Below are 143,105 nucleotides of genomic sequence, written 5' to 3'. Positions count from 1 at the left end.
TCATAGATAGGTATGGTAGTTCCTGAAATGGAAATTCTAGATTTTTATTGAAAATTCAGTTCGGTAATTACCGTGAATTTTCAAGAATTTCGATTGTTGAAAATAGCCCCTGTGAGCGTCGCTTTATTTTATTTATCAGAATAACTGGGTTGGATCCTGCAATTATTGGAAATGACTTTTTGCAGTGGCGCTACGCCAGATTTGTTGATATTATTCACACAGACGTAAACGGATTTGGCACGAAAAGGAACACTGGACATGTGGATTTCTGGCCTAACAACGGTGTTGCAGTTCAACCGGGATGCCCACCAATAATGGCTAACCGTAGGTGTAATAATTTAAAAAAAAATGTGTTTTAAAACAAAGTATAACTGACATCAATAGCTAGAGAATCATAAGAGTGATTGAAATACACATTTTGTTAACAGGAGGATGCAGCCACAATAGAGCCGTTTTGCTTTACGCCGAAAGTGTACAGCGAGCAAATCGTACGGGCAATTTCTTATCAACGAATGACGCTAACGCAAGCATCGTTATTGAAATGGGTCTAAATTGTCCCACCACAAAGTTAGTTTTCGTCGAATTTTGAAAAGAATTTTTTTTTTACAAGTTACCTCTATCCATTTCAGTGAGCATATCCATGGGGTGTATTCGTTAAACACTAACGGAGCCAGCTGGTATTCCCAATCATAAACTTCGTGACGATCTCAAAAAATTGTCTGATTGAAGTGGCTGAATTTAAATTGTTAGCCAATTTTATATAAGTAATAAATGTGCATTTTAAGGTCGTTTCATAATATAGAATAAATTGAAGATTTTATCCTTTACCACATGTTTGCATTTAAGGACATCTGTCTTAGGATTGGTCTATCCAACTGCCGAATACTGCGCTTCTGTCTGGCTCAACAGTGCACATACAAACAAAGTCGATGTTCAATTAAATGAATCAATGCGATTGATAACTGGGACAATACAATCGACACCGTTATATTGGCTACCAACACTGTCCAATATAGCCCCTGCAAATCTACGACGTGAACATATCTTAATGAGAGAACGTAACAAAATCATGAAGAACACCGAACTGCCTATCCATGCCGACATCATATCATCACCACTTAGGCTCAAATCAAGACACCCACCAATACTAAATTCTCTGTCAATGAACTCAAATGATTTTAATATCAACGAACGTTGGTTGGAGGAATGGAATGGAAAGGCACCCCCGGAATGGAAACCACTCAAAAATGACAACAAACATGAAAACCCGTCTGGATTCGATCTGTCAAGAAAACTATGGTGTAAAATCAATAGAATTCGGACAAATCACGGAAAATGTAAAGATTCATTTTACAAATGGGGTCTGACTGATTCACCGACATGCGAGTGTAATAGTGGCCCACAAACAATTCGACATATTACGTTCGATTGCCCACAACGTGCCTATAATGGAGACCGATTAGATTTCATAGACTTATCACAAGATGCCATTGACTGGATGGAACGATTGGATGTCGACATATAAAATCTATGATGAAATTGTATACACTTTGTATAAATCCATACGCTAATAATAATAATTTGCATTAAACGTGTTAAATGGATTTCCGGTTTTCCAGTTTCTGAGTCAGAATATTTTTTGAAATTTAGACATTTAGAGTTCCAATCGAGAGTTAATAATATCAGTAAGGGTAAATGTGACGCAAGTCAAACATTTTTTGGGTCACTATTGTTTTGTTGAAAAAACTTTTGCGTACCGCGCAAATGCGTCACCTTCAGCGATATCAGTTATTTTGTAAGTAAGATAAAGGACTTGCGTCACATTTACCGTTTAAGGCTTTTTTGGCTGATCCACTTTTTAAGTATGTAATTTCGACAACATCAAAAAACCTTATGGAAATTTAAAAAATCTAGAGAAATAAGTCTGAATCCAAAAATCTAGAAACCAATCTTGGACCATCTCACTTATATCGAAAATAACCCAAATCAATTGAAAAATCCGAAATTTATAAAAAAAATCGAAGTATCAAAGTTTAGGGGTCGTTGGAGTTAAGTGGGCGAAGTCAAAAAATTGCTGTAAATATGCTCTGCCGTCCCCAATTTATTTTTTTAAAAACATTTTTGGTAATGGACCTGTGTCACACCCGCTTACTAACGTGCAGGCAGGATAACGTTTATCTATGAAAACGATCATTCAAAGTGGAAACTATGTTAGTTTTGATTAGAGCAAGTGCTTTGTGAAACGTTAGCACTGTTCGATAATGACAGCGTCGTCAGGAACCAACATCGCTCAAAACCACTTACAGTGGAGGTGTGACGCAAGTCCTGTTTTCCACTTACAAAAGAACTGATATCGGTGTAGGTGACGCTAACAGATTCTACACGCAAAAAGGTATGCGTCACAAATGGCAGCTGATGAGGAAAGTACGCGAAAGTTTTATCAACAAAAATCTTACCAGAAAAATTTTAGGAAGAAAATTATAATAAAAAAGTTTGCGTCACAAGTGGCAGAAAACCATGAAATACGTGTCGACGAGAATGTGAAACTCTATAAATTTGTCTTTTACACGAGGTTTCTATCTGCCTTATTTTCCGAGTTATGGCTGACATAGCTCGCACTTAAAACGCCCATATCTCCAAAATGAGCGACTTTTTAGGGAAACCATGAAACACGCATCGACTAGAATCTAAAACTATATAACTTTGTCTTTTACACGAGGTTTCCATCTGCCGTATTTTCCGAGTTATGGCTGACATAGCTCGCACTTAAAACGCCCATATCTCCAAAATGAGCGACTTTTTAGGAAAACCATGAAACACGCATCGACTAGAATCTAAAACTATATAACTTTGTCTTTTACACGAGGTTTCCATCTGCCGTATTTTCCGAGTTATGACTGACTCGCACTTAAAACGCTCATAGCTCCCAAATACGCGACTTTTTAGGAAAACCATGAAACACGTGTCGACTAGAATGTGAAAGTCTATAAAATTGTCCTTTAAACGAACTTTCTATCTGCCATATTTTCTGAGTTATTGGTCCTATAGCTCAATGGCTCAAAACGCTCGTAGCTCCGACATTATAAGCTTTTATAAAAATTCCTTCAAATTAGTTTCTTAGAATAACGTCCTTAACATACCCTGAAAATTTCAGCCAAATCCACCTGTAAATTAAAAAGTTTCGCCGTAACAAAGTGACAAAGGTTGATAAAATTCATCAATTTCAAAATGTATGAAAATGAATTTCTTCATACAAATTTCTGCAAATTTCCAAGTTTTGAAATTTAATATCTCGGCCAAATTTTAACCTTATGAGGCGTGTGATAGCTCGTTGAACTCGTATAGACGCCCAGATTCCGAATAACATACTTTGGGGGTAGTAGGAGCAAAGGGGGAAAAGTCAAAAAGTTCGTGTATATATGTTCCTCAGTCCTGCGGTAATTTTTTTTTTTCAAATTTTTCAGTGTGAACGGACTTGCGTCACGGCCCTTCACTAACGTAGGGCCATGATACTTATATTAAATTATGTTTTTAAACAGTTAAAACTGAAGTTACGTTCCGTCAACGTACTTCAAGCAAAAGTGTATTATTTAGAGTACCACTCATGCATGATGTGCGTTGGTTACATACATATAAAATTATTATGAGACATTTTCATAACTGACAGAATTACTTGAATTACACCAGCATTTGCACTATTGCTTTTATTTGTGTAAGTCGAATATTATGATACACTGTGCGATGCGTGGTGCGTTGCTGAGATCTAATCACTGAAACATTTTTAGTTTTCGAAAAAGCATAATCTTCTTGGATTTTTTCCGTTCAGTCGCGATCGGTTCAGCTAGCTGCTTACATCGCAAAATTCATTGTTTCCGTTTCTAATTTTGAGTTTCTATATCCTATAACATAAGTGTTGAGAATCAGAAACAAGATGACCTTACATTTAACGGCATTTGCCGTCTTATTCCTGTTAAGTGCTGTGCAAGCATCTGAAAAAAATCAAACCGGGTGAGTTTTTTTTTAAGATAATAAATGTGGTATTTGACCGTTTGTAGAAGTGGGACCAGTAGTATGAGAACCAGTGCCTATATTCGCGAAAATATTTTCTCAAATTTTCACGATTTTCTCAAATTTTCATGAATTTTTTTCACAAAAATTTAAGAAATTTCGAGAGAATAATTTTGCGAATATAGGCCCTGGAGAACTATATATTTTTTGATATGACCGTTTCGTGTGACAGTGCCGGACAAGCGATTACACCTCTCCAGGAGTAAAAAATATATGAAACGTTTCTTATTGAATTTAACTTTGAAATTCGGAAAATTCCAAACAATAAAGTTAAAGTCAATAAGAAAAGTCGTCGAATGTCTGCTGGTACTGCTTAAAGTTGGAAAGTTAGCTTGATGACAAGAGGTTTTTGAATCACAGAAAACGACTATTTGCATCTCTTTCTATCACATTTTCAACTATATCTTGCATCTCTTTCGAACGCGTCACATACTTTAGGAACGAACCCTTAACTGATATTGATTGTTTTCGATATATTTAATCAGTCAAACGAATTCTTCTGATTCTTATTGATAGACATAAAAATGAAAGCGCGAGCAGAGAGATTATTAATGGATCTCTACCAAACACTCGCCGATAGAAAGGATATTAAATATAAACGAACAGTACACCCAAGCGTTATACAAAATATACTACTTTCTCAGTGCCCAGGGCTAAGCCTATTTTATTTAGCCCATATGGTAATACGTCTCTGACGTGTGAAGCAAGACAGAAAATTACATTTTTTGCTGGTTTTATGCAGATAATTTCATAATAAATAAAAACATTAACTATGATGTCATATTTGACCTAATGGGGGACTGAAGTTTCAATAATTTCGATAGACAACATTATTCTAAGCAAAAAATTATTCTACACTATCGTAAAATTATAAACATTTATATTTTTGATTAATTGTTTTCTGATTTTCAAAGATCAGTCAAACATAAAAAAGACTATACGTCTCTATATGCCTCTCTTTTCTTCTCATGTCATTTTTTCTTAATTCTCTCACGAAAAAGGTATGCTTTTGGGTTGAATTTGGGTCGTAGTCGTAATTGAAATATAAATTAAAAGTAAAAAACTTGGAATTTCGGCAATAGTGTAGAACAATTTTTTGTTTACAATAACATACTTAATCTAAATACAAAAAATGTCAAAAGTTCAATGTCCCATTGCTGATAAATTTTTGTTGACAAATATGCTATAAGTCGACCTCACGGTTCACTTCGTTTAACAAAAGAAGTGGTAGATTATGCACTTTTTTATAATTAATTATTCACCGTGTAGGCAGAAAATATCAAATTTCAACAATATTGAAGTTTTGCGGCCTAAGCAGTGCGAGAGCCGTAAATCGTTCGAAATTGAACGCAGGCGAGAAAATAGCTGAAACTTAGTGAAACGAGCCGTCAGAACAGTCGGAGCGTTTGCTGCGACTGAGCCCCGTACGAACCCGTACATCTATTGCGCACGTGACCTAGTGCGTCCGTCAGCCTAGTTGAAGTCAAATTATTATGAAATGTGTACATCTTACAAATTGCGCATACCGCAATTACGAAGCCCCGTACGACGTTCCTATCAAATGTAACACAAATTTCAAGTTGACCTAAAATTTTAATTTATTGAGAGGCCTAAGGCCTAGTTACGGCCTTAGTCCAACGACCCAAATTTAATTTTTTTTCAACATCATTATATTCGGCCTTCGATTACCTTCCAAATGAAACAAAAATTAGGAAAATCGGATGAAATTTACTCGAGATATATGCAAAATACACTTAGGGCCGTGTAGCGGGCTTAGTCCAAGGACCCAAATTTAATTTTTTTTTCCAACAACATTCTATTTGGTGTTCGATTACCTTTCAAATGAAACAAAATTTAGGAAAATCGGATCAAATTTACTCGAGTTATATGCAAAACACACTTAGGGCCGTGAGAGGCCTTAGTCCAAGGACCCAAATTTTAATTTTTTTTTCAACAACATTCTATTCGATGTTCAATTACCTTTTAAATGAAACAAAAATTAGGAAAAACGGATGAAATTTACTCGAGTTATATGCAAAATACACTTAGGGCCGAGTAGCGGCCTTAGTCCAAGGACCCAAATTTATTTATTTTTTCAACAACATTCTATTCCTCGTTCGATTACTTTTCAAATGAAACAAAAATTAGGAAAATCGGATCAAATTTACTCGATTTATGTGTAAAAAACACTTAGGGCCGAGTAGCGGCCTCAGTCCAAGGACCTAATTTTCAAACATTTTTCTCACCACATTCTATTCGATATTCAATTACCTTTCATATAAGACAAAAATTAGCAAAATTGGATGAGATTTACTCGATTTATATGCAAAATACACTTAGGGCCGAGGAACGGCCTCAGTCCAAGGACCCAAATTTAAAACGTTCTTCGCCACATTATATTCGGGCTTCGATTACCTTTCAAATGAAACAAAAATCACGAAAAAAGGATGAAATTTACTCGAGTTATATGCAAAATACACTTAGGGCCGAGTAGCACTTTCACTTCTAGGGCCCTAACTCACGGGCCATTCACCCGATTTTAATAAACTTTTTTTTCCTGGATCGGTATCAACATTACCTATCTTTTGCCGTTTCATTTACATTTCCAACGTTTTTTTTGCCGTAAATATCCCCAAAAGACCTTAAAGCACTTAGGCGGCCCTAACTCACGAAGGGCCGACCTAAATATGCCCATCTTCGAACTTAGCCTCACTATTTTGACTATCTTTCAGGGAAAAAAAAAAAATTGAAATCGGATTTGATTTACTCAAGATATCGACGTGACGGACAGACGGACAGACAACATTTTTATTGCGGATTCGTCATCTATGAACATAGGCAAACACTTTGCCCTTACCGTCTGCTTCGAATTCCGTCAATTACACACGGCATCGTAATCCTATAAGCCCCTTTGTACTTCGTACGGGGCTAAAAAGTTGGAAATTTCATTTTCTTGGTTACAACACCCTCGAAATGAAATTTCCAACTTTTTTCCCTCGGTGAACAAAACTGATTTCTCCGCGAAATTGCATGAAAGCCGTTTTCGGCTAAATGCAAAAAAAATCCACTGCGACCAATATTAGTGAACGACAAAAAAATTAATTTATATTTTTTCTAGCTACTGATAACCGAATCTAATTAATTTTTTTTTCTCTAAATTTAATTTCACCTTTAGTCTGTACACAATCATTGGATCCCAACAACTTAGTTATCACCGATCATATTATGTAAGCGTTAGCGTCCAAAATACTACTGAACCTGTAATCGTTCGTTTGAAATTGGTGCACGAGGCCAACGAGACGGAAATAGAAATTGTACGCCAAGTTACCGTGCAACCTTGGACCACCGAATTGGTTGAGTTCGAAACTGGTACATTGGAATCGAAACCGAATTCGTTTTATCGCTTGATTGCCGATGGCATCGACAAAATTGATTTCCACAACGAAACTGATCTCACTTTATCGGAAAAGTATTTTTCATTTTTGATACAAACCGATAAAGCATTGTACAAGCCGGGAGACCTGGTTCGGTTCCGTGTCGTCGTCATTGATAAAGATACGAAACCTCACGACCTAATCGACACACTGCAAGTAAATGTCTATGACGGAGCCGGAAATCGTATCAAATTGTTTGCTAATCAGTCAACAGCTCACGGTGTTTACACGAATGAGTTTCCGTTATCCGAGTCGCCAGTTGTAGGTCATTGGAAGTTAACATTTATCAGTGGAAGTGAGAAAAAGTCACGGTCGTTTGAGGTGGGCGAGTATGTTTTGCCTACGTTCGAAGTGTTTCTTGAAACACCGGAACATGTGCTGTATGCGGATAAAATTATTCGTGCAAATGTTCGAGGAAAATATACGTTCGGTAAGGCAGTTCACGGACAGGCCAACTGCACGGCCAGTTGGAATGGAAAGCATGTAAATAAACTGGTCAAAGTTACTACGAAAGGATCACTTGAAATTGACTTTGTCGATGAGTTAGGAGTGTATTATGGCACTTCGGATTACATCCTTTTAGAGTGTGCACTGGAAGAAGAATTCACCGGGCGTAAACAATCAACATCGACTAGCATTCGAGTGCACCGATTCCGATACAGCATTGTCAGGCAGTCATACTATTATACATATTTCGATGGACGACCATTTGAATTTGATGTTCGCGCACAATTGTACGACGGGACACCGATTCGAAATGAACCGTTGGAAATCTGGTGGAGCACCGATTTGAGTGCAGCGGATGGCATTGGATCAACAACAGTACAAACAAATGGTGAAGGTGTGGCAAGTGTGAGGCTCACATTTCCGGAAGGAAAGGTCACCGTTTATCTGATGGCAAAATATAAAGATCATGCCGAGGGATTAGGACATTTCACTTCGTCGATTTATCGAGGCAGGGAGGCGACCCTGCCCGAATTTCAGCTGAAAGCAAATGACACAGAGTAAGTTTTTGGTCATCCATAAATTCCGTCCTTTTTGAAGGAGAGAAGGGGATGTGACGAAAGTAGAACATGCGTGTTATAGGTAAAGTGAGAACAAGGAAGAAATAAAGGTCTAAAAATCTGCAAAAAGAGGGGACGGGATTCATGGACGACCTCTTTGTGCTGCATTTCGGTTTCGGTTAAATTCAAAAATCATTTCTTTCTTTGTTCACAGCATTTTCGTTGGTGGTACTGTGAAAATGCATCTGGTGTCACGTGTTCCGCTCAAACATTTTACCTACCAAGTGTTTGGTCGTGGAAACGTTCTCATCTCCAAATCGCAAACGGTTCCCGAACAAACCAACATTGAATTCGATTTTCCAGCAACCTTCGACATGGTGCCGAACGTGCAAGTGGTCGTTTACACAATACGTGACGATGGCAATGTGAACACGGCGTCGCAAACTGTTTTCCTTCAGAAGAAACTGCCGAATCAAATTACGTTAGAATCGGCTGTGAACGAAACGGAGCCGGGTACGGAATATAGTTTGAAAATTGTTACCGCACCAAATTCGTATGTCGGACTTCTGGCCGTTGATCAAAGTGTCTTATTGATGAGGTCCGGAAATGATTTATCGGTTGATGATGTTATGAGAGAATTAGATCGTTATGGTGACGATGTGATGCAGCATCAAAGCGAGCGTTATCATCAACGATATTATTGGTCACGCCCAATTTCAACCATCGAAAATGCTGGAATGTTCATTCTCAGCAATGTGAAGGATTTTATACCGATACCGATTGAGAAAGTGGAGGAAGACAGATATTCAACAATGTTGCAATATGAACAACATAGTGATAGAGTTGGATCCCCCCCTGGTTCCTCCGCTTTTTATGCTTCTAATAGAAAATCTATGTTGAACAATGCCCAATCGGCTATACGTAAAGATTTTCCGGAAACATGGATTTGGGAAGGCCTTCGAGTCAAAGGCGAACAACACTTCACAAAGCGTGTTCCCGATACAATCACTTCCTGGGTGATAACGGCATTTTCCGTGAACGCTGACAACGGTCTCGGATTAACCAAAGAACCGACCAAAATGACAACATTCAAATCATTTTTCTTGACGGTTAGTTTACCGTATTCGGTCAAAAGAGGCGAAATTCTGTCGATACCGGTGACTATTTTCAACTATTTGGACTCGACTGTCAACGCGGACGTAACATTTTTCAATGACGACAACGAGTTCGAGTTTGTCGATCTGAATGACGAAGCCAACGAAATTGTGAATGCTGATAGTCGTCGACAGCGCCACGTATCGGTAAAGTCAAAAGACACTTCCGGTCTATTTTTTTCGATTCGACCACTTCAAGTGGGCCAAATAACAATTAAAATAATTGTCGAAAGTGCGGTTGCTGGTGATGGAGTTCAGAGAATTCTACTTGTAACTCCGGAGGGTGTCCCACAATACGCCAACACAGCGCTTATGTTAAATCTATCCGACAATGGCAAAGCCGTCGAACATGAATTTAGCATCGACTTACCTGAACACACTGTACCCGACTCGACATTCATTCAAATAACCGCTGTGGGCGATCTTCTCGGACCGTCTGTGAAGAATTTGGGTCGGTTGATTTACATGCCGAGTGGTTGTGGTGAACAAAATATGTTGAAATTTGTACCGAACATCGTAGTCCGAAACTATCTTCAAGCAATTAATCAACTAACTGATGACCTGGAAGAGAAGACGCGCCTAAATCTGGAAATTGGCTATCAACGTCAGTTATCTTATCGTCATTCGGGTGGATCGTTCAGTGCATTTGGAAGGCAAGATCGTCGTGGAAGCACATGGTTGACGGCTTTCGTTGCCCGGTCATTCCAACAGGCGTCCAAACACATTGACATCGAGCCGCGTATCATAAACGAGGCATTAAACTTCTTGAATAAGACGCAGTCAGAAAACGGCAGTTTCCCCGAATATGGAGATGTGATTCATCGACAGATTCAAGGCGGTGGTGACAAAAATGTTGCGTTGACTGCTTATACTCTGATCGCATTCCTCGAAAATCGGGAGGCGTTCCCCGAATACGAAAACAATATCAAACGAGCAACCGAATTCATTGTCCAGCATTTAGACATTTTGGACGATGTGTATTCCATGAGTTTGGCTGCGTACGCCTTACAATTGGCTAAGGATTCTAATAAGGATCTTCTTTTACGTGATTTGAATGCGAAAGTCATAACCGAATCGGATCTAAAACACTGGAGCGTCAGAAAGTCGGAGGGAACAAAGTACCATCCAAATTCAATCGACACAGAAATAACTGGTTACGCTATGCTGGCTAATTTACTTGCGGATCGTACCGATGATGTGGTGCCAGTGTTGAAGTGGCTTCTGTCTCAACGCAATGAACGCGGTGGTTTCCATTCTACACAGGATACCATTGTTGGATTAGAAGCGATTGCCACTGTAGCTGGTAGAGTGACTGCTTCGTCGGCCGACAATGACGTTAAAGTAGATCTAACGTTTGAAGGTAACAGTACGTCATTCGAAGTAAATTCAGGTAACGCCCAAGTTTTCCAACAACTTCAAATACCGAGCCAAGTCCGCAAGATCAATGTCAAGGCGTTCGGTACGGGTTTCACGTTGTTATCATTATCCTACAAGTACTACGTCAACGAAAGTGCTGCTTTGCCACGCTTCACCATTGAGCCTGCCGTCAAACCAACCACATATCCGAATTTATTGAAATTCGAAGCATGCGTAGCATTCATACCCAACGCAGCCGCTGATGGTGGTGGTGCCAGTGAATCGAATATGGCTGTTATGGAAATCGACTTGCCAAGTGGTTATCAATTTGACGCGGATCAACGACAGACCTTGCAGCGGACACAATCAGTTAAGAAATTGGAGACTAGAAATGACGATACGCAAATCATTTTGTATTTCGAACATTTGACCACTGTTCAAATTTGTCCACAAATAAAGGCCATACGAACGCATAAGGTTGCCCATCAGAAACCGGCCGCAATTGTAGTGTACGATTATTATGATACGGGTAAGTTTGGCTTGTTTTGTGGAGATCTAAATTTTGGGTGTGACTTCATTCAATTTCACTTTTATTTCAGCGCGTAAATCAAGAGTTTTCTACAATGCGGACGAGAAATCCCTTTGCGACATTTGCGAAAACAATTGCCCCGATAAGTGTAACGCTTAAGATAATTCAACGTACTTCAGGCCTGAGCGGTACTCTAATTTAATGTACTGGGAAATACGAATTTCGGAACTGTAAAACTAATGTGAAAATCACTCATGCTTGCAGTTCGTTGGATTTCATGGCATTATTCAATAGAATGTTATGTTATCTATGTTTGTATCTGCTAATAAGAAGTGAATAAATTCTGCTTTTCTAAATGCATCGACAGGTGTTGTATGCGAGAAAAATCGCTTCATTCGAAAATATCAAAAAATTATCACAACTAAATTCGATTTGTTGAGATCGAGTCTTTTTTTTCTCGAAATCGCATTCGAATCTTTGTTTTTCCTAGCTTTGGAATTGTTGACAAAGGAAATATGGGCAAGAAAAGTGAACTGTGAAGCAGAAAGATAGTACCAAAGAGGAAGAAATTATTACGAAAATCGGTTCGATAACTAATCTACGGAGTAAGTAATCTACAAGCCTTGACAAAAGGATTTTCTTTAAAGATTTTCAGACCCGTGCAGTGACTTTTGTTGGGAAAACTGCAATCAATTATTTCCTCAATTTTTTCGTTTTTCCCATTTTTTTCCTTAAGAAATATTTATGAAAACTCGGGAAAATGTGGGAAAATTTAGGAAAATATTTTCCCGAAAATAGTACCTGCGTCTTAAGGACGGGAGACCCTGACTAAGAGGAATCTTTTTGTGGTTCTAAATCAACATGTTCCCATTTTCCTTACAAAAATTTTTGTGCTCATACACAGAGAATTTACCGTGTGAAGTGACACTGATTCTATTAAATCTTTTTTCCCAGTTTGTTACTCACGATCGCAACACCAAGGCCAATCACGAGAATCGTTTTTTAACAGTCATTTGCCACTTCGTATTTTATGGAATGTAATATTGTCGGTATAGGCTATTTTTCGAGTTTCTGTATTCTCTCTATTCTCTCTTCTTTTCGACGAAAAACTGCGAACTGTCATTTTTGTTGTTGCAATTCTCATTACATGTGCGATCGTCAAAATTTTGCAAATCTTTGCAAGCGTTGCTTTCGCATCGTAAAAATATAAATTATTTGATTTATCAGTGCGGATTATAATTACCAAGTAAGTAAATTGGACTGGCTTGTAAATTTACAAGTTTTTGTTTACTATTCCACCGTAATTTCCAGAATGGAAGCGACATTTTCGATTGTGTGTTTTTTCCAACAAAAGGAATTTGTTGGACAAAAGTCTCTACGAAGCGATATCGAGGCTGTTGTGTCTGGCGAATGTGTCAGCGATATAATAACTGAAATTTGGGAAAAAGCAGCTCCACTTATCAAAAGAGAAGTAATTGTCAAAGGTGACGAAATCGAATGGAGCGAAGATGGTGTGCCCACTCAAGCTGATTTTGCCAACTTCATTATTTTACAAGATCGGGGTGGACGGAAGGCTTATTTGTTCGACCAAATCAACACTACAATATTGGCACGATTGCGCAACAAACATGTGAACGTCATGGTTCATGTTTATGGCCGACAAATATGCAATAAAAGCGTTCACGGAAGGTTCGTTTCGAAATTGTTGCAACCGGAGCAACGAGACCGTGCAAATGCAAATAGCACACAGTCGCTTATGGCGATGGTTGAGCTTCTAAAACAAACACACAAAGGTGTATATGCCGCTAACGTATCGATTTGGCAAATGTGGGCGAACGCTATTCAATCAGCAGCTCCTCATTTGCAGGATGAAATGATCACACGTCCGCCACCACCCCACCTGATACACATGTTCATCAGAGCATCGACCAGCGAGGCAGATATTCGTGAAAGTATGCAGCGGGGTCTGCAAGTCGCAGACGATTTGAATGATGTGTATGCTGGACATCTTGCAAAAATTCGTGAAGATTTTGATAAAATTCGGAACGAAGTTACTCGTGCGTTCGAGTTTGTGGATGCTCGCATAACGTCGTTCGAAGACGTTGTGAACTCCAATCGTCGTATCGTCAGTGCAATGAGCTCAGCAGTTACACCCCAACCGAATGCAATAAGTATGGAGGAGGAACGCCAGATCACGGATCTGGAAGACATGGACCATAACTAGTTCAAACAGTGAAAGAGTAGTGATGATGACAGAACAGATGCTGTGATAATGTTCTAACCGTAAGAATCTAATACTTAAAAAGTTATCGACCGAATATGAATATGGTCGACATAAAACCACAGGTGCACCAGTAGTGTTTTTCATTTTATTTTATTTTTTCACGATTGCATTAATTTTACAAAACAAAATTTGTCACTACGGCATCAAACGTACCTACAATTTGATCAGGTGTGATGCCATCAATAATATTTCTATTTTTTCATCAAATTTTTTATGCAAAATTGGCCACGGCTACAACAAAATGTAACAAATCGAAAATGCCTACTGTGGGCAATATGTAATGAATTGAGAAGGCCTACGAGGGCAGCTTGCAGTAATAAATATCATTCGAAATCAAATAGCTCGAGTTCTTGATTGTACGCAACAGATGGATTAAATTTCCCACTCAGAACGTAGCCACAGTTCTTAAATACTTTTCTGCAGTTGAAATTTTTCATGTTGGTAAATTCCTCGTTGACCTTCAATTCCATATTTTTTGAACTCGCTCCGAATCGTCTCTTCAAATGTCTCTTGATGATGCCAAAGATGACTTCAATCGGGTTGAAGAACGGTGTGTATGGCGGAAGGAAAATGGGCAAAATACCGATCGAACGTAAATACCGAATTATGCTTGGGTGGCAATGGATCTTTGCACCGTCAAGAATCCAAACGCTGTTTTTGCCTGGATATGTTTGACAAGTGCCCCCTAAAGCAAATTCTTTGCAGCATTCAAAGAACTTTAATCGCGTAAAAGTTCCTTCCGTCTTGTATGTGTCCAAGATTCCAGTTTGTCCAAGGAAGCACAGGAAGGACAATCGTGGACGTCTCACATACTCCCCTCTGTACAACAATTTCTTTCCGATTATTCCATACCCCTTTCGCCGTAAGAGTCCTCTGTTGTCCATTGCAACTTCGTCGAGAAACACAAGGTTGCTGTAGGTCCAATCAATGGCATTCAGCTCATAAAAAAATCTTTCGATTTCGCTGTCCTTGATTTGTATGGCACGAACCTCCAAGGTTTTCCAGGACATATTGTTGTCATGTAAGATTTGGCATATGTATGATGCCGAAATGTTCACTCCGAAATTTAGCTCGAACCTTTGTTTTGCCTCATCGAGATATAATATTGGATTTGCATTGTATAGGTCCAGCAGCCACTTGATTTTTTCCTCTTCGAATTTCGTTGGTTTCCGTACGGTTGTCTTTCTCTGAACAGATCCATTTTCTTCGTATCGCTGTATCCAGTTTGTAATTGTGGTTATGTCTTTTCTGTAAATTTTTCCCAATTGAGTTTTCGTCAAACCCAAGTGGTAAAACCCATAAAGAGCATGATATTTTACTTCGGCACTCGCGTGTTTATTGACGTATTCGAAAATCATGTTCAAAACAATTACGATCAATTATTTATGATTAATAATTATGCACGAGCACTTCAATTTATGCCATAAAGAAAAAAATTCAAAATTTTGACAGACGCAAAATAATGAGAGAGAAGGCTTCAAAAGAGAGCCGTCGCAGTTTTTCGCTATTTTCTAACGCAATAAAAATTACGCTGTCGGTCGAAATTTTGATTGTGACGACAATATTAATGTCGTTTACATAACGATCGATGAAATGTGGAGTTTTGGCGTGTAGTTTGTTGATCCGAGGCGAAGAGATCCGAGATTTTAACTACTGCTTTAAGTAAATGTCTGAAAGAAATAGTTTTTTACGTATCTGTTGCGGACGGTACATTTTCGGCCATTTCGCGAGTTGTAGCCCGAACGAAGTGATCTATCTATCTATCCGACTTTTAGAGCACCTTGGAATCATTTGACTTCTGTCCACTAATAGATGAGATTCAGTTTCCGAGCTATTTCAAAAGGAGACTTCGTTAAGCCAGTGACAGGTCATTGAATTAGCCAAATTTGTTTCGAATGTTCGCAAATTTTTTTTTTGTCGATGAAACCTTGCACTTTCGTTCATCGACTTTTCTACATATAACTACAGCTGCACAAATATTGAGCGAATATTCTTCAGCGAATATCATTTTAATTTTTCTTTTATTGAAAAAGTGTTCTTGACGAAACAGGTTACATTTTTACAGACCATGGAAAAATTAAAGTTTCTCATATTTTTGATCATAGTCAAAATTGGTGGAATTCAGTGTTTTAACGACAGCAATAATCAAAAACCTAATGGACCACTGATTTTAACGCTGTACATTAAAAACCGTCAAATTGAATTGGGAAAGGAATTAGCTGCTGTTAAACACCCCGAGCTGGTAGCAAAGGGAGTGAAGAGTTATTCCGGTTTTTTTACTGTAAGCGAAGCGTGCAATTCAAATTTATTCTTCTGGTTTTTCCCCGCCCAAGTGAATTCAACCATTTCACCGGTAGTGTTGTATTTAAATGGAGGACCTGGACAATCATCCCTGTATGGCGCACTCATGGAAAATGGGCCGGTTTCCATTAATTCGAATTATAAACTTAAACTGAGAAAGCATTCGTGGAATGAAAATCATAATGTTTTGTATATCGACAGTCCCGTTGGGACTGGTTTTAGTTTCACAAACGCATTGGATTGTTATCTGACAAATCAGGAGGATATCGGAATTAGTTTGCATGAAGCTATTCTACAGTTTTTCCAGTTATTCCCAGAGCTACGAAAAAATTCATTTTATATCACTGGAGAGTCGTACGCTGGCAAATATATTCCTGCTCTAGGACATCAAATCATATCGAAGCAAAATATTTGCAAACCGAACAATTGTATAAATCTGAAGGGTGTGGCTATTTTTAATGGAATCATCGATCCCAAAAATCAACTCGACTACGGATCATTATTGCATGCACTGAATTTCATCGACAGAAACAATTTTATCAAATTTAAGAAGTACCAGAGCGAAGCAGCAATTTTAATTGCAAAAGGAGAATATTTAGAAGCCCTTAATACTATGGCTAATATAATGAATTGGCCAAATTGTTTGTTCTTTAATGTAAGTGGTTTCTCTTCACCCCATAATATTTTAAGACCAGATGGCTACATTGACGAGATTACCGTGACAACTGACTACATACTAAATTCAGATCTGTCGAAATATCTGCATGTCGGCAATATTAGATTCGTGTCGATGTTCGATAGTTTTCCGGTGTTACAAAAATTAATGGGAGATATAACGCAAAGTGTTGCACATTGGCTGGTCGAACTCCTAGAAAATTGCAGCGATGTGTACATTTGCAGTGGAATGCTTGATATACTTGCCGGTCCAGCGTTACAACGAAATTTCCTATCAAAATTGCAGTTTAGTGGTGCCAGTGATTATGCTACCGCCGAGCAACAGATTTGGATCAAGGATAATAAAATTGCTGGTTATTTCAAACGTGCTGGAACCTTGAGGGAAATTACTGTGTTAAACGCGGGACATATGGCTCAAATTGATCAGCCAAGTGAGTGTCATGATATTGTGACGAGACTGGCACGTAATGGATTTTAATTAAAATTTTAGACTTTAAGAGTATAAGTTATAACAGATTTATTGTAAGTCTGTTACAAGGTCATGGGACAAGTGGGTTGGCCTGTAGAGGCGCCACATTTTTTTCATAGTACTTCATTCTCTGCAGCTTATTTTCATGTGAACCAACTTCACATTTAGCATTACAGAACAAATGTTATCATTACAGAACAAATGTCACCGTATGAAGTTGGTTCACATGAAAATAAGCGCAGTGACAGCATTAATTTTATGACATAATGTACTAAAATATGGGAAAACTCTATTACATTTCTTCTTAGTTTCTAAACATCGTTTTCCTATAGGAGAATGGAGTTTAGAAACTAAGGGCAAAATCTATTACAATTTAGTACTTTTCTTCATCAAAAGTCTGCTGTCACTGAATTATTTTTTCATGAACAAACTTCACTGCTGTGACATTTCTTGGGAATGAATCAATGTGAAGTTGTTACACAAAAAAATAGTACAGTGAGAATGAAGTACTATAAAAAAATGTGGCGCCTCTACAGGCCAACCGACTAGGCGAATAAAGTGGCCCTTTTTTCATGTGTAAGTTCTCAAATTCTTTTTCTTATGGAGGTATCTCCATATATACATGAAACGTATATATACCCTTTGACGCGTAAATCGGAGACTCAGTTAATCTACTCGAATATTTCCTGACATTGTCAAAATTTTATCAAAAAATATTTTTTCTGTGACAGTAACAGCTGCTGACTTACGTTTGCGATATCAGCGAACATCAAAAAATTTAAAACTGTTTTAAGTAACAAATTTCTGTTCACAATTATCTTTCCAATGACACCTCTATAAGAAAAGTGCATGTTTCCTGCTTTCGATCAGCTATCGCTGTCCACACAAGAGTTGAGAATTTTTATTAAAAATAGTTTTGCCTTCTATCCTACCAGATGTACCCAGATAGGTATTAATATCTGGGCACATCTGGTAGGACCGTTTTTAAAAGAATCCCTCGGGTATTGAATGCAAGCGATAAACCTTGCAGGAGACAAGTTATAAAGAAAAACGTTTGAAAACCGGAAAATCGGGTAATATGCTGCGAACATTTTTCGCTAAGTCGAGTTGGTGAACCAAAAAAAAATCACTCGCTCCGCTCGCAACTATACGTTCACTTCTATCACGAGAAATCCAAGTAGGAATTTATTGTTCGGTTAAAATTCAAATTCACAAGCAAACATAATGTAGACAACTTTTCTCAAAATTCAATTTCATTTTGTTTCTAAAAAAATTGATAAATTTCGTTTTTCACATTTTTGAGCGGCGCTGTAATCTTACGGCTAAGGGCGCTGGAAATGCAAATCCGGCCCTGTTACATGCCAACCGACTAGGCGAATAGAGCACAGACATTAGTCATTTTGTGGAGAAATGTACTCGAACTGTTATAGAATTATAACGACAATCTGTTACAATTGAACTTTAGCTTCCAAACAATACTTCCCTAATGAATGTAACCGTATTCAGCTATAGAAGCAAGTATTGCTTTTTTAATTTTCAGTGTAAACTAGTACGTCGTCCCATGCTGTTTGGAACCTAAAGCTCAAATGTAATAGATTTTGACATTCTTTTCATTTCTAGTACATTTCGTCATACAATTACTGATGTCCAAGGCTGTAAACTTTGGGGAGGTCACGCAGATACAGATACGCGGGTTACACACCACACTTGATGATAACATGGCGGATTTCATACAAACATTCACCTACTGTGATGACAATCATCGCCCTGATGATGTGGTGAATTTTTTTTGTATGTAAAATCATCAGATGTGGTGTGTTCCCGCGTATCTAATAAAATGGCGGTCTGCGTGACCTCCCCAAAGTTTACAGCCTTGCTGATGTCAACACTCTATTTTTGTGTGAAACCAACTTCACTGCTATGATATTTTAAGAATATTTACCAAAGTGAAATAATGTGGCGCCTCTACCTGCTAACAGAGGTTTCCAATTTTATATATGCATTGCCTGTTTCGGTCGTAACGAGCCGCACTGTCATGTCTCTATATACACAAAACCGATTCGCACAAAAAATGCAACCGGTAATCCATTTCTGTCAAATAAAAGCAAAATGTCAAAACACTCAGAAATGGCTTGCAGCTGTTTGAAGTAGCTCAGTTATATTTTGTTTGTTTCCTTGGATTTATATCACACACAGATTCAATTTAGAAAAGTATAATATTCGATTGTTGTGTCCTTCCAATTTTACCAATTTTAGCATAAATGTGAACAAAAGTGAAAATGATTACTGCTATCATATCGCGCATAATTATGTAAGTTTGACTACGCTTTGTTTCAATATTTTTGAAATCAATTCGATTCGTTTTTCCAATTGATTTTGTCTCCGAATGACCAGTGACATTGACCAAACAAAAAAAAAAATAGTTTAACCAACAAAAAAGTTTGTATTTACAATTCTCATACGTCGTTACATATGTAGCATTGTCTTTGTGTGAGTCTTAATTAAAATTTTTAATTTAAATTTTGTAATAAAGAACTCGAACGATTCTTTTGTCTACGGAAATATGTCAGTTTCTAGTCTCATGAACTATTTGCATTTTTATTGTCACTTCTTGCTTGGTTCGACTCGTTTTTGATCGTTTTGAAGCGGATAAGAGAATTTGCAATTAATTGTCGTTTTAAATTGGAAGTCTTTTATGTTTGTGCAATAAGCGGAACGTGATGTTTACCATGTTGTTATGGTTTATGTAATAAACAAATTTATTGTTCTATTCGATGCGATTCTGATACCACATATAACCAAAATTAAATAATTTCTGACCGAGAAAAAAAATCACTTTTAGCAAAAACTAGTTTCGAAGGACCGTTAAAAAAGCATCGTCATGTGTCCCTCGATTTTTTTTCATTTCTTTTTAAATCGTCGCCTTATAAGGTTAGACTTCTGTTTTGTTCGAAGGCAATCTTTTTTCTGTATTGGATGTTCATACAACGATTTTTCGCCATTCGTTCGTCAACCTCTCGACGGTCACTTATAGTCCATCTGATAGTTCTATGATTTCAATCAATATAATCTGACGTGCTAATTAGACCGAGATGTACATGTCAGACAAAAACGCTAATGATTTTACTCCTACGTCATATTCTTGCACAGATTTTGTTAGATTTGTTTCTACTTCTTGTCGATCATTAAACCTCAGTACATCGTAAACAAACAAAAGAATTAAATTGTTGCTTAGAGATTAAATGTTTGTGAAATTGCAAATAATACAATTTTTGGTTACAAAATTATCGTTCGTTTAACTGAAGGCAGGGGAAAGTCAGTGCTTGAGTCACTGATATATTTTTTATGTAAAAAAGAATGATGAACCGTTTTTCTTGCTTTTGCCGTTCAGCAACGATAATCTGTTTTATTATTGAGTCAGACACGAAAAACAGATACACAAAACCCAAATAAGACGTAGTATTGAGAGACAGTGTCACCTGACAACGATCAGTTGCAGAATTTGTGGATAATATTTTCACATATTCTGGATATTCTGTTTAATAATGATCACTGGTGATTCTTTGTTTGATTCTCGGTCATCATCTAAATCGCTACCAGAAACATGTCTAGGGTAACAGGTCCCAAAGCAGTAATTTCGGAAGGTTTTACCGCATAGTACCCCTAGCCTAGAAGTCTGGTGTCTTTGTTGACGAAATTTAAATTTAAACATTCACATAAAATGTGTATGCCCGTTTCCTCTTCACAGAAGTTCAACGAAGAATCCAGGAGTTGCCTAATGCCCAGCTTGTTTAGGTGACGATTCAACCCATAATGTCCGGTAATCACCCATAATGTCCGGTGATCAGTCCCCCTTAGAAGTTGTAAATCTAATAATCTAGAAGATCCTCCTGAAGAACGTAACTTTTATGGGAGCTGTAATACTTACACACCTAAAATGTTTAACGCCGAGATTTCCAGAGAGTTTTAGATTCTAGAATCCGAAAAGTTTCAAATTTTCGAGACATGTAATGGTAAGGAAGATGTCGCTTTGTGAATTATTGTGAATGACGCGGCGCGAGATTCCTCAACACCTGTAAAACCCTGCGATCTGTGACATCTCGAGTATAGTGCTAACGACTTGGTAATTCCAACATTTCGATACTGTTAAGTCCAGAGTTTCAAATATTATATTATTTAACGTTTCAATGTATTTTCAATACTCGAACGCATTATCAATGGTGGTACATCCAGGGATCGCTTTATCCGATCTTGGTCAATTGTTACTGTTATTGTCACCGTTTTCTTCCAGAGTAATTGTGAAGCTTTAATGCCGTTGGAGGACTGTAGTGGAGTTCTGTTGTTGGACTAAACTCAAACATTGAGTAAGAAAGTAGTTAAAAGCTTTAAGAAAATTATTGATTTGGATTATTTCCGTTTTCCTTTTCTGTTAATTTCTAATCTCTCAGCAAAGGCAATCGTATCACGATATAATCTACTACTTCTTCAAAGTTCAAAGTGCCGTTTTCGATGGAAAATCTTTCACTTCATTTGTGATAATGTCCGTACTACTGTTTATAAGACCAAATAAACGAGACAACTTGACTTTTCAATGTAATCTACACTATTTCCTCTGATAATAGATTTTTTCGTAGAATATTTATCAAAAACTATTCTAAAAGTTTGATATTTTATTGATAAACTGGGTTGAAGATGACCTCCATCATCATCACATATTAGATTTCATGACTAAAGTAACATACAGTTAATGTTAACCCCTTTTTTGCCAGCTGTTTCACTCACATCATCACTCTTCTTATACGGCTTTCATAATCGCCTTCCAAGGGAAGTGTGGTAAAACTGTACTAATCACTCATTAGCGTGAATGTATGAGGGGATCAGCTAGTAAAACAGCTGGTGCAAACTCAGAGGACAAATTTGGTTGAAATTACCTGTATTTTATTCAGTCACAGTAGTTCTTCTCTACACTCAGGTTTGTTGTCTGTAACAACATAATCCGAATCCATAAATTATGTTACAAAATAACACAAAACGCAAGAATTTTTTCTTTAAATTGTCATATAGCACATCATCAGTCTTGAGGAATTTATTTTATTTATCATCGCTCTGAACACAACAGACTTGCTAAGCATTTCCTCTATTAAAATTTTACTTTTATTTATTGCCGGCCAAACAAAAAAGGGATATGATACTGCCAACTATTTATAGACCCGTGATACGATCCAACATTTATTACGCAGTTGTTGGAGATTTTGATTATAATGGAAATTTGATAGAAATGTTTGTTGTCGTAACGTTGAATTTGGTGAATAATTTTCGGAATATTCGCTTGCGATTAGATTTATACCAGTCAACGAGTCCGTTACTCACCAAGAACCTTTTTATGTTGAAAATAATTTCGGGATAAATGACATGACATCTTGTGTATATTACATATTCCCCCATCGAATGCACAAATATAAGCTGTAGCGAGCGATACATTTTACATTCTGATAAATGTTCTAGGCTCTCAAATGTTTCAACAAAATCAAAAGACTGCCATAAATCTCCAGTAGCATGTCTTGCTTGTGAAATCTTATTGATCTAAACATAGACCCAACAAAAACTCGAAAAAAAATTAGCTCAGAAATGCATTTAATTGCTAACAAACGAATCCAGTGAATTCAAATGTAACGAAACATTTCTATCGTTCGTGTGTAGAGTAAATAAAATTCGAAATATTTTGAAATACTAATCACTATTGAACATCCGACAGTACGGAGTAATTATGCGTGTAGCACAAATGTACATATGGTACGCGTTGTTGCAACACACGTTCAGTGTGTACGCAATACACATCTTGTTGCACCACTTTTAATTCATCTCGTGTGTGTTTTTGGTGCTCTTCACTTTCAATTTGTTTAAATTTACTTTTGCTGAAAGTTCTAAATTAAGAACACAATTTCGTCTCCATTATATGGGTGATGATTAGACCGAGAACACACACTTTATGGGCTGCATTTTTGTGTTGATTTTTTATTTAGGTCTGTGTAACTTTAACATCAAGTTGGAAAAGTCTGTTTTGGATCTAATTTATAAATAATATGACTGAGCTGTGGCTTTGCACACATCGTGTCTTTGTGTTTGCCTTAACTTCGTCTTCACAGGCAAATAGAATTTTCTTCAGTAAAAGAAAACATCGGAAAATGTTTCCACTTTTGAAATTAGTGTATTGCTTGTAGTGGATGAAATACGTTGCTAGCAAATTCACAACAGTCTTTGTTGCACAGGAATTTCGCGTTAAATACTCCCGAGTAATAAACTGTCGTGTCGACGTGTGATTGATATCGAGTATAAAGTTTCAATTAATTTAAACAAAAATATTTAGTCTCGAGTGAAACGTGAAACATTCACCTCTCTCGCAAAAAATCTGAAATTGTTTGTTCTAATCCAAATAAACAAAAAAAAAAAACGAAAAACTGCTTTGTAGTATTCGTCGGTTTGTTTTCATAGTAAATATTGAATGAGAAATCCGTCGAAGAAAAATTGTGCCGAAAAGTTGTCGAAATTGTAATCGATCGTGCCGTATTGCCATATGGTCGCAGACCTACACTAGTGTATTAATTGGAAAATCGGGATTTTTTTTTGTGTGATTGTTTTGCTGCGATGAAATTTTATTTAGTCAAAATAAACAAGGGGAATGCGTATACAATTCGGACGATAAATTATTTATAGAAAGGAGAGAAGAAGAAATTGAAACAAATTTTTTGTTATGTTTCGTTGATTTGATTCTATTGTAAGACAATCATTTAATGATAATTCCGACTTGGTGAATTAGTCTGAAGAATATTATGGCGTGTGTGTATGGCTTGATGATATTTTAATTTTATCAAAAACGATTTTTCTCTTAACACAACACGCATTCAATCTTTCAACTTTCGTATAAAAATTTAATTGTTTGCTTTTAGCAATCAGAAAAGAAAAGAATTATTTTTTTTGCATCGTTCTCATGGTGCCGGTCCGTTCTGTTTATTAATAAACATTTCTCATTATGCTCATTAGTTAATAAACTTTCTGTTAACAGACTAATTTTCGTCGTATTTCAAATATTTTTTAGAATTGCAAAGGTCAGTACTGGTATTGAGTCTAGCTAGAAATAACTCTCAGTTTAACGTGGAAGACGAGTGATAATGCGTATATAATATTGGGACAGTTCAAGACAAATTTAAATTACACGAAGTAGGAACACTGGTCTCTTAAAAGTGATGCGATCCAAATTATTTATCGCTCATTTTGTTGTTGTATTAATGGTTGAACTGTAGTACGATACAGTGATTCATCATACAATATTTTGACCGATAGTTATCCTCATACATCGGTTGACGGTTTTCGAACATTATAATCTCGAGTTGCATAAAGAATTTTTATAGAGACAGGTGGTACATTCGTACCTGCGTTTTAGGAGGAAATCCTCCTGGTCCCAAAATCGTGTGGAGAAGCACAAGCCACAAGCTTCTAAAAATCCACAGATTTTTCAATATGTTCAAAGCTCAAAGCGGGTCGGGTTCGGTCTAACTGAAATCCCAACCTGACTTCGACCCGAACCTAAATTAACATTTCAGGTTCGACCAGAACTCCACCTGAAACTGGAATTTTTGTTTACGTGTTTTACCCGAACCTTCCACTTTCAAGTTTGACCAGAACCCGAAATTTTGAGGATGTATCAGGTCAGCTTCGGCTAACCCGAAATGTTTAATAAAATTCTGTGATTTCTGATGTAAAAATTTCGGGCTAACCCGATCTCGACCTGATTCATCCTAAAAATTTCAGGTCCAAGTCAAACGAAAGTAAAAGTCCAGGTTCGGGTTCAGATTGGGCTAAACCTGAAGTCGAAAATTTCAGGCTCATGTGAGGTTCAGGTCGAATCAGGTAAACCTTAATTGAAATAGGTCGACACCAAACTGATCCGAGCTTAAAAAGTTTTAGACTTATTCTAAAAAATTAAGGAATATTAGAGAATTTGATTCCCTTAAAATAGACCCTGGGTTGAGCTCCACATCCATACTCGTATGAAAAGAACGGTATAAGGAAGCAGCAAAAAAGAAGTGAAGCGACTCATTGCTTCAGATGAGATACGAAATTCTATCCAAAGATTGGGATTTTTTGTAAATTAAATGAAAATGTGAGGCGAAACAAAAGTGCTTGCTAGAGACTTTAACATCGAGATCGTCAATATAGACCACCCTTCCTTCTAATAACACCATATTCTACTAAATACCGTTCCAATGTTCCGCTAACTCATCAATAAAATACAGGTTCACTTACACACCTCCGATTGAAATAAGCCGTGAAGTGCTAATAAACACCATTACCAAACCGTTGATCCAACTAATACTGCAAACATATAATGCAAACAATACGAACAGAATACACACAATCTAATTCAAACGTTAAATTCAAAGTCAAATTGCGAATATTTTAACATTAAAACACAATTAAAAAATGCCGAAACGCAATAAAGTTATCAATTTCATATCATCAGCGAACAGTATCAGTGCCATTATATCAAAATTTGAAGCGAAAAATCAATCGTTCGGAGTAAAAGACGATAGTAGTAATAAAATGAGTGCAACCGAAACAACACTGCACGGCGATGAAGTGTTTTATGACGACAATCTGTTGAACAGTTCGCCAGGCAATAAAAAGACGATTGAATCGGATATTTCGACAAATAATAGAGACAAGAGTGCGAAAACACTTAATAGTCGACCGGTTCCGTCACGTGGTAAAAGTTTATTAAATTTGGTCTCGTGGTTTGTGTTCTTGCTATCATCTGTAAATGGGGCCATTGCGACAACTTTAGCTTTCATAATATTGCTGCCAAGAGCATTAATCAAAAGCTTATTTTATCCCGGTTACAGATTACTCTTTGGCACACTATATCCTGCATATGCTTCATACAAAGCGGTCAGAACTAAAAATGTGAAGGAATATGTAAGTAGCCCAAAATGATCCAAACAATCGGCTACGATATTAAACCGTAAAATCATCCGGACTTTTCAGGTGAAATGGATGATGTACTGGATCGTTTTCGCGTTGTTTTCTTGCACCGAAACCTTCACTGACATTTTCCTGTCATGGTTCCCATTTTACTACGAAATCAAAGTCATTTTAGTGTTGTGGTTGCTGTCTCCAGCGACCAAAGGAAGCTCAACATTGTATAGGAAATTTGTTCATCCGATGCTGACAAGGCGTGAACAGGTGGGTCTCTTTCTTGACTAAATCCAGCTCGTTGAACTGGCAAAACTCTCCAAGGAAATGAAATCGGTGTTAACGGGAAGCTATTTTGATTTGCAGGAAATCGACGAGTATATTAGTCAGGCCAAAGAAAAAGGTTACTCCGCTGTTCTTCAGTATGGAAGCAAGGGTGTTAACTATGCAACAAGTGTGATAATGCAGACTGCACTAAAGGTAAGTGGGACATTTCGAGTTGAAAGAAGAATTATTTCTTCTAGGGGGTCATTCAAATAATGCTCACGTTGTCCTAAAAAGAGGGTAGGTCAGACCAAAGGGTGCGCCTCATACATTTTTATTTTGTTTCCAATGAATGCCAGTAGAAGTTGATCTATAAATTGCCTTTTTTCACGTGCTCACTCTTCGAATGACCCCTAAATCTACCTGATGTTTGTTATTGCAAATGTTGCCAAATCTAACGTTTTCTGCATGTAAGCAAATTGATTTTTTTTTGTTTAATCGCCACAATGCAATCACACGTCACTAAACAACTGTTTTCCTTTAAAATGCTTCGACACCCATACTTACACGCAAAAAAACAATTTTTTACCCAAAAAACCAATCAGACAATCGACGGCATAGCGATAAATAAACCCACTCCTAATCCATCGACAAGTGCAAGCGATGTTCCCGATGGGCCCGACCTTGTGCCAATCGAAAATGCAGAAATATTTTCCAGCACCGAATTGAATCAATTCGAGATATCGTCGGACGATGAGTCGTCACATGGTGCAGCGCGCAGTCGACCAGTTCGTGCTGCAGCAAGCCGACGAAAGGCCAGAGTTCCACTGAATGGAAAAGGACGAAAGAAACGAAGTGATGAATCGGACGATGTTTTTATCGAATAAGTTTAATCTTGACTGAAAATCGACTCTCTTAGTTCTTATACTTAATTTACCGAAATGAAATTTCCTGGTTATTGCCCGAAGAAGGACACTTGCATTTACTTAACGTAAATTATCTCATGTGAACGTGTTAGCATTTATTATGATGTGCTTTGAATAAACAATTCGTTTCGTTCATTTCATGAAGCGAAATTTTTGCAAGTTTTATTTTATTTTATTTTTTATTTCTTTAACCTTTCCTGCTTTCTATTAAACCTTTTACAAACGGCTAGCGTACCGATCATTGAATCTGCTACTTCAGTTCGAAGTATCGCCATTGGCATGCGTTCTGTTCAATATATGAGAATTCTAACTGGAACTATCCGTTTGTAAAAGGATCACACTCTGTCCACACACACTTGAATCATAATTCTTTTGCATTGAATTATCTGAAAGCTTACATTAAAAAGAGTAACAACATATAATGCGAGAAACGTGGGTCACGCTTTTCGTTAGAAAAACCAACTTTTCTCTTTTATTAGCCCTACTGGAGGTCTGATTTGTTATGTCAGATATTAGGCAATAATATATATTTTTGGAATGTGCGGCAATGGAGGAATGGTGGGAGACACTCACACGTCAACATTGATTCCAAAGCGACGAATAATAGGTCACGATTACGTCAGGTTTTTTTTAAGCAAATTTGTGACGCAATTTACTTCAGGTGTTTTTCAGCTGGTTCACTCATACAACTTCGCTATCGTATACAATTAAACTCGTATTCGCATAAGGCAGTGAGATTGTATGAGTGAACTAGCTGAAAAACAACTGAAGGAAATTGCGACCCAAATTTGCTTGCAGTCAGCTGTAGGGATAAATTATTCCTGTTGCCCCGTAACAATTTTTACAGCAGAAAATGAAAGTTGGGGACTATTCATAAATAAAGTACGCTGGCGAAGGTGATCCGAAATTCGTAATTCTTTAGTTTTTGCGTCAAGTTATTTGAACTCGCAATACCCTAGTTACCTGCTGCACCAATAACTGTCCCATTCACATTAGCTTTTAATTTTTTTGTGGAGCGGATGAATTGGAACCAATTGGAACCAGTTGGGCACCGAGCCTTATCCAACGCAATATGCCACCAGTTGTATGCATTCAACAGTTTCAAATTGTTGCCTATTGAGCGTAATTACAAAGTGGAAAAGTCCACTAATTCTGTGGATCGGTGGATGTTTGAGAATTCGCTCTTTGCTTCAGAAAATATGAAAGAATGAGTTCTTATAGGGGGATTTCAATTATTTTGTGTTGAGAATTTCTTATGGAATTTTCTAGATCAGAAGAAGTTTTAATTTTAATCCACTTAGAGCATCACATACTGAACCGTTTCCGTGTAAGTTAAATCCATTCGAGACCAATAAAATCATTTGCAGCTCTATTTTGCGTAAAAAGGGCTTAAGTATCTAATCCAATCTTATTTGAACGAAGCATCAAAACTACTACAATCACCATTCATACAGCACTCATTCCGCACCTAGATTTGTGTTTTGTTATACAATAAGATCTTCCACAATTTACAAACAATAACCAACCACCATTCTAACAAAGCTTAACAGCTAAGCTTGCGCACAGCATGGCCGTACACTTTTAAATCAAATTTGATGGATTTTAAGTTGTTGGTATGTTTGAACATTTTTTTCTTTTTTTAAATCCGTTTTTCGCTTTTGATGTGAGTCACGGACTCTTGTACAATTGAATTTAATTTGAAAACTTTTATTCGTACAAAAAGGGTGGTGGCAACCTGGTCTCATCCTTAAAGAAAAGTTATAGTCTAAGTGACTTATCCGAACCAGATGTTCATCGGTCTCAAGATGAGGTAATATTTTCATTATCAATGAATCACCTAGTTGAATCGAATTGTAATCAATGGTTCTTTTCGGTCGCCGGATCAATTAGGTCGATAACTTAACGAGATCTCAACGGGTTCTTCGACCAAGAACCCACAGCACACGATCTTCGTCGAGTGGACGAAATGTTGATATGCATTTTTCGGAAGTGGATGTTATTGACAGTCGCCCGAGGGGTGCAAAAGACGACTACAGGTACGAAGATTTTGAATTATTTTCTCGATTTAGGAAAATCAATTGAAATAAAGTTACATTAGATCAACGGAGGATATAAGTTCTGGTTACTCGAGTGCCGAGCCACTTCCAGGCGGATTAAGCCGTACAGCATCAATGACAAATGCTTCGAAAATTAGACTGAGATCAAAGAAATCGGAGGTAAGTCGATGACATGCCACTGGTACTGAATTTCTAGGATTAGATTGTACAACACAAAATGAACTCAGGAACGTAATTTTATTTTGAAGGACTTGGATTCGTTGGAATTTGAATCCTTGATATCCGATCCTCTGTCCATGCACTCCAAAATCCTTTTAAGTAGATACCCAATGCTAAATGAACAGCTTCAATTGCGACATTATGACGATGGAGGAGAGGGTTCTGAATATGGGAGGAACATTAAAAACGTTTCTCTTGACAGCAACATTCAGCGACAAGACAACAAACCTATAACACTCGATGAAATTGACAGCGCTAAATTTGCTATGTTTTGTAAATGGTTGAATGAAAGCAATTTTGAATCGACACCACCAGACGCCAAAGGCGTAGCCAGTACTCAAAGTATTGACAAGGAGTCCAGTGATGACGAATTTGTTGATTCGACTAGCGAGACTGTGCCACCGAGTTCTGATAAGCAATTCAAAGAAACGTTGCCATCGGTTATAGAGCAAGCGAATATGAGCTCAGTTGTCCATGAAATATCTCAAATGAACGAAGACCGTCCAACAAAAATAACGGAAAACACTGTTCATGTGATCAATCCAGTCGAACAGTGCGAATCAGTACCGAAGATCGAATCGGTCAACAAAGAGCATATTTATGAAACATTAGTAAAATTGCCATCCCAAACGAATCTGCTGGAACTTCCGAACCCATCACTGTTGTCACTGAATCTGTCTTGTGGCAGTTCGGCTAGTGACTTAACATCAGAAAATGGATTTCCACGTCGTCGACATAACAAAGGTAGAGCTCCACCCATACCGTCGACAGCGGCCCATCTAATTGCTGACAAAACTGTTGACACCGAACCAATTGCTGACAAAACAGTTGAGACCCAACCGATTGCTGACAAAGCAGTTGAGGGTACACCACAAGAAAAGGAAAAGAAAAAGAAAAATTTGTTGACCTACATCCCTTCCATATTCAAACCCGTTACTCCGTCCAACAGCTCTAAGAATCTAACAAAAGAAACGGAAATTTAGTTCCTTTGATTCGATTACGTGAAAACGGATTGACGACAATCAGGGTATTTTATTTGTTTTGATTTTGATTTTATTTTTTACTATTCTTTACTTGCGTTTATTTGTTTGAATCACAAGTGTGCGCTTAACAAGTCATCATTGCGATGTAATGCGATCGCAAAGTAATTTGGCACACGAAGGATTTTTTGACCACGTAAATACTTGCACACAGTTTCTACTTTCGGAAATTTCGTAAAAGGATAAATCAAGTCCAAGTGTAAGCAGTCCCGAACTGAAAGTACTGGGCGATTGACCCGCTTAAAGTTTCAAAAATCAATATTACGAAATGCTTAACAGCATTACCCCAACGGCCGTGGCAAAGCCAGTCCGGCCCAGAGTGTAGGACAGAGTTCAATGATTTATTTCACCCAAAATGATTGTGCAACTTTGTGAAAATTTGTTTCAAAAATGTTTAACTTCTTGTTTCGTGTGCCAAATTCCTCAACACTCTAAAGGGGCTACTTTTAGATTCGGCTATAATCATCTGTTCCAAACAACCAAAGACACCAAAGACAAACAATGAACAATAAATTTCAGTTAATGTGGCCTGAATGTAGTAAAATGCATGTTAAAACGAATGAAGTAAAAGATTTTGTATTAAACAGCACACGATCGATTACGCCTGTAGTCTCAAAAAGGGTTCTAAAGAGTCCTCTAAAATTCTAAATAATACCACCTCCCGCCCTGCTCACGAGTTCAAACTTTAAACCAATTTTTTAGACTTTTCGAATCCTATATTTGTCTGTTTGTCCGAAGAAGTTATTCATGGAAGCAATTTCAAAACCATTGAAGTTACGAAAGCCGGTTGAAGCTTACTCAATTACACAAATCTTTGTACTGCAGAGTAGCAGGACTTTCGATAAACCGTATTGACCGTTACTCGAATATTACGTCTATTAATGGTTACTGATATTTTCTTTAATCTGTTAAATAAGGCACATTAAAGAAAATATCAGTAAATACAATTATTAAAAATTAAGAATTATCACATTTTTGTTTTATGTGGGGTCTGATATTACTAGTCCCACAGATTCTGACAGCTGTTATATAGGTTTCTTCCATCGTACGGTAAAAACAAATTTTGACAGACCGAAAACAACCGACCGTCATCCACAGAAGCAAACACTAGGCCCCACCTCTTGGGTGGGTCAGGTCCCTTGACTGGATTTTTTTTTCTATAATTCCAGCCTTAGTTTTCTAACCATTTTTAAATGAGGTGGTGTTTTTGAGATCACAAAATTAAAGTCACACGAAAAGGCGATGTCTCTTTTATTAAGAAAACATCAGTCATCACATGCTCCATTTTACTTATATTTATTTAATTTCCTGAAGAAACAAAAAGAGCTATGAGTTGAAGGTCCAGCGAGCGATGTCTTACTCCTAATATGAGTCTCCTATATAGTCTACTAAAAGCGCTGAACAGGTGGCGCATTTCTTGCCTACCTCTTGAAAAAAAAATAACTCATGTGAATTACGGCCCTCGCTTCGCTCTGGCAAAATTCACACTCGTGCAAACACTTTAGGAACAAAAAAATTTCTTTTAAGAACACGATTTCACGCAAAAATTGTCGTATATCGCAGATTACCAATCCAATAAAGTCCAATGTTCGAATTTAACCACATGAATTACGATACTGGTCGAAAACACTTAATATTTTCAAATCTGCGATTTTTGAAGCCTCTGAGAATTACTCGAGTTATCGTGTTATCAAGCAAGATTGTTCTAGACTTCTAGATTGTCCAACCAGAAATCCAGATTCACTTACTCGTCGAATAATTTTTTTTTTACAATTATAATCCAACCTCACTACTCCAATATTATCCATCTACAAACTTAAAATCGGGTAGAAATTACTGAAGTTATCACGATAACAAGGAAAAGTGTCTGAGTATAATTTCTCCCATATCTTGTAACAACGATCACAAAATTATATTCACATGAAAAATCAATGTCTCTTTTATTTAGAAAACAGCAGCCATCACATGCTTCATTTTACTCAAATTTAATTTAATTTTCTGCAGAAAAAAAAGAGCTATGAGTTGCTGGCCCAGCGAGCGATGTTTTACTATTTTACTCTATTACGAGTCTTTTATATTGTCTCCTAAAAAGCGCTATGAGTGTCAAATAACAGAAAACATACAAAACATGCGCTATGAGTGGAAGGTCCAGCGAGGTACGTTTAACAGCTAATATGAGTCTCCTATATAGTCTACTAAAATTGGCGTATTTCCTGCCTACCTCTTGAAAAAATATAACTCGTGTGAATTACGGCCCTCGCTTCGCTCTGGCCGCAAAGTTCACACTCGTTCAAACATTTTAGGAACGAAAAAAATTCTTTTAAGAATACGGATTTCACGCAAAAATTGTCGTATATCCCAGATTACTAGTCCAATTAAATTCCAATGTTCGAGTTTAACCACATGAATTATGCTACTGGTCGAAATTGATTTTTGAAGCCTCTGAGAATTACTCGAGCTATCGGTTTCTCAAGCAAGCAAGCAAAAACTCTTTTGGGAAGTACTTCTTAATTGTTAGACCAGAAATCCAGAATTTCACAACTCGTCAAATAAGAAATTTTTCTGGAAATTCGTTGAAAAAATGTCGTGGTATAACAAGTTATGTTTACAATTACTCCAAACTCACTACTTCAATATCATTCTCTGTCAATTAAAACAAAAAAATTGAAAATCGGGTAAAAATTACTCAAGTTATCGCGTGGTAACAAGAGAAAGCGTCTGTGTAGAATTTCTCCCATATCGTTGTTCGAACATTATCCATCTGCAAACTCAGCCTCAAGAGTTTCAATCTTCGTCAATTTAGACAAAATCTTTGAAAATCGGATAAGAATTATGGAAGCTATCGCGGTAACAAGTAAAAAATTCTCTTAAGAATTACTCCCATCTCATTACCCCAATATTGCCCATCTACGAACTTAACCTCATGATTTTCATTCTCCGTCGATTAAAACCAAGATTTTGAAAATCGGTAAAGAATTACTCGAGTTATCGCGTCCACAAGGAAAAGCGTCTGTGTAGAATTTCTCCCATCTCGTTGTTCTAACATTATCCATCTGCAAACTCAACCTCAAGAATTTCAATCTTCGTCGAATAATACAAAAAATTTGAAAATCTGATAGGAATTAACGAAGTTATCGCGGTAACAAGGAATAAAATTCTCTTAAGAATTACTCCCATCTCATTACCCCAATATTGCCCATCTACGAACTTAACCTCATGATTTTCATTCTCCGTCGATTAAAACCAAAATTTTGCAAATCGGTAAAGAATTACTTGAGTTATCGAGTCCACAAGTGTACGGACGTTTTCTGTATTTAACGTTTTTTGCCAATGTAGAACATTTTCAAAATATCAAAGTGAACTTAGCGTTACGGACATTTAAGGGTATTTTCTTTCATAAGACCCTGACTTTCAGTCAAGGGAATAACCGCAACTTAAACAAATTTGTTCGTTAAAACTTCAAAGTGAGGTTGTCTTGGCTTCTCTGTGAATGACGATTGACATTTTGAACGGCCTTGGAAGAGACCTGAATGCAATTTTGAACTTTTTCCCAGTCGAAATTTTTTGTAACACATGTATAACGACCAGTTTACTGTGATAAACCAAAAACCCATTTTCTTTTGAAAACGAAAATGTGATAATGCGTTAATTTTGTTAAGTGTATGCCGATAATTCTAAATAGGGTGCAACTTACGCGGCGTTTAATAAACTTTCAACGCACAGTGTTACCGGCACATTTTTGAAATACCTTACGATTCAAATTGATTAGCTGATTGATGAATATAATTTGCCGTTTGTAGAATAGTGTGTGTGATCAATAGTTTCACATAAGCCATTTCAAATAATGTCGCTCTAACTACATCATTTTCCACTTGTCTACGTCCTAAATTTAATAAATTTTGTATATCGTCACAACATCGACGCTTGCTGTGTAGTAATGCCATTATGTGCCTCCGTAGTCCACAGCAATTATTAGTTATATAATTGAATCATATCTTTTGATTCCAGGAATCTGATTAGATTAGCAATTATATAATCACCGATGAAATATCTGAAGTTGTCATTTGTGGTGAGTTGTACAACACTGTTGAGAGCTAAATGGAATGCGAGTGTGGTTGATTTTAGAGTGGCAAATCGATTATAATGCAAATGTCAGTGGTTCCGTTGTGATTTATTATAACAAATACCTTTACTAACTCTTGAATAAATGATTGACTTAGGCTCGCAAAACGTCAATTTTTAGATCTAAGAAAATAGTATTAATTGCCTTGTGAACATAAGCAACAATGGAGATAAGTTACTTATCATATGCAAATGTTGTTCGGCGGTTTTTAGACATTTTCACAGACCAAAAAGCCTAAATACCACTCTCATAAAAACCGTAAAAACTACCTATGAGGCTGAAACTGTAAACACGTCAGCTGTCTCATCCATAGATTGAAACGTCAGGTTGAGTCTGAGGTTCACGTGTTTTGAGTTTAAGCCTCGCCTATTTATGTGGTTCCGTTACGCAACGAAAAGACATTGGAACCGACTAACAGTCATTTATATTCATTTTTACGCTACTTCAAAAGGCGAAAATCGCTTAAACATAACCTCCAGACACATAAGTCGCCAGAAATTTTTTATGAAGAAACGGCCCACTGCAAAATTACAAATAAATCTCATAGGGAACTGGTCTACGCGCACGCAATCCTGAGCATCACCGTGGATGCTTCACTAGTTGAGGTAACCCGCAAAATTAAAAGTGTGTTTTTTGAGCAACAATCTTCGAAAACAGTCTTTTCGACAAGTTTAAAGTTTGTATATTTGATGAGCCAAAGACAGTCGTCTTAAAATAGTTACCGAAGCAATTCACTCAAAGATACACGAGCGAATTTGTGAGTACCACTTCCGAATCAATTGAATAAGTATAATCCAGCGTAATCTATTTATTGCCAGCCACATGCGGATATCATTTCATTTCATTTATTTTTCATAAAAATAAAACACAACAAGTGACCTGCGTAGCTCCAGTTTGTAACAATTCTAAGGAGCTACTAAGGATATTCCCTATCGCATGTTCCCACTCTTCAAAATAAAAATTTGGAACCCCGTACGTACAGTGCTTTACGTGCTTCTGGTCGGTAAATGCGAAAAATGTACTCCAAAAATTGCATTTACCGACCAGAAGCACGTAAAATGAGTAAACAAATTCTTCATATAATGGATCATTATCGCAGCGGGTGAACTGCTACGTAATGGAAAACTTTGGCATGGGGCAGGCAATAAAAAATTGATTTGACAGACTTAATCAGTTATATGACTTGGAACCCTGTCTTTTAATCGAATTCATAATACCTCATCTGTGACTTCATGTCACAGTCCACAAGAGAATACACATATTATTTGTGAAACTAACGACTGCGTTTTTTCAAATTTCCTACTAACAGCTTGTAAGCTCTTAAATAGTTTTGCAGATTGACGTCAACTGTAACGGAACTAATTAAATAAAAATTGTTTTCCTTTTCCATTTTCAGGATAAAAGTATGTCCGCTAGTTACTCCACATTACCTCGTAGTAAGAAAACCGAACGAACTGCAAAGTTAAAATCGAAAGTAATTGTAGAGAAATAAGTTAAGTGATAAGTTATTAGTTAAGTTTCTTTTTCGTTTTTTTAAGTAGTGGCTGTTTGAACCTCAAATAATTTTGTTTTTTGATTTTTTTTTGTCGTGTAAACGCGCATCAATGGACTTTTATTATTGAAAATTAAATATTCAAATGATGAACATTTTATTATGATTTTAAGGCGAGAAAGAACACTCACTACGATGGGTCGTAACAATGATCTGATATGTGTTTTAACACATAATTCTCATACGATACGATCGCAAATGATATGTGGAAACAATTAGTAATCTATCACTTCAGAAAGTGACTTGTAGACCTAGGAGAGGGGACAAGCAACTATCGAAGTCTCGTAAGTCTTAAATCCTTCAGTTTCTTATAAAGAATCAAAAATGTAAGTCTCGTGGGTCTCATTTTCTATAAACATAGTCGATAATCGGAAGCAGTTTGAAGAAATTTTTTGGCTTTTGGGTCCGGTTCGGATTAAGTCAATCGACGGTCTTGGAATAGTTATTTACATAACAAGGGGAAAATGATTTTTTGACGAGTATGTTGCAACCTAGCTCGGGTTACATGAATACTCGCCGAAAAATACCACTTTCCCCTTGTTATGTACGAAACATTTCATGCCGAGGTTGGTGAAAGTACCAATTTGGTGCCAAGGCATGACAAATACATTCAATTGCCTTTTAACAAGCATGACAGTGGACTTGTAAATGACAGGCTTCCAGTATTTGACCTGCAGTTTACGTACTTTGAGTCCTAGCCGCTCAGACAGTCTTTAAGGTAACAGTTACATATACAATGGAAGGACACTCACAACCATGTCGTCTGTCACTGCTGTTCACAAGATGATTGAATTCATTATTATGTATAATAAGACTTGAAGGCTGACCTGTTTATAAGTTCTCATTTCTAGTTACTTGTAGACAAAGCATGTCAGATATAGAATCCAATACAACATTGATGTAAAAAGCCAATTTTAGCGATGACCGCTCAAGGCTACGACCTTAATATTTACGGAGATTGATATACACCACATATTATATGAAATCTATCGTCCGTAAAATCGTTCTGACAGCTAAAATCAATGGATATTTTGTTACCCTCCGTTAAGTAATAATGAAATTAATATTTGATTTGTCGTCCACAATATAATTTAATGAATATTCAACAATTTGTCCGATTTATATTCCAATTAATTCAATTTCAGTTTATTGTATGACGATGCCTGTGAGTTATGCGTGTGAGTGTTTGTGTGTGTTTGGGGGTTTTTTTGATATAGAACCCCGCTGGTATTGCATATTTTATATGATTGATTTAGGTATGGAAAATAAATAATTTCTTCAATTTTTAGTAATACATTTTTCGTTTTCCCTTTTATTGCACACATCGAAGGGCAGCTAGACATGTTGCACTCCAAAGAAAATCCTTTGTTAAAAAAAACCTAAAATTTGTTGGAAACCATTAAAATATCCTTCCAATTTTAATGGAAAATCCTTTAAAATCTTGTAAAAATGCTTGAAAATACCTTGAAATTGAAAGAAAAAATCCTTTCGTTCTCGATGTCGTAAACTAGGCTCTCGACCTCGTCTCAAACAAAGCACCTAGCAGGGTAATAGATGTAATACTACTCTTTTTTTGCTATTACCCTGTTAGGTGCTAGATCACGAACTACTTACGCCATCTGGAAATGAAATCCCGAATTACAGTTCTATCTATGTAAAATACTATTTAGGGAATACTTTTTAGAAAATCCTTCGAGGATTTTCATCTAGACCATCCTCTTAGGATTTTCTTCTAGAAAATCCTTTTGCACACAAAATATACAACTGTCTGCCCCTCACACACATAAACTTTTAAAAAAAATCTACAAAGAAAAAAAACGAATTTACACTTGGTGCGAAATAAATATGAAGATTTTCCGTTTTTCTTCTTCATGGTAAATGTGTTCATGTCAACCAAAAACAATTTTTATTGACTGTCCCTTACGAAAGTTCACCATTATATGGCCATTTGCCGATGCGAAATTGATTAACGCGGCAATCAACTTTCACTAATGAACCAGAAGACATTGGATGCTGTTCGCAAACGCACTTGTATGTTTTTGAGTAAATTACTTCGATAGGTGAAGCTGTATCCATATTTGTCGGAAATATAATTACCGAAGCTTGTTGCTCAAGAAACATACTTGTGAGTTTTGCTTTTAAATAATCCTTAAATTAGAGGATTCAACCAAAATTCAGGCCAAAAATGAGTCTCAGAAGTGAGGTTGTTTCTCTCTAAGAAACTTCAAGAAAAACCGAAAATTCCAAAAAGCTTCCTATTTGTTTTGCGCCAAGTGCAACGAAACATAAAATTTAAAAATATGAAAAGTTAAAAGGTTGCGTTTTTCTAAGTGAAATGAGATTTTTATGCGAATTAATGTAAATCATAGTTTATGCGGAGATTGCCGAATGTGATGGGATCACGCACGTTTTTACGCTATATAAGAAATGCTACAACAACAACAACAAAAATCTATATGAAAAACATTACGGAATAAAGATCGTCACATGACATTTATTATGTAATCATCGTAACCAAGGCTCATTAAAATTAAATAATAATTACAAAAGTTTCACCCAACCACTATACTCAATTTATCGTCGCGGTTTTTGATATTGCGTGAATGGAATGTTTGATGAAAATGGAAAATCTTGTACGGCAAAAACGACCGTTTTTTTCGCTATCAAAACAATGGGATTACGTGTTAAAAAGGAGAAACCATTACACGGTTCACTATTTAAGAACATGAACCATAATAGTGTCGCATAGTTTGTTTTAGTTGGAATTTCTCATTTGTGTGCTTTTTATATGAAAAACATTAAGAGAAAGCATAAACTTAACCTTTCATGGACGTCATCTGTTATCGACAGGAACGACACACAGAAGCGACGAGCTCTGGCCTATGACCCTTTATAGCACAGTTAATGTTAAAACCAATGAAGTAACAGATTTAACCTTAATATCTCTTAAAAATGAAAAGAAGTAACAGATTCGTTAAAAATATTCTGATGATAAACTCGTTCGTGGAAGGTTAAACTGCACTTGAACCAGAAATATATTAATTCAATGCGAGTGAAATGCAATTAATTTTTTTTTTTCATTTATTATAATCATTAATGTGGAATGGGAAACCCCATTGTTGTGATTGAACAAATTGAATTTAAATTACCTGTCAATTGAGTGAGATGACTAAAGACGATTTTTTTGTTATTAATGAAAATGTGTACACAATTTCGATTAATTTTCAATGAGACAGAAAATATTAATTTCATTTCAACAATTTTACCATAAAAATCAAACATCCATTCAGCGTGTAATGAAGGTGAGGATGAGTTGACCAATGCCCACAAAAAAAAGGAAAATTAATTGAAGTAATGAAACCTGTGATTGTGTAATATGTACATTATATTTAAATGGCTTTTATAGATCGTAGAGCTGCTGTTTATGACCGTAACTTTTATTGAGTTTTATGACATTTTTCTGCTTTATTTCCCTTTGTTACGTTGAGAATGTAAATTGACATACATGTAAAATAATCGAACATTTTTGGATCCATTCAATTCATTGGAGTAATTTTCTTGTTTACGAGTTATACTTTCTCCACTTGACATCCCGTAAACTGCAGCCATGCTGAGTTTTACCACTAGAGAAAGTAATTCTCTCACTGAGATGTCATTATAGTTTTGTGAAAACATGTAACTGTACCTCGGGACCTACGACTTTTCCATGATGTTTATGTTCGATAATTTCACATTTCAATTCCTTTTTAAATCTCGAAACATTTTTTTAGTTTATATATTTACAACTTTTCTTAATTTTTTCTTTTTAGCTTAGAAATACTAGAATCGAATTTTCTAAGCTGAAAATTAAAAGAATTCGTCGCGGAATATAGCGGTTCTTTAGAAAAATTAATTTTTTCTTTGTTCGATATTTTCTTAAGAATACATACGCTGTACTCAATTATTACCATATCCAATTTTCCCGACCATTAAAGACTTTGAAAAACTATATTTGCCTCGATATTTGCCAAAAACGTTTTGATTCAAATCAGTTTTGTAATTCTGTTAACAGTTTATCAAATTAAATTGGTTGTAAAATTAGTTCATTCAATTTACTGTTATAGTTAGTTAACATGTTACAATTATAGTTATTTCCGTGCAATCTTTCTACACATCTATATTAACGATGAACGTTTTCCAAATATTTAATTTTTAATGATGAGTAAAATGTAGTCAAAAATTAAATGAACCAAACTGAATCATAGATAAATATTATATTAGCGAATGGAGAACATAGCGATCAGGATGATGATGACGATGGCAAAATTTATGATACATAATATAAGTGTAGATTAAATAAATAATATGAAATTCATAAATTGTATTAAATTAAAATTAATTCAGCACAATTGAGTGTAATAGAAATTAAAAATTATGCTGAGGATTAGCTAAGTAATAAGAGAATATTTAAATATATGAAAATTTTATTTTGTTTTTCCAGTTCATTTATTATTAAACATATCGAAATGATTTTTTGGTTTTATTCGACTTTGAAATAAACTTAAATTCAATTCAATCCGCATTTTGAAGTTTTTTTTAATCTACTAGTGTAATGGCAATAGTCATTTACGTCACAAGGACATAGCATTTTCGTGTGACGTATTGAATTTTTCATGCTTGCTGAAGGAACCGAAAGTAAAAAATGTCAATTTCGAGGGGAGAAAGTTTACTGCGAAGTGCCTGAAAAATTTCAGTCCTTGTGATGAAAATTACTATTACGTGCTACATGCATCGAAAACCGTATTTTTCATGTTTCATGTTTCAAGCACTTCTTTCGACGCCCTCAGCTTCCTCAGCATGTAAAATGAAATCCATTACATAACTCGGGATAAAAATGAAAAGTCTCGTTTTCGTGTGTTTATTGACCTCGGCTACGCCTCGGATCAACAAAATTTACACGAAATCTCTATCGGTTAGTAAAGAGTGAATGTGTTTCTTTTCTTTCTCAATAAACAGATCGAATATGCACCTTATAATATTCTCACGCTCATACAATAAACATCTATACAAAGTAGCATCCTACCAAAAATGTAATTCACGTTTTATTTCAACTAATTATTTCTAATGTTCAAATTTCTCTAATCGAATTCAAATTGTGTAATTGAAGTAAAAAGCTCACCGAGAAAAAAAAACACTCAACTCACAACAATGTAAAGGTAATTTCAATAAATTACCTCCATTGTAAATCCAGTGAAAAACGAATAAATAAATAAAGCAAAGTAAAGTCAAGGTGAACGTAATAAAAAAAAAATACCGAAAATAAATTATGTGTTGCCTTAGCCTACGTAAATCTAAATTAACCAACCTACTATTCACATAAAATACAAATTCCCTGTAATGGACATTATTCAAATTTCAATTTGTCACTACAAAATATAAGAAAACATTTCGCATTAGATTTGTTATGGATGTCACTCCTGTACATACATAAGGGAGAATACTTTTCTTTGAAAAGTCGAAGTAGAAAAAATTCGGAGACGAGTGCTTCTCTAAAAAAAATTGCCTTCTGTCCCTTCAGTCATAGTAGAAATTTTTAGAAAAACTCGAAAATCTAGACAATTGTAGAGTTTTCTAGAAATTTGTCTACAAAATCATGGAATTCCCGAATTTTGTTTCCAATTTTCCAATTTGTAGAAACTTTAAATTGCAGGAATTTTTAGAAAATTTTAGAAAACTTTTCCTAGAAAAAGGGCCTTGTATACAAGTGTACACTGGAACGGATTTTGCAGCTAGATCAGAATGGGCGTACTAGTGCAATCAGAATTTGATTGAGACTTTTGACTATTTCAAATGTACTCAAGATGTAAATACGCATCAGACATACCTTTGTATATCTAACGTGAACAGAGAATTTGTTGCGTGAGCGTGAACGACCGAAAAGGAAAATGGAAAATATGAAAATCAACTACAATCAATCATCATCATCCGTTTTGGGGTTTTCTTTTTTTTTTCATTGACCTTTGGCAGTAAAACTTAAAGTGTTTTTGATGTTTTTATAATCGGTCATTGGATTTCGGCGAGTGAATTGATAAAGAAAACTGGTTTACTCTGACATTACCGGATCGGTGTCATTAATCAAAGGAAACAAAACTCGTCAAACGTTTTACGAAACGATTAACAACTCAGAAAAATAAGAAAATTCCATTCCTTCTCATAGACTTTCTGTCGCAAGTTTCTATGAGATCATGAAAGAAGTTTAATGCAGAAGTTGAATATTCTCACATTTCTTTTGATTAATGCTTAAAACAACATAACCGACATCTCTCACGAAACCGTGGAATGTGTTTACTTTAGGACCTTTAGCCATGTGTAACTAGTCACAATTTTCCACCAAAGAGATTTTTCTTCCTCCAAAAGTCAACCAGAACACAAGCACAAGCATTAGGGTTAATTATTTAACGCTCACCATTGTCTTCCGATACTTTGTTTCCCCACATTATTAGCAGCAACGTTCCTAAAATACCAACCATTCATTAAATGCTACCGTTGAAACTATATTGTTAATTATGCCATCCCCGGACACAAAGGCGGTATAATGTTCGTGGCGCATATAAAATCAGGTAATAAAGATGCATTTTTTATCGACTATATGTGCTGCTTCTTTATCCCATTTCCCGATAGTACAATAAGTTTCTGTTTCCGTTAACGCCATATGTACACACCGAGAACCAGCAGAAAAACAGGTATATGGCTCCGTAGGTGGATACATTTTAAACACCAAATTGAGACATTTTACATTGTTTTATGTACAACAGCCATATACAGCTGGGGAGTAAAGACTTGTCGCCAAAAAAATACGATTTCATTTCAAAGTGAACATTTTCAAAGGTAAAATGTTACAAGTCAAGCTTTATAGGCTGGTAGAATTTACATAACAAACTTGTTCATGGCCTCAACATGGTGAATGGTTTAAATGTGTCTATTGCAACGAAGACTACACAATATTAATATTGGATCTTCCTTACTCTGGAACGACACATACCCAAATAAAACAGGGGTAGAGTGAAAGCATAATTTATTCATCACAACATACGAAAATAAAGCAGCCGCAAGCAACTCGTGTTTCACCGTATTCGAAAAGATGATTTATCCCGATAAGCTTTTTTTTTCGTCTATCTAGGCAAATTAAATTTGAAGCTCACATTCGGAGCATGGTTTTGTCTCTCGAAAGCTTTTTTTTTTGTTCCTGCTCCGTTTTCGTTCGTTCGGAATCATTCGGAATATCACCCCACCACCGTCATTACATCTATATATGTATGTTGTCATAATCGTGCTCTGTTCTATCCCGTTGTATTCGGTTATGTATATGTGGGGTGCATAAAGTAAACAAGTCACCATATACTATGAAAATGAAAACTTTCTTAGACTTTCCCCAACAGTTTGTTGCTTAGTGTCAACATGTTTAGACGCGGTGTTTTTGGTGTTTAGATAGACCCGTTTTTATCGTGTAGAGAAAAGTGGTTAACTATTGGATTTGTATTCAATTAACTTAAAATGTGTCGTTGTATTATTGCTGGTGTGGTTTGTCTTGTCTAAATGTAAGAATTCAAGTGGTTTTCGTTTTGATTTGTTTTAAAAATGTTCCATACGAACAATGTTTAATGTAAGATAGGCACAGTCCTAACAGATAATTTTCGTTCGTTCTTTTTGAGTGGAACCAAAGGACCAATTTAAATTAAAATTAAATTCATTTGTGTGATAAAAGTCTTTCCTTTGTTGTGCTAATTAGCTTTGCGCGGACCTTTGGTCAAAAAAGTGTAAGAGAAAAAAAAACTGTGACGAACAGTGACCCAACAAACAAAGCCAAAAGAATTTAAAAAAAAAATATTTCGCAAAATATTAATGTGCTGCAATAATGAGGAGATTATTAATATTTTCTTCGAAATGAACAACAGGCAATCAATATCAGTTATTGGATAATAAATTTAATGAAGGTCAGTGGACGTAGTAAAATGCGATTTTTCTGTCCCCTAACCACAAGTTTTTTTTCTTCTATTAATTCTTGCACGCTATATGACTTTTAATGAGCTTAACCTTTTGTTGTATTTTTCATGAGATATTCAGGTAAAAGGTAAACGTTGCATGATGGCGGAAAGGGAAAAAATTTGGTTCCACTTCTACATTTTCCGATCAAAAATTCCGTTTTCACTTGTTTCATTATTAAACAATTTCACTAAAAGAGACATTCTTTCCACCGAAAAAAAAAATGGGAAAACATTTTTTTCATAACATAATCGATAAGCAAATTTCAAGACAATTGTACACGAAGTTATCCATCCTTATAAAGTCTGTCATAAAAGAATGATTTCAACAGAGAAGTTGTATTAAAAGATTATAACGACATTTTTGTTCTTGACTGTTTTGTTCTTTTTGTTGCTAATAAAATTTTCATTCAACAAAAGCCCAACAGACTTCGTTTTGTTAACTGACTCATTCTGCCTTTAGCAGTTGTCCATTAATGACGTTCAAAATGCAAGATTTCCGTCTTTACAATTTCTAAATTGGAAAGAAAATTGAATTTGAATGAAACGAAATCAAAATGTTTTCGAGCGAAAGAAAAATGTCGTAAGAAAGAACTCACAAGCATTGGCTCAGCTGAGTCAATTGAAAAGATTTTCTGAATTAACAATTTGAAATAAAAATGTACAAGTCTTACGAATGATGCACGGAAACTGTCTGCTGGATGTCAGTGTGTCACTAGAGTTTCTACTACGACTGTGCCTTTTTAGGAGCGACTAGACATTTGTTATTGACAACGATGACAATAATAAACGATTACCTCCAGCTAGTGTCTTGTTATATAAAATGTATGTTAAAACAAACGAGGTAAAAGATTCTGCTGCAAACACGAAACGACACTTTAAACATTTCTCGACCCCCTTAGCACTTTCCGGAGTGCCTAAAGTGCCTGCTCTAGCATTATCACCTACGTATTAAAACAAACGAAGTAAAAGATTCTGCTGCAAACACGAGACGATACTTTAAACAAAAGAAGTAATAGCTATTTAGTTACAATGGATGAAACTAGGAAATTCCAACAAAAGCGAATTTTTGAGGTCACAGCGGAGCGAATTACCGTTTTTCTTCACAAAACAAAAACATTACAAAAAATTTGAAACTAAAATGACAGGTTGGTCGAGAAAATGTCTATTTTATTACCGTTTGTTTTGACCAAACAAAGCGTCAACAAAACGTCATTTTCTCATGGTATTTTGAGTGGAGAATAGTTATTTACATGACAAGGGATAAAAAGTGGAAAAGTCGAGTTTTCGTGTGAAGTTTGTTGATCCGAGGCGAAGCCAAGGTCAACAATCACACGATAGCGTGATTTTTCAACTTTTTATCCCGAGTTTTGTAATAAATTTTTCCTAACTAGGTTTGTAATATCGGGACTTCGTCGCGCATTTCTATCGTCGCTTCGGAAAAACGTTGTTCGTAACTCATGCTAAAAAGCTTTTTTTGCGAATTCGATTCCAGAATTCGCATCCGGCTCGTGCTGGAAACTTATCATTCGCCTTTTAGCATTCGTTAGGAAAATTACATGCTTTTGAAGCCTAAACCAATTCTCTTGTTTTCCCTAGGTGTGTAATAAGCCACTTTCGACTCTAGGTAAAACAAAAGCATGTAAAATAAGTAAACACACTACACAAAAGGTTTATTACTTATTTTATCGCAAATTAACACTTACTATTTTCGAAAGGCTACACTGATCGCTTACTAATATGGCACAAACATTGTCTGATGACCAGCACAGCACATCCAAATATATTTAGTTTTAAAATTAATTTCAAAATCCTAAATCCAACAACCACAACATCAGGGATCACTTAATACCAACATTTTTTGAGACTTGTCTGCCACATTTATTACATTTTCGTTGAATAAAATACAATTGTAAAATGCATTATAAAGGATTCATACAAGTACCTCATTGCATTACGTATAAGCTTCTATGGGAAATATGTTAAATCCTAGCGAATATGGTAGCCTTGCCACTAGATAAATTATAATAAAGACTATTCGTGAATTTCGTAGCATTAACGAGCATTAATGAACGAACGTGATGCTTTGGAAACCACAAAATGATTCGTCCTTCTAACGTTTCTTTGGTAATTTAATATTATGCAAAATCAACATTCTCCGTGCATTTCTAAATATTAATTACACAGCATAATGACAATCATATTCGTTTCATTAAAGTGTTATTAAATTAAACATTTTTTAGGTATGTCGTTGAGTATGTCTAAAAGACGAAATTAATGAATTGAAGTAAAAGATTTGAAATCATTCGGTTGTAAATAACGAAAGAAGTTGGTAACAATATGGCTTAGGTTTCAATTCAAATAGTAGTCAAAATGCATAAATCTGTTAATTCTTCTGATTCAAATATCGCATAGTGTTTGTCATATAATCTTTTATCTCATTAGACGCAACAGAAAATCTCATATATTAAAGACACATTGACAAGATTTCAGCGCTTATCTTTGCCGTAGCTATCGAGACCAGATGGAGTGAAATGAAACAGATTTTCGTTATTTTTCCTAAACATCTTGGAAAATTGAACAAAAATTTGAAAATTTAGTAGAATATGCCATATTCAGTATGACAAAAAATGAGAAAATATGGGATAGGATAACTTAAAAATTATAACTTTTCCATGGATGCGAATTAAGAGCGTACAAGGGTTTAGCTTCGGACAAGAACAAGAACCAAAATTGTGCGAAAAATAGGGCATGTTTAGGAACATAGTTCTCAGGATGCAAGAGATGGAATACAACAAAAAATGGACGAACGGTTAATTTGAACCTTATTTAACAAAAATGTGTTTTCACATTTCTAATATTGTTTCGTTTTCACGAATATTTTTCACAATTAAAAACGTCTGCAAGACAAAAAAATTTTCCACTTTAGGTACATTTTTTCGGCAGTACATCGAGAATAATCACATAAGTTACTATATCAAAACCGTTTCTTTTGTCACGAACCACGAAATTTTGTTGTCAATTTTTTGAAATAAGTTTTTATTTTTAAGAAATTAACCAAAAACAATTTTGTTTCTATCACGGCGGCCATTTTGTTCTCTCTAAATTTCTATGATGGGTGTTCAATTAAAAGAGATGACGCTATTTAGTATTTGGTTTGTGTCCCAAGCTAAACCCTTGTACGCTCTTAATTAATACGACGATTCATAAGTGGCTTTTATTCTTCCCTTTTCCAGAGAATCGAAAGAAAATGTGCACGAAAGATAGGAACATGTAAACGAATCCACCAACTGAAGTTTAGTACTTCTGAACATCCAAACATTACTGCACACTGGTACATACGTGACTGTGTAAATTTAAATTCTCGCATAAACTTTAAAAATGATTGAGCAACAACATTATTAATTTTGAATAGCTTTTTGTGAAGTGAAGTTTCGAAAAAAAAGAAAGAAAATGAAGAGAAAGTTATTAATGCGCGGCAAAGAAAAGAAAAGTTTCAAGATCACTAAATGCGGTCTAAATGGCAAAAATTTACATATCTCATATTCAAAATTTATTTAATGAAAGAGTGCTGGTTATAAAGTTCCATTTCTTTACAATTTTAGTTTGTTACTTTCACGTTTTTGTTTATTTTTTGTATTTTATACAATATAAAGCCGGAACACCAATTTAAATTTACATCGGAAGAATAAAACTCTCAAACAAAAATGGTTTCAAGAATATAATTCCAACAATTACTCATAATAGCAAGCAGAAGTGTACTCCATATACCATAACTGATGAGATTAAAGTAGAACGGCGAGTTGTTTAAATTTATTTTCTTAAAAATTGTAGAAAAGAACCAACGGCCAGAATCACGTCAATCTTGCTCTCATCTGATTTTTACGTTCGGAACTGCCCGAGGAGCGTAATTCCAAAGTTTTAAAAGTTTTTTTCAGACAAAAAAAAATTCTTAAAAAAGTTGTTTCTTTTTGGCAGTTTTTAAAGCATTTCCGACCGGAACTTCTATTTTCATTTTCCATCTAAGGAAGTTAGTTGTACAACGTTTGAGATTTAACCTAACTGAAAAAACCATATATGAATCAACGGAAGGACAGAAAAGCTTTTATTTCTAAAACAAAAGTCTTTTTAAATAATGATTTGCCAATTTGGCAATGCCAAACCAACTTTCATTTATGCATTACGGTAAATCATGGATTCATGGTAAATCCAACCGAACTTTAATCAAATCGTTCTGTATCCACGCATGTGTTACTGTTGTTTGTCCATTTTAGAATGTAGATTTTCGATGCAGGCTGTAAATATCTCGTATCCCACATCAGTGGAATATCGGAAATCAGGAGTTTTGAATTTTTTATGAGAGCCGTTTCTCTACCATGGTTGCTGTGCCGATTGTTGCGAAACAACAACGACCAGTTCACTGGTGTTGCAGATTGTAAATTCGTACGCAAAGTCTCATAGTAAAATTTCTGGTTGCACAAACTATACCCATAAAGAATTAAAATTTTCAACATTAATTCTGAAAGATAAGCTAATTTGCATTGGTGTACATACGAACACTGTACACATCGTTTGTTAAACCACCGTTCACTACAATTTATTATAGAGGTGTTAAGCTACAAGTAATTTGCGACCGGCAGTTAGTAACCGTATGTAACAGTAATAAATTACCAACGTTCGTTTGATGAAAAGATGTGTGAAATGCGGAAATGCTGCAGTGTTTGCTTTAAAACCTAAAGAATTTTTTGATGCATCGTATCAGAACTAAACACAACACCCTGCTTCTTATTTCAAAACTTCTTTTAAAGTCTTAAAAGTAAAACACACATTGTTTGGTCTACAACTTCATTTCATTAGAATGATTCAAAATCTATTACTTCACTCGGTAACATTCCACATAAAATGCTTGCCGTCTGTGACAGATTACTCCGTTTAAAACTATTCAGAAAAACCATTCCATTCCTTGAGGAATTGAAATCAATTCAACCGAAAAAAAAAACTTGTAATGAGAATTTTTCCTTGTCATTCTCGAATTAACTCTAGCGTTTCGTGCAATTCCAAATAATATTCTTCACTACACAGCAGCGCGTTCCCATTCCGATATCATTATTTTCAATTCCCATAAAACGAAGACTTTTTGCACATATTACAGAAATGGATGTTTTGTACTTACATTTTGCCAGCGCTTATACGTCATTGAAAACACAAGAGACATGAAAGGGATACGGAAATTATTAATATCTCAAGTCTTTTGTGTATTGAGAAGTAGGATATTAAATCAAAAGAAGTAAACATTAGGACTTTTGTTCATTTTCTTTTATATATGGAATGGAAACGTTGTAGTCTTGTACAGTATTTAAGGAGTGGGTAACTGATGAAATTGTTTTTGTGTTTTGTCGAATTTGACATATTTATTTTGAAGGAACATAATAATTGGCTAGAAAGGATATTTAATTGTGTTCGTTAGGTCTTAATACCAATTTATGAAGACTGGCAATTTATCGACTGAAAAGATATTATCAAGAAATTCTATTCAGTCGTACTTACGTTTCGGCGGAATTACTTCAGGTGAACAGGACTTATCCAAAAGTAACATGTCCAATAGTTTTCTTATAATTCACTTATGTTTCCAGGTCCGACTAATTACGAAGTATAAAGTCGGTCAAACTGTTTTGTTATTTGTTAGTTTTAGAATTTACGAGGGCACGAACAATTTATTGAACAGTGAGCTGATGTGTAACCTTAGCGAATTATACGAAAAATGAAATTGGACTTACCACATTTTGATAAATCTAACGTCAGGTACAATATTTAGGAAATTATCGCCTTCTTAGAGACTAGACTATAATTGTTACAACAGGCCCATGGCATGCCTATCTGGCTATATTTACCTATCCTATCCTAAGTCGACTATCATCATTATCATCATAATTCTCTGAGGGAAGTTTGCAAACAGCCACAAATCTTGTCAGATTTAAAGGGGGAGTGGGATACATGAAATGGGAAGCAAGTATTTACGAATATGAAAAATGACTACTGATAATTTAGGGCTTCGGGTTTGAATTCACTATCAGACAGATCTGGTGCAACTAGTTCGATTCATTCCAATTATCGAACATTGTTCTCTTACATCTACGTACATCTACGAATCATTAAATATAGAGAAGAATCTTAAGATTTCACAGACGGTAAGCATCATTAGAATTTTTAACGAATCTGCTACTTGATTTTATTGAAATAAAATCTATTACTTGAGATGATTATTTACTTTGGTCGTTGTTGTCGATAACAAGTGAATCTGCGTAATTCCACGATTTGCCATTCTCAGTTAACCTCTAATTAGCCGACGTAGTAATTTAAGAGGCATATCCCCGATAGCGTGGTTCGGTGGGTACGGAGAAGTCGGAATCGAAGGACATTATTGCAAAAGTGTGGACAAGGAATGAAGGTCGAATAATTCTCTAAATATTGCAGACAAGATTTATTAATCATTTGGGTATTCTAGTATTCCATTCATTAGTCGCATTACATTCCGTATTGATTTTAAGTTCTAATTGTTTATCTCATAGGTCCATGGGGATGAAATTATTCTTCTATAAACTTAGTACGTTCAAGGAAAGTAGGTAATTGTAGAAATAGATTGGAAATTACTTAATCTTATGGCGTTAGTGAGTTCCCAGAAACTAATTTCTACGTTTTCGCTTGAACAAAGGAAGGTTGACGAAAATACACCCATTTTCAGCCAATGTTAGAGACCTATGTACTAGAAAATATACCTAACCGATTGAGGCACTATCTTGACGTCAGATTTTATGAGAAAGTGATGATTATTATTGTGTTAACTCGACACTGACGACCAGGAGACTTAATTTTTGGATCGATAAATATGTCTACCAAAGCTGAGTTGCGGCCCTATATTGTTTAGTAGATGAATCGCAAGCTGTAAGTACATTATATGGATATGCCATTGCCATTAGCCTTTAGATAATATGTTATTCCGGCCATGGTAATTCCCTCGGTAATTCCAATAAACTTCATTTTCATTGTCTGAGTGAATTTTTCTTTTTAATTTTTAAAATGAATGACTTTTCAAATATCACGTCCAACTAAAAGTTATTTTCGTCTAGACAAACGTACCATTTAGCCAGCAAATTTATTGAAATTTTATCGTAAAACTAGCGAAAATATATGGAGTCCACTGACATTTATAAACTACATCAATTATTATACCCGTACGACACTCTCATTTCTTTTCCATTTCTATTGTATATACACATCCCATTGTGGCAAGCACATCAAGCTCATTTCATTTCTATTCAAAAGACATTCATTTCAGACTTGTAATAATAAAATGATTAATCATATCCGTCCACTCTCTGGATGAATGAACGTTCCAACATTTCCATGCACATCAATTTCTTTGCTAAGAATAGGTATTATAAGCGATATCGTTCGTCTTGCTATATGTATATTAAACGTGTGCATAAATTGTGCTTTCCATAAGTTTTATTGCAATTTCCCCGACATTTCGATTAAATTATATGCTGCTGCTGGTGTGCACTCGTGCTATTCATTTTCCATCAATTTTGACATTGTCATTTTTTGTAACTAGGAAGATGATGGATTTATTGTGAATCAATCATAAGACTCACATGCTCGGAACATGATTGGTGCTTTTATTATGTAGACATAAAACACTCAGTTTTCACATGTTTCCCTTAAATTACCCGTCCACGAGAATTGCCAACATCTGTTGAATATCACATTTTCTTTCAAACAGGCAGTGAATGGGAGAAAAAAATAGATGAAGTTATTACAATGGTAAGAGTGTAAATGGTGTGCTTTTTTGTCGTAGATATATTGAATATGAATTACGTGAAACACTCATCACTAATTGAAAAAATAAATTATGTGTTCGGAAGGAAGAAAAATTTTCTTTTTGGTTTTCTATGGTAAATTCATATTCAAAACTTTTTTGTGTTCAACGGACACCTTATCCATAATGTGATTGTCTTAAATGTTTTAATATGTACGAGCCACAGTACATACTTAATTATAGTTTTTCGTGATAACATGTTGAAAGGGGTTGATGTTAATGGTATTTCGAGTCACATTATTAATCAAATGAAAGTGATTTTCCGTAAATGTGTAGATGTTAAGTAAGCGTTAGACGATTTGTTTTACCGTTATGTCAACTACATAACAGTCATAACTCTCGTGGATGTACTCGCACCAAGCAGTGCGTATACTCTACCTGTAGGCCTTTCTAAGGCCGACATTCGTACAACATTACAACAATTTAAAATAATTTTTTCTTGAGTTATTGCCGACAAATTGTTTAGAAAAAAGCGAAAGATACGTGTTTCCTAGAATTGAAAGACGAATTCAACGAGCTATCACTCATTAAAATCGGAGACCGCTTGTTCCCAAAGTTAAAATCGCCTAAAGATTTGGCGATATGACTCATAAACTGCCTTACAAATCTTATTAAAAACAAAGCAAAAATTCTTTTTCTATGTAGGAAACCAGTGAATTTTCTTACCTTTTCTATTACTTCTGTTGTTAAAACTGCTTTCTTGTCCACGTTATGAAATCTATTACTTCACTGTCTTTCACACTTATCGCGTTATAGAAAAAAGATGATCTTTTTATTCTTTAAGTTGTCATTGGAAAGCATAGACCAATCAGCAATAATAGTTTTTTATGTTTTAATTGCATTTCGGATGAAGACGAACTGAAATTGTTAAATTTTTACCCATTTTTTAACTGCTCACATCTCAGCAGTGTAGGTGTAGATGAATTTTAAACCCAATAAGATCTCAAAGTTCCGAAAGTACATGCAATTACCTTTCTAATGACAACTCATACGATCTTGTAGGTTTCGTGTATCTCAGAGGTAGGTCCTCCATAAGAAAAGTACATGTTTTTGGTTGTCGATAGGCTCCCACTGATCGCTCGTGTGCATTTAATTTTTAGTTTACTTTAGTTTAGTTTTAGGGACCAGTAGCTAACTTGACGCATAAAAATAAATCCGCTGTAAAAAGGGTCCGATTTTCACGCCGCTTGGATTAAACATTTCACTTTATTTGAAAGTATAAGGAGAAATTAGCTGGAGCTCATTTAATATTCGTGTTTCGTTGATGGTCATTTTTCTCATCCACTGAAACTTTGGAAGCCTTTGTGACTAAACCCTCCCTCCGTAGAAATAGTAGTTAAGGTCACAGCTCGAGCCGAAGGTAAGTGATGCAATCATACAAGGGGAAACTTTCCAAACAAAGTTCTCTTATTGAGCCCTAGGAAAAACAGTTTTAACCCTTACGTCAACTAAGTAATGACACATTTTATGTGGTGCAGTGAGTAGTAGTATATTACTATACAAGGGAAGGAATTTGATATTTTGTATCCAGGTGAGTAAAAGTGTTAGAGGGCCTTAGCCCGAGGTACTTTTACTCATCGTGATACGAAATATTAAATTCCTTCCCGAGTTAAGTATGACGTTTTCCTTTACGAATGAGGGAAAGACTTTTCCCTAGGGACGGAAAGTCCATTTTCCCTACTTAGTAAAGGAAAAGTACTTTATTTGGCTTTCGTTAAGACTTCAACGTAAAAATCACTTAACCTCCAGCTATCTGTTGGATTAGGATTTCACTTTAGTTGACGAATATTACTAGTTATCAAAGCATCGGGTAATAGACAAAGTCCTCTCGTTCTTTACTTTTTCATGTTCGGTCTTTTCTCATACTCATCGATACGTCTTCTAAATAAATCAACAAATGGTATGTAGAACCGATGACTGAAAACCTATAATCAAACGAACATTATAAAGTTGTTCTGAGTGTTTGCGTGATGTTCTAGACATCGTTTAACATTACCAAACCTTTATAGCGCCTTAATGTTAAACGTTTTTTTTTCCTTTTTTAATTAACAATTATAAACGCCCAATGTATGTCTGCTTATCTGTTTATCTATTTATCTATTTGTCGGTCACAAATTCCCAGCGTGAAAAAATCGCAAATAAAAACCCCAGCCAAAAAAATTTGGCAAATTTGGTGCGACATCTGTGTGATGAGTGTGGAATTTTTTTTTGTGGGAAAATTTGAAATTTTTTTGGGTCAAACTTTTTATTGGCAAAGTCTTAGAGTTTTGGGAATAGAATAGGTGAGTGTGCGCAAAAAGTGGAAAAATTTGGGCACTATCAGTTTTTAGACTTATCTCGGGAACTGTGGCAGATGGAAGATTGGTTTCTTCGGCAAAGTCTTAGAGTTTTGGGAATAGAATAGGTGAGTGTGCGCAAAAAGTGGAAAAATTTGGGCACTATCAGTTTTTAGACTTATCTCGGGAACTGTGGCAGATGGAAGATTGGTTTCTTCGGCAAAGTCTTAGAGTTTTGGGAATAGAATAGGTGAGTGTGCGCAAAAAGTGAAAAAATTTGGGCACTATCAGTTTTTAGACTTATCTCGGGAACTGTGGCAGATGGAAGATTGGTTTCTTCGGCAAAGTCTTAGAGTTTTGGGAATAGAATAGGTGAGTGTGCGCAAAAAGTGGAAAAATTTGGGCACCATCAGTTTTTAGACTTATCTCGGGAGTTGTGGCAGATGGAAGATTGGTTTCTTCGGCAAAGTCTTAGAGTTTTGGGAGTAGAATATGTGAGTATGCACAAAAACTGTAAAAATTTGGGCACTATCAGTTTTTAGACTTATCTCGGGAGTTGTGGCAGATGGAAGATTGGTTTCTTCGGCAAAGTCTTAGAGTTTTGGGAGTAGAATATGTGAGTATGCACAAAAACTGTAAAAATTTGGGCACTATCAGTTTTTAGACTTATCTCGGGAGGTGTGGCAGATGGAAGATTGGTTTCTTCGGCAAAGTCTTAGAGTTTTGGGAGTAGAATATGTGAGTATGCACAAAAACTGTAAAAATTTGGGCACGATCAGTTTTTAGACTTATCTCGGGAGTTGTGGCAGATGGAAGATTGGTTTCTTCGGCAAAGTCTTAGAGTTTTGGGAATAGAATAGGTGAGTGTGCGCAAAAAGTGGAAAAATTTGGGCACCATCAGTTTTTAGACTTATCTCGGGAGTTGTGGCAGATGGAAGATTGGTTTCTTCGGCAAGGTCTTAGAGTTTTGGGAATCGAATAGGTGAGTGTGCGCAAAAAGTGGAAAAATTTGGGCACTATCAGATTTTAGACTTATCTCGGGAGTTGTGGCAGATGGAAGATTGGTTTCTTCGGCAAAGTCTTAGAGTTTTGGGAGTAGAATAGGCCGGAAAAGTAAAAAAGTCGGGAAGTTAGAATCGGGTGTTTCAATTAGGTTTTTGGAATTATCTCTGGAACTATGGGAGATGGAATATTGGTTTCTTCGGCAAAGTCTTAGAGTTTTGAGAGTAGAAGACGGCGGCATTAATGAAAAAGTCGGGAATTGGGAATTAGCTGTTTCAATTATGTGTTTGACGGAATTATGTGTTTGGCGGGATTAGGTGTTTCACGGGATTAGGTGTTTCATGGTATTATGTGTTTGACGCGATTGGGTGTTTAACGGGATTAGGAGTTTCACGGGATTAGGTGTTTGACGCGATTGAGTGTTTCACAGAATTAAATCTTTGACGAGATTAGGTCTCAATCTTAATTCAATTCCAAAATTTACTGATCTTCAGTTGAGATCTCAACTCAACTTAATTCCTAACTTTCTTCTCGCCGTAAAGGCGTTTTGTTGGTTCCTAGGGAGCTCATCATTTTATGAAATGTAACGTAACGGAGTTTTGTTCGTCCCTACAGAATTCATCTTTTTACGAAATGATTACCAATTTTCTTTGTACATAAAAAGCGGTTTAACACGCCGAGCGATCCGGCCCATTGCCCCGGAGCGAAGCGGAGGGCCGCAATGCGAGCCGGGCGCCGGAACGGTGTCGGTAACTTAGGAGTTATTTTTTTTTCTTTCGCAACGTCTAATAATTAGTCTGTGTAATTTTTGTTATAAAAAATTTCAATTTACAGAACCAAATTATAGACGGCAACTGAATTCACCCTTTAATAAATTGTACTATTGTTGGTTTGTCATAGAAAGGTAAAAAATTGGTTCTGGAGATATTATAACTAGATATGGAAATAATAAATGTATGGAATGGAGATAAAACATATTAAAAAGTTGAGATAACAATTTCAGAAAAGAAGATAACATCAGAGATTAAAAATTTAAAAATGGAGATTTCAAATGGAGATAAAAACAACTAAAAACTGAGATAAACAACATGAAAATGCAGAAACTATGAAGTATTTGACGACATAAGGGGTTAGGTGTTTGACGGGATTAGGTGTTTGACGGGATTAGGTGTTTGACGGGATTAGGTGTTTGACGGGATTAGGTGTTTGACGGGATTAGGTGTTTGACGGGATTAGGTGTTTGACGGGATTAGGTGTTTTTCGGGGTAGCTTGCTAGGCGGCGATGTGGCGCGTAGCGCCACGGGAGTCGACTAGTTTAAGTAGAAACCACAACGGTTGGTCACACACTCTCAGAAAATGAAACGGAAGAATGTGAAAATGTCGTTTTGATTGCCAACGTGCTGTTCATAAAACATTTAGCATTTGCCTCTCACAGTTGCTTTATTTGTGAACATGAACAATGAACCGTATTACATATAGCCGGAAACATCATCGCTTGTATTCTGTGATAAATATTGTACCTCTAAAAACAAAAGCACACAAACAAAAGCCATACGCATGATCTAGGTTACAATTTTTTAACGATTTCAACACATTTTAATTAAAAATTCTCATTTCATTTTCTTGTTATTAATAATAAAGGATGTTACCTACACCCAAGGTATCGTTATATGAGAAACTTTGTGATCCGTTTGTTTAATACATAGGACGTGGTGTATTACGTCACGTTATATTAAGGTTATAATATGTTCTAAAAATAGAATCATTCTGCGCAATTTTCCGCATATCTCATCTCGAAAAAAAAGAACGTTAACAACCCATTCGATGCTTTTTTTCTGCATAAAAAATATTAATTCCGGCCACTAGTCTATACTTTCGCATTGGACAAAAATTGGCATTATAATATCGATATATAACATGCATCGATTGTTAATATCCACGCACGATTTAGATCATGTTCTGTGTTGTTCTTTGTGGTGTCATGGACACAATCAGTATTTTATGCAGCTGGTGGATTCAGTGTAGAGAACAAAAAATTTTATCGGAGAAAGGAATACGTGACACCCAAACATTTGCAGTCTTTTTTACATTATCCCTCTGTTAATATTGACTCAACCGATTTTTTATCTTTACCGTTTCCATAAAAACCACTTGCGGATATTCCACGAAAACTTTCAATTGTGCTTGGGAAAAAGTTTACCGAGCGAAATTTATGTGCAACATTCATTGGACAATCCATAAATGATTAGAGGAAAGATTTATACGGCCGAAAAACGGCTTTCTGTTGTTTTCGTTTCTTTCTTTTTTGAGAGACTCATACAAAAGTAGAGTGGGCTAATGGGTATATAATGCCGGTCTGTATCATATCGATTGCGAATGTTTGAGCAAGTTTTATCTCGTTTTAATAATTTATTTCCCTGAAAGATAATAAAGTTGTAAATTTAGGTACCGAGATGTAAAGTTAATCGGAGAAACGGTCGTTTATAACTTTTTTCACAGACTTGCTTTCCGATCATCAATAAAACTGTCGAATCTTTTACTTCTTTTGTTATAGGTGTTTCGAAAGGATTGATATAAAGTTAAGATCTCAGCTTTACTTCAAAAGATTCGGCATGCATTTTCCCGAATTTTCCTTTTTTCGTAATTTTCACAAAAATTTTTTTTTTGAAATCTTTGAAAATATGAAACAATTTTAGAAAATGTTGGAAGATTCAAGAAAATATGGAAAAATGTTTTTCCAGAAATAGTCCTTTAATCGCTTATTTATGTCGTCACTCTTCTTAACAGTTGAAATAAGCTATTCCCGTCTTTGAATGGTTTTGTTTAAGTTTTAATTGAATTCAGTGTTCAGTGGATCGCTGGGATGTGTAGATCTTTTTGATTTCTAATTTCAATTTAGACAAATTAGATTCGAGAGCTACAACTATTTCAAACTTTCAAGTCCTTGTTTTTGAATTTTCATTTTGACGAGTTTGTATTGCGCACACTCTGCACGGTGTGGTTGAATGGAGTTTAATTAAATATGTCGTCGCAAATTTGATATTTTTGGATATTCTTAGTCTGCTTGTGACCCTGAACAACATTCCACAAAAATTTTTGATTTTCATCCGTGCAGTCCGGAGCACCCGTACCAAGGCTCCCTAGAGTGCTCTGTGGGTGCGATAGAACTGATTGGGGTTGCAATCGATAGGGAATGGAATTTTGATAGTCAGAGTACAAAAAAAAATCCCATGGATTCAAGGTGGACAGGTGGCGACTCATTGAAGTTGAAAAATGACGATCTTTGAAAGGTTCTACAGGCGTGGATACTTGAGTCACAGAGGTGGTAATTAGTTGTACAAGTAGAGAGACATTAGCTCTACCAATATCCAAAAAATTACTTTTCCAAATTTTCTACATAGCAACTTTATAGTGGTTCAAAATTTTTCTCACTTTTTTGGCCATAGTTGTGAAACTCAGCAACACCTAAGTCACACTCATGATAGTTTTTCGCAGACAAACTGCTTAGATTTGTTTTGCTGTTAGTCTCAGCTTTCCAACAACACCTCACTTGCTATATGTCTGGTCAACAGTGCCGTTCTATTGAGTGCCTAAGTGAGGTAAGTCCATCTACGACGAAATTTTAAAAATTAGTAAACATTAGTAAATACCAAGGCCTATTTTAGGTAAAATTTGCCATAATTTACCAAGATCTCTGGTAACTTTTGGTTAACTTTTCCAAATATTTAAATCTACCGATAGATTGGTACAGGCTATATTTGCCATCTGAGCAAATATAAGGGGAAAACGAGTATTTACGTTTCGGTTTCCTAGATTTTATTTATTTTCTATTGTGAAAAAGGGGAAATGTTGTGCTTGTATGGGACATGAATTGCTTATCTCGTGCGACACTCACCTCAACTCTGGAGCGTTCTGCGCCAGTGATATCATAATTTTAATTAAAACATTAAAGGCAATAATGTCAAAATACTGTGCCGTCTTTAGAATAATTCTGTCGCGTCATTTGTAACATTTTCTTTATCTCGATTTTTACTAACAATGTTTCAGCTCGCTCGCTGTTATTATCTTTATGAATTTAAAATTCAGCAAATAATCGGGGGGATCTACTTGCAGAAGTGCTTTTAGTCAGTTTAATCATCAAATATGCGCTCAATGATATTCATGTAGGGAATTTGTACGTTACAAGTTATATTTAGTATTTCACTTTTTTCTCCGTGCACAATCGACACGGTTTTTCTAGGTGAAAATGGTTTTCCTTGACCGTGATTTTTACATAAAAGAGATTCGGTTTCCTCTATTTTTCCAAACGTTTCCCGACTTTATTGTCACATCATCAGTGTTTGAAAAAACACTCAGGCAACTGATAAACCAACAAACACTTTTTAACAAACAATGTAAATCTAAATTATCTTCTGTTACTACGATGATATTTATACAAATAACTTGAATTATTTTTGTCATTCTATCACACATTCAATTTTGTTTACTATTTTGAAGGACTAGATTCCTAAATTTCTGCTCATGAAAATCTTTACTTTCTTACATTGAATACACGATGAATTGATATGAAAAGAACAGTGGGATGCATTTAAATTGACTCAAATCGGGGTTTTGACTTACTTTTACAAAAAGTAAATAAAATCGGAGAAAATAAAACAGGCGCTGCGAACAATGAAATTTTTATATTTTTTAACGAACAACAATTTAATCACAATTATCCACTGCCATAATCATAAACTGTTATTTTAGTTCGCAACTATTCTAGTAGCAGTCACATCTGTACCACCCCAATAGTGCGTTACAGTAACCACCTTTAAACTGTAGTTGTGAAAAGAGTACAGTAAAAGTTAGTAAATCAAAATTGAAATCTCCTCTAATATAAACACTTGCCTTGTTCGATTTGCAGTGCGAATTGCACTTATATTCATTATGGTCCCAAGGACCATTGCAACCGAATCCACGACCAGTCAATGTCAAAGGTTGATCGGGTTGAGCAGACAATTCTGCGCCGGGTACTGCAATACAAATGCAAATGTGAAATGTTTAAAAGTTGAAAGAAAAAGAACAAAGCAAAACCAATCTTACTATTCATCGACTGAACGCCCATTCCGAGTAAACAAACGAGTGCGAGTAATATTACCAATTTAGTCATGATTACTTGTTTGCTCGATGATGTTGTCTATAAACGAAATTGGAAGGATAAGAACATTAGATGATGTATAAGTAGCGTAGTTGCACCAATTAGAAACCTATTTACACTATTTACAGGTGACGTGTGAGCTCGTTGTTCATTTAGTTGAGCAATATTAAATCAAACTGCATGATTTATGTTTGAGGTAACAAACCAATACAGGGACAGGGACAGGGACTATTTTTGAGAAAACATTTTCCTATTTTTTCTTGAATTTTCACAGATTTTGCCATATTTTCCTTAAATTTCACAAAAAAATTAAATTCGGAAAAATTCTAAAAAGTTGGGAAAATGTGAGAAAATTTTAAAAAAGGGAAAATACTTTCACTAGTTACTCCGATCTCTACCACTCGTTTGACAATTTCACTTACCAAAATTGATCCGTTGAAAGTATTTATGTTTTGGTGAAAAAGAACTGATATCAAGAACGTATTGCGTGCACAATGATCAAATTGGCAACATGCGTCGCATATTTATAACAATTTTTGTAAGAAAAACATAATCATAAAAAAAGGTATAATTTGATGTGAGAGATATGAGAAGGCTGTAAAAATTAATTAGACAAATTCAAAGAAATATGGGTCCATTTATCTCGTACAAACAAACCAACCAACAAACAAACATTATTGTTTACAACAACACGTTGAATAGAATTACTGGTAATTCGTTATACTTCCGCAAAAGTGATAACTGAGATACAATCCAGTCTGCTCAATAAATAATAAAATGTATTTACTCGCTGTACCCCCCCCCCCAGAATAGAGTCATTATATGAAATTTGATTTAAATTTTGTTTTTGGGGGTCCTCGTGAGTAAGATGCTTTTGTAGTAACTGTAAAGTCAAGTCGTTGCCTTTCTTACAGCACATACGTGTCGCACAAATTGTACATATCGTATTGGTGGTAGTCATACGTAGCGTATATTCATCGGACATCTAATGTCGAGTACTCTTAGGGCTGATTTTATGTGTAAGGGCTTAGGGCTGATATGTGTAAAAAAATGTGGCCTTCGGAAGAAAAAACTCAATCTGTGAACTGAACATTGACAAGAGCTGTGACGGTAGTTACGAAGATTAATGATATTTCAAAAGACTACACTTTCTAACTTCCATCTTAAAATCTTTTTAACATAATATTAGCCCTGAGAGATAATCGATCTTAGCCTTCAGATGAACTCATAGTCTACCATGTCCTCTCCTCCAAGCGGAAATGACATGCCGACTACGAAATGTAATTTTTCGAGTTTTGAGCGCACCACATAAGCTACGTATGGTAGACAAAAAATGTATGACATCGGTTCTGGTGACTTGGCACCGAGACCTATACATACAGGACCCATTTTAATATATCGAAATTCACCAAATTCACAAGAATCACCAATGCTGCAGCCTCCAAGCACATCACAAATACACAGATAGAAAATTTAAAAGTGGAATTTTGTATGACAAAGGCCAGTACGTAGCCACTGAATCGGTCTTCCGTCTCAAAATGTTTTTTTTTTGCAACAGACGTAATACATTTAATGTTAAACTAAGTCACATTTATCGTATGGGGTCTGCGTAGTCGGTTCGTTGTATAATCGGTTAATCAATCAGCTAATGAAAAATTTATAATGGTAAAGCGAATGCATATACATCTTCTTTGCTGGAAGTTTTGGGTATAAATTTTTAATGGTATTAATGTTTCGGAAAGAAATGTAGTGATGGTTGTAATCCAGTTGAAGTTGAAGGTAGCTTTAAAGATAGCATGGATGAAAAACTTATCGATAGTAATGTCTGATAGTTTCATTTATTTACCGATGTAGAAATGGGTTTAAAATTGGGAAAAGGTTTTTTTTTGGAATGGGTATCAAGAAATGGTTCTGTACCATTCGCTATAGATTTTAGAATAGAAAATTGATACATGGACCGTTTATGACAAGAATACGCAAGACAATCCGTTATCTACTCTAAACAAACGGTGCTATAAGTTTATAGCGGAATATCATCATGTATCATTGGACGTCTACCTGGATACGTTGAATTATGCGCATAAAAAAAATTGACGAACAAAGGATGAAAGGAATATGCTCATGACATGTTCATCATACCAATCAGCTAACTGTTAACGATGATTGATAAGGTAAAATAGTTTATCCTTCGTTTCGGTTATCCAATTTCATCACTACGAAAATTTGAAGCATTTCATTTTATAAATAAACAATCAGCAGTAAAAGTCTTACTGAGAAATGACAATTACGTGGACGATTGAATTTGTTTACAAAATAATGAAAAGTGGAAGGACGATTCATAAAACATTTGTTTTCTAGAAATATCGATTGAAGGCCATAACCTATTGCCCGAGAGGCTTTAGACCGTTTTTTCCAGAATCACTTTAAAAAAAATTAATTTTTTGCACTTAATGCAGTTTACAAAAAAATGGTAAAAATATATTGCAGCAACAACATTTCAGGTGTTACCAATGGAATTTTTAGCCCCGTACGAAGTACGAAGGGGCTTACAGGATTACGATGCCGTGTGTAATTGATGGAATTCGAAGCAGACGGTAAGGGCAAAGTGTTTGCCTATGTTCATAGATGACGAATCCGCAATAAAAATTTGGGCCGTCTGTCCGTCTGTCCGTCACGTCGATATCTTGAGTAAATCAAATCCGATTTCAAAAATTTTTTTTTCCCTGAAAGATAGTCAAAATAGTGAGGCTAAGTTCGAAGATGGGCATATTCGGGTTGGCCCTTCGTGAGTTAGGGCCACCTAAGTGATTTAAGGTCTTTTGGTGATATTTATGGCAAAATAAACGATGGAAATGTAAATGACACGGCAAATGATAGGTATTGTCAATACCAATCCAGGAAAAAAAAGGTTTTTAAAATCGGATGAGTGGACCGTGAGTTAGGGCCTTAGAAGTGAAAAGCTACTAGGGCCCTATGTGTATTTTACATAGAACTCAAGTAAATTTAATCCGTTTTTCGTAATTTTTGTTTCATTTGGAAGGTAATCGAAAGCCGAATAGAAAGTTGTTGAAAAAAAAAATAAATTTGGGTCCTTGGACTAAGGCCACTACTAGGGCCCTATGTGTATTTTACATTGAACTCGAGTAAATTTCATTCGTTTTTAGTAATTTTTGTGTCATTTGGAAGGTAATCGAACACCGAATAGAATGTTGTTGAAAAAAAAATTAAATTTGGGTCCTTGGACTAAGGCCGCTACTAGGGCCCTATGTGTATTTTACATATAACTCGAGCAAATTTCATCCGTTTTTCGTAATTTTTGTTTCATTTGGAAGGTAATCAAAGGCCGAATAGAATGTTGTTGAAAAAAAAATTAAATTTGGGTCCTTGGACTAAGGCCACTACTAGGGCCCTATGTGTATTTTACATTGAACTCGAGTAAATTTCATTCGTTTTTCGTAATTTTTGTGTCATTTGGAAGGTAATCAAAGGCCGAATAGAATGTTGTTGAAAAAAAATTAAATTTGGGTCCTCGGACTAAGGCCGCTACTAGGGCCCTATGCGTATTTTAGATACAACTCGAGTACATTTCATCCGTTTTTCGTAATTTTTGTTTCATTTGAAAGATAATCGAACACCGAATAGAATGTTGTTGAAAAAAAAAAATTTGGGTCCTTGGACTAAGGCCGCTACTAGGGCCCTATGTGTATTTTACATATAACTCGAGCAAATTTCATCTGTTTTTCGTAATTTTTGTTTCATTTGGAAGGTAATCAAAGGCCGAATAGAATGTAGTTGAAAAAAAAATTAAATTTGGATCCTCGGACTGAGGCCGATACTAGGCCCTATGTGTATTTATACTCAATAAATTAAAATTTTAGGGCTATTTGAAATTTTTGTTTTATTTGAAAGGAACGTCGTACGGGGCTTCGTAATTGCGCTATGCGCAATTTCTAAGATGTACACATTCCATAATAATTTTACTTTAACTACTTTAACCGGCGCAAAGGCTTACGGTCAAAGTAGGGTGACAGACGCACTAGGGTCACGTACGCAATAGATATACGGGTATGTACGGGGCTCAGTCGCAGCAAACGCTCCGACTGTTCTGATGGCTCGTTTCTTTAACAATTAGTTTGAGGACTTTATCATACTAAAGTTTTGACCAATATCGGGAAAATATAACGGTAGCTCCATTAAATATAATGGTAAGCTAAAACAAAACAATCTTCGAATATTACAACATTGCAAATGTAATCACAGATGTAGAGACTATGCATTAGCTTTTTACAGACGGCAAGTTTTCGAAATTTTGAATCTATTACTTCCTTTAGACGAAATAGTTTGAACAGATTGAGACATTACTTCATTTGTTATAACACACAATTTAATTTATAAGACCATATTAGTTAGTCGCTTATTTTTGTCTTCTATGCCGATAACAGATTATTATAGCTGATTTTAAAAGAATACCTACAGCAGGTCTGGAGATAACTGGTCATTTTAGATTTGCTCTTGAATCCACATAGGCAAAAAAAAAACTTTCCTCATTTAGTGCTAACGTGTTTTATCAATACCCTATCTAGCAAACAAACTGCTTTAATTAAGGTGGTGAAAGAATCAAGTCGCCTTTGGAATTTACATTGAGATTACAGCTTACAGCGTAGTCAGTCAAAATGTAGAATGTGTTTGTAGAATACAAAGAAATAAAGTGTGAATTTGACACAGAGATCTGAGAGTTTGGTTGCTAGAGAGAGTATTGCTTTCATGGATGTCACCAGATTGACAAGTTGACATGACATCCAATGCTATAAAATACCTCTGATGCATAAATAGCTGTGAACAGTGGGGCTATGAATCAAAACATCTAGACGTTATCTGAAAACGAATCTGTGTGTCTTGCTATAGAAAATTCCAATTTGAAAATTAATCCAGCATTCGATGAACCGCAACCATAAAATGACGGATAAAAAACAAAACTTTCATTGCATTTTTGATGCAATTTTCTCAGTCCATTCCATTCTATTATAATCGCACAGCGACACAGCGGCAAATGTACGATCTGGTGCTTATATTGGCGAATTCTTTTTGCTCTCCCGTTAAATTCAGTTTCACATTTAAAGTTCATATCTTCTCGCACTCATACATAATATGTGTGATGTCATTTTGGCTATCCAATCGGAGTACATCTGATTTATCTAAAAATTGGTTGGTGTATAATTCTTGCGTTTCGTGTATATACGAACTTTGTTGATGATGTTATCCACTACATTTTCCGTTCGTTAGCTTTTGGTCGACTTTTTCCATCGCATCACTTTTAATGAAATCTTTTCAATCCACTGTGTACGATTTAACTTTACGATGCTATCTAATCGCCAAACATGAAGAATAGAATTGTGTCGCATTTTTTGTGTTTTTCTTTCTACATTTTCATCGAAAATAAAAGTTCAAACACACTCAATGACTTACCAAAGAAAAATAGAAGTTAAAGTCATTATATTTCTACTGGTTACACGCTTAGCACACATGAAGCAACATTTTTTCTCGTTTCTTTTCAAATAAAGAATTTATGACTTTGATTTTTGTTATATCTTCTGGGAGGCAGGGGTGAAATTAATATCGGCTATAAAACATATACCGGCTTTAAGTATATGTGGATGATGGGAATAAAAGGTGGGGTGGGACATTATAATTGAATTTTAAATACATTCTGCGTGCGGATTATTTAATCGTAAATTTTTACAATGAAAAAGTTAATTCGTTTCGATTTTAGATCGAATTGGATACGGAAGCTTATTATCTTTTCAATTTTTCAGTTCTAATTCGCTTGAATATGGCGTGAAATAATCGTAAAAACGGAAAGTTTAATGTTCGAGTATATGGAAGACGGAGGTGAAAACGAGAATTTTAGCGAGGTTTTTTTTTTGTGAACTGGATCGATAATGGAATTTTCAAGAGACTTTCGAAGAAGAAAATACTTCCGAAGAATTAATTTCATTTAATAACGGTTCCAAATAAAGTTTTAATTGCCAGCCAAATAGGTCTGTTTCAAAGTATTTGCTTCAATCGTCGTAATGGTCATTGTACGTACAATGACTCTTATCAGTTAATTTTTCGTTAATCTCCGATTACTCACCTACATTAAGTTACCAAGAAGATATTAAAAATGAATTTGTATTTCTAGTAAATCCCAATTAATTTATAGCCTGCCATTAAGATAGTGAATTCACATCCGTTCGTTTAGCAATAATTTCATACAACGAACCTACCAATGATTTTCAAAAGTTTTATTAAATTTTCTAGTCCAACAGCTCTTAAAACATTTCTCAGTTTGTAGGTTTTAACATTTCAACATTAAGGTTACACTTTTTGGTTTCGACTTCACCTGGTCGTTTGCTCCGTTTTTGCGTTTTTTCGCTCTGTGAATTAATTTTCGGAAAAAAGCATTTTTGGGAAAATATGGGACATTTTTCGACCCAAACAGTCCTTGATAGAGAAATGTGTATAAAAACAACGAAACGACCAGCCGAAGAACCAAACGTGTAGCCTTTACGTTTAATATCACTGTATATAGCAGAGGCATTTAGCATAAAAAAGACAGCGGGTTGAACGAAAATCTCGGATAACGAGTAGGATTAGTGCAAAGATTTTCCTCTGTAGGTATGACCTGATAAATTCCATAAACCATTTACCAAGAGAAAATCTCCAACTTCTGAAGCCTGTATTACCACCTTACCTGCTCTTCAATGAATTAAGGCAAAAGACTCGAAAAGAAGACATCTTTTGTAACCCTATGACCTTTTGTAACCGTGACGAAAAATATTATTGCCCCAATTTGAAACAAATGGAATGTCCAAACTTATCGAACCCACTCAATAAAAATATTTTATAAGGAACAGATAACTAATCTGATTATTCACTGAATTGTATGAATAAAATGTGATTTACACTCCATTCAATCGCCAGTCGCCCAACGGCTCTCTGCCCGAACTTTTGCAAGTGAACTACACAGAAATTGAAATGAAAGCTTTCGCGATTATTGTAATTTTAATCCAAATGCATTTCGCATTAGGCGAGAATCCAACATGTGCTTTTTATGATTTTAACGATCCACTAATTCTAAGCGAATTCGACGATTGTACATTGGCTGGAAGTCATCCACTCAGGACACTATCTTACAGTGACTCAACATTTGCACCATTTCGTGAAGATTCCCGGTTTTTCCTAACTACAAACAAAAGTGTTCACTCGGACATCACTCAGTGCATATCAACAAAAATTCCGTTTCGCGGAAATTTCAGTTCGTTTTCGTTTCAAATTGGAATTAATATGCGAAACAATAAAGACATTGATCAGTACAATGACGTGCAGTTGTTCATTGAGGACATATTGTCATTCCAAATCAATGCCAACACAAACGACTGGACGTTATACAAAAAGGATTATACATTGCCCAGTTTAGGCTCATTTGACAATGCAGTCGTAAGTGATTTTGCGCTTTTCACCACTAATCTTCAGTCTATATTGAATGTAGCAAATTTGTTTTAGATCGGCCTTAAAGTACGCATTGGTAGCAACAGTGATCTTGCGGTTGAATTTTTAAAATTTTATGACCGTCAAATAACAGACGAAAATTGTGTTCCACATGAACCGGAAAGTACAACTGTTGTAACAGAAGCCCCAACAAGGGAAACAGAAGCTCCCACAACAGAAGCTCCTACAACAGAAACTCCTACAACAGAAACTCCTACAACAGAAGCCCCTACAACAGAAGCTCCTACAACTGAAGCTCCGTCAACCGAAGCTCCTACAACTGAAGTTTCTACAACTGAAGCTCCTACAACTGAAGCTCCTACAACTGAAGCGCCGACTCCAGAAACAGAAACTCCAACACCGGAAATAGAACTGCCAGCATGTTTAAAAATCGATTTCAACAATGCGACGTCGTTGTTTGGTATATTCAAAGAATGCCATTTACAATACTTACCCGAATTGATCATAAAATCTTACGTGGATACTACAATAACTCCCTACCGCGACACATCATTATTTTTCTTATCCAACAAATGGGAAGGTTATTCATGCTTGGAAACTACTTCAAACTTTCCACTGCCTGAAGCCAGTATCGTTGACAGTGTCATATTTCTAAATGGCGCTTGGCCTGGAGCCTGGATAGAGTTTTCCGTTACCGACATTTATACAGGTGTACGTGAAGTGGTGAAAAGACTTGAAATTACAAACAATTGGATACGGTTGTCTGAGGAAATTAAAGGAAGCTACAGCAATGCTCAGGTGAAAAAACTCATTTCGCTGATGAAGCATTGGATGCCTAAACAAATTTGATTTTGTTTTTACAGTTTATGATCAAAACAAACATGAATGCTTACAGTCAACTGGCTGTGGAATACTTTAACATTCGTAGTGGCTCATGTTAAACATTTTATTTCGGAAATATTTCATCGACTAAACTGCCTGCAGCTTTGCATGCGTTATCAACAGGTTTTTTTTATATTTTTATTAAAGACTAAAATGGATTGTAAAGAAATTTTAACTATCGCCCGTAAACCATATCGTATAAATATCGATTCAGGAAAATTGAGCAATAAATTCAAAATTTGATGCTTTCGGCAGTTTAGTTGGTTTTATCTAAATTGTCTAAATTACGTCGAAGTTTAAGCTATTATTAGGTTGCATTTTCGATAATTGCCTTCTAATTTCGTATTAGTCAGGGAATATTTTTGTAAAATTGATCGCTTAGACTTGTAAAGTGCGATCTTCAGATTAAGTGCAGCGTATTTACGACAGTCTAGATAAGACTGAATATTTATCGGAAGAATAAGAAATTGTTCCCAAAAATACCACTACCAAGCATAAAGAGAAGTGAATTTTTCCACTTGGTCTAACACCTAGCCTTGCCCAATTCGAATTGATTGAAATTTGTCATGGGATCGTTTCAGCCAATAGAAATTCTCAACGAAGCGTGTTTCCACAATTAAAAGATGAAAATATTGTGTGTAATTAATCGGTGAAATTCTAGACTTTTTAAAGCAGAATGATAAAGGGCTCTTCACAAACCCCGAAAAGACAAAAACTTTTCTCTTCGAAATATTAAATTTCATAACCAATCCGAGTATCACTTCAATTTTAAACTGTTACACGTGCTGTCTGTTTTGGATGTCCTTTTGTCACAAATTAATGCAATGAAATAACAGTAATACAAAAACCGTTATTCGCCTATAATATAGTTGAACGTCTAAGTGCTTTTTACAGGCTCGTACGAAGTACAAAGAACAATAGGTTTCCTGTTGTGTTTTAATCCTTAACCGATACTAGATACTGCTTTCTTTTGAGGGATTCTTTTGAAAAACAGCCTACCGAAATCGGGCGTGTTTTCTAGTGGAACTTTTTATAGGTACCTAGAAAGGACTTCGACCCTAGAAGCCAAAACCACTCTCAAAAAAATTCTTCGAAGCTTTTATGGCTGGTGAAATGGAAAATGTGTCCGATTTCGGTAGGCTGTTTTTCAAAAGAATCCCTCTTTCTAATTGGTGTAATTTCAACTTTGTTGAGACACAGTGGACGTCAGTGAAATTTGTGTCAACTGTTTTTCACCTGGTCCACTCATACAAACAAAACTGATCGTACTTTTGGACTGACTAGTTACACGGACCGTATAGACCATAAAATTAGATTTGTCTGTATCTTGACCATATCAAGAATAATTGAAGTAAATTTCACTAACGTCCGCTGTAGAAGAAGATTGGCAGATTGAATCTTTAAATGACCCCGAGTGTTTAAAACGAAGAAAAGGCCTCAACCGTTATAATTCATGTTTTAGTGTACGTGTATGGCGAGAATTTAATGTATAAAGCGTACGCTCTTGCAGACATTTTCCACTTAAAGGTTCGTACACAATTTTGAATGGTCCCTTATCTCTACCATTTTTCGATAATTCAATCAATACAATCATCTCCTCTTCCGTATATAAACATTTAATTGGAATATCCGAACGAATATCTTGATTCCTTTCCTGTAAAGAAGTCGACCTGATTTCTATTGGCAAATCAAATTATCTAAAAATAAATTGCTCTCTGCTGTCTATATGGTTTTATTGAGTTAGACAGGGTCAATGAATCTTTTTGTTGTTGTTGTGTCGTTGAATGAGTTTATTACATTTATTTACTACCATATTCTCGTCACCTAACCCACATCCCTAAAGTGTTTACATTTCTTTGATTCGCTTGGTTTTTATGTATGGGTATAACCATAAAATAATTTCCGAAAACGTGTTCGCCGGTCATTACATATATTAACTTTGTATTACTATTCGGTCTGTATTCAGGCAATCCCCAAAATTACAACCGAATGTCTCGTTCATATGTGAAAAAATAGAAAATAATTTTTTTTAATACAAGCTATTCTCGCAGGACATACATCCTAAAAACGTTATTACGGATAAAGACTGTGTTTGTGTGTGTCTGTGCTGAACACGACAGAAATTTTACTTTTATATTTTGTGTTCCTTATTACCATGATTATACGAATATGTTTGGTTATATATACTGTATACTATATATAAATTCAATATTTTACGAACTCTCTTTCTCTCTCCAACCTCTGTTTTATTTCATTTTAATTCAAACGATGTCAAACTGGCGCAATGGAGAAACAATGTTTTGTTGGTTCGATATATTCTAAAGCCCGCGGGACATATCTTCTTTTTAACTATGGTCATGTTTTATAAGTTTCGTATTTCAAAAATTTCTATAGATCAATATTTGAATATATATTTGTACACATAGTGAGTGTACTGTTTGTACACCACCACGGCAGTTATGTTGACGCAAAATCTATATACGTGGAAATGTTGACAATGCAAATAGTTGATTGTTTATTTATATCGAAAACAATTCCACATTTTAATTGAAACAAATATTTGGATGCTTCCGGTGAGCTTATTCAAAAATTAAATATCCACCGCGCACAATAGGTTTATTTATAGGTGAAGGATGGAAACCGATTAATTTGTTGTAGGCGTCATTGTCCAGCCCACTCATTCGTATCTCAATTTATTGCTCTTTTCTGCTCAAGAATTGTAAAATTAGCTAACTCACTATTATTAGATGGAAAACGTGGTAACGTACCGCAAATCTCGGTGTCTGTGGGGTGTATGGACTAAGACAATTTTTTTTTTGGAAATTGTAATCTTAACATGGTCACTTTTCCACCAGGAATGATTCACTAGGCAACACATTTGTGCACAAATAGTGGCATAGTGCGTTGGATTGGTTGCGATGTCCGGAGTACGAAACATGCAACCGATGGACCTAATGACGGATGTGGTTCCGCTGCAGCCTCATTACAAAAAATTTAAAAAGTAATGGGAACGGGGAAGTCATTGTTGCAGCAAATATCTAGGGGTTCATGACTTCAAATAACCACTTCAAATGTCTTCCCTACCTATCGTTAGTATGAAATAGGTATGAAAGTAAATAGTGGCATAGTGCGTTGGATTGGTTGCGATGTCCGAAGTACGAAACATGCAACCGATGGACCTAATGACGGATGTGGTTCCGCTGCAGCCTCATTACAAAAAATTTAAAAAGTAACGGGAACGGGGAAGTCATTGTTGCAGCAAATATCTAGGGGTTCATGACTTCAAATAACCACTCTAAATGTCTTCCCTACCTATCGTTAGTATAGTAGGTATGAGAGTATGAATAACTTTTGTTTTCCTTCGACATTTTCTTCGACAATTCAGGTGTGGCGTCTGGTTTCGTCGAGGTCGAGCTTCCAGATTTTTTGTATTGAAACAATCACCTCGAGTTTTCTTCATTATATTGAATCGTGTAGAACAGGTGGCTATCGACAATTTTATTTTTTATATAGATTAAGGTAGCGAGTAACAAGAAACGAACAAAGTTTTTGATTTTCCCACAGATAAGTATAATTAGAAACCAACTTAAAGTCACTTTCTGTTTAAATGCAATAAGTTTTCACTTCACTTCAAACCCCCAACCAGAACAAATCAATGAGACGAGCCTGAAATATCTGATCTCTTGCCACTTCATTCAACATCATTGAACATTTTCCATTAAGCATTTGTAATTTGCTCCAGTCTTTAACACATTAATGACTGTTGTAGATTGAAACGCTTGACTATAAAGTGTTTTAAAACTTCCATGAAACTTCTTAAACTATACGTCTATGTCATTCGAGGCAGCAAAGGGGGATAAGTGAATTAGCAAATTAAATTCTTAACTTAAATTAAAAGTGGCATTCGACAGTTTGCGATTTATTGGTGTTGATATAGTAATAGTTCAACGTTGGTTGTTTAAAAAATAAAAATGGTGGAATGAGGATTAAAACAATTCATATGGGAATTAGGGCAATTTTTAATCAATTTAATACATTGAGTTGCACTTTACGCTAAATTTATCTCAATGATAATAAATAGATCAATAATGTTACAATCTAATGAATGAGTTGTGGTGGACCGAGAACATCATGAAATTTCATTGATATTTTCCAGCGTGAAGTTATTTCACCTGAAAGAGCGCAAACAATGAAGTATTTTGAGAAATTGTGGCGACTTCACATGCCAACGAAGGTTTACTATTTTGAGAGTCATTAGTAATTCACTTCAAACGGTGAAAAGCAGACGCATAATTTATTTTTGGCTGTAGATGGTCGTTGATCTGGTACTTCAATATATTTAGTACTGCAATAGGTTAGTTTGGTTAGGATTTTATGGTCCGTTAGTTAAATCCATTAGTCATCTGGTATTTACAACGACGACAAGAATATGCAATGAACTATGGCAAGTGTGGTTTTATATAGAAGAATGAATGATAACAATATTGAAGTACTGACTTTACTGAAACACTGGTAGATACATTACACAAATGAAGTAGCAGATTTAATATCTTTGAAGCGATAGTCTTGCTGTTTCTAAAAGAGCAAAAAGGTGAAATTCAGTTTGAGGGTACGTGTGAAGTACAAAACAGTACATGGCTTTTTTCGTTTTTTATTTCGGCAATGGCATAAAAATATCTAAAACAACAATTTGTACGAATTTAGCTGTACATTCACATCAAAACGCAAAATATGTTAATACCAAATAAATTTAACTTAGGAAAATTACATTTATTACCTTCACATGATATCCCAGTACATTAATATCTTTTGTAACCTCTGACCTTACATTGCTTGTGTTTACCGATTCTAACTCACAACATTTATGAGCATGAAAACACCTAACAATAGTATTGTTGCATTGATATAAAATATACAAATTCTCCGGTGAAATCGTTTCGGTTTATAGTTCGAAAACTGTGCGCGAGAACATGCTTTCCATATTTTATTATAAATTTGAAACAAATATAAGATCCATTCGGTTTCACAATAAGACTTTGAGCTGCGCTCTGAATATGGAAATGTTGTGTAATATACACCAAAAACAGTATATGGGAGTTGGAGGAGTTGGAGATGATTTTAATGAGCATGGTAAACAATCAGCCAACGTTGTAGAAATTTTTGTGTGAAATTTTAAATGTTTCAAATTCAGCAGAAAAGTTCATCGTATATAGCTACACAGTTTCGTCCTTTGAAAGTATAAACCCTAAATAAATATGTTCTTGTAATTCTTTTACTTAAATATACACACTGACTCCACGATGATACCACTTCTAACTGCTAATGAGGCTTTTATCGAAACATCAACCAATTAACTTTAGCACAAGATCAAAAACAGTAAAGGAAGACTTTATGAATCTTTTTAGAAGCAGCGTCTGTATCACGATAATAAGTATCAAATCTATTACTTCGTTTGTTAAAATTATCTTATTTTAACTGTAGATAATTAGAAGAAGTTTCTGAAAGATTAAAAAGCGAGGTCGAAGTCAAGTAAAATCAGTATGGTGTAAGGGTAGCTTGGAAACGAAACTCTGGGTTGTGTTACTTCGTGTAAAGAACGTTATGTGAGGAAATTAAAGTGATTTCACTAATTTCCTTACTATTCAAGGAAACTTGTGGATAGTTTAAGAAATTATGAATACTTTGGGGAATGGGAAATTAGAGATATTCAAAGAACGAATTACTGAAACAATTTCCCGAAAATTTAAACTTACCAAAACATAAACTTTCTCATATTACTCAAGCGTTCCTCAAATTCAAATTGAACTCAATAGAACTTGGAAAGTTATTTAGTTACATGTGGAACTCGACTCGCTCTAAAACCTCCTAAATCGACCGGAATAAATTGTTGCGATTGAGCTATAAATGTGATGTAGAAAGAGTGGATATTATATTAACGTTTTCGCCGTCATACATATGCATAACGTTCTGTGAAATGTTGCGATATGTGTGTACTGGGTACATTATTGTTTGTAAAATTGAATAAATCATATTTTTCGAAGATGGTTGGTTCTCTCCGGTCATTTCATTTTAGACTGAGCATAAAATAGCTAAATGAAAATGTTGTAATATTTCTGTCGAAGTAATTTTCGTTTGAGACATTCTGGCGCACAATGTACACATATATGTCGGTCCACATTATTTAAAAAAATAAATAAGCAAAATAGAGCGTGTTCTGATGTCGTATGTGCTTTTGGCTAGTGGTCTTTTAGAACCATATAATACACGCACGGATTTTACATGCTTTTCTAGTCACATAGCACACATAATAGAATGGGTATAGCCAAGTCGATAACGCTGTATAATTAATGCGACAGATTTCATATTTTATTTATGGAACGTAAGCGAAAATTGTTTCAGCGTCTGAGTCGTTTTATTATGCACAGAGCATGGTAAACACGCATTAAGTTATCCGATTTATTTGACGTGAAGATTAGCTCCGTTTTACAAGCGAAAATTATTTTAAATTTTATTTTCTATCCAACGCATTTTAGTTCTTGTGTTTATAAACTCATAATATTGTCGGTATTATGATATACGTACATCCGATAAAATCGACATTTTAATTAAAGCTTTCTGCTTTTAAGCTCGATAAGAAAATCTCCAACTTTTCACGTAGCATCTAATATTCAAAGCCGAATTACTGAGAATACAAACAAACAAAAAAATGAGTTTTTCATCTCCGTGGCTGCTTAGCAGTGGATGGTTCGAAAAAAATACAATTGGAGAACTCTTTTGTTCCATTATGTTTTGCATCAAATGCAAATCCAGTTCCGGTGCATGCTTGAAATATGGAAAAAAAAGGTATGAGCTTTTGTTGTACTTATAGAAGATACGACTACAATCGTAGCAATTATTCTCCGGCTTTGCTGCTTTTGCTTCATTAATTTTTTAAATTCAGCCCTAGTTGTAGAGTCTTCTAAAAGTGTAAGAACAAATTGCCATCTGTTATCGGCTGCGACGACAAAAACAAGAATTCTGACTAATATGCTCTATTTTATTGCAAAATTCATGTTTGAGACGGATGAAGTAATAGATTTTGTATTTGCAAGATACTCCGAACAACAGAAGTAATAAATGGTTCTGTCATATACTTTAAAGGATACCAATGTACTATAGTAAATAAAACTTTAAAAATAGTTTAATGCTAAAATGCCTGAAGTGATTTCGTAAAGTTTTCCATAAATGTAAAATTCTTTAAAGTCTTTTCTCCCAACTTTTTCTTTGCTTTCCACACCATAGTTTTACTTCCGCCCATCCATCGTAATGTTTTATTTTACGTATTTCTTACATCAAAAGTTGCTCCGTAAAGAATTTTGCGAGGAATTTTGGAGTTATAATGACAAAGCCATCATCGTAGTAATTGTCCCTTTTTACTTGGCACAAACGTTCATCTACTTTGTTCAACATATGTAACGAAATGTGAAAGTGATTTATAGACCGAATTCTTAAAAAGGTCGCTGTGTGGTCATTTAATAATCCGGCGCCTTATATTGCATGTGAAGTAACGGCTGTTTGTATCGACACAGTAGGGAAGTACGGTAAATTCATTTAAAGAAAAACGTGTGGATTTCGTCCTTCATACAACAACTACATAAGACATAAAGTTTTTGCTCAATAAAAGCGGTTCAATTCGCATTCAACTAGAATGGAACACTTAACCAATGTTTTTGACAAATATAAAAAATGAGAAAAAAGGAAAAATATTTCTCAATTTATGCGGATTATACGATTTTATTAAAGTGCTTCTTGGTTTCATTTCATCAGATTTCCAGTGAATATGTAATGTGTGGAACAAGAGGTATTACACATACAGTCATCCAGTTTTTATACTTGGCCACTGTTCACAAATTCGGTTACAAGAAGGGGTGTATGAGAAAAGCCACAGCACTGCTTCTAGCATGAACATAGAATATAGTCGGAGACACTGCGTTTCTTTTGTACATATAGATGACTGGTTTTCGTTGTATGAGTTAAAACATACAATACAAACGATCCTTAGCTGTAGCTCTTATCACCAAAGCCTTCAAATTTGACACTTGTCAAGTGTTTATGCTGGTGCAGTGCTGTGGAAAAGCGTATGCTTGAAACATTTTCGAAATGATCTCCATTTTTCTTTTGACGTATGATGATGGGAGTGGTCTGAAAAAAAAATCATTTTTCAAGCACTTTGTGAATGACCCCTTTTACAAGGATTGCTGATACTGAATATTTGATGTCTAATTTTATTTGTGGTGTATATGTTATGTAGTGGAATGTGTTGAGGATAAAAACAAAAGCAACGCCGGCTTTATGGTAGTAATAAGAGTATGTTTTTGGGGTATGAAATTCCTTAAAAAAAATATATGAAGAAAAATCAGAGAAAAATGTTTTTTGTATACCAAAATCGTCTGTGACGCTGCATAGTATGGGATGAATACCTAATTTTCGAATTTTACGCACATCCATTGTTTAGATAAAAAATTATGGAAAATTCTTGTAGACATTCATAATGTGCCTACGGTGAGCATTTTTATTAAGGGATTAAACCAAACATTTTGCATATAAAATCCTGACATTTTCGGTTGGTAGAAGAGAATACAAGAATTCAATTTTAGTCCAAAAGATTAAAATATAAAATTTGAGGCAGGTATTAAGATTGATATAACTGAAACGTGACAATCGAGTGGGAAACCAATGTAGAGATTGCAATGGAACCGATACAAATCGACGTAATTTTTGGAAGTATGAAGCTATCGAAACACAATTTATTTACAAGCGAAAAAAAGACTGCTCACAGTGGCGCAGCCAGTAAAAAATCGATCTTTTCAAAAAATAAATTTTACAATAAATAAAAGTCATCTACTCTATTAGCTTCTAATGTTCCCAAAATGCATGCCGCGTTCCCTCTTTGAATGGCAATTGAAATTTTCTGTAATAAATAATCTGTTGAACGTGGTTCTCCTGAAGCAGCCTTCATGATTGATCCCAATTTTTGAACAAATTTCATAGTTTCTGGCCTCATACAACCTAAAGTTTCGAAAGCTAACGGAGTGAACAAATAATTTTCTTTCAAATGTTTGAAGCTATCCTGTTGATATAGAGACTGCTACCCATACGAATCTTGTTTCAGACGGGAAGCATGTAAGAGTTACTATAGAATCAATTATTTCATTTAAAGATTGATTTATCAAAAACCGTTGAGCCTACTTTCATTTTTCTTATAATTCGCTAACTTAAATCTTGTTACCGGTGTAAAACAATGAGTCTGACACCATTTTTTCTTTTAATAGTGACAATAAAAGACGATAACGAAAGGACATTGGTGCCATAAATGTGACTTTTTTAATTAGCGAATTATAAGGAAAATGAAATTGGACTTAACAGTTTTCATCTTCATTTGATCTAAGTATTTTTAATAGAAATAGATTGATTTCCAATCTTTTACTTCATTTAATGAACACGCTTTTTTTCTATAACAGAGGATCGTCTTCGCTTCAGCAGCCAAAAGGCCTGCTTACTATAGTAACAACATATCCATAAAATCTTCAAATATTTTCACTCGATCCTCTCGTAAACCACGTTACTAGGAAACATTTTTTTTTTACAAAAAGGAAGTGAATGAGAAAGGTTTTTAAGAGAAAGTAAAACCAAGAAGGTATTGAATTATGAGGAAAACGATCCTCTGCCGAGGGGTGACGCACTTCCATTTAATCCATTTAATCCATTAAATCCATTTAATCCATTTAATCCATTTAATCCATTTAATCCATTTAATCCAAAAAAAATTTTTAGTTTTACCGAAATAATTAGGCTACCGACCTGAAAAATTTGTAAAGTAATTGCGAAAAATAGATTTGCACGATCCCCAGCTCGTTTAAGTACTCGTGAGGTATAGGAAAAAATTTTTTGTGAAAAATGGTATTAAATTTATTTAATCCATTTAATCCATTTAATCCACTTTACACCAAAAACTCCTAAAAGTGGATTTTTTCGCTTTTTAACATTGTAGTATGAGTTGTAGTACGTGGTTCGATCAAAATCAACAATTTTTAAGACTTTTACAGTATTTGGTAAAATGAACTTTTTTCCTATTTAATCCATTTAATCCAATTTTTATTTCATTTAATCCATTAAATCCATTAAATCCATTTAATCCATTTAATCCATTTAATACCATTTAATCCATTTAATCCATTTAATCCATTTAATCCATTTAATACCATTTAATCCATTTAATCCATTTAATTCATTTAATCCATTTAATCTAGAAGTGAGTTACCCCTCGTCCTCTGCAGATTTCCCAACATCGGGAAAATAAAATTTCAATTTTAAAACAAGATTGCAATTTTCAGTATTTTCAGCCCGGATATATTTTCAGTCATAATTCCCGGGAAGATATTATTATTTCACTGATGGAAGGAAATTGTACCACGACTGACTATGTTATTTCTTATCTACGCGGCAAAAAAAAAACTCATGAGCTCTGCGTTATGATGACTTTTATTAAATGTGCGATAAAACCATTGAAGTAAAAGATTTCGTTACAATCTATAGTAAAAACTTCGATGAAAAGAAGTAATAGATGAGATAAATAATGATGGTTTGTTTACGTGGACTGTCGAGGCATAGTTAACGTAAACAAACCAACATTTTGATCAACCGGTAAAGAAACCGACCAACTTATAGATAAATATTATTCCTGGTCAAATGCTTACCGTCCGTGAAAAGTATTTGCATAAATTTTGTGTTAAATAGAGTCTGAAATAATCACTTTCCACTAGTTCTAAGCTATCAGAAAGTTTCAAGTGATCACATTACATTGTGCTCTCCACATCGAAGGTTACCTCACTGTGCTTGCAAATTAGTCATTATTTAAATGAATTCATAAACATCAAAGAGCTCTAATGTTAGAGAAAAATTGTGACCTTACACACCACCTTCGCTTAGTTTAGAATTTTCATGGCCATTAATTTAAAACACTCATCTTTTACTCATCTTCTAGATTATTATGATAATCTCTCTACCAATTAAAATTCTAAAATTATGTAGGCGCAACGTCCAAAGGATATGCAAAGAATATGGTGCGCTCATTATACGTGGGTGAAATGTGTACATAGTCTCTGTATCGTAACATTCATTTATTTACGGAGCTGACATGTCGCTGAAAAGTAATTAAAGATTTGGGACATTCCTAATTAAATGTAGACACGAAAAATGTGTAACATACAACCGTGACATAACAGCTGACATTACCGTAATCGCGATAAACTTTCGAACAAAAAAAAATTAAATGCAGAATGCTATCCGGCTGTATACATATGTATAGTTTGTTTTTCGATTTTTTGGTTTGGTTATACTGTGAAAAGGATTTAGAGCGAAGACAAACTTTTCTCGGTATTAAGTGAGCTTATATGTTTACTGCAGCCAGCTGTTGGTTATATTGTTCAATTATTTATTTGACAGGTTATTTGGATACAGTGGCAGGAAAGTTACGAAATAGTAACCACATCCATCAAAAAATTGGTTGAAATTTTAAGTATCTTCACAACGCAGGTGAGAAACTATTCATTTTGTCATATCAACTGAAACTTCGAATGACCTTACTATAGTACAAATAGTCAATATGAACACTATTTGCACCCGGGTGCAAATAGTCAATATGAACACTATTTGCACCCGAGAGCAAATAGTCAATATGAACACTATTTGCACCCGACTGTAAATAGTCAATATGAAAACTATTTCGCGCGGCGCGAAATCATATTTCATAATGTTAACACTGCAAATAGTTCATACATTGACAAGGAATAGTCGCAAAAATCCTTCCTTATGGTTTGTAGAAGGAAGAAGTCAGTATGAACGAACGAACCAAACTACTTCCTCACCAAGTTTGAAGAAGGATGAATTCAGTAGGAACACACCAAACTCCAAACATAGTTTCTAGAAGGATGAAATCAGTAGGAGCCAGCCAAAATCCTTATTTACTCAAATTGTGGAAGGATGAAGTCAGTAGGAACGAACGAACGAACGAACCAAACTGCTTCCTCACCAAGTTTCTAGAAGGATGAATTCAGTTGGAACAAACGAAAGTCCTTCCTTACACAAATTGTAGAAGGATTAAGTCAGTAATAACGAACCAAAATCCTTCCTCACAAAGTTTGTATAAGTGTGGGAATGTGTTAGTAAGTCGTACGTGTATGCGTACAACCCTTTGATCGGGTCAGTTCTTATACGAAAGTCATTAGAATAAGACGTGTTTGAATTTACGGAGTAAATAAACTTGAATTTTTATAACGATTAAGTGTTCGTTTCAATTCATTAGTCGAGTCACAGCCCGAACCTCCACATTTGGTGTCAGAAGTGTGTTTTTTGTTTCAATTCAGGAGGTTTTCGTGTGTTTTAGTCGTGCCTCGAAAATTTTTCTTAAAATTTGTTCAAAATGGCTGCGACAGTGAATTGAGACGATCCAACGGCAAAGTTTTTGTGTAATTGTGGAACGGATGGACTTTGAAACCGTTCAATGAGAACTTTATACTATTTACACATTGACTGTGTATGTGAGAACACTATCGAAACATTAACTTTACATTGATGTGTTAAAATTGCCAGATGAATCTGGTATAAAAGAGAAAGTGATTGTCCAAAATGACAAGTGTTGAATTCAGTTGACGTATAGTTTTGTCCTTATGTTGGATTTGCTTTGAAGCAGTAAAAGTAAATCATGGATAAACTAATCGAAGATGTTCGAAAGATGACAGTGAAAGAGCTTAAAGAAATGCTTAAAAGTCGCAGCATTACTTTAAATGCGAAGAAAGATGTTTTATTGGAACGACTTATCAAAGAAATCAAGAGAGATGAACTTGAACACGTTCATGGCGGAGATGCCGAAAACAATGGCGAAGATGCAGTTGATGGTGCAGCTGGTGACGCAGTTAGTGCAGGTGATGGTGCAGTTGGTGGTCTTGATGAGAGCCATTATCAAGATGCACGCGATAATGATACTAGCGAAGATGATTCATCCGATGCTACTGATGAAAGTGATTCCGACAGCAATGACAGTGATGATGCAATACCTGCAGCACGCAACAAACGGCCGATATTTACATTCAAAGATGTTGAGGAATCTATGACACGATTTTCTGGTGACCGAAAGCAGAATTTGCATAAATGGATCAAAGACTTCGAAGCAACTGCCAAAATAATGAAATGGGGCAAGGCTCATAAGTATGTGTATGCGAAACGTTTGCTCACTGGTGTAGCACAAATGTTTATCAATGTTGAAAAAACGGTGGTTACATACAAGCAACTCAAGGCTTCGTTGAAACGAGAATTTGGCAAAAAATTATCCAGCGCGAAAATACACCAGCAGTTACGAGATGCAAAGAAATTATCAGCCGAAACGTATCGTGAATATTTGTATCGAATGATGGCTATTGCAGATCAAGCAGATGTTGAAATAGAGTCCACAATTCAGTACGTCATCGATGGCATCGATGATACCGACGCGAACAAATCAGTTTTATACGGTGTGGTCACGTTGAAAGATATTAAGAAGCGACTCGATGCATATGAAGTAATGAGAGCAAAATCGAAATCAACAACCAATTCGCCAAAATACGATAAATTTTCTGGCAATAATAAGAAGAATGACGTCAAGAAAGACAGAAATATTACCAAAGATGACAATAAACCCAACTCCAAGAATCGTCGATGTTTCCGGTGTGGAAGCAGTGAACACGATGTTAAGGTTTGCCCAAACGAATTGAAATGTTTTAAGTGCAACAAAACTGGTCACATCTCTAAAGATTGTTTGTATGCTGAGGCAGCAAAGTCGACCAATTCATCGAAATCGTGTAACGCAATTGTCGACAATGATGATACCATGATGAAGGACGTTAAAGTTTTGGGATATACGGTATCTGCTCTGGTTGACACTGGTAGTCCGTATACGTTGATTACACTCAAAATTTTCTACAAAATTGGTGCACCGACAATCAATCCGGAACGACATTCATGTAGAGGTGTTGGAAAAGGAAATTTTCAGACACTTGGATCATTCGATAAGCAAGTCGAAATCGATGGCAAATTTTACAATACTGAAATTCATGTTGTTAATGACGACGATATCGACTACGATATGATCATTGGAAAACCGTTATTACGACGAACTGGTTTGATATTTGACGATTCTGGATTATCACTAACGAAACAAAGTGGTTTAGACTTAATCAACGTTGACAAGATAAATGATGACGTCGTGAACTTAAGCCATTTAAATGTGACAGACCAACGAACAATTCGTGACATGATTGCCAATTATCATCCTCATCAAACCAAAACAACAGACGTTGAATTGAAAATTTTATTGACCGAAGAGCAAGAAATTTTCCAACGTCCACGCCGTTTAAGTGAAGCCGAGAAAATGGAAGTTGAGCGAATAACATCAATCTGGCTACAGGAAAACATTATTCGTCGGAGTAATTCAAGATATGCACAAGGAGTGGTTTTGTCCAAGAAAAAGGATGATTCGTGGCGTTTGTGCATAGATTATCGGCGATTGAATCGGTTGATCATTCCAGATCGTTATCCTTTACCATTGATTGACGACCAGTTGGACGCTCTACGGAGTGCAAAGTATTTTACGAAAATTGATTTGAAAAATGGATTTTTCCACATCAAAGTCCACGAAGACAGCATCAAGTACACCGCTTTCGTTACTCATAACAATCACTACGAATTTTTACGGTTACCATTTGGTTTGAAGAATGGATCAGCGATGTTCATGCGATATATTAACGTCGTATTGCAAGATTTAGTCCAGCAAAAATTTTTACTGATTTATTTGGATGACGTCATCATAATTTCCGAAACAATAGCTGAAGGTATAGAACGATTCGAAAAGTTTTTACAAGTTGCTTCTGACTATGGCTTACAAATCGCTTGGCATAAATGTAATATTTTGCAAACTGAAGTCGAATACGTTGGTCACGTCATTTCATTTGGATGTATTGCTCCAAACCCCAAGAAGACTGCTGCTGTTATGAATTTCCCTCAAATCAAAACGCTGAAACAATTGTCGTGTTTCCTTGGTTTGACTGGCTATTTTCGGAAATTCATTGAAGGCTACGCTTCAATTGCTCGACCGTTAAAAGAATTGGAGAGACGTCAGACTCCATTCATCATTGGTCCGACTCATCAATATGCAATTGATTCATTGAAGCGTGCATTGGCATGTAAGCCTGTTTTGAAAATGTATCATCCCGAAAGAGACACCGAATTGCATACTGACGCTTCACAGTATGGCTACGGCGCTATGTTATTACAAAAGGATCCGGAGGACATGAAGTTTCATCCCATTTACTACTCCAGCCGTAAAACATCCGACGCCGAACAGAAATACCATAGTTACGAATTGGAGGTATTGGCCATTATTTCTTCATTGAAGAAATTTCGTCATTATTTATTGGGAATTCCATTCAAAATTTTCACGGATTGCTCTGCATTCGAGCAAACAATGAAGAAACGAGAATTAACGACACGCGTCGCACGATGGGCCTTATTGTTGGAAGAATTCGACTACACGTTGGAACACCGTTCAGGCAGTCGAATGAAGCATGTAGATGCATTAAGTCGATATCCAATCAACGTCATTACGCGAAGTGGAACGTCAATTTCTACGGCAATCAAGAATGCGCAACTGACAGACGAACATCTGAAGACAATACGAGCTGTATTGGCAACAGGTCCCTACCAGAATTTCCTACTGAAAAACGAAGTTTTATACAAATTACACAATGGTCGCGAACTGTTGGTTATACCGAAGAAAATGCAGTCCGAAATCATACGTTCTGCTCACGACAATGGTCATTTTGCTGTCAAGAAAGTTGAAGAATTAATTTTACGTGAGTATTACTTCGATCACCTAAAAGATAAGATTTCTTCCCACATCAAGAATTGCGTGCAATGTATTTTGGCTGAACGAAAACGTGGTAAACAAGAGGGTTTTCTACACGCAATTGACAAGGCTGACGTTCCGATGGACACCTGGCATGTCGATCACCTCGGTCCGTTACCGTCCACGTCTAAGCAATATCGTCATATCTTTGCTGTTATTGACGCTTTTACGAAATTCGTTTGGTTATTTCCGGTGCGATCGACTACATCAGCCGAAGCCATCGCAAAATTGAAGATCGTACAATCAACTTTCGGCAATCCAAGGCGTGTTGTGGACGACCGTGGCACTTCTTTTACAAGTAAAGAATTTACCGAATATTTGGCAGATCAAAAGATAGAATTCCGTCCAATCACCACTGGCGTTCCTCGTGCTAATGGTCAAGTCGAACGATTGAATTCCATCATAATTGCCGTCCTCACTAAGTTGTCAGTGGACGACCCGATGACCTGGTACCGACACGTTGAACGAGCTCAGAAGTGCATCAACAGCACATATCAACGTAGTATTGGAACTACACCATTTCAACTCATGTTTGGTACGAAAATGCGATTGGTTGAGGACATTTTGCTCGCGGAATGGTTGCAAGATGACATCATCGATGAATTTTTTCATCAACGCGAGGTGTTACGATCTGATGCAAAGCGACAAATTTTGAAGGTTCAATCCGAAAACAAGAAGAACTTCAACCGGCGACGTAAACCTGCTAATCAGTACAATGTTGACGATGTGATTGCAATCAAACGTACGCAATTTGGACCTGGTTTGAAGTTCCGAGGCAAATTTCTTGGTCCTTACCGTGTAACTTCTGTGAAGGGTATGGAACGTTACGATGTTGCTAAAGTTGGCGATCATGAAGGGCCTCATAAGACATCGACGTGTGCCGAATTTATGAAACCATGGGCTGGTCATTATTTCCACGATGCCTCATCCGAGTCGGATGAATGTTAGAATGGACGAGTGTGGGAATGTGTTAGTAAGTCGTACGTGTATGCGTACAACCCTTTGATCGGGTCAGTTCTTATACGAAAGTCATTAGAATAAGACGTGTTTGAATTTACGGAGTAAATAAACTTGAATTTTTATAACGATTAAGTGTTCGTTTCAATTCATTAGTCGAGTCACAGCCCGAACCTCCACATAAGGATGAATTCAGTAGGAACGCACCAAGCTCCAAACATAGTTTCTAGAAGGATGAAATCAGTAGGAACAACCGAAAGTCCTTCCTTACAAAAATTGTAGAAGGATGAATTCAGTTGGAACAAACCAAGCTCCTTCCTTACACAGTTTGTAGAAGGATGAATTCAGTCGAAACACAGTTTCTAGAAAAATGAATTCAGTAGAAATGAACCAAACTCCTTCCTTACACAGTTTGCAGAAGGATGAATTCAGTAGGAACAAACCAAACTCCTTCCTTACATAGTTTCTAGAAGGATGAATCTAGTAGGAACAAACCAAACTCCTTCCTTACATAGTTTCAAGAAGAATGAATTTAGTTGGAACAAACCAAACTCCTTCCTGGTCCAAATATTCACTTCGAGGGAAAAAAGTTGGAAATAGCATTTCAATGTTGTCTTTTGCCGCCAGAGCATTGCGAAGGCTAAAAAATACCACGAGAAAATGTTTAATCTCCAACTTTTTTCCCGATGTAAACACAACGTTTTCCAACAAAAAAGGCTTTCGAAGTTTCGGTGGAGGGAAAAATGAGAATTTTCTCGCTTAGTTGTTGAAAAATTAGCCTTGGGAAAAAGTCCGAAATTACAATCTCTCGGCTCGAATTGTCCACAAACAAAACTGTCGAAATGATATTTCAAAGTGCTTTCACCTAGGTTTCACAGATAATTATTTCATTTGCCGACAAAATAGGTACATCGCCCTTTGTCAATTTTCTTTCAGACGTATGAACTTTCGTAAGTTTTTCCTCAATAAAAACGACAGACGCATTTGCATAACAATAACAAAGATAAATATTGAAATACGGAACCTTATTTTATCCAAACAATTGCAAATGTTACGAGCATTTACTGTCGTCTGAAATCTATTAATTTCACTGAACAGCTTTTATACACAAACTCAATAAATTTCTCTTTATATGGAATTCAATCATCGTCGGGGACCGTACGAACATAAATATAAAAAAAATGCGAAAGCGATTGCTTGCATAAAGAAAATTATTGAATGTTTTATTCCTATCGTATTTGTACATAAATGGCAGCCACATTTCATTTCCCATTAATGTGTACATGATTAATTCATGGACGGTTACATTTTCAATATTTCGCTTTTTGGTATGAAAGACACGAAAAGAATTTATGAGATTCGATCTGGGATTCTCAGAATGTTTTTCCGTAGACACAAACGTCAGGCCTCATATAAATGTACCAGGGACTATTTTTGCAAAAACATTTTCCTAGATTTAACATTTTATTTAAGGAAATTAATTGGAAAATCTACGAAAATTTTGGTAAAATGTGGGAAAATTCAAGCGAATATGAGAAAATCATTTCACAAAAATAGTCACTGATACATACATACATAATATTCCTGTCCCTGGAGGGATATTTTACTCGTTCAACGAAAACCAAACGAAATGCTGGATTTTTTTTCCCGATGAGTGAATTTAACATGATTTCAATAAGTCCCGCAAACGTTTCAGTGAAACGCTCGAAAAGCTACTAAAAGTTTGTCGTTTAACGGTAATATTCGGAAATCGGTTCAATGTTATCGTTAGTGCAGAGTAGCTCCGTGTAATTGTTGGACATTTTTCCTTTAACAAAGTTGCTATAAAATTCCGTTTTTCAGCGCTGGTTGTTTTCATTTATTTAAAATGTATTCCTTTTGTATATGAAAGGGACTTTTTTGTAATCTTACATGAGAAGCTCTCGTGGATAATATGTGTTTCCAACATTTTCTAAATGTTCGACCTTCTTGTTGTTCGCAAAATATAATTGTTCGTTAATTACTGTGGAAAGCGATTGTCTCACGTTTCATTAACTTTTTTATTCATTTCTAAGTCTATTTATCTATCGAAATCAGTTCGTCCTCGTATCATATAGAAGCGAATTCAAGTCGATTCTTTTCAGACAAAATTAACATTGCGCCTTAGAATAACCTTGCATTCGCATTTCATTTTTGAATTATTTGTCAAAACTGAAAGTTAAATTACCACTCAGACTGTCAACTTTTTGCTTCCTGTAATATATGTCTGCAATAATATATCAAGCACACAATACAAAGCGCTCGCCATTAATATACGAATGTGCGATGAGCACTCCAATTTCACTTTGGAAAGAAAACAATGTAGGAAACTGCATTGTTTTGTTGTTGTTTTTTTAAGAAATTAATATTCAGAAATAAATCAATTCGCTTCGTAGCCTTGGAAAATATTTATCGCTGGAAGATATTTAAAATGGAAGAGTATTGTAATTGATCAACAGAAAACAATTGTTGAGCACTCAGGTTCATGGTAAATTAAATGCTGTAAATAGCTGCAAAACAAGGTCTCATTGGGGGCAAACCATCTTATAGATTAATTTTTCACAGGCGGCGTATTATCCTCTACAAGCTCTACAAATCAAAGTGTTTTCAATATATCGTTCAAAAATATTTTACCCACTGCACCCCCGGAAAATGAGCCGGTCTTATTAAGTAAAACAATTTTTGTAATAGTTCGGAACTTGTGTGATTGCAGCCCTTTTCTCCGGCTTGGGTTGCAACACTCACAATTGGTTAGATTATTGACTCCTTTTCTATATTTGACCACCTTAGTCAGAGGTCATTGCTCAATGTTCATTTATGCCATTTCAGTAAATGGTTATCCAAAGTAAAAACTCAGTCTTATTAGATAGACGAAGCGCTTAAAATGTTTCGTGATCAGATAGATATAAGTGTTTGAAAGTATGTGGCTCATCTGCTTTATTACCATACCCTGAATTTTTCTTTTACGCTCAGATTCAAACGCAAATCGTATAACGTTAATGGTTTTTAAAACAAACTTCCCTTGCGATCATCATTATATTTGTTTTATAATCATTTTCCTCTAACTCACCGCTTTTGAGTGTGAAAATAAATTTTACCTGAAAACACACAACGTAGATTTATTTACCATTCCTCAGAAAAAAAGTTAAACACCAAATGCTGCCAATTGAAATATCGTATACCCAATTGCCACTACTACATCAGACGAGAATAACGAATATAATTTAATAAAAATGCAATGAAACGGAATACCAACATAAAGCGGAGGGTTTTTTTTGGAATTTTATTTCCACTATTTGAAACAGTTTTTCAATTTATATATTTCAATATATAACATCGCACACATTCCATTCAATATCGATGTTCATTAAAATGCAACGACATTGTTATGGTTTGAAAATTTCAATACAATTTTGCAAAAATTTTCCTTTCCATTTTCAATTCTTTTCAATTCCTGTTAGGTGTTGTCAATTCCTGTTGGGCTTTTTTCAGATGGAACGATATAGTTTGTTTAAATTTTTATAAATGAAAAACTTATCGCCATATTGATATAACTTTGGATTTGGTTGGGTCAGGTCCTTTGACTGTTTTTTTGTTCAATAGATTTTATAACTTTTAATGATTCAATTTTGGTTTTAATTCCGTTTATATTTATATGAGCTGCGACGAATTTGTCATCACAAAAATGCAATCAAAGAAAAAACGGTATAATACGATTATCGATTCAAATTTCTCTACGCTCTAAGAGATGTCAATCCAACCTTTTTTCTGATTTTGAAGTCGTTGTGGATTATAATTGTTCCCACATAATTTTCGTCTAACAAATAAAAAAAATCGTTGCAAGTCTAGTGCTCTTACACACAAAAGTAGAAATCTAGATATTCATTTGTTAAACGAAATTTTTGTCGAATAAATTTTTTTATTTTAAGATAAGCGAAAAAAAAGACTGCTCAAATTGCACAGCCAGTAAAAAATCGATCTTTTCAAAAAACAGAAATTACAATAAATAAAAATCGTCCACTCTATTCCTTCCCAACGTTCCAAGAATACATGCTGCATTTCCTCTTTGAATAGCAATTGAAATTCTTTGCAATAAGTAATCTGTTGAACGCTTTTCCCCTGATGCTTTTTTCATCAAAGATCCTAATTTCGTGACAAATTTCTTTGTTTCTGGGCCTATGCAACCTAAAGATTCAAAAGCAAGCGGGGTGAATAATAGTATTTTTCGTACCAAGACAGGAAATGACGATTTTTTCAGCACCAGTCCTAAGTTTGTAATGAAAAATCATGGCAAAATAGGTCGTATTTCAGTTGTGGGATGCACAAATAATTTTCTTTAAGTTTTCTATAATGATTATGCTTTAATCTCTCCGCTTTCTCTGCAATTGAGCGTGCTTTTTTAGAAGTTTCACCAATGTATGAAGGAGCCAACGTATTTCATTTCACTGTATTTCACTGTCACATCCCATAAAAGAGATTTACCATGACTCCACGGAATTAGAGTCATACCATCAGGTCGAATTATTTACAAACCTCAACAACTCTTAAATCAGAAAATATGTCCAACTTTGTTCCAACTTTGACTGGAAGTAATACATTTACGAACTTTTAAGACATTTTATAGTTTTTAGGAATTTTTTAGAATTTTTCACAATTCAAGAATTGAAATTCCGAATAATAATAATTGTCGACAGCAGATGATGCTAAACTTGAAGTGTAAATGGCTAATTTCATTGTTAACACGAATAATAAAATCATGATACACATGTGGTATGTTTACATTACACCCACACCATCCTATAGACAAGTTATATCCATAGAATGAAAACTTTTTTTTTTAATTTTCATTAACTATAAATTTCCACAGTTTCTCTTTTCCATCCTCCTATCATTGTGTTCGTCTAGTTATTCATTTATGAACATAAAACTTTAGTGATGTGTAGTTTTTTGATTAAAATTTAAATATTTATAATACACCGGGTATAATGCATACTAAATGGGAAATATCAATTTTTGGGCCCACAGCAGCAGCCACGTTGCAATAAAAATGTTATCAGGCTGAGCACATTTAATTTCAATCCGAAAAAAACACACGTGTCCAGCATTATACACGTACAATGTTTATTAGAGTGATTGCTTTCCATTTTATGCAGCCATTTAGTATCGTGATTAATAAATTAACTGAATTGGAACGAGTGTTGAAGTGAACTTCATTCTTTTGATTTAATAAATAACTTTTACATTGATTGGAAATGAGAAATTAGTTTCTGATTAGATCACACAACCTTGCTTGTAGTACAAACACAAACCCACTTCAATGACATCAAATCGATTTGAACAGGTTATGGGCCCAGGGTACGCAGATAAAACAAGAATAGTACTTCAATAATCCATGAAATCAAAAGCTCTCGTGACCGTATAAGTATATTAAAATGCTTGATTTATGTGCAGCAATAACATGCACATTGTGCACATTACACAACATGCACGCCAGAGGTGCATGTACCAGCGTCCAGCATATCTACTCTATTATTCGATGATACTGTGAACAGGAATAGATAAATCAAATAAATGACGGTATGGCTGGTATATACCGCACAGTTAATATCGATAGGATTTCAAAAAAAAATGAAAAGTAAAAAATGGTTAAGTAACTGGAAGTGGAAGACGCCAACGAAGAGTGAAGTCTCTTTTAGCAAAAGAAAAAGTAGGAACACTCGAAGGGGTCTCGAAGAAATTACAGAAATAATCGCTTCACCACAGACAAAAAAGAGAGTTTATTTCATTACCTTCTTTGTTCTGGTCTTCTTCAGGTTTTTGGATTCTTGACGTAGGTTCTCTCATAGCAAAATCAAAGTCTATTTAAGGGTAAAACCCCCCCACTGTAAAGTAACTTACAAACGGATTCCTGTTTCCTTGAACCTCTTATTACAAATCTTTAACTAGGGTATCCGACTCGTCTATTCAACCTTGCCAATATATATATATATATATGAAATGCCTTACCGCCTGTACCGATATCATAATGTAACTTTTGACTCGAATGTTTTTCGGCATCCATCAAAAAGGATATGGCCTTTCTTCTTATCCCAATAAAAACGTAACAATAATATTTTAACAACAAACCTCCAACATATATATAGACACCTACAAAATGAGGGTTGACGAACTCGTTCCATTGTATTTTCTGTGTATTATTTTGCGTAAATTGATGAAGAAACGAAAGAGATGTGAGTAAGCTATTCGGACACTTTCAATCTTTGCGGATAGAAACCGAACAACACTATTATAATGCGAAATGGTATGGATATGTGTGGAAAAAGGATTCCATAATTCCTTATCCATTTTCAAGGGTTTGACAGTGATATGAAACAAAATATAAAAATATCTTTGGCTTTTGGAGTGATATATAAATGCCCATAGCGTATGTGTTTGCATAAATATGGAACACGTAGCTATATGAACGGTTTCTATCTCGACATATTCACAGTAAATTTTCACATAACTCACAATATATTTCAACATTATAAATTCGAGTCGCTTTAACCTTCTAACATTTACAAATAAGTAAAATGTATCGAAGAGTGGGTTCAATGTGTATATGTGTGTGGCTGTGAATACCGTAAGCTTTTTGGGGTTGGAAATAAATATTATATTCAAAAAGTCTAATTACACAGATCAATCATTGTGCGATATATATATACCTCTACCGCACGGCATGTTCATAAAAGTTGATTTCGGCTAACATATTTCAGCTCATTAATGGCACACATGAATGGCAAAACATTTATGTGCGTTGTGAAAAAAAAACACATTTAGGCCCTACTTTCCGTTCAATGGTGGTAATTCTGTAGCGGCAAGTAAACAACTGAAGCTGACAAGAGATTTTTCAGTAAACAAAAGCTTTATTTCCGATTTTTTAAATTAATAAATTAGTGGAAGCCTGATAGGTTCCGTTGCAGAGATACTGATCTGTTATCACATATCGAATGGCGTTATTTATTGTGTGTTAAGTATCTAGATATAGATACACGCCGTATGTGTGGAGTGAAGCATATGGGATCTGATTGATGTTTTTCCAAATAATACTTGTCTACGTCGAGGAACATTTTGAAGTTAACATCGTTTTGTGTGTATGTTTGCTTTACGGTTAGCGTATGCTGTGGGGAATTGAACCAACAAAATGAAATCAATACCAAGAATAACACACCATAAAACAATGAAAATAAAAAGTTCCAACTCTACTTTACGACTCTACCAGTCTATATTTGAAGTATAGTGAGCACTGAACAATGTTCAACCGTGTATCTGACTGATCTGATTTTAGTTTTTTTTTTAGGAAAGAGCTTTGCTAGCTAGTTTTGAACTTTTTTTTAAGTTAAGTTTTGGATTTGCCTCAATTATTCTGTTCTTTCATGGTGAGTAATGCTTAGTTTCCTTTTACCAAAAAAGTACTCCGTCTGAGAGGTAAAATTGAATTTTTTCAATTTTTGCTTTGTTTACTTGACAGCGTACTCTCTCCCGGCTCTCTGATGGAGTACTTTTTGTTGAGTGGAAACCATACTTAAAGTGTATCTACAGCTTTCGACAACAAATTTTATTTTTTCAAATATTTAATGTGAAAATTTGAAGAATAATTTGAATTCAAATCAGCAGAAGTTTTATTAGGTATTGTAACGAAGCGTAGGACATTCTGGATGAAATTTTTCCGGAAAAGTAAAGACAATGTTACGACATTGAGACCTCGTTTTTCGAAGGAAGATGTAAATTCAATTTCGTTTCAACAGTTGTCCAGAGACTGGAGATGAATGGGTCGAGCTTTGTCGGAAACCTACCCGAGCCTAGCCCAAATTATTTTTTTTTTTAAATCGACATCCTAAAACTCGAGGAAATTGAGACCCGACCCGAATTACATTTTTAATTCCCGACGTTCTAACGATCCTGTTTATAAAAGCACTGGCAGGTGAGAACTTTTGATAAGAAAAGAACAATGTTCTGCGTGATAAATACGATGTGATTGTCATTAAGTTTGGGTTGCTGCCAGATAAAAATAATAAAGTCTGAAACAGGTCGGGTCGGGTATTTTAACGCGTTCGGGCAACCCGCTCATCTCTAGTACAGACGAAACACTTTGTTGAAGAGCCAAGCTCAACCCATTTGGATTACTAAATTTCAACTTTGACTTATACCATCTCATGTTTGTTAGCAGACAAACCGAGACAAATATGATTGATGTGCGAGACCTTTTAAACGATAATGATTTTTGAGAGAGATTTTTAGGAAGGCAGTAAATGTTCGGCTTCGGTGTGGGATGCATTCAAACAATAAAGTGTAAAACCAAGAGTTGTGAGAGATAAGGTTGAATGTTGAAAAGGAACGTTTATTAGTAAAATTTGGTATAACACAACAAAATCTTAAACTTCCGTTGTGCTCTTCGATTTTTAAGGTTTAGATTAAACAGCCGTCATGCCCATGCCCATACTCTAACACCTCACACCAATCCCCCTGTCATCTTTGTTATGTGCCAAAGATGTGTGTGTGTTTAAAAGCATCCTACCCATCTTTTGCCGTCAGTTCCATATACAGAACATTTCCGTCAATTTTAGATGTAGAGGTCAATTCTCCCAACCAACTATCTTGATTTAGATATTGCTCGATTCCGGTGCACAATTCCTCTGAAATTAAGATGTGATACATTACGCGAATAGTTAAACAAATTGAGTGGTGTATACCTTTGCTCGGCGAGTCCGGACGTAGATCGCATTCTACATAGAAATGAATCTTGCCATCCTCATCTTCAGTAGTACTCTTCCGGCAATGGTGATTTTGGAATTCACCATATTTAAATTGGGCGAAAATTCTTTCAAGTTGTTCCAACGGATTATCCGTGCTGATATTGTCAAATGCTGGATCAGGTTCTCCCTCAATTGTCATTGTCGCTATGTTTTTCTTCACACAGCACGATTTTGTTGAACCATCCAACCAGTCCTTTTGACTCAAGTAGCCATGGATACAGTCACATAGTTCAGCTGTACGATTTATATTGTGGTTGAGACTTATTCACTACTGAATTCCAAGAATACTCACTTGATGATTCATTCTGCCTTAATTCAGCATGGTAGCTTATTAGTCTGACACCATCGTCGGATACACTGTGACTGGTAGTAAATTTGCGACCACAACCCTGAACTTCTTTAAAGTGTTCGACTATTTGAAATATGAGCTTTAATGGTGGATCTTTATCGCATTGACATGAACACGACGGACTCGCACAACTAATGGCTATCGAAATGCATTGCAGCAGCAGTACTGCAGTGCAAGCGATGTAAAGTGAATTCATTTCAGTTGAATTGCTGTTGTTAATTCGCTATAAGAATACTAACAAAAATACTTAATCTCTCGAGTATTTATATGCCGAGCTAATACAAATAAAAAAGCAGTTTATTTAATTGAATTGTTACGCTTGCTCTCAATTTTGATTTACGCATTGAAAGTATGACGAACGGAACAAAAATAGCGATCGCCTTTTTCGATTTTATTTGTTCAAGTGAATTTAGGCTACAAAAATTTGTTGTCTTTCAATTAATGCAAAATGGAAATACATCATAAATATAGCAGAACCTGACCTGAAAATACCACATGTTTTTCATATCTGAACCTGATGCACTCAATTTTGATCCTGAACCGAAATTGTTATTAGCACAAAGGTCATATCTAACAGGTTTTTTGAAATGATATGATTTTAGTGCATTACTGACATAAGGATCTATAAGGGACGTGTACGCATACGAGCGCTTGAGCGAGTATTAGTAAGAGACTCTTATATACATCCTTATATGAGTGAGGTATTTTATCTCCTTAGTACGATAAGCTCGTATTTATCTCTCTAGGGCAAATTGGTTGATCTATTTCGATATACCTGTGCTCGGCCGCACCTCTGTCCAGAATGTTTATTTTGACGATTTGGATTATTTAACCATGCCTTCGACTCGGTACATAATAACTTCCAAAAATAACTTCGAGAAGATTGATATAAGTAGGCAAACATCTCTACGCAAAACCTTTAGCACTCAAGGGTAAATTTGTTTACGTCATCTTCTAGACATCAATACACACACCGTATTGATACAACCCATTACATGACTCGGGATAAAAATGAAAAGTCTTGTTTTTGTGTGTTTATTGACCTCGTCTTCTCATCGGAACTTTTGAAAAGTCTACTACTCTTTTCGGACTCTCTATGAAGTATCTGTGCAACCCTCAACACATATATGGGTAATTCCAGCTAATTTGTGACTGTTCGAAATATTTTCACCAATTGAAATGCGATTTCGGCAAACTTTTTTTCCCTTGAAAGCTGTTGACCAGACGCGTCGTTTAAGCCCCATATTACGTCTTTGGCCAAAAATCTCGGGGAGATACAACCATAAAAATGTATGCTTGTTTTCAGAAAATTTTTGAAAATTCTAGTTTATTTCACGAAACCTGAACCGATTTCACTAAACTTTTTTTTTGCTGAAAGCTATTGACAAGACGCGTAGTTTGACACCAATATGAGGTTATTGTAAAATGCGGTCTCGGGGAGAAATGACCAAAAAGTGTTTGTTTGTATTCGACATTCCGAGATATTCTCAATAAATCTCAAATGATTTTTGTAAATTTGTTTTCCTGTAGATGTGGACCATATAATTCCACAATTGCTCCAAATGACACAAAATTAAATTTTTTGAAGATTTTTGGTTCATTCTGCTTCGAAGTAAGGTAAAATCACTTCGACCCAAACGTTACCGAAATTACATTTTTTCAAATAAAAACTGAAGATCGGTGTCATTCGAAAGCTACAGCATATGACTTCACGAGAAAAATAACTTTGAGCCAATCAGGTTAGTTGGGTGACTAAAGTAGGTGACAACAGCTTCCCAGTGGTGATAAAAGTCATCCTCGAATTTTAACTCGTCGAGATTATCTCGAAGAATTTTGTAACCATTTTTTTAAACGGTTTTGAGCCGAAACAACATTTTCTGTGGGGTAACAACCACCAATTGTGAAAAAAAATATTTCTGGCTATTTATGACCTCCGAAAAATATCACTTTTTTAGACATATCTCCCCCAAATTTTGGGTTACCAACCTCATATTGGGCTTAAACTGCGCGTCTTGACCATAGCTTTCAGGGAAAAAAAAGTTTACCGAAATCAGTTTTTATTTGGTGAAAATATTTCGAAAAGTCACAAACGTGTAACGCAACTAACCGCCGACTTTTGCGATCACACAAGTCAGACTTCGCAGGCTAAAGATTCCAATTCTTGTTGGTATGAAAGCACTATGTCTCCTGAGTATTAGAAAATTTATAGACTGATTTGTTACCGCAAAACATAGCCAGCACAATTAACTTTATGACTCACAGATAACGAAATTTGTAACGCAACTAACCATGGAATTACCCATATAGGCACATCCGGTAAAACTTCTTAAATTCTTCTCAATTACGCGACTTTCAACTGGTCCCACTTACAAAAACGTTTAAAATATATCAAGGAAAACTTTAAAATTGCGATAAATTTTGCTGTTTCCTCAACAGGTGATAAATCCTAAATCGTACTTCCATATTTTATCCCATTTATTGATTCGCTTAGACACATTTATCGTTAGCCCAAAATTTATGTTACTTTTTACCCTTCCGAAAACATTGTACATAAGATTATCCCACATCCGGCGAAGAATATTAAAAATATGACGAGGGAAGTCATCCGTGCGTACAGGCGAATTGAATGGCATAAACTTTACAAGTATGTGTTTGTACCCATAAATGTTTATCGTTCGAATAAAAGAAAGCTCATTTTTTAAGGGCATATTAACTGAATGAGAAAAAAAAATCCTTGGAACTTGTTCCGTACTCGTACGTACGAAGGATGATGAAACACTTTTTTTTTGTGCTAAATTTATAACTAAGAGGATAAACAGAAAATTCGATGGTAGCTTTTGTACTTACACAAAAACCGCTGATGAATTTTACTTTGTTGCTATAACTATAACGTTACAACTGAAACACAAAAGACCGAAAACTATAAAATGTTGTCGACAGCGCGAAAGAGATTTGTTTACCCCAATTCTTCTGTTTGTGTTACGTCAATCGAAAACGAACATTGAACAAACTTTGAGTAATTTCTAATTAGGGTAAAATTGTGTTCGGTACACATCCTCAAAGTTAAACCACTAAATATTACATCCACGTGTTAGCGGTTAAACTGTTCCCATCCCTGCCATAAATAATTCGATAACAACAAGTTTTCGTATAATCTAAAATCAAAGGGATCCAACCAGTTACACAGATCGTATTTCTAGTCGAAATGGAAAGAAACAGCTCAGCAACATTACATAACGGTTTTCATGTGATTAAATCTCCTATATACACACATCTACCTTAACTTTTGTCTATTTTAAATCCCAACTCAACAGTATAACATTCGACACTTTGCTCGAAAATATCCTTCTTGTTTACTTACTTTTGCCAACAAACTATAACCAGAGTCGACAATAAACGATTGTATCGTTTTATATGGGGCCTATATTAAGTGTAGAAGCTTTTCATATCCATTCGTTTCGGTGAAATGGTTTATTCGGTAAACATTGAAATTGAATTTAATACAATCGAACAAGATAGGGGGAATATGAAGCTGAAATGGCGAAAAGTTGCAAAGTCATTTGATATCTATTCAGTGTCAGACATTGAAAGCTGCTAATTTGTTGACTTTTTTTCAACGAATACGAGTAGACTGTAGGCGAGCACCTAGCAACAGGTTTTGGATGGTTCAATTAGGGGTCGTTCAGAAATTACATCAATCTGTTTTACCGAGTTTTCGGCACCACTTCATCCTCCCTCGTCACAAAAACAAGGGTCTGAATTGACCGATATTTGTTAGAACCCTCACGTTTTCTTCGACAAAACCCCCTCCCCCTAACGGTGTGACGTAATTTGTGAATAGTCCCTTACATACTTTTCCTTTCGATTGTTATGCTCCGTTAGAGAAGATACAAACGACCCGATTCGAGTGCTTTTGTCGATGTTTCCCATCTATTCAACTCTAATAAGAATAATCATCCACGTGGCAGTGTCGAATTAATGGGCTAAATTGAATCAACAATTCCCTGAACTTTTGTTGCCATTTTATTTACAGGTAGTAATACCATCCATTAACTTGTAATTGTTGGTAAGGGTTATTTCTTTAGGCGAATTTTAAGGATATAATGGTAAGACCGTAATGAGTTTAATAAGTTGAACTGTCGTAACTTCACTGAAAACATTATTCATTTAGGTAATGGAGTTACCTTTCAAATTACTGCTCATTGTCGACAGACATTTAGAAACTAGTAGACTTTTAGATGTTACCAGGGTATATTTTTGGGAAAACCTTTTTCCATATTTCCTTGAATTTTTCTAGATTTTTCTTATTTTCCTAAAATTGAAAAGGAAATGTTTGAAAATTTAGGAAAATGTTTTGCCAAAAATAGTCCCTGGATGCTATTCATCTGTTATCGACAACGATGAGTTCTCTTATGTTTTAAAATTAGTTTTAATATTGCTCTCACAGAGAGTGAGCTTTGGCTGAAACTAATGAAGTAGAAGATTTCCTACTGAAAACAAAGTGATAGTCAGATTAAATCTTTAATCGTGACATACCTTCCCCTTAAGTCTTTGGGATGTTTGTTTCAAATTTAAGCAAATCATACAAGCCTTTTCGGCGATAATTATTTTCGCTCGATTTGTTATATACCTTGCAAAAGCTCGGCTACTGGTATGGATATTTGTTGGCTTTATTGTATCGGCCTTCGTCTGGGCTTAGTTTTGATATAGTCCAAAGCTTTACTTAATCGGTACGATTTGCCTGTAAATTAGGATTAAAAGTTCAAGTTTAACCAATTGATATTATGGTCGACCGCTAATGACATTCTTCAATTAACTCATTTCAATACACTCTAATCGTCAAATTATTGTTTTGTTGCATTAATAAATAATTGAATTGAATGCTGACAATTCACTGTATATTGATTTCATATATGGAAATTATGCCGTATATAAACACAACCAAAACGAACTCCGTTCACTATCGGTCTTGGTAGACTTTTCAACTATGACAATCACGTTCTTCCGTAGTACACTAAATTTTAATGGCATGACGGAGAACGTTGAATATTTATAGGTAATCGAAAACCTATACTACGTGCAACGAATCGTGTATGCGAGAAAGGGAACTGTTTCACGAAATATGAAACGAATTTTTTTACTACTTAATCGACAAGTCACAACGGCGGAACGGTGATAAGAAAATGGCTACTTTCAGCCCCCTGCGACGATGGAGGTGATCGCGGTAAAAATGGTATGATCTCTGAAAAGCCAAACTTTTGGGCTGTCCATAAAAGACGTCCGTACTTTTTTGAGAGTTTTTGACGTCCAGGTATTTTATGGACAACCCCTTTAATGACAGCCATGAGCTGGTAGCTTTTTGCTAAGAAGCCTGACACAAATTTCTTGAAATATTAAAACTTTCACAAAAGTAGGGGTGGCGATTCGTCTGTCCTCACAAAAGTGTGATATGCAATCCACTGAATCTTTCAAAAACCCTACAATATGACCACAAGCTCCACAACCACTTGTTATAACTCTATCATCTTTGACCGTGGCATCATCTCTATACGATTTGGATTAACTCCGAAAGAGTTTGTACCCTTCCCCGGAATTAGTATTCGAATAGTCCTACGTACTTCGCATGGCTATAAAAAAGGATGAGCCTAAACGTTCCCTTTATATGTGAACTCAGTGTGGGTATAACCGTTAAATTATGAGTGGTTTCACAGCTACAATTTTGCCAGAAAACATTTGATGCTTACACTGAAGCTAAAAGATTCAAGATATGCGGAGAAACATTTCAGTTATTTCTTTGACGAATGACTCAAGTGAGCTTTTATGCTGTAATTTTGAGAGAGCAACAAATTCTATTTATCGTATCTCGGTGGTAACGAATGTTACACATTTTGTAGCCTGTTGCAGTATCCACTGAAAGTAAAGTGAAGGTAAAATCCTTCTAAATATTTAATTTCTTATCACATCAATGCCGATGGTTTTGAGCTACACGTGTCACGTAAAAACCATCTTTTCTATTGAATGAATAAGACAGAATTCATTTAGATGATTCAAAGAGATATGTACGAAAACTGCAGGTCCTTGGCTTATAATGAAACACTTTAATTGATCAAAAAATATTTTCGGATACATACAAAACCACTGCATAACAAACACAATAAAACAGCAGACTTTAGTCTTTCATTCGCACTAGAACTCACGGTCGTCGTCGCATCTGTAGTAGTAGTAGTAGTAGGCGTATCCGTAGTCGTATCTGTAGCAATATCCGTAGTCGTATCTGTAGCAATATCCGTAGTCGTATCTGTAGCAATATCCGTAGTCGTATCTGTAGCAATATCCGTAGTCGTATCTGTAGCAGTATCCGTAGTCGTATCTGTTGTAGTATCCGTAGTCTCACTCGAACAGTCAGCTTCCAACACTGCAATTAAACCTGGAATTTCTTCAGGTGTTGGGGCATTATGGTCAATGCAAATATTGTGCTCAAAGTAGACTTGTGATAGATCGTTTAGACCGTCCAACAAATTTCTGCCGACTTCGGTTATGTTATTTTCGGCGAAGCTTATGAGCACCATATCCGGAGTGTGTGCAAACAGATCTCCCGGAACATAACCAAGCGGACTAAACTCCACCGCGAATACCGTTAACCGAGGATATTCATCCAATTCAGTTCCGTTGAGCGACGCTACCGCACAACCTTCTAAATAAATTCCCCGAAGATTTGGAAATACGGCCAAGAGCCCTTTCGGAATGTAGGACAGATTGGTACAGTTGTCGACGTGAATCGAGTAGACATCCTCAGCAGTTTTATTCTCTACATGGTTTCCTGACACAGCCGTCACTGTCTGCGTTGAGTCAACGTCAAAGGCTTCGCTGTAACACTGGTAATTCGGTCCGATCGCAAGCCAATTAACGTCTCTAAATTCGCAGTTCAGGGTGAGTGCTGATGTCGAAGCGACAACTGCGGCTATTACACACAGTATTTTCATTGCGAGAACCGACAATTTCGAAGTTTTATGGAAGACTGAATGGCTCAAATTGAATTTGTTTCACATTTCGATACAAGACATACTCTGAGATGATAAGATAGTTTATTGAATTGTGTCTATCTTCGATTAATAAACACTTAACCGAATGAATGGACTGGTGATGAAACACAATTTATTATGTGAGTGATACGGAGATACGGATATGGAGAAACACAGCTAAAAATTAGTAATTTTGAAATTTTTCCTCTTCAAAAGAGCTAATCGACGAGACAAGACTCTAAAATTAACATTTTACTGTTTGAAATGCCCACTTATCGGTGAAATTGATTATGGTTTCAAGAGCCAAATATTGAAGTATAGCATCGAACGGGGTCAAGGTTTAATTTGTTGTTCCCGTCGTATAATTTTAGGAATAACATCGGAATCGGCTTACCTGTAGTTTTTAGTTCATCTCAGAGTTGGGGTAATTAAATCCTTCCCGAAGTGGGGGGGTAATTAAATTAAGCTAATTTTAGGTTTTTCACAGTAATTTTTGGTTGGATCAAGTTGCCATCTTATCAAAGCACTGTACTAGGACTAATGGACTGAAACACGGAATGTTTCAGCTTAATTTTCTGTCCCTTCTTTCGCACCCTCCACTTATTTTTCGTGTGTTCAGATTTGGCTTGGGTTTGATTTATTGCGCAAAAACTTCTCCACCACCACTGCCTTATCTGCATTAAGTTACGAACTTTTTCTAAGTAATGTCTTAAATCACACTGTAAATCTTAGCTTTCATGCAATGGAAATGCAAAGCAAAATGGGGCATGATATAAATCTTAAACTTTCCATTCCTCCCAGTTAACTCCAACAAAATTATCATATTTACACAAAGCGCTGGCATTCCGAAAACATTTACCGACATTTACTGATAATTTCGTTGAAATTAGTTGACCCAGACAATGGATCGAAACAGTTCAAGGTAATTGATTTAGCCATGACACGATCTGACCTTCTATCGTAAAAAAAGCTCGCGAGTTTTTTTAGAACATAAAATAAAGTGCACGATGGCTTTGATGAACATAAAACACTTTCGGTCATAAATTACAAATTTCATTAACTAAAATAATCATTTGAAGTAACTGCATATAAATCTGCATCAATATATCAGCAGTCAGTGCTGTATGGTGCATCCAATCATTAGAAACTGGAAAGCTTGGTGTGGCTTACCAAACTACGAATGTAAATTAATATCCTTTGATGTCAATCCAATTTGACGTTGTTTAACAAATAAATACCTAATTCTGAATTCAAAACATGCCATCAGCAACATGCTTTTATCCACTCTCTGATTATGTACTCAATCACTCTACGTTAACGTGTATACGTGTAAGCGATATATTGATGGGAAAAAAAGAAGGAAACACAACCACTAAACAAGCAATCATTCAATCTTTTTCCATTTGACTTTTAGTGAATGGAAACTCTATTTGTCCCTAATACTCAGCCCCATGTAATACTCATAGATCAGCGGTGAAAAATTGTTCACATTCATATCATTATTATTTTTCCATTTCCATTTGACTCACCGCCAGTGGTAAGAGTCTTACTCAGTTTTTGATTTATGTCGGCGTGTCGTGATAGTTACATATTATAGTTGTTACAAGGTAATTGATAAGTATTTGTATTTCAAGGTGCATTTGCATATCGAGTATATCGAATACCAATCGAAAAAGTACTCGGACTTGTCAAATGTCTTTTTCATGGCGCGCCACAAAAAGGACTTGTGAAAGCACTGCTTCTGAATAAAACCACGTCCTAGCCTAAAGAATTTAAAGCCTTTGTATGCTCTGAATGTGAGATTATCAATACGAGTCGCAGGTGGAGAGATTTCAAAAAAGCGAGTGTGGATCCAACCGTAACGTTGTTTAAAATCTGTACACTCTTCGACGTTACTTCCTTGCGTAGGGACCTAATATGCGAAAAGCCATATTACGAAATTTACGAACCACAATGATTTGCCTCCAATGAAACTATCAAGTCAGATAAAAGTCTTACGTCAAATTAATGAAAGCATATTTGAAATTTTGCACAACTTTTTAAAGTTCACAGCTGCGCATCTTAAAGTAAAGTAAAGTTTAAAGAAGTAGCTTACGTAAACTCATTTTAACATTCTTTCTGCGGTTTTTATGAATTTAAAATGCATCTTATTTAGACGTATAAAGCTTATAAAGTTAAAGTTACAGGCGTCACAGGTTTTTGTTCGGTCGAGACACATAAGAGAGATTAATAATTGGAGACATTGCGATTTTCACTGGCTAAATGAGCACAAAAAATTACTGATCTGCATCATCGTATCTTTTACAGACCCACTGCTTTTCCTTGAGACAAGTTTTCAATTTTATCAAAATTATGAAAATTTGAGAAAACCATTAAAATTTGTTGGATTTACCACTCCAAACTTTTCCTCTTTTACTCCATTTACCAAAATTTTCTAGGATTCTAGAAAATCAAAGTCATTTTTCGATATTCCCGAATTTACTCGATTTCCTCGAATTTCGGGGGTTTTGATTTTCTCGAAAAAAATTATCAAAGGTCCACGGACCGCGTTATCGATAATGGCAAAGAGTTCTCTCTAACATGGTCTTTTACAGCATGTGTCAATGCATCGTGTTAGAACTGAAGAAGTAGCAGATTCGTGGAATCATATGGATAAAAACTACTTGTCGTCTGTGTGAAAGGTCAGATGTTAAATAAATAAATGAATTTGATTCGAATAGCAAACTTTTAATAAAAAAGAAGATTGGATGTTCAAGTTGGATGGGAGGTTAGGGATCCGGTTTAATATTATTATCTCGCGCCATCCCAAATAAATATTGAATTTATTTTTAAGCGTATCTAATAAGAGCAAGCACTTTTTATCAACTTTGTTTGCACTTACACCCACAGCCACTCAAGCTGTTGATAAAGTTGGTAAGGTAAATTTTTCCCTTTATATATTTTTTTGCTTTTCTTTTCTTGTACGAAACGAATGAAATTTGAAATATGAGAAGGTGTGTGGGATCTCAGATTTCCCCAACCGTTTGTTGCTTCTTAATGTTGTCTACCTACTTTTATTTATATGAAATTTCTCGTATCTATGGTAAGATATCACATTGTAGAGCTTAATATTCGACGAGGTATTCGGTTTTATGGCAATCGTCTATGTCGAGCAAACTGTATGTAATATAGCAACAGTTTCTCGATAGAACGAAAATTATCTTTGATGTGGGCTTGAGTGGTATATAGCATTGTGTATACGCGTACACATATATATGTATCCATCCATGCATTGTCGAATGAAAAAGTCTGCTGTGGAAATATATGATTCCTTTATGGGAAATGTTTTACGATAATATACCGACTCCAGGTGAAGGTGAGTTTTACTATCAATTTGGAATCGGTATACAAGGGAATTAATCTTTAAATGCAGTATGTTGCATGTCTGGAACTATAAGAGCATAAATCACTTTTAGTATTGGTGGATAATAGTGGTTGTTTGAAGATGCTTACCCTTACCTTAGCAGTAGAAGTTTTTTTTTTAATGAGCTTTAAAATCGGTCGTGAATCAAATGGTTATAACATGTAAAAGCGAAATCAAGTTCAATTAATGTAAAGGTCAATGTTAATAATTTCCTTTATGGTGTAGGTACCTAGTTTAGCATGGCTCGATGATTTTCACCCTTAAATTTTATAATTTAAAACAAGCAACAGACCGAAAAATCGATGTAATTGTTTAGGAGGTGTGACGATTACTCGGTAAAATAACGACAATGTGAGGCTGTGGTGAATATTATGTTGCTAAAAACGACACTGAATGGAGTTTATTCATTATACCAAAATGCTCTACAACAATTCCTTAATCGCCGTAATGATGTTGAGTCACGTTCAGCATCTATCGGCTGAACAGCGCGAAAAACAATTTGTGAAGTCGGAACAATTGCTTTATTTGGTAGTAAGGCTCGTAAAACGTGAGTGTATAAAATGGAAGACGTAAACATTTCATCTCTACATGGTTTGGAGCCAACAAACCAGACTGCATGAAAAACCATAAATTCACACGAGTGTAGGTTTCGAAAAAGGAAAATTTCTAATTTTGAAATTGCAAACTGAATTTAAAACCTTTTGAAAATAATTTACTTGGAACTGAAGGAGCTTCTCCGTTACAAAAGTGCAAATCCTGAAAGCATGCAAAAAATAAAGCTCTTCTATTAAAGCTTAGCAGCTGGACCGTTGATAAAATGTTCCATTTTCATTTTCAAATATAAAAGAACAAAAAGATAATTATATTTGAGCTTAGAAAGGAAATTTAAAATCGCTTTTCATATGGTATTCATGAACACGAAAATGCTCATGTACGTACATCTATGTACATAATACACTCGTCATTCATCCACGGCTTTATGAAGACCGTGACGCAAATATTCTACAGAAACTTTACTCCGACTTGATTTTCTCTTTTTACTTCCTCATCTTATTATTAGATATTTTTGGAAACGGTCTGTACGAGCACATCCAATGGTGCAAAGATGGTATACAATTCAACAGCACTTGCTATTAAAAATTTTATACAAAAAGTCATCATCTTTGAATCGGTGTGTGTGAGCGGTCGCACAAATTGTTTCTAGAAAAAAATTCGGTATCAGACATGTACCTCTATCAATATGAATAATTATAATTACCGAATTACTAATGAATCTACAGGGAGACGACCTTCCGAAAATCGTCGTTTTTAAACTGAATTCTCCCCAGCTTCCTACTACACCAATGGGACAAATTTGTCCCTGCTGTTCTGACTCCCAGTGCACTGAATGATGAGGTTGAAAATTTAAAAAAATCAGAACCTTCATAGTCAGGGCTCCGAATATATCAAAACTGCATTAAACTTTTATGTAAACTCCGTTCGACCGCACAATGAAGAGCTGGTGGTTTCATTTCGAAAGTACATAGAGGGACACTTGCATCACATATCCATTTCCAGGTGTTTCTCGAGTGATTCAAAGTGCAGTGAAAAGCATGGTGAACATAATTCATATATGTGTAGTGCAGTAGTGCACTTTTCATGTGCTTGAGTGTTGTTCTCATCTTTAAGATATTTCAAATGCGCATTTTGTATTTTTCATTTTATTATCGGCTTTCCTTGGGTATTCAAACATTCATTCATGCATCGCGTACACAAGGAAAAATGCATTACAAATGCTTCACCTTACTTTAATAGCCCCTTTGCTTCCATTTACGTTCAGCATATGCGGGTTTTTATCAAGGGAAATGTTTTATTTGTCAAATGCAAATAATGAGAAAAATATTCCCATTGAATTTGATCGTGGCTTATAATTTCCTTAGATCTTCATTATGGAAATTGCGTTTAATCAGTTGATGCAAACATCAAATCTTTACTAAAATTAATGCACTTCAAGCATGAGTGTAACTCTAAATAGACAGAGTTCTGAAACTGCACTGTGTATCAAACATACAAATTTTGGTACTGCAAAAGAAAAAATTTAATTTTTCATACAAAATAGTACTCTATTTGACAGCTGTCACTACCATCACTCATGCTTGTAGTGCGTTGCTAAATTTGAAGAAGTATTTTAATACGCCAACAGCACTTGCTTCGATAGCATAAGCTTGACTTCGCTTCAGGAGTCTTATCATCGCTACTTCGCCGTTAAAGTGCATGTGTTTGAAAGCCCTTTTACTCTATTTGATTCTATCAAAAGCTGAGTAAATAGACGCAAGTTTCACGCGGTTCATTCCATCCGACAAGCTTCGGAGCATTGGTCCAGCACGTTGTCACTGACTTTTTTTTAAATTAATTAATTTATTTCTCCATGGATTTTACAATTTTCATTCTCATTTAGAGTAGAAATGATTCAAAAACAAACTCGTAAATTAACTTTTCAGTTTAATCTAGTAGAGTCGAACTTCACTTCAATTCGAGCATTTTTGTTGAACGTCTTCAATCAATGCAGATAAACAATCCCTGCCTTTAAATTCACATTCCTGACTAATGCAGACGTTTCCAGTTAAATTGAGACTTATTAACTTTCGAAGCTTCTGAAGATCAGTTTCGATTTTCATCAGTTTATTGTTTTGTAAGGAAACATATCCCAATTTCGTATTGTCGTCAAATAAACCTTTCGGCAAAATTTCAATCTGATTTTCATTTAGCTCGAGGAACCGTAGATCCTTGAGTCCCTTAAACGTATCGTTATGCAAAGCTTTCAATCGATTGTGGTCGAGATGAATTAGATGCATTTTGTTATTGTTGCGGAAGACTGTCGCAGACAGTACCTCGATTTGGTTATTCCTTAAATAAAGAAAATTTAAATCTGGATGCTGATGGAAAGTATCGACATGGATCTCTTTCAATTTGTTGTCGTTCAGCTGAATGTAATACAGCTTTTGATTAGAGTCGAATATCCCCAATGGCAAAATCTCAATTTCATTGTTATGCAACTTAATAAATTCGAGGTCACGAAGTTCTTTGAAGCTCTCAGCATCAAGTTCAGAAATTTGATTATCGCTGACATCTAACTCTGAAATTCTTTCGAAAGCGGCTAATTGACCCGCCCTTACGCTTTTCAATCCAACACCTCTGATTTCAAGTCTATTCAACTTTACCAATTTTTTGGTTGCATCCGATATGTCTGGAATACTTTTGAGATGTCCTTTGATTTGTAAGCCATTCGCCGATGCATTTTCGTCGAAAATTACAATAGTAATCGGTTGTTGAGCATCTTCAACCAAGTGAACCTCACATGTGCTGGAATCGAAGAAATCATTTCAGAGAACAAGAAAAACTTGAAAAGTTTACTTACTAGGGCAGGAGTTCAGTGGGTTCACAATGCCCATTTTCCGTTCGCCCGTGCACTTTAGTGAAGCAAATCACCAAAAACACAACTAACTGTGAATACTTCATGTCCATGGTTTACAATTTGTATATCAATTCTGAGTCCAAAACTGAACGAATATCAGCCAAATGGTTCTGAAAAAAGAAAATTTTCGTTCAATTTTCATCACAATATTTCTATATTCCGGAGACCCGGGAAAATGAAACAATTTTGCAATCACGATTTACAATTTCCAGGTTTACAGCAGCTCTCAAAAATTTATGGAAATCTCAGAAAATTCAAAAAATTCAAAATGACATATATGCGAAATCTAGTCGGTATGAAAAATACAAATGTCGAAACACACACAACAGAAAACAGGTCGACGCACCGTACTTTTACATTAATAGTATGTTACGTATTTCTAGCGAGTAAATTTGCTAATAACTCACGAGGGGGAAGTTTCCCCAGAGTGAGTAAGCAAATTTTCCCGCAAGTACATATTATATTTTATTCAAAAAACGTGAGGTAAAGTTAACTTTACTGCACGGATTCAAAATTTTACCTCAAGTTTCTGAATAATATACCTTACTTGGCAATGGGGCAAATGATGGAAATGGTACTTCTTGTGTGCTTACACATTTCACATAAGAAGTACCATTTCCATCATTTGCCCCATTGGTAAGTAATGTACTATTACTGACAATACGCTCACTATTTTGTGTAATCTGTACACAAAGTTCAAATTTGAGTTCATGAGAAAATAAACGTAAACTTATTCGGATTCGTCATATTATCACAAACATGATTTTCAAAAATCAATTTTTAAACTTGTAGGATCGACTAAATTTGAAACTAGCGAACCTTGTTAGAGAAAGGATCAAACCACGGTTCATTTCATGTGAAAGAAGGAGCCCATTGCTCGAACTAGGTCCGAGCAAAAAACTGCTTATTTTAGTCAAAGGTATAGAGTGAAGACGGTGAAGTTAATTCAATTTCATCAGTTTTTTTAATAAACAAGAATTCAGACTACACCTGTTTAACTTAATTACACTTTTTCTTCACTAAATTTTGGTTTGTTTGTTAATGCTTGAGCTCCTATTACAGACTATATCGTTTTGTGACTGACTGAGACATTCAGCAAAGTCAAGTCGAGACTGATAATGACTTTGTTTTGTTTGGTAGTTTTTTTTAACTTTTATTGCGAACATCCGTTTTATCTATTCTTAAACATGATGACCTGTCGACGTTCAGTAATCGGTAGGGTGTTCTTATTTTGAGAGATTTTATTTTCAGAATTTTCATCATTATTTTGATAAATTTCTAATTTACATGCACACGCTATGAAAGCAGCTGTTTTCGTATTAGTGCAAGAGTTTTTCAAGTAGTGAAGATTTTACGTTTTTCCTGAGGGATGGATTGGCAAGTAGGAAACGTATCACTCGGATTTGGGAAATATAGGATTTTTCTTCAATAAACCATCAATAAACCACATCTCTAAGTTCGTTAAGTAACTAAGGAGAGTAGGGCATGACCGTAACAAAAAGACATAAAAAAACGGTTCATGTAATGTATAATCTCTCATTCAGTAAGTTAGGCGAAAAGTCCGTTGACAAAATGACGGTGTGTGTTGTCTTTAAACTTCGCATATGTTGTATGGAGAAATTTTTCAAAAAGCCGTTCGTCGTCATTTATCCATACAAAAATCAAAAGGCCCTTCGGGGATCGCCCGAACGCCCATAGGGCCAGTCCGGCACTGATATACAGTCACACAGAATGCAATATGTAAATAATTGGTTTATTACTTAATGAATATTAAAATCTTCAGACGTTTCGATTTTGATTCGAATTTTGAACACTTTTGTGAAACTTCTTGAAATAAAGAGGAGGGATCGCAATATTGAAGTTCACGTTTCTGACTAATGCAAACGTTTCCATCTAAATTGATATTTCCTAAATTTTGAAGCTTCTCAAAGGCAGCTTCGTTTTCCATCAATTTATTATTTAGTAAGTAAACAAACTGCAATCCCGAATTATCGTCTAACTAGCCTTTCGATGAAACTTCAACCTGATTGCTTCTCATCGCGTCATGATCCTTGTCTTCAATAGATTCATTTTAATCTTTTACTGATGACAAGCATATGACCAGTATTATTATCGGATCTATTACTTCCATCGATCAAAGAATTTTCAATCGATTGATTTCAATTCTTGTACTTCAATTTTTTTAACATGCAGTTTACTAAATATTTAACGGGCCATATTACGCAGAGCCTGTCATTATTTTTGTCGTCATTATCGATAACAGATGAACAGCCGTATGTGACAGATTTTTATTGATTCTCATCGCATCCCAATCTAAGTTTCCAGAGTTTATGTGAGTAATTTCGGCAATATGGTATCACCCTGTCTCACAACTTTTTTAAGAGGCCAAATTTAGTGAGTTTTTGCAACTTAGCTTCCGTGGATTTGAGCTCATTTTTAATACGTTGCTTGCGTCTGTGAATGTAACGTATTTTTAACAGATCTGCTGATCTATTTTGTTACTGTTGTCTAGCCCTGGTCGTAATTTTTATACTTAAGCATTCTTATCTGTATATACTTTTTCGATTATCAGTTTACTTAGAGGCCATTCAAATAGTGTGCACTCTTTTTAGAAATTTACTCAAGTTATATACAAAATACGCTTAGGACCGAGAAGCGGCCTCAGTTCAAGGATTAAAAAAAAAAACAACAAAATTCTATTCCGTGTTCGATTTCGATTACAAATAAAACAAAAATTAGGAAAATTTGATTAAATTTACTCGAGTTATATGCAAAATATACATAGGGCCGTTTTACTTCTATGCTCCTAACCATCGATATAATATAGGGTAGATAAGTAATGTCAAAGTTACTTTATGTGGAAAGATCACATCTGTAACGTAACTTACGTTTTGAGAAAGCGCGCGAAATAATGTCATCCAAATATTTGAAAATAATTGAAACTCTGCATTTCTCAATTTCCTTTTTCTCTTCGTTTCAAGTTGTGTTTCGTATTTTTTGCACTTGTATGTGTGCTATATTTCCAAAATTTCGTTCTTCGTGTCTCATTATCTACAATATATTATATCGATGCTCTTAACTGACGGTCCATTCATCCGATTTAATTAAACTTTTTTTTCCTGGTACCATTTACATTTCCATCGTTTATTTTGCCGTAGATATACACATAAGAGCTTCAAACACTTACGCGGCCGAACTAACGAAGGGCCGACCCGAATATGCCCTTTTCCGAACTAGTATCACTAGTTTGATTACCTTTCAAGGGAAAAAAATGTTTGAAATCGGATTTGATTTACTCAAGATATCGACGTGACGGACAGACAACATTTTTTTTTATTGCAGATTCGTCAACTATGAACGTAGGCGAAGACTCTGTGTCTTTACCATCTGCTTCGAATTCTATCAATTACACACTTCGTACGCGACTAAAAATTGAAGATTTTTCCGTTACGTAAAAGAAGCTTTTTTTAGCCTAATATCCCAAACCATTTATAGATAATTAATGTCTTGAAACGTTAACGTTACCTTCTTTTCATTACAGGTTCTGGTTCATTATAGTTTATTCATCTTATTGATTCAAGAAAAAGACGGAATTCTAGGATATGACAACAACTAAATGTTCCAGAAAAAATGCAGGTAAAAATATATGAAAAATTATTGTTGTGCTTTTTAATATCCAGTATCTTTCGAAAGGAGGGCAGCAGCATCACGGAAAGCATTTTTAATTGAAATTCATTTATTTTTTTCGAAATTTAATTAAACTTTCCTTTCGCCTCTGTTTCACTTTTTTTTCTCTCTATCGCGTGAGATTGTAATTTAATTTGCAATATAACATTTATCCACGCTATGTTCCAGCGCATGTATTATGTAGCAAGAATAATATTTTAAAATTGCCGGCCTAATTAACGAATTGTTCCCGATGGGATTTCAGAACAAATACCTTTCATATTTGTGGCATTGTATAACTGTACACACCGTGCTGTGTGTGTTATGTTCAGTTATCTAGGATAATATCGAATAACATACAACATATTAGCATTATGTGCAGCATGAAAGCCAATAATGTTTTTCTGTGTAGTTCGTTGAACGCATAATATTGCACAAGTTGAAATAGTTTAAACATCATAAACACACATCTGGCACACGGAAATGGTCATTTGAACTTAATATCGAAATTACTTTTATATTAGTTTCATCAAGGTAAAATTGTACAAAATTCCACATATATCAAACGTCTATCAAATGCCACAAATTTAGTTGAGTACAATGCAGGCACGATTTCTTCATTACTCAAAGTTTAATTACGAGCTTCGGCGTAATGGTTCTTAGGAGTGACCATCCTTTACTTTTGTATAGAATCTTAAAAAAGGACAACTCGCCATTCCCATGAAATGATTGCCAATCCCAGGCAGATAAATGACCTCCCACAAAGGCTGTTGTTACTTTTGATCAGAAACCAATGTCGTACAACATTCAATTATCGATACAATTCCTCTTCCCAGAAACAACATTTATTTCTTTGCTTTGGCTGGACCAGAGTCCAGTTACACTTCCGGCAGTTCAGTCCTTTTAAGCACTTTTATACCCGCGGTTAGTACCTCTAGTACTCATCGGAGTCGGAGCTATCGTTGCGTCACATTCATGATTAAATGTGCGGCCTATCTTGATTTTTTGTACTTTAATAGCTGTGATTACCCTTATCTACCTTTGGACTGAAGTACCTCCTTAAATTGACTTCTACTATCCGGTCTACCTTTCTTTGTTTTGGTAAAATACATGATTTATAGCTGTAACTGCCTCACTATGTCAGATATTTATAGATGTTCATTGAACTAACTATGTTTTGTCCGAAAGGTAACGCTTGACGACTTGAACATCTCTATTTATTATTAGCAAATGAACGCTAAATAAAGTCTTTATCTTTAATCTCATCCCAATCAATTTCTGTTATTATGAAGGGACCCGGTTTAAGGTATAATAATTTGAATCAATTTTCTTCTTTTGCGGAAAGATAATATTTACTGGAACACCTTTTACAGGCTATATTACAGACTATATCATTATGTTATCGATAGTAACGATAAAAATAAGTGGCGAGCTCTGAATGAATCTATTTTATACAAAAGATTGTGTGTTTAAACAAAAGAAGTAAAAGATTTTGGAAATATTTAAATCAACAGAAATAACAGATTCGATAATAAGAATGTTCGCCGTCTGTAAAAGGTTCCCGATATTCTTATGAAATTCGATCAGTAACATTTAAATTGTCGTATTACACTCAAGCCTAAACTTTCCGTTTTTCTAATCCGAAAAGAAACAAGAAAAAAGACGCGAAACGCGTCTAAAGAGATTCTGGAAATCACCGAAAACAACATCATCAGAAGATTCAGCTGGATGCGACAGTCCTACCAAACACAGAACCCGACCACATTTGCAGGAGAGCCCAGTTTTTAGTAAACCAACATGTTCACTACCCCTGCTTCAAGTGTGGCCTAGCCAGGTAAGTCAACGTAAATCTATAAAACTCACCAGTGTGTCAATCATTTGAACGTTTCACAGGACTCACCCAGAGGCGAAGCAGATGGTCAAAGCTTTATTTTCCCAATACTACCGGACGATCATCGTAATGACATAACTGTTGATAGACGAAACTCATTGTACATAGACCCACAACAGACCGGAGATTCTGGCATCGATTCGATACAAGCCTCACCATCTCCGAATGCATTCGTATCGATAGCGGGTGTTTCATCTGGAATAAATATATCTCCATGTGCTTCACCTCCCAATGAATCACCAACACCCTCCCTCACAAAGCCACGACGTCTTTCAAGTGCCCTGTTACATCCAGATCACGCGAGATTGTTAGCACTACGCCAACAACAAGTATCGCCGGATCAGGTTGGAATTTTCCTTTTTTGGATTTAGCCAGGGATGATTGATTACCTAAACATTTCACATTGCAGACGTCCATTGAAGATACAACCGAATTTAATGGAAGTGGCGCATGTGGTATTCAAATTTGCACGGCAAGTTCAAGTACGACCTCGTCATTGACATCGATAGCTGCTGCAAGTATAACTCAGCAAAGGTATATAAACAAATCGGTGCATTTGAGCCTCATTTCAAAGATCTAAATTTTCTCATTCCAGACTATCGGATCCTTGGCTTCAAACCGATCGAATAGACAATAATAATCGTCGCAGATCGTCAACGATGACCGCTCGATATTCATTGTTCGATGCACTAGATCTAGAATACGCACTGCTACGGGCGGCTGCTCGTGGATCGGTCGGACCATATTCGTTAAGTGAATCGTTACACAAGCTCACCTTCACGCAATCATTGGCCTTTCCAGCATTAGCACGTGGACTAGCCACTAAGCGTAGACGTTCAGCCGACCAGAGCACGTCCCGTCCGTTGAATCCAAACGAATCGGGTTTTAATACATTTGCTAAAGTGATAACCGCCATCGTTCTAGTGATGGTTAGTTTTTTGGTATTTCTTGTGATTTATAAATTTGTGAGAACATGAGGATTGCTCCTGGGCTCCGCAGATGTACAGGATGTGGTGCCGACCGGACCCACTTATCCCATCAATCGTACACTGTCGGGGTTCAGGAATTACTTTGAAACGACTAGTTAGAATTGGATGTAGTTGTAACACAATGAAGAAATTTTCATTGTTAACATGAAATGAATTGTGATGAATTTTTTGTCCGTTTCAACTGGTTCGTTGTTGCTGTAAACTCCATATGTTTACCATTGTGTTGAAGTTGAATTACCACGTAATTCCATAGTCAATTTAATTGAAAATGTAGAATACATGCCGTGTTCAGTGGCTGGTTGAAGTATTATATGAATTTGCAGTCTCTCAACAATTTAGATGATGTCTTTTGCACGGATAAATTACTTTGACGAATTTTGATTTTACGTTTTACTTGTTATCTTCGATAGACTTTTAACTTTACTTTTTTTAGGACACTGGCGATTTTGATATGTAATAATGGCTGGCATAGTTAAATAGTTAAATTGCCTCAATTGTTAGCTGAAATTTTACCAATCTTGCATACTCACCCCAATCTTCTTTCTGAAATTTTTTAAAATTGAAACATGAAAGTGACTGTTTTTTATATTAATAATATGTAGAAGCTCGGAACAGGTAAGGTCACCTGAACCCTGCTGACAACTTGAAACATGAGTTGATCTGAAGCTGCATCTCTATCCGTGACCAGACCTGAATTCCCATGGAAACTCATCTGTCCTGAAATAAAATAATCTAATTACTTGATCAGTCTGTCAGATTACCTGATTCTTTAGGAAATTGCTTTTTTTACATTGGAAAAATTTGAGCTCAGGTCAGGTTCGATCGGTCATTTGAAAAACACAAATTGACCTGAGCTAAACTATTCAGGTTATAATCATCTGTTATCGACAGCGACAGCAAAAGTAAGCGATGAAGGTAATCTTCAAAGATCCTCATCAACGTGTTGAAAAATGGTCATAAGAACCCGATAATTATACAGTTATGTAGCGATATGCTTGCCACCTGTCAAAGTTAATTTCTCCACTAATTTTTGTCGACACTAGCCATTGTTTAAAATCAACACATGTAAAACCAAGTAATACGTTAAGATACGGAAATGTTCTTCGTCTTGTAGAAATATAAACTGTCCTGTCTACTGAAATCTTTAATGTCTTGATTTGGTTCGGTTTCGCCTCGGATCGGTAATCTTTACTCAAAAAATACTATTTCCATCATTACCAATACCATCACCACTGATAATAAATGTCCTATGTCCTATAATTACTCCATCTCAATTCGAGACACCATTTTACAGTTCTTGTAGCATTACAATAGATTACATACGTCCTGTTTGGATTTTTTTTAGTGTGGCCAACTACGCAATTCAAAATACAAAGTTCCAAACAATTACGATAAATATAATACAAACTTATCCGGATAATAGTCATATGCACTCGTTTGAATCTGAGCGCTTATACGTACCTAGAAAGGGCTTTGACCCTAGAAGCCAAAACCACTTTCAAAAAAATTCTTCGAAGCTAGTCTTCGGTTGAAAACTAAAACTGCACATATTTTAGTGTGGATGACTTTTAAACCCAAGTCGCTATTTGGCTACTGTGATTACCTTTCTAATGACTCCTCACACGACCCTGGACGGCTCGCGTAACTGGAGAAATGTTTGTAAGAAAAGTGCAAGTTTTCATTTTTTGATCATCTTTCACCAGCCACACAAACTTCGAAGAATTTTTTTGAAAGTGGTTTTGGCTTCTAGGGTCGAAGACCTTTCTAGGCACATAAAAAAAATTCCACTAGAAAATGCGTCCGATTTCGGTAGGCTGTTTTTCAAAAGAATCCCTCTTCACACTTCATTGTCTTCACGAACATTCACAGTCAGATAAAATGTGCTTACACACACATTGTGCAATTATGACTAACTTATCCGACTGAGGCTGTAATATACTAGTACTCACTAAGACCCCGGGAAATGAGCTCAACATACTACATGCGTCGAAAACCGTACTTTTCATGTTTTAAGCATATTTCTTTCGACACACTCAGTGTCTCGTTTTCGTGTGTTTATTAACCTCGGCTTTGTGTCGGATCAACAAACTTCACACGAAAACTCTACTTTTCATCTTTTTATCCTAGTCATGTAATATGCTATTACCGCTCACGTCAATGAAGTAATAATGACTCATTTCCAAGAAACGTAGTGAGTAAACAAACATTTATTCAAAAATTTACAAAAATGTGTTACCAATCAATTTTAAATCGAAGTAGTTTCGATATCTCTCGATTCTGTAACTTTTAGCTGACTTCAAATTGTTACACAGTATTTCTAAGAGTCTCAATGACTTATAATATAGTGTCTTTCCGTCTATCTAATTGAATCTTCTTTTGTTTATTGTCTACAATAAAATTTATTTGCCACGGTCGATACCTATATTGTATTTAGATTACATTGTACAATGTACAAGATTAATCATTGTGATCCCCAATTTTATGTTTTTAATGCAATTATTCGAACCGATCCACTCTATCCGCTTACCGGATCGCATTTGTGTATTTTAAGGAGCTTTTGAAATTTTTAAGCTATTTTTGTATTGCACTGAAATGCTCTACATTTCCATCCTAAATCCTAAAGCTCCGAGCTTTCTGAAGCTCTCCAAAGCACACAAACAATGTGATATGGTGTTTTGGCTTAACACAGCAGTGCGCAAAAGTTCTTGATGAATTCGACTTATTTGGAGGCCACTCTGCTGTACATAATAAACCTCAGACAGTTTGATCTTCCTTATTTATTACGCAGTCGTAATAACGTTCAGACTCATTGCTCGTCTTTCAACAATTTTAAAATTAAAAAAACTAATTCTCTCCAAAATTTTCTCAATACTTTCGGGAAATCCTTCTTGAACCACCAACTATTTGATCATTCGCCTCGTCTATTCTTCACATTTCATTATTTTTCAACAAGAACATCGATTATTATGTGACAACGCTTAAGAAAATCTTTAAAAAAATAAAACAATTCTAAAACAATCACTAGTTTGTAAGGTACTATTTTAAGCATAAGAAAATTAAATTTAATGTAAAGTAATAAAATAAATAAAAATAAAAAACAAAATGTTATATTTCACTGGAAATGTTTCGTTTTTCTGTATGTTTGCTCATAGATATTTTTATCTACTACAAGGTGAAAATATTCGCTTCGCTCGTATCCACAAATTCACATCTGGTAAGAGAAACAAGCCCTTTTACTAACTTGTTAGCAAAATAGCTATTTCATAACCTGTGCCTCAATGGAAATATTGTGAAAAAGGTGTAAAAAGCGTCAATCCAAGGCGAACCGAGGTTGACAACACATCGAATGAGCGAAATATTCATTGAGGCACATGTTACGACCAAGATGATTTTTTGCACAGCAGGAATTGGATACTAGGGTAACGACTACAAAAATAAATGATGAGCTTGACGGTCCTTTATAGTAAAATGTATGTTAAAACTAATGAAGTAGGAGATTTTGTTTCGATCAAACGCAAATACTTTAATTGAATTAACCTGTCACATAGGGTTATTCATCTGTTATCGATAACGACGACAAAAATAATGACAAGCTCTGGCGCTCTGGGTAATATGGTTATTTATACAGAAAAATGTATGTTAAAAAATTGAAGTACCAGATTTGAAATCAATCGATTAAAAATACTTTAATCGATGGAAGTAATAGAATCGATATTAATACCGGTCATATGCTTGCTGTCTGTAACAGGTTAAAAGATTTGACAATAATATTGGTGATATATGTGTCCGAGTTAGCCGATATTTGATGTAATTATAAGTCTTATTCCAAATTAATTATGAATGTTATCCATCAGTTCTTATCATGTGCTGTTTGTGGTAGAACATTTAATTCCCATGCAAAACCTCAATATTCTAAAGCAAATTTCGAAAATTTCTTACTCAAACTCAGACTTTTTAATTGGATATGTCTCAAGCAAGAATAAACAATGTTTTGTTGCGACAAAGAATTTCTTGGTAAATTCACTAAAGGCTATATCAAAAGGTAGCTTGACCAAATTTTAAATTGGACAGTTCTTGAATTCTGTTCTTCCGACACTGAAAATATTTACCTGAAATAGTACGTGAGCTTCTGGGACAAAATCTTTGTTTTTCACTTTAGGAGAGTCCTAACTTTCACGTTCTTATATAATTCATTAGCAAAAACATATTTGGATACACTCGTAACAGTTTGCTAGCGAAGACAATGTATATAAATATACAAATCAATAAATCTATATCTACGTCCATACCCAAAATTGCACGAATACAACTCGTTTTTTTATCGTCGGTTTTTTTAATTTATCAACAGCACAAATTTTTTTAAATGCATTGTAGCTAGAACCCACCCACCAATTTTGAGTCATCAGTGATTGTTGATGAAAATGTTGTTGTTTTGATGTTAGTGATTCATTTCTTTGTAGATGTTTGATGTCAGGCTCATTAGCTCAGCTGGTAGAGCGCCGAACTTTCAATGACTCGGAGGTCGGTGGTTCGAGCCCACTGTGAGCCCTCTGTTTTTTTTTTTTTTGATCGTGCTGTTTTGTAGATGTTACTGTTAGGTTACCTTTATAAATTGCTTAACAGTAGCTTTGATACGTCAAAAGAAACAGTTCTTTCACTATTTCATAGTCGAAGATCGAAACATTAAAGACTGGCAGATGGTGTGTTATGAAAGATTCTTATTCCATTTGACTTTCTTAAGTAAATCATCGTTGAGACCAAAATTACTAATTTGTGTCTTTCAGCACTTTCAGCACAAATCTCTCGAAAGGAATACTTAGGAAATACTCGAATAGATTACCTGCTTTCGGGAATTTAAGCTTTAAGACATAATGAATTTGTGACGAATACTTCGACACCGAACATATTAGTGACAGGTAATTTGTATAAGTAAATATTGACAACACGAGTGTAACCTCTAATCCCACTTATCATAATCTTAAAAATCTATACCTATGTCCATTCCAAACATTCGCTTATATTATTATTGTCTTTTTATCGCTATTTTTACGTATTTACGTGATTGAATTATGACTAATGGTCAAATGTACACGTACACAGTTATGTATGAACGGTTGAGTTTTACATTTGTGAAGCACCTTTCGTGTGGCTCATTAGCTCAGTTGGTAGAGCGCCGCATTATTGCTATCATCGGAGGTCGGAGGTTCAAGCCCTCTGTGAGCCCGTTTTTTTTATTTGATAAAACTCATGTGTTGATTAAATAAATCGTTTTAGAGCAAAATCTTTCCGTTACAAATCATGAAGATCAACTTTATAAGTATGGTTTAATCTACCTTATGTGTTAGAGATCTGAATGTATTTATATCCTAGCCGTACATGTTTGTGAATCAAAATCAATTAGACTGAATGTTAACCTGTTACAGACAGCAAATATAGGACTTGTATTATTATCGGGTCTATTAGATCCATCGATCGAAGTATTTTTAATTTGTTGATTTCAAATCTTGTACTTCAATATTTTAACATGCATTTTAATATATAAAGGACCATATTAGTCAGAGCTTATTATTTTTATCGTCGTTATTGATAACAGATGAATAGCCATATATGACAGGTTAACAAGCACGGCAGAGTAGAATAAACTAGGCAGGAGCGGTTCATTTTCGAAACGTCAAATATAGGTCCTTTCATACACTGTATGAAATTGAACTCAAATGAACATTGACATAATTGAAAAACTTTATTTGCAAAAACTATAGGGTTACTAGATTATTCAGGTCCCCTGTCAAATCAGCGCTACTGCCTGGTTAACTTTACTCTGTCGTGATTAACAAGGATAAAGCCAAAGTACATGTTATGTACCTTGAATAAAGCCGAATATCTTGCGTTAGACAGAAAACATGGATCGGAGATTCGGTCAGAACTTTCCGATTGACGACTACAATTTCGTCTAGTCTAGTCATTCAATATTTGAAAATGCAAAAATATAGAGTAAGAAATCTAGACGAGACTTAGCCAAGGAAAAACTTCGCCTCTTATCCGATTCATCGCAACGTTATGTCTGTGAAACGGGATCCTTAAAACAAGAAGAAGAATTAGCAATTGCTTCGAGTGTAAGGTATTGAGATTAGGCAAAATTGTTGGATATGGCATTGAAGAAGATTTGCGAATGTAGGGCGTATGAAAATGGAGAAGTTCGGCCGTTGACCGACCAGGGTGGAGAGAAGATGTCAACACCCATCTGGGCTTGTAAGGCTGCAAATTAAAACTAAGAAGGTAAGTAGGTGAAGCAGGAATGACCGAGAAAGTGTGCTCCTGTTTTTATTTCACTTAGTTTTCGAAGATAAGACAGCACAAACACCAAAACATAGTTTAGATTACATCAAAGAATGTCCTGCTGATTGAAATATGTTTATGATAAAAAATTTGCAGTCTCTTTGGCTTGGTCATCCTGTTATCGACATCGATGACAAAAATGAGCAGGTCTGTCTACCACTCTTGAAATAATAGATTTGGGATCCACTTGCTGCAAATAGATCAAGAGCAGTAGCAGATTCGATGTTAAATGATATGCTTTGTCATCTGTCTCTCTCAAAACTTGAGTCCTTTTAAAAAAAAAAACTTTCAAAGAAGAAGAATGAACTGAATTGAATGAATCAACTGTCTTATCCAAAACCGGCATCGGGGAACTACATAAAAGGTGATTTCGCAAACGCCAGTTTATTGCTGCAAATGCTTTTTAGCCATGTCATCGACTTAATGACTCCTTTTACAAAATGTTGGTATCGAAAAATCGTGTGCGAGTTCACGGTTTACGTAATTGAAAAATGCGTTGTTTTAGCACCGTGTGCCAAATTACCCCACGCCCTCAAAACTTGAGTCCTTTTTAAAAAAAAAACTTTCAAAGAAGAAGAATGAACTGAATTGAATGAATCAACTGTCTTATCCAAAACCTATGCTGAATTTAGCGTTTGCATAATAGTACTCATAAAAAAACTCGAAATTCCGTCACTATAATCAAGTCATGTGTTGCATCATCTCAAATTCAAATAATTGAGTGGTTAACAACGCTACGTAGTTTTTGCGGATTTACAATGCAACTCTTCATCTGTCAGACGCACGTGTGTAAATATGAAACGTCAAATGGAAGAAACATTCAGACAAGTTTAACCAAAACAAATTCCATTCTTGTGAACCCCAGTGCGTTATCTTGTGAAATTTCCGAACAGATTTCATCGAAGTAGGACCAAAATGACTACCGAAAAGTTTGAATACGATGCGGCTGTCGGCGGTACAGTTGATTTACCGGATTCCATTCAAACATACAAATATGTAGGCGAACGGGTCACGGAAATCAAATCACTCTTGAATTCCATCCAAAATCCCAATCAAACAAAACTTGTATTCCAAACACTTCCACGGCATATGCGCCGTCGAGCCATGTCACATTGTCCGAAAAGGCTACCGCGAAAATATCGTCAGGCACATATGAGTCAAATGAGAAAGAGCGGAGTACCGGCTAACGCGAAGAGACCATCCCGCAAGTATCGGCGAAAGCCAAACAATTTACTAAAGGAATACATTCGGCGCCAGCGCAAAAATATGTGGATGGAAACACATATTTGGCATGCAAAGGTAACACAATCACGTCCTAGACTACTAGACTACGATTGCCAACCAATAATGTCCGCTTTTAATGTTTTAGAGATTCCACATGATAGACAGATGGGGATATAGGCTACCTCAATCGTCGTGCGACAAAACGTTTCGATCGTCGTTTCGAGCCACCGCCAAGCATTGTTTGGTTCAAGATATGTCGCACACTGGCTGCATTGAATTGGTAGCTAGCGTGGAAACGATCTCTAACGGTTTCCAGAAATTAACCAGTTCGCGATGTAATCGAGGAGTTGCAGCAAAGATGTACCTGAATGGCAAAAGACATGGCTCGATGAATCTATTCAAAATCGATTCTTATCCCATGGGTGCTCTCGGTAACGTTACATTCGTGTGGAAACCAGTTGAAAATGTGACGAATATCGACAATGATGACCGGCGCACCATCTGGATATTTGTTCATGCGTCCTTCTATCGAGACGTTGCGAATGAGATTATCACCGTTTTCGACCTAGAAGATGCGGAAAAGGTAGCCACTAAACCATTAAATGAAATCAAGCTTCGTCAAAACGTTTCGATTCGGAGAAACGAAACATTGAACATGGAAATGAAGGAGCTGAAGGATCAATTGAATTATTTCCGCCTGACTGGCCCACTATCACAAGCTGTCCTCAGCAATGCATTCAAATGCAAAACCAACTGTCCATCACCTGACGATTCGCGAACATGGTTGGATCATTTCCTGTTGACAGAAATGGGAGCATTGGCTCACAACAGCCAAAGCAATTATTGGTCTAACATCAAAACGGTCAACTCACCGTCCGAGCTATGTCCGAACATGGTGCTAGCATTGAATATTGAAGATCCGAGGATCAATCGACCGAAAAAACGAACTCAAGCATTCCCATCAGACGAGCCACCAACAACTCCAAAATTCAACGATTCTACGTTAGAAATTCCCGAATTTAATGCCGTTAGCCAAATCTGGGACATGCAAGGTCGTAATGCTGTATCCGAATCGAAAATCTCAACACACGAGCTATGCACACAGCGCAACAAAAACGCATTGGTTCCTGGTGAACGTTGTGCTTTCGAAGACACTCTTCAAGCAGTCCCTGTGCTACTGATGCAACGACCCGGGAGTTCAGACTCAAAATTCTCAAGACTCGGTTACGGCTGTGGTTGGGACGTTGTTGTGCCGGCTGGATATGGAATATCGACTTGGATGTGTTTGATTATGTGGGGTGCTCGAGCCGGTGGTCTGCGGGAATCTGAAACAGTGTGTCGAGAAAGTGGATTCGATGAATTCGAACCAGATACGTTAACTGGCATGCGTAACAGTGAGGAAAAACACCAAGAGTTGCGCGAAAAGTGAGTATATCGAGCCCCGTGGTAACTGAGAATGGGTTCTAATTGTGCCTCTTTCATTGTTGGCAGGTACTTTAAACTTCCACAAAATAAACGACCGAACTATAATAAGCTGTCGATAAACTCTCCATTCAAGTGCCTCTGGTCGCAATTAGTCAACGACTGGAAAAACAACAATACGAACGCCGATGGTGGCTTCTACGTTTTACGGGATCCTGCTCACTTGCAATTGATTCAGAAGTCGCTAGACTCTGGCAACACCACCGGTTTGACTGATCTCCCAACGAACTGTTTAGTTCCCATCACTGTAACCATGGATTCAAGAGGAACACTGACAAACAATTCATTGATTTGTCTTCCGAAACCCAGCGATCTGAAACGCGACATTCGTAAGAAAAGCAATTTCGACAAAGAACCCGTGTATGAAGAACCGCTTAAAGTCGATCCAAACGAAAATGAACGGAAAACTTTGCGATCGAACCATTTGAAGTTGCTGAAAAGACTGAGACGTCGACGGGTGCGTGTGAAACGACGCAAACAAGAAACATCCGATCGGAGAGTTATTATTGCGAAGCCAGGAACGGCCAAACTTATCCGTGAACAATTGGATAAGATGCGAGAGTTATGGCTGCCGGAGAATCCAACGTCTGTGCGAAATCAGTGTAGCAGAGAGGTGCTCGGTTTCGTGACATTTTCCAATTTTAGTTTCATTGAAGCCAAAGTCACCGGGACCGGTTACATAGCGCTGAACAGTTTACCGAAACTGCTGAAAAGTTGTGGCAAAGTTAAGGGAAATGTGCGAGTGATGGTTAGGTCTACGAATTCCCGACAATATCGACTTGCCAAAGTGAAAGTGAAGGTATGATGCAATAAATTGAAATTTACGTTGCAATCACTCACGGCCATTTATTTCTCGTCTACGAAAAATCAAAAATATATTTTCCTCCGCTGAAACCTTTAAAATCCGTCGCTCCTTCCAGTGCTCGTTCATATTCGGCGAATGGAATCATTTGATGTACGGGAGCCATCAAGTCACCGTTCAATATAATCTGAGTGAGTTCGTCCAACATTTCCAGTCGTGCCGTTGTGTGTAAATTTTCTTTGCTCCAGCGAGACATCCAAAAGCCTCTAAACGAAATGTCCTTGAAAATCAGAGCGGCATTCGGTGCTGTCACAGGATCTCTTGACATAGCGCCGTATGTTACCATCACACCTTTGTCATCCAAGTGGCGCAACACTTCAGTAGAACTCTTACCACCCACACAATTCAATGCCAATTTCGGTTTTGGCAGAGCACCAGATTTGAATATTGTTGTGGTTCGCAGTTCCTCTTCCGTTAGGACTTCCGTTGCACCCAATTTCATCAGGAAATCTTTGAGTAGATCGATTTCCGGCCGATTTCTTACAATGCCGATACTCTGAATGCCCCATAGTTTGCACAGCTGGAATACCGCCTGACCTACAGCACTGTTGGCCCCATTCTGTATGATGGTATCACCTCTTTCAACGGCCACAAAATCTTTCAACATTCGGTAAGCAGTTGGGGGATTGACTGTAATCGTAGCTGCCTCCACAATTCCCAATTCCTTCGGCACTTTTATCAGTTTTGTTTCGTCGAACAGAGCGTGCGTACGCCAAGTGCCCAATTGTGTGACAAATGGAATTACTCGATCGCCGGGACGTAATGTTTGGGCATTTGGTCCACAAGAAATTACTTCGGCAACACATTCATTGCCCGGTACAGCTGGTAGTGGAGGTTTATCGGGATATTTTCCTACGAATAAATGTTTTTATCGATGGAGACCGATGGACTCGAATCCAAATAATTACCTTGCAAGACATTGATATCAGCTGGATTTACCGGTGCAGCAAGAATTTTTACCAAAACCTCATTACCTTTCGGCTCCTCTAATGTCTCTTCATATTTCTTTATTACACTAAGTGGTTCGCCATATTCGGTGTATTTTAGATAGGTGGAACGAACACTCATCGCACGCTTCGGAATCAGAGAGAAATTAATTAATTTTCTCATCATTTTCGATCCTTTTTAATCTGGCTGTTTGTTGTTGTTTGTCAAAGATCATCTGTTATGACGGTTACACTGCAAAGTAGGAAAGCAGTTCAATAAATCGACACTGCACTGCAGGCATGACAGTACTAGATTTAATAAATTCACTTTCCGCCAGATGTTTAAAGTCAAACGCAAGTAAAGAGATAAATGACGAGATAGCATCTAGAGGGTTGGGTGGGAAAAGTGTTGATTCTGATTAAACATTTCATCGCCACCAAAAATACTACTACAACAGGTTCGGGCTGACCTGTTTTAGTTCAGGTTGACCTGAACCGGAACCTTAATTTAGTACTTCAGATTCAATCAGAATTCGACCTGAGCCTGAATTTTCGATTTCGGGTTCAGCCTTGACCTGATCTCTCGTCTGAACCTGAATTTGACCTGAAACCTGAAACCGAATCTTGCCATCTCCTACCTTCGTTAAAAACAAAAAGTAGAATATAGAATTTAAATAGAGATAGCAAAAATTTTTTGTGAAACATAGTCAATCATTATAAAAAAAGATGTCATTGGCGTCGAACTAATATGTGCTAGGCGGCGCGCGTCTGAATGACATGACCTCCACACTTTATTTACCTTGGACCGAACCTGACCCGTTCCAAGCATTACAAAAAATCAAAAATTTACGTTTTTGGACAACAACGTAAGTGAAAATCTAGTACACACTCTCTCGCACGGTTTGCTCTTTTCATCGTTCATTGTGTTCATTGTTCATTGAACTATCTGAACAGCAGTGTACAATATTCATATCATATCATTGATATTCATTCAAAATAGTGACAAAGGGAGAAAAAAGTCCAAAACAAAATCAATTTAGATTCTAATTACAAAAATCTTTTGTTTTGTTGGAATAAAGCATCAAAATGACTGTTTTAACGAAACCCTTCGGTGAGAAGAAATCGGAAAAACTATTGGCCAAAGGATTGGTAAGTCGATTAGTTTCGATATTTTGTTTTGTGTATTTTTCCTCCTATTCATAACAAGATTTGTCCTATACGTAATACCCCCATTTTATGTTTGCGATGTAATCATGTTTTCACTCGTGAAAAGTAAACAATTGTTCCAATTCATAGTGGGATAATTACCCTACATCTGATGGGTACATGAGTCTACTAATTAGACTAGATATTACTAAATCATTTCTCATCGAAAACAAAATTGTGCTCAATGTGCCAGTGTAATGCGTAGTATGAAATTATTTTCTGTCATATCCAGGGGGTTATTATCATATTATTTGACATGGATACTTATTTCGTAACACATATCAACCTGTCACTTCCAATTTCTCAAATAACGAAAATTTTGCTATTGATCGGAATTCAGTTTCATGTCAAGGTTTTTCGACGGAATGGATTTTTCCGTCACAGTTCGTTGGTCTGATGCAGTTGATTAATGATTTATCAGTGCAACACTCATGAAAATACCAATTTCCGTTCATATCGCCAACTGACTCAACGCTTTTATCAACCAACAAAATGTTTTTATTTTGTGATAATATGAATTTGAATCAAAAATTACAGTCAATTCAATTGGAATGCAAATTTTATTCGAGTCAGTAACATGTTTATAGAGGGGGGCTGTCTAGTGGACATAAATTATGTTCAGAAATGGTAGAATCGAAATCGAGATTAAAGTGAGGAGCATCCACAGCACTAAACAATGAGCCGTTGGGATGGTTTAACATTTAGGACTGTGTTTCCATTCACTCCCTGAACGCCCATAAAGAGATACCTCTATTAACCAGTCGCATTATCAGTAATATTAGCTATAGTGTAATTGCAGGCAATTTGATTCGGCAACTGTCTTTTGACAAGTGTGTATATCTCGCATTCGGCTCGGATTACAAACGCTTCCTTTTGTCCGAATAGACAGTTACCAAGGCTTGAAGCTCAAAAACACACGAGTGAGTTTGCGATTATCACAAAATTGTTGCCTCATGTAATGAATTACGTTCGCAGCATATAACTGTAACCTACTATTTCCTACGGCACTCACAATCCTTTTCTAATTTTTATGTAGAATTGAGCTTTTACGGATGAAGTAGGTAATCTAATAGCTTCAACTGCAACAAAAGTATCGAACATTTAAAATAACGAAATACTCGTAGGTAACAGCACTCAATGCAGCAGCGTCAGTCCTAGTACTTATTTTTTATCAAAATTGAATTCTACCCAGGAATTAAGATTTTATAAAATCGTGAAGATAGTGTGTCACGCTACGCAAAGCGTCTGCGTCAAAATTTGTATTCGTGGAATAGGTGACTCATATGCGCTGAATGTACAACTACAGAGATCACTAAAAATGACGACCCTGAGGCAGGGCTTATTTTAGAGAATTTTCGGAATTTTCAGAATTAAAATTCTCTAAAGTAAGCCCTGCCCTGAGGAATATATTGAAGAAATTTAGTTTTCTATGACAGTCGAGGTAGTTATACATATCACTCGGTATCGTTAGTATTCTCTTAAATGACAAAATGTATGTTTCAACCTATGAGGGAAACGATTTTACATCAGACACCACGCGTGATAGTAAGTTGCAACACAAGAAAAAAAATTCTGACTACTAAAAACTTTTGGCCCGAGCCGAAGGCAGGGGTTAGTATCACACGAGTAAAAAAAACGTTTTCCTTCGAGTTGCATTTCTAAGCAAAAGTGCCGAAAGTCAGCCGTCCACAACGGACGCGAAAACGACTTTTTATGCCGAGGGTCTAAATTACGAGAAATATTCGGAAAATTATGTCCAAGGTATGAAAATGCAATTTCATATGATTGTCGAAGTTAAATAAGTTTTCCCGCTTACGTAACGTAACGTGCGTACAAGAAATGGCCTTAGAAACGCGATGCAATTTTCTTCATCAATTGAGTTTTTTTTTATATTCTTCAGAAGTGCTCATATCATTCTTGAACTACGCAATTTTCAGCCTCAAATTTAATTTTGCAAAAACAGCAGTTCAATGAATGTATCATCGGAGTGTACGCCTATTTCCTTCGTTTGATCAAACAATTTTGAGTAATGCGGTGTAAGCGGTGATATCATTCGGTATCAAAACAAAGCACCACAGCCACTTGAACAAATAAAATACAGAGCAAATGAAGCGATAACGTTCTGTTTATACGATCGTTTATCGTTATTATTAGGTAGCATTAGTGACTGATTGGCATTAGTGACTGGGCAGTTCGTAGCCTATGACTATTTGAAAGTTTTACCGTCTCGAAATTTACTATCTCTCTAGAGAAATGACATTTCGAGAAATATTGCCCTGAGCAGGTTACTACGCCTCAAGATTAAGGATTCTGTTGGTGTTAGAATCCTTGAAAGGATAGAATCCTCACAGAAATTTTATGTGACTGCCGCTTCTTTAATCACCATATCGCATTATAGGAAGCTACGACAAGCGACACAGAAAATGGCAATGTTCTGTTGGTTACGCGCCAGCGTAAAATGTCCACAGTCACAACCATTATCCTCTTCATAGCTGCTGTGACAGTCTTGTTCATGGGAATAATGGGCGGTGTGGCAATTTACCAATCGTGCGCTCGAGCACGTCTGAACCGCTTCCATGGATTCTGTGGTGTTCCATACGATGCCAATGCTGTTAACAACCAAGCAATGCTTTACATGAATTCGCCGTTCCAAGATGCATCTGGAGAACCAGCTGTCATGTAATTTGCTTGAAATATGTCGGTACCAGTTCCTACGGACTTTATTCACATGATCCCAATTTCCATTGCAGGCCATTGGTTCCCGATTTCGAAATATCACCCAATGCTCGTATGAATGAACTGTTCTTCAAGGAAGAAATCGAATTAGACATGGACGATGATGAGTCCTATTCCAAAATCGACGTTCCCGATTTCCGTGATGGTCGAACCGGTCGATTCTATCACGATTTCAAATTCAATCAATCAGCCATTGTTGATGTTGAAAGCAATCGCTGTTTTGTGATGCCATTGGATCGATCAACCGTGGAATTGCCAAGGAATTTCTTCGATTTGATCATGAAAATGCAACGCGGCGAATACAATATTGACACCAGTGTGGTCAAAAAGAATATGCGTGTCGTATTGCCGGCTGTTAGTGACATGTCGACTATTGCTCCGGGCATTGCTGATGAATGTTCCGGCAAACGTACGTACATGATGGAGAAATATGTCAGTGGAGGTAATGTTTTTTTGCGTTTGATCATTAAGTGAGGTGTGATGGGTCGTCTAATTTACTCTTCAATTTTTGCATTCAGTTTTCAAGCGAAGTATCGAATCAACTCCCACTTGTGGTAAATTTGCTCAATTCGGTGGAAAGCACATTGAGGAGATCAATATCGACAATATGGCCGCAGTGGCTGCGTACGAAGAGTCATTAAAATTGTAAATTTTCCAATTTTTTTGATTTCTTTGTTAAAAAACAAATTTTTTATTTGAATCTTTCCAACTGAAATGTGAGGACGGTTAGGTAGTTTGTCGGAGGTATATTATGCCACGTATGGGTAATTTGATTTTTTGATGTATTGTTCGGAAGAAGACAAAATTACAATAAGAATTAAAAAATAAAATGAAATTTATTAATTAAAGTTGCTGTGCATCCTAATGGTAATATTATCTCTACTGTATCCTAACTCTAAAAACTTCCTAAAATTACACGCAAAACCGTAAACTGAAATTCCGGAGTCTCTGTTGTTTTTAGTCAATAAAAAAAAATTAAATTTTTATTTAAGGAAAATTACAAAGTTGAAATTTATGTCAATAAAAATTACCGCAAATGAAGTAGAACAGATTTACGTGCATACAATAAAGAAATTATCTACCCACTGAAATATATAATCTGTAGAATGTTAAAATTAATTTTTAATTGTCAAAGTCAAAAGAATCGTAAACATTTTTGTAATTTTGTTTGATTAATTTTTACTTTCGAAACATTCAATTAAATTAAAACTAAAAGAAAATAAAACATTCTTTTCGAAAATCAATTACAGTCAATGTTTCACTAAATGCGACCCCATCCCCGACTACAAACGTTTGAATTTCTCGCTGCAACACAAAGAATCGTAAGACCTATTTTTGGGGCAAGACATTCTTTAAATCGAAATTCCACTGTGAAGAGAGGGGGTAACCGAAGTGGAATTTGAAAGAAATGGAATTTAGTGGAATTTAGGATTGCTTCGTTGATGACCCTGCGTCAGTTATGAAACCACGGAATTTTTGGAATTTAGTGGGATTTTTTGTAAATTAATAAAATTGAATACAGAAGTTGGAATTAAGTTCCAAACAAAACATTTTTATATTTTATTTCGATTCCGAACGTTATTTGAAGTATTTCTGCATTATATCATGCATCGAAATTTTGCATAATTAATTTTTAATTCAGTAAAGTATCGTGAAAATTTAAGAAAATAAGCGAGGTCAGAAACCTTCTTCAACATGCGTGCATAGCGCGCCATCTTTTTATTCAGTCGAAATTGCGAAAATTTACATGTGAAAGAATCGGGATATTTAGCAAAGATGTAAACAAAATGTCTTTCTTCATTTGGCAAATGACCCTTCTCCATCGGGTTGTACATGTTATGAACACAAAATCAGCTTTATAAAAAAAACTAAAAACATTTTCGTTATACTCTAGAATGATTTTTTGCTCATAATATTGCTATAAATCGAAATAAAATCGTTGTTTGGAACTCAATTGTTGGGATAGATTATTTGCCAGTTCCTTCGCTGTGAATTTTTGGTCAAATGTAGAATAATAGAGGTCATGTCATCTGCTACATTTTCAGGCCCGGGCTGGCCCAATGGTTATTCGGGCCACGTTCGAAGGGCTTTTTGAGTCAATCGGGCAACAGGACAAACGTCAAATTTATTGATATTATTGTTTACATTGAGAGGCAGTGAAATTTCAGCATGAATATGTTTCAGCTGATCAACTAATACAATCACAACTGTCTTTATACGGTTTTACCAACGCACTGTCAGGGGCCTGTTTTTTTACGTTGCGATTTGGCAACGGACCGAATGAAACACTGGAACTCACACATAGCGCGAGGTTATTAATACTAAACCGAGTTAAAAAACAAACAAACAGAGCAAACAGCTCTTCCCTTACCCAACTTGATCACTTGAAGTGAAAAATAGTGAAGTAAAGACGCTGTTTAGACCTCGGGATTCAGTGGCGGTCAGTGAATAGCGTGATCTAGTCATCATCAGTTGTTTCCACTGATCCCTTCCCAAGACAGCAAGTGCACTTTCAGTTGAACAAGTTTCGAAAGTTTACAAGAGCAAGTTCATCTTCTGATGGAAAATCGGGAAAAAAGTGGAAAACTGCTTTGAAAACACCCAGAGCTTTGGTTTTACAGTTTTGATTGTATTTTCGGATCAGCTGAAAAACAGTTGAATCAAATCCTCAAGCAAAAGTCATACTCTAAGTAGGGTACTGAAACTTGACAGTTCTCCGTACAAAATTTTACACTGTAAAAAGAGTGGGGACAAAATTTCATACAAAATAGTACTCTATTTGGCAGCTGTCATTAGTAGCACTTTTGCTTGAAGTGCGTTGATCAAATTCATGCTGAAATTTTGCTGCCTCTGACTGTATAAAATATGTTTTTTTATATATGTCTAAAGTCTGTATTCAAATAGTTCGTTATTGATTTATTCAAGGAGCATTTCGAATCAACCACATTGAGTGATTGACAGAATTATTGCATACAAAATGAATTGACAAATTAACAAAATGAAACGGTAAGTTAAAGTTTACTATTTAAGGTCTCCAAGATTCGTGCAAAAAAATTGTGGCGTCGACTCAAATTAATTAGAAGAGAAAACGAAGAGCCCAGCAAACGAAATTCCTCTTCGTCAGATTTGTGGAAACCATATTGTGACAGTTCACGAGGAAATAGAAGACGATGATAAAGTGGCATAAAATCTATTATCCGGCTTAAATTTCCTCTTATCCAACTCCTTTCAATTGTAGGTACCTATTAGGGTGTAGCGTTTTGTCAAAAGTATTTTGTTGTTTAAGGCCTGCGGGTAGGTTGCAGAATGGTCCCATGATCACGAAAATACCAAAAAAATTTTTTTTTTGAAGTTTAAAGCTCCCAAGCGCACCTCTGAAAATCGATCACAGATAAGCCATATATAGTGAGATCAGTTCTACTGACTAAAATCTATGCAAAATAGTCGTGTCATAGTTCATTTTAGAGGGAATTTCAAAAGCTTTCGAATATAGACTCGGCGTAAAGTTTCACCGGTTTGCAGATATATTGATATATTGAACTTCTAGTGTGTCGAAACGGTTACAAATCGTTCTTAGCATTGCTGGCGTTAACAATTCAGCAATTCTGGGAAGAAATAGCCGATTTTGGACCAACTTTAACTGTCGTATCTTTATGACAATCGAAAACTCATCAAAATGACTTTTTTCAAATTTTTACTTACATCGTTCATTTTCCACGTAGACTAGATATGGCATTCACACCGTACTTTACCGAACATCTAAAGCTTACAGACAGCAAAGTGTGAGGGACTCATCGGTCCACATTTTCATAGAAGGCTATGTTCAGTATCTGTGTCTGGGCTAATAGACACTTTTTTGGAAGCGTTGATCCCTTAGTTGGTTCGTTAAATCTATTGATATATTGATATCACAATAAGTGATCTCGAGCGATTTTTTTTTGGTTGCATAGTAATGAAGAAGAGAGTTGAATGTTTCGTTTTGTTTGCTCTAGTTTTCGCGTTCATTATTTTGAGTTTGTGCTGTTGTTGTTACTTTTTGGTGCTATTAAAAACTTGCGCAGGATCTCTGCTCTTATATTAAAGTGAAGTTCAGCGAGATCTGTGGTTTGTTGTGGTGAATATTCGTTTTTGGTTCGCAACAGATTGTAATGGAGAAATGATAAAAGTGATTCGGTTGGTTCTTAAGAACAGGATGATGGTAAATGATTATGATAGTACAAAACATCACTTCGTCTCTCAATAGGACTAATATAAGTTGCCAAAAGTCAACAGAGGACAGTTCAATAAAGCGTCTGAAGTTCACTGAACTTCCATTAATTTTTACTGCCACATTGAAGAGGGATTCTCTTGTCCGCGCTTTCGATTACCAATTTTTCTATATACTGGAAAATTTTATAGAAATGCAGGCTAGGTGAGAAAACAGTCTAAGACTAAGAAGTATACATTTATGCTTCAGTTGTGAAACGTTAGGAGGAGCACCAACGCCGATAAATAAGACATTGAGATTAATTTGCTTGAACTGGATGCATTTTATTATTCACATGGTATACATTCGTGAGAGAGTTGTGCTTCCGGCACAATCCCTTACGCCATTTTATTAATCACTGCCAATTGTAACGAGTAAATTTGATTCGACCACTTATCCAACGCATTGTATCTTGCAGCTCCACGACTCTCTTTGTCTAACTCCAACACCTGATTCACTTGATCGATACGACCCTCGATTGTACTGTGGAAGACCATTAAAAAGTTAGAAAAGTCCAGTCACTAACATGCACAACGATGACTTACTTGTCCAGAATGCATGACACCAACAAACTTTCCACTTCCAATGGTTCTATGTTCAATTCGTTTGAAATGAATCGAATTGCGATTCGAGTGTATGGACCGATCAATTTGATCAAAACTTGCGTTCGGATATTTCTTAGCAAATCTGAAAGATTTTGTCATTTTGAAAATCCCTTCGGGGTCAAATATAATCTCAGGTCAATTACCTTCAATATGTTCGCGAATGAATGGATCAGCCATGATATTCGAACGATTGTTGCGTAGTATTGACTCGAATTCGTTGATGTCGTTGTTCTGGTACGAAACGACCAAATTGGTCATTGCCAAAATTTCCGGATCATTTTTGTACGGTTTGGCCTCTTGTGAATCGAATGGATTGATGCCAGATTTCATTAACCTAGGTCCAAGCGATTTAATCAAATTGACCGAATGTTGAGTGGATTTCGTTGAACTTACATATTGGCCAGTACCAAGTACTTTAAACAGGTGGTGCGCCGCGGTGAGCCAGATTCGTCATAATTTTTGAATGCCTCAAAGAAATCCGTGTGAGCGTTCTCGAATTCACCTTCTCGAAGATGCATTTTACCTCCACATTCTGCAAGTGAACGATTGGTTAGCACGGACATGAGACATTGAAAAAAAGGGTGTGAGTTTTAAGTCACTTGGAATTGCTAACTAGAAGAACTGTACAGTCTCTTCGACATATCAATGTTAGTTAGTGCGCACTTACCACGAATGACACCCATGATCAGAGGATGTGGAATAGCCGATTTGATTTGTAACGATTGTTCGTACAAAGCCTTCAATTTTTTATTGTTTTTTTGCACGGTGTACATTTGAATCTCTAGCGCGTAAATCTCCAATAATTGTGTGCCCTTTTTCAAATCATCTTCACCATCATCGGTCTGAAAAACAAATGATGGAAATTTTTGATCCAACATTTCTGATTGCTTCGTCGCAAATTTTCGGAATATTTACACTTTTCAATTGGTACCTCGCTTGGTAACTCCAACCTCTGTGTGTATTACTACTATTGAGCTCAGACTTTTCTCAGGTGAGTGAAACCCAAGAATTTTATTTGAAATGAAAAAACGGGTCAAACAAAAACAAAATCAAGAGGAAAATTAAAGCTAAATAACGACAAACGAACTCTGGCGGAAGACGATATCTAAAGAGCGAAAGTATATTCACATCTTCCACTGTAAACTAGGAGACAGAATTCTGAATGAAGGGATGTATACCTACTGCTTCCTAGGATCTTAAATCCAAGGTTTTTTTTGGCCTCACTCAAGTCTGATAATAATAATTTCTCAATGTAGAAAATTAGGTCCGTGACCATTTGATTACCGGGATCAATGATGCATCGAGGTACATACCTGTGTAAACTAAGTTTTATTCTCAATAAATATTTCCACAGTGTGAACATTTTGGTCAAGGGAACATTACGTTGGAATTTGATAGACCATGGTCGCTCATAAAGCCATGGTTTGAAACCAATGCCATTTTGTTACATTACCCACCCGAAAACATTCTTTTAAAAACGACTTTCATATTTGAGCCCTAGAAAGGCACCAATGAGGCTTGGCGTAAGGAATATCTTGATCGTCAGAAAATCCAAGTTGGCCGTAAATGTCGAATGAAATTTAAAAAAAAAAATTAATTGAAAGTCCTGTTGTGCCAGACAGGCTGGAAAGTCGACATTTTGAGAAATGTGAGACGACTTGCGTTTCAATAAGAAATTTTATTCCTCACGACCAGTACCATTTTTTGATATCATGCGTACCCTCGTTAGGACTCAAAAATAAAACTCGCAACACAAATGTTTTCTGCAGCGGGCAGTGAAATCGGATGGCCTTTTATGAGTGATATTGCGTGAGGCACTGAACTATGGTACGTATGACGACGACAGAGGAAAGTAAACTATTTAATGCTAAACGCTTATGACCCATGTCACCTCACTGTTGGCTGCCGAACTAGTCACTTTACGGTGTAGTTCCGAGTAAATAATTTGTCTTTGGAATTATTACAATGACTATTATGACCCATGTATCTTATAATACGTCCGACAACCTTGTATTCAGCTAGAATGTCTTCTAATTCTAATAACAGACAAAAGTTAAGTCTTTTAACCATCCTACCTCTTCATACGGTATCACCTCATTCTTCCTGAAGCTAGATTTTGATTAAGAACGCTAAAAAAGTCATTGAGACGACATAAGCTACGATCGGCGTTCACTCTCTAAATTATTCGATCGAAATTTACATTCATAATCTGTAACTAAAAATGAGCAGATTGACTGGAAAATTCGGGCAGTCGGCAACCAGATTAAACTCGTCTGGTTTTAGGCTTTGCGTGAGTTGTGAACATTTCGGCTCTCTGTCGGGTTTCAAAAAATTAATTTCGGGTTGGACCAGGCTTTGAAATTAGAACCGGAAGCAACTTGAGACACAACTATTTCATGCTATTGATGGTCATGTTGCGCAACGCTCAAAGAACAGAAAATTTTGATGTGTTATTTCACCTGAAAACGTTGTCTTAAGAGAGGGCTGACTCTAAAATTATTATTTTTATTAGTTTCTGGGCGGGCCGGGTATTATTTACAGTCAACGAGTTGGACTGCACTCGGACGGGCTAGAAATCTGTCAGATTTTCACTGGTTGGGTTTCACAACTCGGGCAGGTTTTGAAAATAACCTCAACTCGATCATCCCTAAGCCGAACATCTCTTTAGAGTCTTAATCCCTGCATTTATCTAACACAATTCACCATCACTAAGTGAAACTGATATAAGGAAATGTAAAATGTGCTATGAGAGACCCCTGACACTGTTTTGAAGCGAATCGACAGAATTGCATAGAAATTGGTTCCACATACCTGGCACGATTGATGCAGTTGCTTGAGAATTTTCTGTAACTTCGTGAAATCACTCCGATCAAAGTACAATTTTCCCAGTTTTGTGTTCGTTTTAAACCAGAGCCGATCATTTTTCGCATCCTTCAGGGCATCCAATGTAGTCTCATAGAAATTCTGTAGCAATTCCATCTGAAAATGCAATTCATTTACGTTTACGAGCACGATCAACCGATAGTGTTCAATCGAAATTACATTTTTGGAAGTTGAAATGTAGTCCAAAATTGAGTTGATCGATTTCTCCGAATGGTTTCGTGTGACTGCACTTTTTATGTACGTTAGCAGCTGTTTGTATCGGTACATCATCTCTTTGTAATTGGAGAGTTTAAAATTGATTTTGATCATCTGTTTGAGTGCCTTAAAGCCCCATTCTCCCTTTTCACCGTTTTCCAGGTCCAATACTTTTTGGAAAGATTGCAGCGCCATTTCGGGTTCATCTTCTTTCAAAGCTTTGCTGTTGTAATATTGATTTTCTAAATCGACGTCCGGTTCGGAATTACTATCCTCAGAGTATTCCTACGATAAATAATCGAGAAATCAATTGAATGCGAAACATTTTTGCGTCGTTCGCCTGTTAATACGACGTTTTTCGATCGGACAAATAAAGAAAAATGCCCCACCGAACATAACATAACCTTAGAATCATATTAGAATCAGGAGACAAAGGGTATTATTATAACTCCACTCACCAATCCATAGTCTTCCTCATCTTCGCACATAAAATCATCATCAACGTCGGACATTTTCCACCTTTTTCTTTGGCTTTTACTGCAACGAAATGATTTTTTCTCTTCGATCTAATGCTCCGAATAGATTTATGTCGAGAAGTGCCGAAACACACAAAAAAACAAGTTTTAGAAATCGGCTGAATGTTTTTCGTTTGACAACATAAATATGTGCGGCAGAATCAATCTCCAATATAAAAAATGTCAAAGAATTTCTCTCCTCTTTTCACGATAATGGAATCCATCTCCGAGCTATACTTACCATCACGACCACCATGGTCGCCACTTACCATCACAGCGGTTTCTCAATTTAACTTCAAACAGATCGATTCATCTGTACTTTCCAGAGTTCACATCTGTGAGCAAGTCAGATAATTCTTGGATATGAATGATGAATGGAAAATTTTCTTGAACATCTTTGTAATTCTCATGAAACATCGTTGTAATATCATTCGCCTAATCGAATTGGTCATATAGAATCTTCATTTTCAGTTAATTCAGCGCACTGTTGCTTGACAGTGATGGTTAATTACATTGACTTCTTGTAACCACACACATTCCATGAAACGTTCCCAGTCTCGTTCTTTACTTCACGTATTATACATTCCCCTTCGATCTGTGGCCGAAAATTATGAGCTGTCAGACGGATTTTAATATTGTCGGGCTAGATTTTCGCTGGTTTGAGAAACTGAAGTCCGACTGAATCGCGTTTGGGTGGAAAGTCCGACTGAATCGGGTTTGGGTGGAAAGTCCGACTGAATCGTGTTTGGGTGGAAAGTTCTACACAAATTCATGGGCCTTCCGAAAAAAAATTCGTACAGTCGTGCCTCTGAAATAAGTTATTCATTTCGTTGTCAGCTGTCTCTCAGTATAAACAAGTATGAGGATTTTTGTTTGAATGAGTTCCATCTGGAAAACAGCTGATACGAAACGAATAACTTATTTCAGCGTCACCTACTGTAAATGAAAGGTAATATTTCTAGATTACGTAAAGTTTACTGATAGAAACTTCCTATTTCAACTTCGGAAGCTGAGAGTCTCAGTCAAGATTCTAATTATCTCGGGAAATGGATATTAGTTTGGAGGAAATTCGCGAAACCATCACGTCAAATTTCGTCATATTTACTAGTTTTAATCGAGTAGTAGGAAATAAGACGAAACTTAAACTACGTTACTTAGTGCGGTTTGGACCACTTGTTCCGGAGGTATGGCGAAATGAACTTGGCTGGGAAGGAAAATTTCTTGTGGTATTTCCGAAAATTTATTATTTTCATTTCTGGCAAAACATCAAAATTATTACCGATTAAAATGCGATAACTCGTTGGAAAACTGTACGGAAAATGATAAATTAGAGCGAGAATGTCCTCAAATTTTATCTAAAATTATTAATATGTATTGCTTGGTCAATTTATCTAAAAGTTGCCCGGTTTCTTTGGAATGGCATTGACGATAGGGCGTATCGAATTGCGAATTTTAAGGTCCGCTATATCCTGTATGCGGAAAACGTAGAAATGTGGTTGATGGATCCGATGGAGCCCGGGAAGAAGTCCCCCGGATGACTTTAAGTTTCCGATGGTCATAACTAGGAAAGTTGAGAGTATTTTTGAAAACAATGTTCTATCGGAATACAGAGCTTTGAAAACTTTACAAAACTACCAAAGAAACCGATGGTTCAAAAGGTGCCACTGCCAAGATTGCCTAAGGGGCCGTTCATAAATTACGTAACGCTAGAGGGGGGAGGGGGGGTATGAGGCAAGCGTTACGGTTCTAACAAAATTGGGTCAAACTTGACCCTTTTAGCGTTACAGACCCGGGGGGGGTCTGAAAAATGTTGATTTTTGCGTTACGTAATTTATGAACGGCCCCTAACATCGAAAATTTGACCTTTTGATTTTTGAGTTATACTTCCTGAGACAAATGAATATGTTTTGCTTCTGGTATGAGGTGGTAGTGCTTCACCTGAAACCACGTTTTCAAAATTTTTGAATGGAATTTTTAAAAGTACCCAAGTCGCCCACGAGGCCAGTGAAGACACTGCAATCGGTGCTGCTGAGTCGAGGACACCTTGGCCAGTAAGTATACATAATATTCCATGACAGTAGCTGCACTCTTTCACAAAATATTTGTGATTTCGATACTCACGAACACAACATATGTTACATTATGTACAATCCACAGTGTTGTTGTTGCAATCCTAGTTATGAACATCTCTCATGAAGACTCTGATATCTGATGACTCACGAAGGGTTTCTGAAGCAATGAAACAAACGTAGGGATTCTTATCGAATATCTGAAACCACAAGCTCTGTCGCTGAAGATAGAAATTCGAAAACAACATACTAACGACGACAGTGTAGAGTGGATTCTCCCATAATCATTAAAAAATCTTTCCATTATCACACCGTCTAACATTTCAGCAAAGTGTTCGAGTAGAGAGTAATTAATAATGTGTGAATGATGAGTGGCGATTAGCGGTAATATTAATCTTTTAGGTTTTTCCACACTTAGCCTTACTATATCCGGTCAATTTGTTGGATATATGTACGATCAAAATGACTTTGTGCTTAATAACCAGAAATTATTGTTATGTTACCACAAGCAATTCATAAAATATTTCAAAAATTCCATTCTTTTCCATCAAAAAAATATTTATCCCATCCGCGTTTGCAATATAAATTTTCATAGTAACATGAGACATTCACAAGCCATCAATTCCAGCTTATTAAAGCACATCGATAAAGTCAGCCCAATTAAGTATTGGAGGCGATAGTATCTCGAAAAACCGCATCTATAATTTTAATAATTTATTCAGCAATAAGACAAAAAAAATCAGAATTGTGGTATTGACCGGATAGAATAGAAGATACCAAGTGAGTATTAATATTGCTGAAATTAATGTTGTTCGAACAAGTCATAAAAATAATTGGTTTTCGTAAATATAATTATTGACTTAAATTATGGAAATAGATTTTTATGATTAGAATTACTGGTCTGCCGTTCCACTTCACGTTTTCTAAAATTAAAACTTTATAATTAACATCCCTTTATCAGTTTGAAGCTCATTAATTTCGTCCATTACCTGCTTTTGTGAGAATCAAGTTCTGTACTTGGGCTATCAACTAAAATTCAATTATATTATCGACAAATCCAATTTGAATTTATTTTAGACAATTCCAGCTCACTATTTATACATAAAATTGGTAGTACTTACGTTAGTACTTGCATCTTCGATGCTTTTTGAAAAGATCTTTCCACTGAATGAAAACAAAGACGAACCTTAACGCTACACAAACAGCTGAAATTGCTTCGTTTATTTTATCAACGGTTTGGCCTTGCCATTTTAGCTTTTTAGAAACAGCAAGATTATCACGATTCAATTACTAAATCTTTTACTTCATTTGTTAAAGTATCACCTAATGTGTCATACCGAATCTTGTACTTGTTAAAGTATCTCCTAATGTTTCAAACCAAATCTTTTACTCCATTAGTTCTGTCAAACATTTTGCTACATAAAGCAACGAATTTAATTTTGTCGTCGTTGTCGATAACAGATGATCAAAGTCGCCTCCACAGCGTACTATTTGTCCAATAGTCTCTTCCATACAAATCAACGATGTCTTTTCGTCAACTAAAACGTTCAACCAATCAACATGGGGTATAAGATTCATATCTAAACCGCATTTCATAACATCCTGTAACTGCCAAATAGTTTATATGCGAAATTTGAAGAATTTTTGTGAATGAATTCGGTGTGAGAATATTTCATATTGCACCTCATCAGCACGTTTTATGGCGAGGATATTAAATGCAAATTTATAGAGACGATTATTGAATGACAAAAATAAATTTCGATTCACGGTGGAGCGATCGAAAATCGCGCACATTTTTAACATTAATCGTTTTTTTCGGTTTCCACGTGTTGTCTAACATTTTTCGAAACACTCATAAAAAATGAAGATTGCAACTTCAACGGGAAAAACTTCACTGGAATCCGAAGATAAGAATGATGTTTGTCTCTTTAAGGTTTCATTAAAATTCGTCGGAATGATTTCGATGTTCAAGATTTTACTTTATCGGCAAACGTAATTATCTCCAGAGAGATAGCTTTGTTATTAACTGATCAGATGAAGTAATGTCTAGAAATTCTTTATATAAAGAAGTTGATGAAAGGAACCTTACGGGGCTTCGTTTAAGTGATAGTTTCAAAGCTTAATCAAATTACGGAAGACATTTTGGTCGATACGATCCGGATTATTAAGAACCACATATATGCTGC

At 35.8% G+C, this 143,105-nt stretch overlaps 15 protein-coding genes and 1 long non-coding RNA gene across 25 annotated transcripts in view; 9 read left to right on the top strand and 7 right to left on the bottom strand.

Annotated features, from left to right (window-relative positions):
- LOC119070636 (lipase member H-A-like) overlaps positions 1-763 on the top strand; it is a 1,918-nt gene extending 1,155 nt beyond the window's left edge. The window contains exons 3-6 of the mRNA XM_037175066.1: positions 1-10; positions 140-324; positions 429-567; positions 630-763. The exon at positions 1-10 is cut by the window's left edge and continues 151 nt beyond it. Of these exons, the coding sequence (XP_037030961.1) occupies positions 1-10; positions 140-324; positions 429-567; positions 630-693 (398 nt within the window). The 3' untranslated portion in view covers positions 694-763. The remainder of the gene's footprint in view (positions 11-139; positions 325-428; positions 568-629) is intronic.
- A 3,055-nt stretch (positions 764-3,818) lies between these two features.
- On the top strand, positions 3,819-11,910 carry LOC119070723 (CD109 antigen-like). Its single transcript, XM_037175176.1, has 5 exons — positions 3,819-4,008; positions 7,244-8,506; positions 8,721-11,545; positions 11,616-11,704; positions 11,835-11,910. Exons 1-4 carry the CDS (start codon positions 3,932-3,934, stop codon positions 11,702-11,704), a joined length of 4,254 nt encoding a protein of 1,417 aa, XP_037031071.1. The 5' UTR covers positions 3,819-3,931; the 3' UTR covers positions 11,835-11,910.
- Positions 11,911-12,631: 721 nt separating this feature from the next.
- On the top strand, positions 12,632-14,076 carry LOC119070651. Its single transcript, XM_037175081.1, has 2 exons — positions 12,632-12,791; positions 12,857-14,076. Exon 2 carries the CDS (start codon positions 12,858-12,860, stop codon positions 13,767-13,769), a length of 912 nt encoding a protein of 303 aa, XP_037030976.1. The 5' UTR covers positions 12,632-12,791; position 12,857; the 3' UTR covers positions 13,770-14,076.
- A 41-nt stretch (positions 14,077-14,117) lies between these two features.
- LOC119070650 lies at positions 14,118-15,379 on the bottom strand. Its single transcript, XM_037175080.1, has one exon. The coding sequence runs from the start codon at positions 15,185-15,187 to the stop codon at positions 14,153-14,155; it is 1,035 nt and encodes a 344-aa protein (XP_037030975.1). The 5' UTR covers positions 15,188-15,379; the 3' UTR covers positions 14,118-14,152.
- A 479-nt stretch (positions 15,380-15,858) lies between these two features.
- On the top strand, positions 15,859-17,298 carry LOC119070652 (venom serine carboxypeptidase-like). Its single transcript, XM_037175082.1, has one exon. It carries the CDS (start codon positions 15,898-15,900, stop codon positions 17,281-17,283), a length of 1,386 nt encoding a protein of 461 aa, XP_037030977.1. The 5' UTR covers positions 15,859-15,897; the 3' UTR covers positions 17,284-17,298.
- A 2,072-nt stretch (positions 17,299-19,370) lies between these two features.
- Positions 19,371-39,202, top strand: LOC119070671. Of its 6 annotated transcripts, none has more exons than XM_037175108.1 (10): positions 19,371-19,585; positions 26,175-26,247; positions 26,317-26,514; positions 26,611-26,724; positions 29,158-29,244; positions 29,325-29,470; positions 29,533-29,650; positions 29,740-30,737; positions 34,759-34,819; positions 36,270-39,202. In XM_037175108.1, the coding sequence occupies exons 1-8, from the start codon at positions 19,554-19,556 to the stop codon at positions 30,691-30,693; spliced, it is 1,722 nt and encodes a 573-aa protein (XP_037031003.1). In that variant the 5' UTR covers positions 19,371-19,553; the 3' UTR covers positions 30,694-30,737; positions 34,759-34,819; positions 36,270-39,202. The 6 variants fall into 6 exon arrangements, with proteins under 6 accessions (XP_037031003.1, XP_037030998.1, XP_037031001.1 ...); XM_037175103.1 differs by having other exon boundaries at positions 29,524-29,650; XM_037175109.1 differs by lacking the exon at positions 19,371-19,585 and adding an exon at positions 25,495-26,038 and having other exon boundaries at positions 29,524-29,650.
- A 4,654-nt stretch (positions 39,203-43,856) lies between these two features.
- Positions 43,857-117,382, top strand: LOC119070673. The gene is made up of 6 exons (XM_037175112.1): positions 43,857-44,398; positions 112,630-112,724; positions 114,403-114,588; positions 114,648-114,989; positions 115,055-115,179; positions 115,241-117,382. Exons 2-6 carry the CDS (start codon positions 112,719-112,721, stop codon positions 115,620-115,622), a joined length of 1,041 nt encoding a protein of 346 aa, XP_037031007.1. The 5' UTR covers positions 43,857-44,398; positions 112,630-112,718; the 3' UTR covers positions 115,623-117,382.
- LOC119070678 lies at positions 60,492-61,272 on the bottom strand. The gene is made up of 3 exons (XR_005086542.1): positions 61,164-61,272; positions 60,687-60,780; positions 60,492-60,616 (listed from the first exon to the last, which is right to left on the bottom strand). It is a non-coding gene; the product is annotated as an uncharacterized LOC119070678 (long non-coding RNA).
- On the top strand, positions 67,689-69,368 carry LOC119070672. The gene is made up of 3 exons (XM_037175111.1): positions 67,689-68,220; positions 68,287-69,030; positions 69,096-69,368. The coding sequence occupies exons 1-3, from the start codon at positions 67,759-67,761 to the stop codon at positions 69,171-69,173; spliced, it is 1,284 nt and encodes a 427-aa protein (XP_037031006.1). The 5' UTR covers positions 67,689-67,758; the 3' UTR covers positions 69,174-69,368.
- On the bottom strand, positions 94,418-100,230 carry LOC119070677. Of its 3 annotated transcripts, none has more exons than XM_037175116.1 (4): positions 99,840-100,230; positions 95,153-95,443; positions 94,798-95,094; positions 94,418-94,740 (listed from the first exon to the last, which is right to left on the bottom strand). In XM_037175116.1, the coding sequence occupies exons 2-4, from the start codon at positions 95,403-95,405 to the stop codon at positions 94,619-94,621; spliced, it is 672 nt and encodes a 223-aa protein (XP_037031011.1). In that variant the 5' UTR covers positions 95,406-95,443; positions 99,840-100,230; the 3' UTR covers positions 94,418-94,618. The 3 variants fall into 3 exon arrangements, with proteins under 3 accessions (XP_037031011.1, XP_037031012.1, XP_037031014.1); XM_037175117.1 differs by having other exon boundaries at positions 100,098-100,223; XM_037175119.1 differs by having other exon boundaries at positions 100,162-100,215.
- LOC119070676 lies at positions 101,217-102,308 on the bottom strand. Its single transcript, XM_037175115.1, has 2 exons — positions 101,540-102,308; positions 101,217-101,440 (listed from the first exon to the last, which is right to left on the bottom strand). The coding sequence occupies exons 1-2, from the start codon at positions 102,190-102,192 to the stop codon at positions 101,308-101,310; spliced, it is 786 nt and encodes a 261-aa protein (XP_037031010.1). The 5' UTR covers positions 102,193-102,308; the 3' UTR covers positions 101,217-101,307.
- On the bottom strand, positions 108,003-110,193 carry LOC119070674 (leucine-rich repeat-containing protein 15-like). 2 transcript variants are annotated; one of them, XM_037175113.1, is made up of 3 exons: positions 110,079-110,193; positions 109,032-109,198; positions 108,003-108,976 (listed from the first exon to the last, which is right to left on the bottom strand). In XM_037175113.1, the coding sequence occupies exons 2-3, from the start codon at positions 109,136-109,138 to the stop codon at positions 108,142-108,144; spliced, it is 942 nt and encodes a 313-aa protein (XP_037031008.1). In that variant the 5' UTR covers positions 109,139-109,198; positions 110,079-110,193; the 3' UTR covers positions 108,003-108,141. The 2 variants fall into 2 exon arrangements, with proteins under 2 accessions (XP_037031008.1, XP_037031009.1); XM_037175114.1 differs by having other exon boundaries at positions 110,096-110,193.
- Positions 117,383-122,756: 5,374 nt separating the features above from the next.
- On the top strand, positions 122,757-125,511 carry LOC119070721 (ribonucleases P/MRP protein subunit POP1). The gene is made up of 3 exons (XM_037175174.1): positions 122,757-123,269; positions 123,340-124,619; positions 124,686-125,511. Exons 1-3 carry the CDS (start codon positions 122,886-122,888, stop codon positions 125,479-125,481), a joined length of 2,460 nt encoding a protein of 819 aa, XP_037031069.1. The 5' UTR covers positions 122,757-122,885; the 3' UTR covers positions 125,482-125,511.
- On the bottom strand, positions 125,497-126,721 carry LOC119070722 (enoyl-[acyl-carrier-protein] reductase, mitochondrial). The gene is made up of 2 exons (XM_037175175.1): positions 126,447-126,721; positions 125,497-126,390 (listed from the first exon to the last, which is right to left on the bottom strand). The coding sequence occupies exons 1-2, from the start codon at positions 126,649-126,651 to the stop codon at positions 125,534-125,536; spliced, it is 1,062 nt and encodes a 353-aa protein (XP_037031070.1). The 5' UTR covers positions 126,652-126,721; the 3' UTR covers positions 125,497-125,533.
- A 677-nt stretch (positions 126,722-127,398) lies between these two features.
- LOC119070899 (integral membrane protein 2C) lies at positions 127,399-131,332 on the top strand. The gene is made up of 4 exons (XM_037175426.1): positions 127,399-127,613; positions 130,069-130,349; positions 130,421-130,848; positions 130,925-131,332. The coding sequence occupies exons 1-4, from the start codon at positions 127,551-127,553 to the stop codon at positions 131,053-131,055; spliced, it is 903 nt and encodes a 300-aa protein (XP_037031321.1). The 5' UTR covers positions 127,399-127,550; the 3' UTR covers positions 131,056-131,332.
- A 3,579-nt stretch (positions 131,333-134,911) lies between these two features.
- LOC119071103 (COP9 signalosome complex subunit 2) lies at positions 134,912-139,030 on the bottom strand. 2 transcript variants are annotated; one of them, XM_037175745.1, is made up of 9 exons: positions 138,794-139,026; positions 138,300-138,620; positions 138,069-138,236; positions 136,173-136,238; positions 135,925-136,099; positions 135,651-135,789; positions 135,401-135,591; positions 135,198-135,339; positions 134,912-135,135 (listed from the first exon to the last, which is right to left on the bottom strand). In XM_037175745.1, exons 1-9 carry the CDS (start codon positions 138,845-138,847, stop codon positions 134,991-134,993), a joined length of 1,401 nt encoding a protein of 466 aa, XP_037031640.1. In that variant the 5' UTR covers positions 138,848-139,026; the 3' UTR covers positions 134,912-134,990. The 2 variants fall into 2 exon arrangements, with proteins under 2 accessions (XP_037031640.1, XP_037031641.1); XM_037175746.1 differs by lacking the exon at positions 136,173-136,238 and having other exon boundaries at positions 138,794-139,030.
- Between the last annotated feature and the right edge of the window lie 4,075 nt (positions 139,031-143,105).

This window comes from Bradysia coprophila, assembly GCF_014529535.1.
Source record: "Bradysia coprophila strain Holo2 chromosome IV unlocalized genomic scaffold, BU_Bcop_v1 contig_106, whole genome shotgun sequence".
Taxonomy (NCBI): Eukaryota; Metazoa; Arthropoda; class Insecta; order Diptera; family Sciaridae; genus Bradysia; species Bradysia coprophila.
The sequence above is the reverse complement of the archived record's forward strand: the minus strand, read 5'-3'. Positions and strand labels throughout refer to the sequence as shown.

Excerpts from the sequence above, each read along its gene's own strand:
- LOC119070650 (XM_037175080.1), bottom strand. The coding sequence starts at position 15,187 with ATGATTTTCGAATACGTCAATAAACACGCGAGTGCCGAAGTAAAATAT.
- LOC119070652 (XM_037175082.1), top strand. The coding sequence starts at position 15,898 with ATGGAAAAATTAAAGTTTCTCATATTTTTGATCATAGTCAAAATTGGT.
- LOC119070674 (XM_037175113.1), bottom strand. The coding sequence starts at position 109,138 with ATGGACATGAAGTATTCACAGTTAGTTGTGTTTTTGGTGATTTGCTTC. Across the intron at positions 108,977-109,031 it reads CCCACTGAACTCCTGCCCTA|CACATGTGAGGTTCACTTGG; the intron begins GTAAGTAAACTT and ends CTTCGATTCCAG.
- LOC119070721 (XM_037175174.1), top strand. The coding sequence starts at position 122,886 with ATGACTACCGAAAAGTTTGAATACGATGCGGCTGTCGGCGGTACAGTT. Across the intron at positions 123,270-123,339 it reads CACATATTTGGCATGCAAAG|AGATTCCACATGATAGACAG; the intron begins GTAACACAATCA and ends TTAATGTTTTAG. Across the intron at positions 124,620-124,685 it reads CACCAAGAGTTGCGCGAAAA|GTACTTTAAACTTCCACAAA; the intron begins GTGAGTATATCG and ends CATTGTTGGCAG.
- LOC119070723 (XM_037175176.1), top strand. The coding sequence starts at position 3,932 with ATGACCTTACATTTAACGGCATTTGCCGTCTTATTCCTGTTAAGTGCT. Across the intron at positions 4,009-7,243 it reads TCTGAAAAAAATCAAACCGG|TCTGTACACAATCATTGGAT; the intron begins GTGAGTTTTTTT and ends TTTCACCTTTAG. Across the intron at positions 11,546-11,615 it reads GTACGATTATTATGATACGG|CGCGTAAATCAAGAGTTTTC; the intron begins GTAAGTTTGGCT and ends CTTTTATTTCAG.
- LOC119070673 (XM_037175112.1), top strand. Across the intron at positions 114,589-114,647 it reads TTCAAGTGTGGCCTAGCCAG|GACTCACCCAGAGGCGAAGC; the intron begins GTAAGTCAACGT and ends AACGTTTCACAG. Across the intron at positions 115,180-115,240 it reads GCAAGTATAACTCAGCAAAG|ACTATCGGATCCTTGGCTTC; the intron begins GTATATAAACAA and ends TTCTCATTCCAG.
- LOC119070677 (XM_037175116.1), bottom strand. The coding sequence starts at position 95,405 with ATGAATTCACTTTACATCGCTTGCACTGCAGTACTGCTGCTGCAATGC. Across the intron at positions 95,095-95,152 it reads AAGGCAGAATGAATCATCAA|CTGAACTATGTGACTGTATC; the intron begins GTGAGTATTCTT and ends TAAATCGTACAG. Across the intron at positions 94,741-94,797 it reads TCCGGACTCGCCGAGCAAAG|AGGAATTGTGCACCGGAATC; the intron begins GTATACACCACT and ends TCTTAATTTCAG.
- LOC119070899 (XM_037175426.1), top strand. The coding sequence starts at position 127,551 with ATGACTGTTTTAACGAAACCCTTCGGTGAGAAGAAATCGGAAAAACTA. Across the intron at positions 127,614-130,068 it reads AACTATTGGCCAAAGGATTG|GAAGCTACGACAAGCGACAC; the intron begins GTAAGTCGATTA and ends ATCGCATTATAG. Across the intron at positions 130,849-130,924 it reads GGAGAAATATGTCAGTGGAG|TTTTCAAGCGAAGTATCGAA; the intron begins GTAATGTTTTTT and ends TTTTGCATTCAG.
- LOC119070672 (XM_037175111.1), top strand. The coding sequence starts at position 67,759 with ATGAAAGCTTTCGCGATTATTGTAATTTTAATCCAAATGCATTTCGCA. Across the intron at positions 68,221-68,286 it reads GCTCATTTGACAATGCAGTC|ATCGGCCTTAAAGTACGCAT; the intron begins GTAAGTGATTTT and ends AATTTGTTTTAG. Across the intron at positions 69,031-69,095 it reads GAAGCTACAGCAATGCTCAG|TTTATGATCAAAACAAACAT; the intron begins GTGAAAAAACTC and ends TTGTTTTTACAG.
- LOC119071103 (XM_037175745.1), bottom strand. The coding sequence starts at position 138,847 with ATGTCCGACGTTGATGATGATTTTATGTGCGAAGATGAGGAAGACTAT. Across the intron at positions 138,621-138,793 it reads ATGAGGAAGACTATGGATTG|GAATACTCTGAGGATAGTAA; the intron begins GTGAGTGGAGTT and ends TATTTATCGTAG. Across the intron at positions 136,100-136,172 it reads CGAGGTACCAATTGAAAAGT|ACCGATGATGGTGAAGATGA; the intron begins GTAAATATTCCG and ends TTTGTTTTTCAG.
- LOC119070651 (XM_037175081.1), top strand. The coding sequence starts at position 12,858 with ATGGAAGCGACATTTTCGATTGTGTGTTTTTTCCAACAAAAGGAATTT.
- LOC119070676 (XM_037175115.1), bottom strand. The coding sequence starts at position 102,192 with ATGAAAATACTGTGTGTAATAGCCGCAGTTGTCGCTTCGACATCAGCA. Across the intron at positions 101,441-101,539 it reads ACAGATACGACTACGGATAT|TACTACTACTACTACTACAG; the intron begins TGCTACAGATAC and ends TACGGATACGCC.
- LOC119070722 (XM_037175175.1), bottom strand. The coding sequence starts at position 126,651 with ATGATGAGAAAATTAATTAATTTCTCTCTGATTCCGAAGCGTGCGATG. Across the intron at positions 126,391-126,446 it reads TGATATCAATGTCTTGCAAG|GAAAATATCCCGATAAACCT; the intron begins GTAATTATTTGG and ends ATTTATTCGTAG.
- LOC119070671 (XM_037175103.1), top strand. The coding sequence starts at position 19,554 with ATGATTACTGCTATCATATCGCGCATAATTAT. Across the intron at positions 19,586-26,174 it reads ATCATATCGCGCATAATTAT|ATTACTCTTTGGCACACTAT; the intron begins GTAAGTTTGACT and ends TCCCGGTTACAG. Across the intron at positions 29,651-29,739 it reads TGAGATCAAAGAAATCGGAG|GACTTGGATTCGTTGGAATT; the intron begins GTAAGTCGATGA and ends TTTATTTTGAAG.